Genomic DNA, 141,343 nt, shown 5'->3' with positions numbered 1-141,343 from the left:
TCGTGTGAATGGTAATTAAATTAAGAAATTTTGGAGAAAGGCACTATTTATTTCAGGAAATTGGGCATATCTCTGCTTATATTGAACCAAAAGTGATACTTTTTTATGGAACTTGTTCAGAAAACTGTTTTCTACAATGTGATTGATTCTAAAATGTTTAAAAATGTAATGGTGTTATGTGGCCGAGCATTGAAATAATAATTTTTGGAACCTATTGGGTAATAAACAGCTTATTAAATAAAAAATCTATGTTTTGCATTGTTTAATGCTCAAATTTGTATCCGGGCAATGTGTTGCTGTTATTTCATGACAAATTGTACAAAGAAAAGATTTACTTTCGGTCGTATCGGGGTTTCCAGCTTGGATTTTGGGGTTATTTTAAAGAAAGCTAGAAATCTGGTAAATTTGGTTCGATTTTTTTTATTGGAGGTCAAATATAGTTGGTTAGAATCCCCAAGGCATATTCATAAGAAGTTTGAATGATATCAACATGAATGCACCGATTTTCTGTGACTTTTTTGAACAAATATCCCATAAAATCGAAAAAAAAATCTTCAAAAAAAAAGTTGCACTAGACTCCCCGACGAAATATTTCGGTATATACCGCAAAATGTCGGGAAAGAGCCCTTCTTTCACGGTGCCAAATATCAGACATACCGATTTTTTTTATCATTGAGGTCTCGAAAAAATACACCGTGGCGGCAGTACATTTTATCCTCGATAATTTAAAAAAAAATGCAAATTTTATATCAACCAAGGAAGTTGTTGTCTTCTTATTCCTAAATTGTCAAACTTACGGACCCAATCCTGCAAGAATCTGATTGTAAAAATAGTCAAACTTTGTTGTAAATAACTACGAAGACAGTAATTTAGGGGATGAATAAAAAAATATATCGATAGTTCCCGTAGTTTTGAAGATACTAAAATTTCTGTAACAGAATTCTGGGTGCAAAAGCTATGGTTGATGTGTACCGTTAATGCTAGAAAAATGATTTCAAAAAAACATTTGAGAGTAAAAAAATACAAAATAAAAAAGCCATAGATAAATTGTTGGAGGGTTTTTTTCCCTTAGTAACTTGGGATAAATGTATCCATTGTCGATCTACCTTGTTGGAGATTATCCTTGAGATCCTTCCCGATCATAAATAAAAAAAAAGATCCGGAATCGGTTTGAAATTTACCAAAAAACAGATGTTCAAAATTGCATTTCCTACTTTTTGAATCCAATAAAGCCAACATTCAGAGTGTTGTTTCCTCGTGATTAGGATTGAAAACCTTTGGACCCACCCAAATTTCGATAAGGTTCGCCTCTGGAACAATGTTTTCATACAACGAAAAAATCTTCAAAGCTCGTGAATTGCGATTAAAACATAAATTGCCTGTTTTTATAGAAAATATCATATTTTGTTTTGAAACATTCGAATGAGTCCAAAAAACTAACACCATGGAAGTATAGCATAAGATGTTTCGAAAACTTTCCCGAAGACAGCATGGTGCCAAAGTGCTTCTCAAAAATGATACAGATTTTGAAGAAGTAGTTGTTTTATTTCTGTGTCAAATAAAATACTTCTGCTTAACTTCACAAAACAGCGTTTATTCAACAACGTCTTTATTGCTGCGCACTCGGAAACGGAATGAATGAATCGTCGAGAAAGAGCGAGAACGCGCGCTTCAATGAATGACGTTCGGAGGGAACGTCAACAAAAGACTTAACTCTAGTCGTTCACAAAGTACGTAACGCAACATCCTCTCTGTTTTATATAAAAAAAATAAAGCTACTCAAGATAGAAATCTTTGAAACGGGCTGGTAGTTTCACATCTCTCTTGGTTCGGCTGAACTTCTCTCCTGCTGCCGGAACGCTGGGTGATCTCGATGGTTTCGGGGTTTTCGCTGCTTTTGGAGTTCTACCTGCTTTCGGCTTCGTGGTCGCTTCTGGTACACCTACATCTGGAACACTGTTGCTCAGTTCTTGATCCGGCAAAGCTTCGGCAGGCGCTGACCTGAACGACGACTCTCTGTTGGATCTTTCGATTGGTGGCATTTCGACGTTGGGAACAGTTGCTTGAACAGGAATGGCTTCTGGCGTTTGAGGTTCTTTACGTGGTTTCAAGTTCACCAAATCTCGTCGATATTGCGTACCGTTTGCCTCCACGACGTACGACCGATCGTTCAGCTTGCTGCTTACAGTACCCGGTGTCCAGCGTTTGTTTGTCTCCGAGTTCAGCTGCACGAGCACCGGAGATCCTGTTTCCAACTGAGGCAACTTTCTTGCTTTCCGATCGTAATGCTGCTTCGCCTTCTGCCTCCTTTCTTCAATGGCTTCCGGTACTCCCGATACCAACTTTGGCTTCAGATTGTTGGCAGAGGTTGGAACGCCGCACCGTGTGTTACGAGAAAACAGGCGTGCAGCGGGGCTGGTGCCCACCTTGTTCGGTACATTTCTCCAGTGTAGTAAGGCATACCAAAAGTCACTTCCAGCTTCATCCGCCTTCTTCATCAACCGCTTCGCAATTTTGACCGCTGCCTCCGCCTTTCCGTTAGCTTGTTGGTGATGCGGTGCGGATGTCGTGTGCTCGAAGCTCCACTCACGTGCGAACTGCTGCCATTCACGGTTGACAAAATTGGTGCCGTTGTCCGTTACGACTCGCTGCGGTTTTCCGTGTCGCGAGAAATTCGATTTGCACACAGCAATCGTTGACTTTGGGGTCAAATCCTTCAGCAAATCCACTTCAAAGAAGTCTGAGAAGTGGTCGACGGTGACGAGAAATCTGCAACTCTTCCCTTGGTAGTCCGCGAAGAACACGTCCATGGACACGAGCTGGAACGGGTACACAGGTATCGGATGGCTCTGCATCGGTGGATGCTGCTGAGACGGACAGAACTTGGCACAAATTCCGCACTGTGCGACCGCTTCCTTGATTTGAGCACTCATTCCGGGCCAGAATAGGTTTGCTCGTGCCAGCTTGAGGGTTGCTTCTATCCCGTTGTGGCTGACATGGACCTTTTCCGTCAACTTCCGTCGAAGCGAGTGAGGGACAACAATCCTGTCGTTGCGGTACACGATACCATCCTGAGTGCTGAGTTCATTCCTGTACTTGAAGAACATCTTAGCGCTGTCCGGCACCTTGTCCACGGATGTCGGCCATCCCTCCAGGGTGTACTTCACAATAAGTTGCATTGATGCGTCGGCCGCCGATTCTTCCATAATCTCGTTCAACTGCTCATCTTTGACTTTCAGGAAACTGGAGAGCTTCACCTCCTCGACCTCCCGGAAGACCTTGTAGATGTCTCGCTTGTCGAATCTGTCGTCAGCTTGGCGTTCATCAAACGGCGCTCGGGAAATTGCATCTGCCACCACGTTCTCTTTGCCGGTCACAAACTCGATGGACGGACGGTAGCGCTGTAGATTCAGCAACATGTGTTGAAGACGGCGGGGTGCTGAGAGTAACGGCTTCTTGAACACGGTGACTAGCGGCTTGTGGTCGGTTTTGACCGTCGTTTTCGGATTCCCAACAATAAGCTGATCGAACCGTACACACGCGAAAAGAATAGCGAGCAGCTCCTTCTCGATTTGCGCATAGTTCTTTTCGGTTGCCGTGAGTGTACGAGATGCGTATCCGATGACTCCTCGACTCTGGAAGATTGCTGCGCCCAAACCGAAAGAGCTAGCGTCACACTCGACTACGATCGGCTCGTTCACGTTGTAGTACTGCAGGGTGCGCGTGTCCGCAACCAACTGCTTGACACGCTTGAACTCCTCTTCCTCACGCTCCGACCAGATCCAAGGCTCCTTTTCCGAAATCAGTCGTCGTAGAACAGTAAAATTTGCGCTTAGATTGGGTATGAAACGACTGAGGTAGTTCACCATTCCGATGAATCTTTGCAGTTGCTTTCGGTCCGTGGGTTGTGGGAAGTTCTTGATTGCCGCGATTTTGCTCTCGTCTGGTTGTATTCCTTTGTCGGTAAGCACGTGTCCATAGAATTTCACCGACTTCTCGACCAGCTTCAGCTTCTCCAGGTTGAGTTTCACGTTGCATTCCTCGAGACGAACCAACAAACTCTCCAAGCAGCGATTGTGGTCCTCCAGCGCTTCCAGCAACGTGTCACCAGTTCCGTAGATCAGCAAATCATCGGCGATACATTCGACGCCACGCAGTCCTTGAATCGCACCTTGGAGCTTCATCTGGAAGATGTCTGGGGCTGGAGCGATTCCGAAGGGTAAGCGGATCCACCGGTAGCGACCAAACGGTGTCCAGAATGTCGTCAACCGGCTGCTTTCGTCGTCCAATACCACGTGCCAGTACCCTTTCCGAGCATCTGCCGTTGAAAAAACTTTCGCCTTCCCCAGCTCTGGCAGGATTTCATCAATTGTGGTAAATTGAAGATGGGGTCGTTTCAGCGCTTTGTTCAACGGAATCGGGTCGAGGCAGATGCGGATGGATTCGGATTTCTGCTCCTTCCTCTTCACCAGCACGATGTTGCTGACACAGTCGGTGTGCTGAGTCTCCTTCACGATCAGGCCTTCCCGCTCCAAGTTTGTCAACTCGTCCTTCAGCTTACCTCTCATCGCTATCGGAATCCGTCGCGGAGGTTGGATGCACGGTGGTACATCTGGGCGGACTTCCAACGACACAGCACCAGCAAACTTGCCAATACCTTGGAAGACGCCCTCATGCTGGTGGACAATGTCCTGGGCTTTCACACGGTATATGTTCAGGAGTTCTTGGTCGGTTTTAGGCGCAACAAAGTTGACCGTGTTGCAGAATTTAACGAAACCCAGGAGACGGCACACGTTTGCCGAGAGGAGCGGGCCGTGTGGGACATCAACGACTTGTAAAACAAGGTTGTACTTACGGCCTTTTCTGCGACACGGAATTTTCACCTGGCCTACCACCGGAATGCTGCTTCCGCCGAATCCTTGCAGCCGGTACGATGACGGTTGTAGGTTGACGTTGCTACTTCCGGTCATCTCTTCCAACCAATTTCGTCCCACAAGGCTGGTATTGGCGCCGGTGTCTAGCTCACACTGTACCAGCCGCCACTTTTGGTCCAGGAGCAGCTCCAGTTCCGCCGAGACATTTCCGCTGCTGCCGGACTTGTCGACGATTTTTCCGATGGACACACTTTCACTCTCAGTAGACTCCTCTTCTTCATCACCACTGTCTTCCGTCGATTCACTCTCCGAGCTGGTTTCTTCTTGCACTTTCTTCACTCGGAACTTCTTCTTCTTCAGCTTCTTTCTTCGGTCAGCCTTGCACACTTTCTCAAAGTGGTTCTTTCCACCGCACCGGTTGCACTTCTTGCCAAGCGCCGGGCACGCACCCTTGGTGAAGTCATGCTTGGCACCGCAGAACTTGCACTTCATTTTGCTCTTCTTCACTACATTCACTTCCGCGCTCGGCTGACCCGCAGTAACCGGATGCCGCTCAGCGATCTCTTCGGCCCGACACAAGTCCATAGCATTTGCTTCCGTCAAGTTCTTGGTGGTGATCAACTTCGACCTGAGCTTCAACCAACGGATCGAGGTGGCCAACTTGTACTTCACCATTTCATCCTCCAACGCATTGAACTTGCACACTTTCGCGAGCGATTTGAGTCGACACAGGTAGTTGTCAATGCTCTCCGTTGGTTCTTGACTGAGCGAGAAAAAATCGAACCAGTCCACAAACTTGTTCCGTTCACGAACCACTTTTGCTTTGATTGCCGTCAACACTAATGCTGGATCGTCTCGCTCGGCCGCGGTCAGCTCAAAGTTGAAATATTTTTTCAGAGCGTCTTTTCCCACCACCGAAAGCAAAATGCTGGCTTTTTGCTTGTTCTGCGCATCGGGCCAACCGTCCATGCCAATCGCACTAGCATAGGTCTTCCAGTTTCCTTCGAAGAAGTTGTAATTCTCCTCCATATCGCCCTCCAACTCCAGCGGGGGCGAAAGAGGAATGGACGCCGCCGCCGAATTTCCGGCCGGCGAATTCGCCGCAGGCCCACGTGCCGCTGCTGCTGCCGGCGCGCTCGCCTGCTGATCCTTCAGAGAACCGATCATCTCTTGGAACTTGCCCATAAACTGGGCGAACTGATCTGCATCCATTTTTCTGCACTTTTCACTTCCGGAAAACACTCAACCCAACGCGAGAGCGAAAAAAATATGGCTGCCAACAGGATAAAACACGTTTCACTGCAAAACTGTCCAAAATTACTGTTGCAAATGATCTTTTCGTCGCTTGGGATGAGTTTTTCTCACTACACTTCCGCGATTTTCAATGACGCCGGAACACCACGAGTGCTTCTGACACCATGTTTTATTTCTGTGTCAAATAAAATACTTCTGCTTAACTTCACAAAACAGCGTTTATTCAACAACGTCTTTATTGCTGCGCACTCGGAAACGGAATGAATGAATCGTCGAGAAAGAGCGAGAACGCGCGCTTCAATGAATGACGTTCGGAGGGAACGTCAACAAAAGACTTAACTCTAGTCGTTCACAAAGTACGTAACGCAACAGTAGTCGTTAAAAATAATACTTCTCCCCAACACTGTCGAAGCAACCACGCACTAAATCAAAGAATAGGATTTTGTCACACTTGTTGCATCCTACCTAATTTTTTTTTAATTGGAACCTTTACTTAGTTGTATTACTTAGTTTTTCTTTCATCATAATTCTAGAAAAAAAACAATAGTTTTCATAGTAATTTTTATAAAATAATAGAATATAAATTCTACAGTCAAAAATGTACTTTTTTTTAGTTTATCCATACTGCTCATGTTCGCTTAAATGTCCCATATGCAAAAACAGCAAGCTGAGAAAAACGCATTTGAAGTTTGTCCCATACATTAGGCTACGTGTAAAGTTTTCGCGCAAAAACTGGATTTACTCCTGATTTCTAGAACAAAGTACTGGATGTTATAGGCACTTTTGAAAGAGCACACGATTTTGAACCAAACTGCATCAATAACTCAAAATCGATGAATATGGGACATTTATGCGATCAGGGGCAGCATAGTAATTTGAGTAATTTCTATTCAAATTTGCGCCAATCGCTCCCAAATTTGAAGAGGCTTTTCTCGAGGAGATTGGCAACTACTTTTAAACTGCAATGCAATAAAACTGACAAAATTTTTATTCCAAATTGGTTACCAAAAAAATATTCAATTTTTTTTCTTTCACAAAACTTAAGTGATGAAGAACTAAACATTGATTTTAAAATATCAAGTACAGATATTTTGAACAACATTTTCATCCTTGACTGGAAACCGTGGTCGAGATCCTTTCAAAATGGCTTCACGCGCCATCATAATTATAATTGAGGGCAACATTTTGCACGTGGGTTCATACTTTGGTCACTCTTAAACTCCACAATAAATTAAAACATTACATCAATATAACATTTCTGGAGCAACATTTGAAAAGGGCGCAGCAGCATTTTGACAGCCAGAACTATTTTGCAAATTCCAGGCCAACAGGTAACTATTTAAAAAAAATCCACAGTGTTAAAAGGTAGCTGGAAGGGCTAGCTATTGCTTAACATTCCAAGTTTTGTGAAAAAATACTTCTTTCATCTGAGCATCAAATTATGAATTAATTCAAGAACAGTATGTAACAATAAGACAAAACCGTTAAATACCTGAAATAACCACCCTATCTGTAGCGAGCATTTTCCTCTGCTTTTCTTTCATACTACGCCAATCGTAAAGTCATTTTGAAACATAGAGACCGCTAGTGCACCAAAAGCTTGGAAACGTGTTTGAGGGAAGCTTTCCATGGGGCTATTCCTTATCTATGCAACGCGTTTATTTATCACCAAATTTTATAATCCTTTAATGTTCATATTTCTCGTGGATTAAAATTTAAAATTTACTTTACAAAAGTCGTATGAAGATCGAAACACGCAAGCGTTACGTAATTTCAGAATGTGTCCTATTCATTAAAGTGAAAAAGCTTCGTACAACCTGTTGCACAGACAGTCAGATCAATGGAGACGCGAGGTTCTTTGAATCGCAAGTTTTGGTTTTTAACGAATGGAGTATTTTAAATAAAGTTATTTATTACCATCAATCATGGCGAACAGTATGATAGGGACGGCTATTTTCGACATTTTCATGACAAATAATTTGATATTTTTAGATGGTTCAGTTAGGTCAGTAGAGCAAGTATACAAATTTTGAGTTTTTTACTTAAAATATAACTTCAGGAAAATTCACTATCTCAAACTTTTGCGTGTCCTCATGGGCACACCGTATGTCACTGATCAACAAATTTTAGGCATTTTTCCCATTTTCAACCACTCTCACGTGCAATGGTACCATTTATTAGCACGTGATAAATAGCCGCATGACCACTAAAAGAAAGGGGGAACGAGCCTCGAAACGCATGTGACATAATTTAAGGGTCAATATGAGACACACTTGCGTAACGGGAGCATATGCAAAGCACGTACAGTGAAACCTCATTTTCGCGTTTAATTTGGGATCAATTGATCCAGAAAGCATAGACGTTTAAAAATACTCAAAAAATGTGGTAGGTCCTTCAAAAATTAAAAATTTCGAATGGTAAAAAATTTATAACTAACCTTATGTCGTAAAAAAAACAAACCACACTATAAAAGGGGACCATATGTGTGCCACCGGATCTTCTTGGTAGAATTCCCGGTTTCGCGACGCCACCGACTGCCGGAATGGAATGTTTATGAATGAAATTTAATACTTGCCGAAGGATGCCTTCCCCCTATGGTTCCCAGACCTAGCATTATCCTCGTGTCCGGCGAATCCCCTGTTCCATGCGTGTCACTTTACTGTGTCGCGTGCTGAATTCCTCCTTCACGCATGTTCTGACACTCAAATATGACTTCATATAGAGGGTGATTTTCTTATGTCTTTACTTGCAAGTCTGGACGTGGTCGATATTAAATCATCTTGGCGAGTCGGTTTACAATACCCTCATCGTAAATTTTGGGTTTAAATTACAATAGAATCTTTGTATAATAAAGAGAGATTTGACCTGCACAAAAAAAACCAAGAATTTTTATTCAAATTGTTGTGTGAAATCATTTTAAAAAATTACCAAAATGCAACTAAACTGGTTTTATCAATGCTAGAATATCTTTAACATGATTTGATAATGTTGAAAAAGGCTAAAATTTTGTACAAAATACTTATATTTTTCGAAAAGAACGCATTTCAATAACTGCAATTTAAACGTACCATCATTTGAATTCCTGAGATAATAAATACAAAACAAATGCAAATATATCCAAATCATAACCATCTACACATGACCCCAAGCAACTAAAAAAGAGAATCATGAGAAAATAATAATTATGCACGATGCGTTCCTCGAATAGACCGGATGTTTGAAATGGGACCACCACATCAGGCCATCAGGCTTTTCCCTGGCCAGAGGGTAAGGGGTGCGTCCTTCGAATATCTTCAAACGTCGGTCCCACAATTGGACCGTAAAAGACAATGCAGCTAGGCACAAAAAGGCGGAAATTTGCATCACCGCCGCCAGAACCCTAACCGCAAGCCCCTCTGGGCGTGGAATTCGAGTGCCACTGAGGAGAAAAATCGCCTGTTGCTCATTCGAAGTGCCCCATCGACAGCAGCTCTTGACTGGGAAGTCCGGGACTGCGGACTGTGGCCTGGCTTGTGCCACTTCTTTCATCTACTCATATTTCATCTGGACCAGAAGGACCACAGCATTGGTGAAGAGCACCGGAAGTTGGAGATCTGCCGAGCGTTATGCCCCAAGTATGTTCCTTCCGCCTGCGTCATTTCTCTGGTGGAAAAGAATCTTATCGTTGCAGGGTAGGGTTATTATATGAGTCCTAGTTTCCCAAAAGGAAATAATGTTTTCAATTTAAATTGTTTATATGTGTAATGAATTTGTAAAAATAAACATAGAGCAAATTAATAAACCTACAATGTTAACTTTTAATTTTTCTATTTTTTTGCAAAAATGTACAATTACCTTTCAACACTGTTATTTTGTTTATAATAAGGGAACCATTTCGTCCCTATAAAATTAAAGGAAATAGAAGCAGTTTCAAAACAGAATTGCAACAACAAAATAATCAAGAAGAACAATAAATTGAAAGCTTCCCGAAGCTAATAAACACAAACTCAACTCTTTACAAAAATTTAGATTTGTTTAAAAGAGTTTATAACTGTTTGTTATTCTTTCAATATATGCTCATTTTTTCTTTAATTATTCTTGAACATTAAAAAAATACGTACATAACATTTTTTAAACATACAATTCGTGTTCTTTTGAACTTATAATCAAGGGTCCTGATTGCTCAAAAAAGACTCAGTCGCTCGCGAGCACAAATTTCGAGCGACGAAAAACTGCTCTGATGTATTCCTACCGTTTGTCACTTCCAAACCAATCGCTACCGAACACTCTCTCTTTGCTCTCTCTCTCTCTCTCATTCAAATCGGGTAGTACAGCGAATGGTTCGGAGAGACCGATTTCGTTAAGTCGCTCAAAGCTGACTGAGAATACTTTGCGATCGGCTTAACTTTGATCATTTAAGAAATTGCTTAAAATCAATGATATCAATAATATTTTCCAATTTTGTAGTTTACACAACATCAAAGACACATTTGGCAGCAATTTCCACCATACCAAATTCTAATTGGCGGCCAACTGTGGTAGTACAGGCCAAATGAGCACCGCCAAAATATGATTTGGCATATTTTCCCAGTAGTTGGAAAAATGCCAAAGTAGTTCCGATTTTGAAACCGGATAAAAATCCTGCTGAAGCCTCAAGCTATCGGCCCATTAGTTCATCTATTAGTAAATTATTCGAAAGAATAATTCTTAATAGAATGATGACGCACATTAATGAAAATTCAATTTTCGCTGATGAGCAGTTTGGATTTCGCCTTGGGCATTCAACTACTCATCAGTTGTTGAGAGTTTCAAATTTAATTCGAAGCAACAAATCTGAGGGCTATTCTACTGGCGCTGCTCTTCTAGACATAGAAAAAGCATTTGACAGTGTTTGGCATAAAGGTTTGATTGCGAAATTGAAAAGGTTTAATTTTCCGATTTATATCGTGAAAATTATCCAAAATTATTTGACGGATCGTACTCTGCAGGTATGTTATCAGAATAGCAAATCTGATCAAATACCGGTACGTGCCGGCCTCCCTCAAGGAAGCATTTTGGGTCCAATTTTATACAATATTTTGACTTCTGACTTGCCTGATTTGCCCCCAGGATGTCAGAAATCATTTTTTGCTGATGATACAAGCATCTCCGCCAAAGGTAGAAGCCTTCGTGTCATCACAAAAAAGCTTGGATATTTTCAATTCTTATTTGAAAGAATGGAAAATTACTCCAAATTAGAGGTGGGCAAAACCGCTCTTTTTTAGGAGCCGCTCATTTTCGTTCGCTCATTAAAAAGAGCCGCTCTTTTGAACGGCTCTTTCGCTCTTTTTCAAAAATTTTATGAAAAGATTTTTCTAAAATCGTATGATTTTATAAGTTATTTCACATTGGACTTTTACAAATAATTTGATAAAAAAAATTAAAACTGAAAACGAGAAGATGCCCTTTAAAACCATACGTCTTGGCGGTCTCTAGGTCAAGATTTCTACTCGAACCTATACATTCAAGTAATTGAATGACATTCAAACTTAGATCTAGGATGTTGGAAAATTGCTTTTAATTTTAAAATTGCGTTTATTTCTGCAAGAATTGAACTAATGCTGATATTTTATTTGGAGAAAACATTCTGCGAACTCTTTTCTACATTCTGATTTAATCAATAAAGTCTGTTATTGCTAAAAGGATTTTTTTTCCAAAATCTCTAAATTATTCAGTAAATTTTTAGTAATAATTTACAAATTATGCAGTTTGAAATGCTCAAATTTGAATTCCGGTAATACTTTAATGTACAATAGTTTTTTTCATATTGTTTAATAAATCATTTACTTTTAGAATTGATTTTCATAAGCATTGAAAAATTTGAAATTTTATTTTCGATTCTCAAAAACAAATTCAATACTATTTTTTTTTAAGTTCCATAAATTATATTTATAACAAAAATCATGCCATTTCGAGCCGGATTTTTCAAAAGAGGGAAGTTTAAAAAAGAACCACGGTTTTTTTTTGTGAGCCACGGATTTTTCGTTCTTTTTAGTGAACCGGCTCTTTGAGCGGCTCGCTCTTTTTTTGCCCACCTCTACTCCAAATGCTGCAAAAACTCAACTTATTATTTTCCCTCACAAACCAAGGGCTGATTTTCTTAAACCAAAAAGTCATCACATTATAAAGATGAATGAGGTAAATTTAAAGTGGGAGGATCAAGTGAAATATCTTGGACTTGCTTTTGACAAAAACCTTACTTACAAGGATCACATTGAAAGTATACAGGTTAAATGTAACAAATATATTAAATGTTTGTATCCCCTTATAAACAGGAATTCTAGACTTTGTCTCAAGAATAAACTGTTAATTTATAAACAAATTTTCAGACCTGCCATGCTTTATGCTGTGCCGATCTGGACAAGCTGTTGCCTAACCAGGAAGAAAAAACTTCAGAGGATTCAGAACAAAATTCTGAAAATGATTCTGAAACTTCCTCCCTGGTTCAGCACCAGTGAACTTCATCAATTAGCCGAAGTTGACACTTTGGATGTTATGTCCAATAAGATAATTGATGCATTTCGACAAAAATCATTGCAGTCTTCAGCTGCATTGATCCGCTCTTTATATAGTTTATAAGTTTGTTTTAAGGTATCCCTTTTCCCTTTTGTACATGTAGGACCTCCTACATTTGAAATCACTGAATAGCGAAAGCTACAATATTTCATGAATAAATGAAAGTTGCTAGTATTTAAAATTGAGGTGAAAAGTCATCGATTGTGATTGGACACTCAATAAAATTTTAACTGAATGAATGTACATGGAAGAGAAAATCAAAATAAATATAAATTAAAAAAAACCGCCCTAGTATTTTTTTGGCTCTCTCCTCTCTGAGCACATTCTTGTATGACTCGGGTTGACAGACAGAGTAGAAAAAGAAATTCACGAAATATTTGTTTCGCTGAGTGAAGCGATTGAGCAAGCCGCTGGCAGAGAGCGGGTAGTGTTCGCTCGCGAATGGTTGCCTGCTACAGTCGGCAAAGATTCATTCGGTGATGAGTGAGTGATTTCTGATCTTTGAACTGAAAATCAGGACCCTTGCTTATAATATATGAAATGATTTGATTTAAAGCTGTTTGAATAATGACATATTTTCAATATAATATTTTATAATACCGCTATGAAGCAATATAATTTCAAAATGCTTTACCCAAACAAAAGTCAATTTACCCTGCGTAATCGTAAAACTGAAAGAAGCCAGAAGATTCTGTTCAAGGATGGAATGCCGATCTGAATATGCCCGCCAGCCAGGACCTTTCTCCTTAGGCCAAGTATTTCTGTTCTGTGCGCTCAGATGCTCCTCTTTTTCCATTGCAGATGTGTAGTCGGTATGACGATGAAAGTACTCATAATTGTGTAAACTCTCACTCCACCCGTAACAGAGTGTGTCTAAAAGGCGAACTTCCGGTGCCGCAATCGAGAATGAATGTGAAAATAAAGGTCACTGGTAACATCCGGCAAACCGAGTTGCTTTTTTTTGCTATAAGTCGTCGTTGACATCGTACCCCAGTTGCATCTCTTTGAGGATCTTGGAAGGAGGAGGAAACTCTCATAAACATAATCCGTTATTCATCGATCCACCCATTAACTAAAGCAGCAGTTTTCTGTCACCAAACTTCGAGCTTTAAATCATGCCTCCAAAAACCAAACAACTTGCTCCCCAATATCCACCAAAATTGGGTCAACGTGGTTCATTATTGACGTAACACGACGGGTGAGGTGGGGCTTCATTTCGTGAAACAGAGCAGCGCAAAAACGCACGCCCCGCCAGGCTAGACAGGTTGGACTCACACCCGCCGTTCCTCCCTGGAGAAGTGCCACACGCAGGATTCACGACAGAGCAACGTTTGGCCACTTTGTTACCGGCGTCGTCTAAATTATTATTATGCATTTTCCTACGATGGAAACCGCGGCCCGGCCATGGCAGCCGGTTCTCGTTTCGGGTCGTTGATACCACAACGTGGGGACGTGACGCACCTATTTTTAACGCTGAAATTGGTGGATGGTTCCTGTTCTGTCATGTGATTTTACTTAAAATGATGAAATTAATATTTGGTAGCTCAATTTGTGCTAAATTTTCTTTAAATTTTGAATTCCATGAAAATATTTAAACAAAAAAATCTTTAAAACAATTTGAAATGTATGGTAGAAGCCCCTATTTCAAATTGTTGATATCTCGTGACGGAGGGGCGGTACGACCCCTTTCATTTTTGAAATGCCAAAAAGAGGTGTTTTTGAATAATTTGCAGCCTGGAACGGTGATTAGATGGAAATTTGGTGTCAACTAAAAATTCCGAAAAAAGGTATTTTTCATCGAAAAAAAAAACACTTAAGGGTGCACAGCAACCAAGGAAGTTGTTGTCTTATTATTTCAAAATTGTCAAACTTACTTACCCAATCCTGCAACAACGGGATTGTAAAATTAGTCAAACTTTGTTGTAAATTACTTTATGGACAGTACATTAGGGGATGAATAAAAAAATATGTCGATAGTACCCGTAGTTTTGAAAATACTAAAATGTCTGTAACAAAAATCTGGGTGCAAAAGCTCTGGTTGATGTGCACCGATGAACAGTTTTAAAAATCTGTTATTTTCCGTTACTTAACCTCAAAAAATTTTGGATTATGTGAAATCTAATCTCTTTTTTTATTTATTCATTTAGAACAAAATGTTTCATTTTATAATTACGTGTTTTTCTAACTTTTCAAGGTTTGTTTTTTAGAGTGTAACAACAAAGTTGTAGAGCAGACAACTACACAAATTTGAACATATTAAAACATAAGGGGTTTGCTTATAAACATCACGAGTTATCGCGACGCTACGAAAAAAAAGTGCTGAAAAAGTTACTTTTTGCGTTTCTCTTTGTTTCGTCGTCCGTGTCTGTCGCGGGCAGGGATGGAACAATCGCAAAAAAAATCATTTTCGCTTGCGAACTTCCTTCACCCGCGAAAGAGAGAGGAGGCAAATCACGCAAAAGAAAATCGCTCCCTGAATTCTCCAAGAAAATCAATCTGCTGATGATTTTTTGTGAATTTCCTTGTCAGCACCACTTAATAATATTTATTTCACTTTGTTTACACACATTGCCCATCTACAAAATACGACAAGTTATTTTTCGACGTGTGATGTTACACTTGCAAGTGTAGTAGTGAAAAAGATGATCCGTCGAATAATCAAGATGATGACTTTTTTAGATTCCTTTTACCGATCTTTCGTGCACGAGAGAGGAGAGCCAAGCTCCCTTCGGATTTATTCTCTTGATGAACATCCAAAGATTTTCTTTTGATGATGATTATTCCATCGCTGGTCGCGGGTAACCATGAACGACCATGATCAACGAAAACCAACTTTTTCAAAACTTTTTTTTCGTAAAATCGCGATAACTCGTGATGTTTGTAAGAAAACCCCTTATGTTTATCTATGATTTTTTTTTGTAATTGTCTGCTCTACAACTTTGTAAAACATTGTTACACTCTAAAAAATAAACCTGCAAAGAAAAAACACGAAATTTTAAAGTGAATTTTTTTTTCTATGTAAAAAATGACCCTTTTGGGTTAAAGTAGATTTGAAATGTACATTAAATTTCCCTTAAAATGACATGATCCAATTTTTTTTTACAGTTGAGTAATTGAAGATGGCAGAGTTTTCAATTTTTTTTAAGTGTTTTATTCGATGAAAAATGCGTTTTTTCGGAATTTTGAGTACGTCATCAAATTGGGCGTAAAATTTTACATAAAAGTCCCTTGGACATCAAATTTCTATATCTCATCACCGTTTCAGGCTGCAAATTATTGAAAACAACTTTTTTTGCCATGTTCAAAAATGAAAGGGGTCGTACCGCCCCTCCGTCACGAGATATCAAAAAACGAACCTCGGATTCGTGATCAGGGTTACTCCTGTTACCCCTTAGGACAAAGTTCCACGCAAATCGAAGAGAGGTCGGAGCAACTGCTGTGTGAGTTGACGGAGAATTACCCAATTCTCAAACGGTTTTTTTTTTTTCTTAAAACATGATCATTATTTTGTGCATTAACCAGTCACTAGGTAGTTAATAAAAAATAGCTTGCGCCGGAATGTGTCAGGGATAACACATCAATATGTGTGGGTCTACAAAACACGTGTCCGGACAGGTCCCTCAAGCACTTACCAACGTACCAGTACGTGAGATGCTTAATTTTACCATCCACCACATTACCTTGACGATCGGGTTAACCGGTCGACAATTTTGCACTTTTGCATGAGTAGAATAATTAATCATCATCGCCTTCGCCGGGAAAAAGGCCATTTTCCCACAACTTGTAGCCCGAAAGGCCAACGGAAAAACTCCGGCTGCCAGTTCTATCCGGCATGTGCAAACTTTGCAAAATTCCTTTCGTCCATTTTTTTTGCTGCGTCGCGCGTCCTGTCGTATTTTCCCGGAGGACATAATATGAGGAAAATGTTTTCCACCCCCATCGAGCCGCCACCAAGCTACCCGTTATGAGCGGGAAAATGATAATTTTCTCCTCGACAAGACGCAGAGAATAATAACAAGCACTTTGCGGGATCGAACTGCACTGTACAAAAATTATGTGAATTTGGAGACCTTTTGTTTATGCTCATTTTTAAAAACATACTTTATACTTATTACTCGTAAGAAAGGTTTAAACATTTAAATTGATATGATAATTTATTTATCTTACAATCTTTGCACTAAAAAGTGCGCAACATCTAACAGAGAGTGATGTGCTCTTATCAAACAAGGTTCAGTTTAAACAAGAGGAAAAAGCACAAAAAAAACAGCATTTGACTCTCGTTGTCACCAAAACCTCTCAATCAAAAACGACATCTTTCTACTTTCGACTGTACCATACAGCAGGCAGTAGAGAGTGAAATGATCTCGTTTTTGATTGAGAGAAATTATCTTCCAATATAAAAGAGGTGAATATAATACATAACTTTTTTATTGTGTCGTAGCAGCAGGATGTTCTAGCCTGGCTGCCGGATGTAGGTGGCGAGCTCAAGATGAATCATATGAACTATCTCCGAAGGAAGTGCCCTCCTCTCACTCTTTCTTCAGGATGTGGGTAATATGGATAAAACAAGGACAAGTTGAAGTGGGAAAACTATGGCACTGTCCCCAGAACTATTTTCCATCCAGAACGGATGAGGGGAATTATGTCAAGTATGTGATGGCATTTGAATGTGGTGAGGCCTCAAAAAGAAAGCCGTAAGGACATCACTAGGAAAAGTTTCCAAATTACACGGTCCCCTACATACGGGCAAACTCGGGCCTTGCGTTCCTTGATTGCATTCCTTCGGACGCACTCAGCACGTGGGCGCGATATAAACTTTGCCCAACCATTCCCCCCCAATATAAAACAAATTAATCAAACGGCCAAACTGTGCGTGGCCCATTTTCGGCACCCTTTTATTTGATTGACTAAAAGTCTAGTTCCGAGAAGCGGGGGAAGCAAATTTCACCCTCGCCGAAGGCGGTTGGAAAGTTGCGAGCACACCCATTGCCACGTGGCACGGAGTGAGGGTGCAGAGAGTGGGAGAAAAGAGTCTAGAATACAGCCCCTCAGACACGTGGGCCCCATCGTTCGAAGGCCCACACATAAAAATAAAGTCATCAAATTAAACCTGTGGAAAGTTTGTGGGGGGAAGGCACTTTGGGAGAGGTGGATTGTTGAAAAGATTTTCAAAATTTATGCATTTATGCTTTACAAATGTATTTCACATATCAATTTCAACTGAAATTGAAATATTTTAGGGCTTTCTACATTTCGAAATTGCAACATTTTTTTTTTCCTTTGGTTTTAAGCAGTTTTAAGTCTTTTTTCGATGTAAAAAAAAAGTTTAAAAATTTAATTTACGAGCCATGGTTTCAACATTTGAATGAAAAAGGTGTTTTAAAATGCATTATATACCTTTCCAGTTGTTTTGCAATCATTAGTTTCCAAAATATCTAAGTATTGACGAAAATTTATGTTTTGCGAAAAAAAAGTTTTTGCGATGCTGTGCATTGGAATTCCATCAAAATTAAAATATTTTTAATAAAGCCCAAACATGCAAAACATGGTTATCAATGCAGAAAAATGCATTCTAGATTGTTCATAGTAAATTGAGTTCTGTTTTCATAAAAATTTTGAAGCTTTTTGAAAAAAAAAATGTTGCCACCTGATTTTTCGGACCAATTTTGAAGGAGGGCGACATAAACTTTGAAAATTATTTGCAAATTATTTGGCCTTACAATCCATTACATAAGTTTTTAAAATAAATATTGGAAATTGGAGGGTTCTTTTAGTGAGAAAAAAATCATGAAAACGAGGCACTTCATCAAACATTCTGTAAGGGACCATCCATAAACCACGTGGACACTAAGGGGGGGATTCCTATAATTGGTCGCAGTGGTTTCAAGGCTCTACAAAAAAAAGGGGGGGAGGGTGGTAAGTCGATTGTCCACGCTCCATACAAAAAAGTTTTTTTTTTTGTATGGACAATTGTCCACGAGAGGCGGGGGGTTGAGATTTCCAAAAAATGATCCACGTGGTTTGTGGATGGCCCCTAAAGTACTTTTCGATTGCAAATTGAAATTTAAATAAAACAATGAAGTAAAAAAAATATTATTCTGTATAATATTTATTTTTTCCCAAAAATCCCTATTTAAAACAAAAAATCAAAATTCAAAATTCGCAAAATTTTAGACCATACTTCTCTATGGCTCAAAACATGCGGGTTTTGATCTCCTAAAGCAGCGATTCTCAACCTTCTTCTAGGCTGGTACCCCCTGCCATGTAAATCAAGTAGGCCCGGTACCCCCGTTGAGAATCGCTGTCCTAAAGCATATAAAAAGTCTCGAAAATAAAAAATGCGGATTTTGGGAAATTGAGTATTTGTGAAAATAAAGTTTATTATTTACAACATCGGTATTTTTTCCGTGTACCTATTTATTCTGAATAGTCATCATCAATACCTACAACTTTGCCGAAGACACCAAATTGATCAAAAAATTCCTTCAAAAGTTACAGATTTTAGAAATGTTTCCGTACCATTTTTTTATGGAAAGCTGCGAAAATTGTACGGAGACTTGAGTTGGTGAACCAATGATACAAAATGGTGATAGGAAAGGCCCCCACAAAGTTTGAGCCAAATAAAAAAATAAATAAAATAAAAATGGTCCAAATCGGCCGATTTCGTAAAGAATTGCTCTCCTTTCATTTTTGCAGCCTAAAATAATGGCGATTTGGTATCTTGGTGCCAAAGGGACTTTTATGTAAAACTGGACGCCCGGATGTGTTATTTTTTTAGGAGTCCTTCGTGCGAAGTAGAGATTGTGAGCATCGTTGTAGGTGCTTCAAAAATAAAAATAAAAATTGTAGAAAAATTACAAAAACCATTTTTACCGAAGACTCTAAAATGGATAATGGAATCTTCAGCAAATCGAGGTTTCTGATTATCGAGTACCGACTGTATCTAAAAGTTTTATATTCCACAAATATTGTATCCGCTTCAAAGTATATTAACTCTTGAAGCCAAATCAATCAAATAAGGGGCGTACACTCAACCCCCGGTGGTTGGTCACTTTTTCGTTTGACACTTTTTTAGTTTGTACCCCGTTGGTTGGTCAAAGTTAAACTAAAAAGTGACGAAAAGTCACTTTTTACACGGCGCTCACGCACACTATCAAAACAAACGTTTGGTAGTTTGTGTGAACTCCGTGTAAAAGGGGTGTCAAACTAAAAAGTGACCCCGTTCGTTTGACAACAGTTGGTGTCAAACCATCGGGGTTTGAGTGTATAGAAATCTGTCATTCTAAAAAAAAAACAATCCTAATTTACAAAAAAAAATCTTTAAAAAACTCTACCAAATCCCACTATCCTACCTAATACCTACGAGTCTGCTCACAACAGGGCGACATCCCATAGAATCTAAAGGCGACGAAGGAAAATTTCGAAGGGGAAAGGGAGAATGTCATCCAAATTGGTCCTTAACACGCTGCAAATATTCGTCGATTATTTGTCAGTAATTTCGGGGTTCACGTCTCCTTCACCCGCAGGCGACGGTGCCTTGATTGAATTCTTTGCCAAAGAATATAGGGGAAGGGACACCAGCCCAAAAACTAACTTTGCTGGGGACAGTTAACAGACTAAAAGGTTTACTTTGCGGTCGGAGGGATCCTTTCGGAGGAATCAATTAGGAAAATTAGAATGGGTTGAGCAAATCCTAAACGAGAAAATCTTTTTCCTTTTTTTAAACGTTTATCAGATTGGGTGTTTGGAAATTTATTCAAATCACTTCGCAGAACATAAAATACAAATAAATCATTTTGGGACAAGTGTCTACTTCCAAAGAAATTATAAGGTTTATTCGGAGTCATTTGGTAGATATGAATGTAAAACGGAAAGTTTTACTGGAGCTAGTCATTCTGTAAAACATTTTAAAATACACATGCAAATTTTATTTGCATTCACTTTAAAACGATTACTAACGTTGTTTTATAAGTCTACATTACTTTTTTTATCTGGTAAAAGATGTTCTCAACGAGTCCAATAAATCCGAGTACGGCTGATCCGTTTATTGACCTATAACTAAAGGTACCGGCATGCCGAACCCGAACGTGACCACCCGTGACACTGACCGTAAAGTTCGCGATCCATAAATTACCTGCAACCTGTTTTAATGGCAGACCTAAAGTTACGCAATGCATCACAACATAAAGTCCACTGTAATGTGACTCACCCAGGCCGGCAGACCAACGAGAGACACTCACGCAAAGGGAGGCCACGCGATTGACAGATTTACGTGTACCTGCGCAATTGGCCGCCAGGATGCGCGCTTTGGATACCTAATGAGACTGCGGTGGCACGCGCGGCTCTACCCCAAAATTGTCCGCGCCAACCGGCATCGCAGGGCACTTTTGATTTCGGCCCGGCCAGACGGTCAGACGTGAGCTGGTTGATCGAATTAAAACCACCTCCACCGCTGCAACTCAGTTTAATTTGGTATAAATATCTACCGATGCCAACTTGGAAGTATCATCACTTGCTCAAGTTCTTCTTCGTAGACAACAACCCAATCCACCCCAAACCAAAACTTCAAAATGTTCGCCAAAGTGGTAAGTTGTGGAATAGGCTTTGGGAGGTCCACAAAATCCTAAACATTACACCGTTGCTCCATTTCAGATCGTCCTCGCTGCCGTTGCTATCGCTTGCGCCAACGGAAAGCCGCTCGCCGTGGCCGCCCCGGTCGTGGCAGCTGCACCAGCTGTAGTGACTGCCCAGAGTTCCCAGGTCATCGCCCGGAACTACAACGGAATCGCTGCGGCCTACACCGCTCCCTTGGCTGCCGCTTACACCGCTGCCCCAGTTGCCGCCGCTTACACCGCTCCATTTGCCGCCGCCGCCTACACCGCTGCTCCAGTGGCCGCCGCTTACACTTCTCCGTTCGCCGCCGCCTACACCACCCCCTACGCCGCTGCCTATCCCTATGCTTCCCCAGTAGCGGCCGCTTACACCGCTGCCCCAGTGGCTGCCGCCTACACCGCTTCCCCGTACTATCCCTATGCTCTGTAAAGCAGAACAACATTAGTCCCCGTTAATGAACCCTGAATAAACCTCGCTGTTTCAAAATATAAAAAAAGTCGCACGAGTTTTTGAATAACCTAAACGTAGCCGTTATTACCGTTTACACCGCTGCACTGCCGTTTTACGGCGATATGATGTATACGCCATTTTGGACATTTTCAATTTTATTGTACAGTCTGATAAAGAATCTTAAAAGCTACCTCCTGATGAAAGAATTTTTCAAAAAACTGCTCTGGGGCCCATTTTATTAAGCAAACAAACAATGATGTATACGCCAATTTTACTCATCATGATGTATGTATACATTGAGAATTGGGTCCTAAAATGAAGCTTAGATTGCTGATATTATTGTTGACAGCTATAAAGCTTATTTTTCTGAGTACAAAGACCCTTTGTACGAGCACAAAGAGTTTAAAATGAATTTTTAAATCAATTTTGAAAAATTAACCTCGCGGTCCTTCTTGACAGAAAAGCTCCTACTTGACAGCTCGTTCCAAGGGGACCATAGTTGATCCATCGAAAAAATGTTGTCTTGTCAAAAAAAAAATTTGCATTAAAATGGGAAAAAGTGATCAGAAATGGTTTTTAGTCGTGTTTTTTACCGTTGTACATAATAATTGACATAGGACTTTAGTACCCAATTGCTAGAAGTCAAATTCAATTCTGTTTGAATGTTGATTAAAGGTTTTGGGACCAAATCAAGACTTGGCAATATTTTATTACATTATTTCGATTTAATTCTTAGGGGACGTCCAATAGGTGTCATCCATAAAGTACGTCACGTTCTGTGGGAAGAGGGGGGTTTTGAGTAAGCGTGACATTGCGTGTTAAAACCATAGGGAAATCGTGACAAAGGGGGGTGGAGTAAATTTTGGCTGATTTTAATGTGACGTACTTAATGGATGACACCTTATCCACATCCCCGAAGATACTTTTTTGAAAATTCTAAACCCACCCACCTCCCTTGTGGACAACTGTTCATGCAAAAAAATGTTTATGGAGCTTAGACAATCGCTAAGGAAGCGTTCTTTTATTACGTAACGAAAAAAAACGGATTTTTAGACCCCCTCCCCCCTAGTAACAAAATTTCCATACAAATTTAAAAAAAAATGTATGGAGCGTAACACGGCCTCCAACCCCCCCTCCCCCCAACTGCGTTACGTAATAAAAGAACGCTCCCTAATACCCTCCCCCCCCCTTAAAGTATCCACGTGGACAATGCATTAAGGGATCCGCTCATCTGTCAAAATAGCTGGCACAAAAAATATATCCAGCCTAGTAGCCAGCTTTGATCAAGCAATGTATACATACATCATTGGGAAGTAAAAGTAGTGATTTTTTATTGCTATTTTTTCGGCCAAATGATGTTTGTGGTTTAAAATCGTAGAGAATAGGAAAAAACAAGAAATTTTGTAGGGGCCACATTTTTATTGTACTTTTTAACAGTTTCTACAGAGCAGACCTTAAATTAGTCATTTTAAATTGAAAAAATTAACAAAAACAGAAAATCGTGTCTACAGCAAAATCACCTCGATGGCGTATACATCATATCGCCGTAAAACGGCAGTGCAGCAGATGACAGTAACGGCTCAACAGCGTAAACTTAGGTTGCTCTTCAATTATTCACACCATGTTTAATCAAACAAGTCTGATCCAATCCTTTGTTTGTCTCTCCTTCATCATCTTCGAAAACTGGTGACAAATTGTGTCACGTGTCAAATGATGCCATCCTGTAAAACATGTGCGGGAATATTGATTGAACACATCGTCCTGATGATGTCCTAACCTCTATTACATCGAATCAACCAGATCCTTGCAGAGCTGACGGCAAAGACAACGATATGGGGTTGATGATGATGGAAGGGAATGCTAATTCAAACAGCAAAAGTATCGAATGTCCAATTTAAAATGCTCGAAGGGTGAAATGCATTAATCCTCCGGGCTGCATGGCAGGCACGTTCTTGTAAGGAACGGCTGGTGTCCTTACACCTATAACATGTTATGGTTCTTTACTTGACACCAATTAGCCAAGGTCCGGGAGAAGCTGGGAACATTTTGGATTTATTGATATGACCTAATCAGTATTTGACAAGATTGATAGCAAATATTAAATTAAAATCATTATTATTAAATGACTGTATCTCAGCAACAAGGAGACCAGTATTTAATATTTACTAAACCAATTAACAGGATTTTTTTTGAAATGGTAGGTAGTGTGTCCCAAAAAAGGCGGTGTGCACAGAAAAAAATCAATTCCCGTAATCGTGAATTAAGTTCACGAATGTGAGATCCACGAAGGAATTTATTCATGAGTATGGTGCATTTGCACCATAAACGTGAATATATTCCTTCGTGGTTCTCATAATCGTGAACTGACTTCACGGTTTCGAGAATTGATTTTTTTCTGTGTGGTGGAAACCTTCGGGCTCACTCGGATTTCGATAGGTTTTTGCCAAAGGAACATTGTTTTCATACAACTAGAGGGTGACGAGCGGGAATTCCCGGGAAAAATTTCCCGAGAAATCGACCATTTTTGGACCTCTCGATTCCCGGGAAATTTGGTCGAGAGTCCCGGGAAATGTTATACTTATAAATATCAAAGCAAAATTTTATAAACTAATCAGAAAAAAACTTTTGAAAAATTCGAAATGGTTTAGAACATTGAATGTTAACTTGTCGAAAATTTCCAATAATTATAATTGAGAGAAGTCCAAAATATACCTTGGGACCATCCACAAACCACGTGGACACTTTTTTAGGAAATCTCAACCCCCCCCCCCCCCTCGTGGACAATTGTCCATACAAAAAAAACTTTTTTGTATGGAGCGTGGACAATCACCATACCCCCCCCCCCTAAAGTGTCCACGTGGTTTATGGATGGTCCCCTTAAAGCATACTTAGCAGTTAAATTCTGAAAATCCAAGAAATTTTATTTAAATTATTTTTATTTATTAATTCTTAGAGGGAAACCCCTTTTCAAAAAGTTCAATTTAAATATTCTTACATCTCTAGAGCATAGCATTCCTCATAATCTAGTTTTTTTAAATATACATTCTATCACGGGTCCCCCACAGACCGTTATTATAAATAAAAAATTTCCACCCAAACCAATGATTGGACATGGTTCCTGGGACCATTCTGCACCTCTGGGCCGAGTTTCAAAATATTTGCCGGCAGAAATTTAGAATACGGTCAGTTTTAGTGTTTCGAGTAGAAATTAAGGGGAAATCACATGTAAAATGCGTAGGAAAAGATCAAAGTTTCAATGTTTTAACTCCAAAACATTACTGGTCATGGTTTTAAATTGTATTAACATGTAGCAGAATGATATAAAAACGATTTACAGCACTGACTTAGCCGGATTAAGCCGAAGTTAAGTGACTTAAGTATATTATTTATAAGTTTATACCTTCAAATCAAATTATTCGCTCTACAGCATTGCCTTGGCGTTCTCGATTGCGAGATTCCTACTCGAAACTAGGTGTTCGAAGGCTTGATTGTTGAGGCAATTGCAAACCTCTTTTTACACCTTAGCTTCCATCCACCCCGGGATTCGAACTGACGACCTTTGGATTGTTAGTCCAACTGCCTACCAGCGACTCCACCGAGACAGGACCCAGGGAGACGACTCCTACACCTGGACTGAGCTAACGACCTAACCTTTTTTTTGGTTAGTCCGGGACCAACATTTACTTCCCTTCCGACGGAAGGCGTGATCAGACAAATCTCGTCTCGAAAAATGCCAGTTTATACCTTATTATTAAAAAAAACTCCTACATCAAGGAATTTAAAGTTAAGGAACACTAGATAGCAAAAAAATAACTTAAAATGGGGTGACTTTGAGCCAAGGGGTGACATTGTACCAATAAATGCTTTAAAATTGCTTTGATAAGCTTGAATTTTATGTTAATTTATTTATTTGTAGACGGATTAATTTGGTCTATTTATGTTCCCACAAAGCAATTTGATGATATTGCTACGCAAATCTGATTATTCTATTTGAATAAAGCCTGTTGATTTAAAATTTAACTAATTAAAATAAATTTAAAATCTCCTGGAATCCTCCAAATTTGAAAATTATGCTTACATTTTTCAGTTCTGAATCAATTCCTTCTGAAATCAAATAAAACAATCAAAATATTAGGGAAACAAATTTTTTGACGTGGCAAGTTTGTGACACAGCAATTAGAATAAAATTGTTCTTTTTTGTTTTAAATCGTTTACAAATTTCAAACTTATGAATGAAATCCGGAGACAACTCCAGCTATCATTTAGCTCATTGTTGTCCTGAGTAATGATTATACTTAGCAAAAGTTTAATGGCACAACTTCCCACAGGATTGATATTTCAAACCAACCAATTATTTTTCAACATTGCAGTTATCGTCATAAAATAAAAAATAAAATAAAATAACATTTTATAATTGATTAAATTAATGTCGAAACACTCATAGTTAGAATTCAATCGAACATATTGTTGATCATCAAGAACGTTCACTAATAATGTATTCAGCAAAACAAATCCTACTTCTGCCCAATGTGAAAACACAATCAATCTTTTAACAAGCTTGGCATATCTTATGAAAACATAAAAATAGTACAGTTAAATATCAAATCAAATCAAATTGTTCGCTCTACAACATTACCAGCCTAACTGGGGTGAGAGACAACCACGTTTAACACTCTACCACCGAACCCGGTATAGTCAAGTACAAGTATGTAAGGCGATGTAGGATTTCAATGTGACTTGTGTCCTAAAACTCTTGTCGGGGTCAAACAGTAAGGCTTATGAAACTAAAGCTTTATCTATTTTTTAGTGTTGCGTACTTATTGAACTTTTTATGGCAGAGGACAACATAAGAACAATATTTGCAACGATTATACTTTGCAATTCAAGCTTATCGAGCTTGGTGTTGAGCTATCTGGCTATTATAAAATCGTAAAATTTGGTACAATGTCACCCTTTGGCTCAAAGTCACCCCATTTTGAGTTATTTTTGTGCTATCTAGTTTTCCTTAACTTTAAATTCCTTGATGTAGGAGTTTTTTTAATAATAAGGTATAAACTTATAAATAATATACTTAAGTCACTTAACTTCGGCTTAATCCGGCTAAGTCAGTGCTGTAAATCGTTTTTATATCATTCTGCTACATGTTAATACAATTTAAAACCATGACCAGTAATGTTTTGGGGTTAAAACATTGAAACTTTGATCTTTTCCTACGCATTTTACATGTGATTTCCCCTTAATTTCTACTCGAAACACTAAAACTAAAACTGACTGTATTCTAAATTTCTACCGGCAAATATTTTGAAACTGGGCCCAGAGGTGCAGAATGGTCCCAGGAACCATGTCCAATCATTGGTTTGGGTGGAAATTTTTTATTTATAATAACGGTCTGTGGGGGACCCGTGTTCTAAGTATTTTATTTAATTTCGCTGTATCATGGTCATTTCCTTTGTTGATGTCAATAAGTCAGTTTGTGTTTCGCATCATCCTCAATATCAGATTATATTTTGGAAAAAAAACTTTGGCAATCTGTAAAGATCGCCTTAATATTTGTTAATGTCCGCCAATTTTCCTGATAAATGTAAATATTTCTTCAATGAATATTTTCAGTTGACCTTAAAGAAGAAAAAACAAGTTCAAATTAATGTTTTGAGTCGTTATGTATCATATAGCAAATTATATATTTGCTTCTTTTTTTTTACTTCACAAAAATCTAATAACAAGTTCATGCAACAAGCTTTTGCAACTTTTGAAAAAACACTCTGTTTTCGTTGAAAAGAAACAAATTTATGACCTTTCCTTTTTAAATAATTAGCACTATTGGCATAGTAAAAAAAACCCCGGGTCCCGGGAATTCCCGGGAAATGGTCAAATTCAACTCTCGATTCCCGGGAAATTGAAAATCTCGAGAATCGTCACCAGGGCCGTAGCCAGGATTTTTGTTCGGGGGGGGCTTGGGTCCAAAAATTCAAATTATATGGAAATCAGCAAATAAGAAATACCACTAGTTTAAATTCACCTGGTTAACCGTATAATTATTGAGACGAATTATTAAACTTAAAATATTGTATGCAAAAAAGATTTTAAAGAGTTTCATCTTATGTTTCTTTAAAATTAAATTGAAGAAACTGCTTCATCAAAAATCCATTGTTTTCATATAGCATGTTGATATAAAAGAACTTGAAAAGAAAATGATTTTCTTACGTTTTCTTGGATTGTTGAAATGCAGTCGAATTTTATAAAAAACTGTCCGCTAGCAAATTGTCTATAAATTAAAAAAAAAATCCCTGATTTTTTCCCTGAATAATAACAAATTTAAAAACAAAAATTTCCAGAAAAAATGTTAATTTATTTCACTTATGTATGTAATTTCGAAATTCAACAACTCTGGATGAAAAACTCATGAACAAATTGGTAAATTTCTACTATCTAATTTAAAACAGTCTTGATGTTAATGTTTAGCTGTGTGTATATTTTGATGGCTAATTTCTACTATAGTTTTATAAACAAACATATGAACTGAAAAAGCACGATTTTTAAACAAAATAAAACTCATAACTTAACTTTTCTCGAAATTTTCTTTTAAAAACATTAGCACTGTTTTATTTAAATTGTTTTAAGGCTATTGAGGCTACTGCTTATTTTCTAAAGCTAATGCAACCTCTTCCAACTAAACACCACAATATTTACTGAAAAAATATTAAAAATGTATTTATTTAAAGCAAGCAAAATCATAGTTTGATTTTTCTCGATAAAATCAAACATAAAAAACGATTAATGTTAAACGTTTGAAGTTCCGGTAAAACACCATTTTCAAACTCATGACTCTGATAAATTTGTCAAGAATTTTGAGCATTGATAAATTTTGCAAATTGTTTAAAAAAAATATCAGTCAGTTCCTTACTCCTAAAAGTATTTTTTATAGCATTTAAATCCAAATAATGTATAGTTGAGAGCTGTCAAAATTCTATCTTCAAATAAATATAGTTAAATTTTTCCTTTAATATGACTGAAAAAAACAGTTCAATTTCAAATTGAAAAAAAAACAGCAAAGAGTATCACAAAATGCTACTGAACATTATTATAGGTATTCTAGAGTCAAAATATGTAATAATCAATGAATTCATAAAAAACATTTTTTTTTTTTAAACCCTCTTTTCCGACCTTTCGAAAAAATTCTAAACTCACAGTAATCTTTATGGAGCACTATATTCATTAAAAACGCTAGAATAAAAATTATCATTGTATTGAAAATGGTGTACAAACAATTGAGCAACTTTCTCAAATTAAAATTTGTGTTTAACCATGATTTATCTATTCGTTCCTGAGACACAGCTTCTTGAAATTTAAAATAAAATTGTACGATGAAAAATATAAATATAAATACGATTAACACATTGAAATTTTGAGTTTTGATAGAAGCTATGATTATACACGGAGAGACCGTGCCCAGAAATTTTAACAATTAAAATTGTTGATTTTACTTTCGTAAATTTTAACAAAAACGTACTTGTCACTGCCAATTTTCAGTTAAATTAACCAAAATTTAGTATTAATTTAATAACCTGTTTGTTGAAAATGCTAAAGGCAAAAAGCTAACAGATTTCCCGAACTCGAATGAACGTGCTCGACTCTTAGCTTTGATTTTAGGAAAATCAAAAATTTTATTGGTTAAATATAATTAACAATTGCTTGAATATTTAAAAGATGAACTTGGGTTTGTTTACGTCTGTCATTTGAAGTCAGGATTCGAACGAGAGCGGTCGATTTGTTGAGTTTGTGTTGTTAATTATGAAGTGAGAGGATGTGAAAGGTGAAAATTATACTATTTAGCTAATGTTGAAGTGGCAAATCAAAGTATCGCAACTGGGGAGGTGGAATTGGTGAGTAGGTTTGTTGATGATTATTTTGCAGGTGATAAACTATGAAGAGCAAGAGGACGACCTTCGCCATGCGGACCTCTAATGCGAGTGAGTTGAACACGTTAAAAGAATGTTTGATGGAACGAGAGGGCAATAGAAGGGAAATGCGGACCGACTCTTCACGGATAGAGCAGCCCGGGCAAATTTAACAAAATGTTGGTTAATCCAAGTAAGTATGGGTTTATTTTTGCACAATAATTTATCTAATGTGATTCTTATTAGAAAACTGAATCATTAAAAAGCTTCGTGCTTACGACGGATAAAATCTTAATGAACCATTTTTTTTTTTTCAGAATCATCAATTATAAAATACATAGACATGCGTACACATGACAACATAAAAAAAGAGGTGAAGTAAAATATTAAAAAAATAAAAATATATAAAAGAAGATAATTAGTATCTTGAAAGTTTTGTTGCAATACGACTGCTCAATAAACCGGTAAGTAAAACTTAAATTATTTTTTCCAAGAATCGGAGTACGTTGAATAAATTGAATCAAATGCAATGAAAGTTTGTTGCCAAAAGTAATTGTTAAATTAATGCAACCTTGGTAAGTAGCATTATTGATATTTCTTCTTTCCTCTATATAATTACATTTACTTACGTTCCTTTTTTCAGTTTATAGCCGAAATTAAGAATTTTGTATTAAATTACTAATACATTTCACATGTCTATTTGCAGCAAAAGGTTCACTTTAGTGAAAATTCTGTGTCCAACCACAAGAAAAACAACTAAACCTGAGACCATTGTAGATGATGATGACATATCGGATGATTTCACAGTGATGGTAAGTGGATACAACACTTAATTTTATACAACATAATAAAAATATAAGCTTAAAACTTGGTGAAAATTTTGGTCGATTTATATTTTTCAGGAATTCATGTTAAATATTTTTTAAATATGTTTAACAAATTTTTTTAATAAGCTCTTTTGTTATTTTTTAGTTTAATGCAACGTAATTTTTTAAAACATTAATCAAACTTTACATGTTTTATAACAACAATTAAAAAAGTCTTGTTCTGATGCTTTTTAACAGTAATTTAACAACCTCATGCAAAAAAAAAAACAAATTAGTACAAAACGTTAAATTTTTAGGCAGAATAAATGCGAACAAAAAAACACTCAGCATTTATTCGTGAGGCATTATTACAAAATTTACTGCAAATTCAATAAAAATATTGCTAACAACTGCTAGTTATTGACTACATGTACAAATATTTTTTTGTATTCAAGTAAGACATTAGTTAAAATATAGCTAGAATTTCGGCCCAGCCTGTATCGTTAGATAATTAAATAAAATATTTATCAACACTTACATAAATTATGTCTAATTAAGAAATGTTTTGTTATAAACCACTAATAATTTGCTGCATGCAAAAATATTTCGGTTGATACAACGAAATAAAATAGTTGAAAAATAGTTGAAAAACATTTCCCAGCCAGTTTTTTACAGAATATTCCACAATATTGCAGCTGAAAACAAGAAATTTTTAGTTAATTTTCTGAAAAAAATATTCTAGCAGTCGACTGCTAGAATTTTTTTCGGCCATTCAACCAACAAAAATGGCAATTACAAGTATTTTTTTAGTTAATTTTAATTACCGGTGGTCAGCAATTTCGGGTTAACAAAATCAACAATCGATTGTTGAAAAAAAGTTGTGTAAAAAATTAACCCATACTTTTAGTTAAATTAACCAAGATTTTCTTAGATTTGCCCCGGCCGGTCTCTCCGTGTACATGAAAATAGGAAAAAATATGAATGTTTTACGAAACTGTTGATAAATTTGGCTGTGTTGGTTCTAGGAACATCTAATGTTCTCTTAATCTTTTTTAGCAAAATAAAAAAAAAATCTGTACTACATCATTTTTTCATATCTGTGATTTAACTAATAAAAATGATGTAAAATTATATTGGTTTGTATATTCAAGCAATTTAACTCTGGAATCGAAATTTTACAAATTCTAGGATTTAGAAAAAAATTATTTACGAAATCTGGTTCAATGAAGTCAAGAAAACTTTCCATAAGAATGTTTAAAACAATGAGTTTTTTCCTGTAAATCTAATCTACGTCTGGTATTTTGCTTCTAGAACCATATTTAACATTCATAAGAAAATTTAAAAAAAAGTTTTGCCCAATCATGCTTGTATGGAGCACGGAAGAAACGTAAAATTCCATATAAAAAACGCTCAAGCAATGGTCAGAGTCACGACAATATTTTTGTCAGGCGGTAAGCAGCTAAAAGCGAACAGAATCAAAAAGTGGCTTTTAACGTTTCTTCGCGCGCTACTTGTTTGCAATATTTGTTGATGAAAAAAATCAAATCAATTGAGATTGTTTATTTGAATGCGGCTGAAATCAGAAAGGATTGAAAAATATTGTATTTGCTAAAAAAATATTAAAGATCAATAATTGCTTAAAACGCAGAGTCGAACATTTAAAGCAGGGGTGCTCAAAGATTTTGGAGGCCGGGCCAAATTTACATAATTGATTATTTAAAAAAATGAAATTACTTTATTTTAATTTAAAATATTGAAAAATACAACCATAAGATATTTTGTTTTCAATTTCTATTATTTTTTGAATATTTTCACTAAAAAAAAATAATAGAAAACATCGGTATTGTTAATATTACACAGTCATTTTTGATTTCCGAGCTCGGCAGAAAAATGCCGAACTTCGGCATATTAACTGTCATTTTTCGCCGAGAATTCGGTAGAATGACTCCCATTTTGCCGGGATTCGGCATATATTTCTGCCGAGCGATAAGTTGTTCTGATTTTGGCAGAATTTTGCCGAAGTTCGGCATAAAAATCTAAGTGTGTATTGTTTTAGGTATTGAAAAAAGGTTGTAGCTAAATGTACTTGTGTTTTCAATAAAATGTTAAATTTTTGTTTTGATATTTCGAAAATGTAATCTGAACAATGCATGTAACGACAAAATTTAATCTTTAATTTTAGAGGTGAATAATAAAAAATCCTAAAGAGCCAGAATTTTATCATTTCAATGAAAAAAAGTGTTAGCAAATGTTTAATGCACTCGCAAAATTAAATTACAAACATTATTTTCAAAAAATGTAGATTCACGAAAATTCAAATTATCTTTTAATGTTTGATTCTAAACGCAGAAGAATAAATAAATGTTCATAAATTTTTGATTTTTGAAAAAAATATTTTTGTTTCTGATTTTTCGAGCCAATTTTTAATCGTGGGGGGAGGAGAGGGTTGGTCGACAAAAGCTTTGTAACATATTTTCAACAGCCTTCTTCCTCCGATTTCAACATTTTGATGGTAGTCAGATTCGTTATCCAACTGTCATGAGTTCGAATCTCGAGGGAAGGTTTCTAAATGCAAAGTAAATTTGAGGGTTAGTTCATAAAAGGGTTATTATGACTTTCATATTATTATAGATTTCTATCTATGTCAAATTTGAATGTTTTATAAATATTTCCAGAAATGTTTTTAGTTTCACTCACATTGAAACGTGTAAAATTGTTTTTATTATTACGATTTTTGAACAAAATATTTGTGTCCTAAAATTGTTACAATATATTGGCAAATCATTAGTTTTAATAAAAAAATAAAAAAAGATAAGCATGAAAAAGTTTAAAATAAATCCTTATTTTGAAAAAGTATAGAATCATTTTACAAGAGGTAACGGGCCATTTTACATGATCTTTAAAAATGGGCCCGCGGGCCAAAAAAATCACATCGTGGGCCACGTTTTTCCCGCGGGCCATACTTTGGTCACCCCTGATTTAAAGGATACATTTAGTTTTTTGCTGAGAGTGAAGTTAAAAATTATGGAAAGCCATTACAATAAACATTTAATTTTCGGGATTTTTTTTAATTTCAGCAATTTATAAATTTTAGAATTAAATAATAAAAATATTAGTCCATCTCAAATATTTAGGATTTCAAAATTTCGAAAATAAGTTAATTCTATTCAAAAATAAAATTTAAAAATTAAGTGGATTTAAAAAATCAAAAATTGAGCATTTCAAAATTCAATAATTTAAGAATTTTTGAATTCAAATATTCCAAAATACAAAGTAAAACCACTTTGAAATAAAGAAAATTTAATCTAAAATTAAATTTATATCTCTTGATTCTGACCGGAAAAAGCAAATAAAAAATACATACAAAAAATATAAGACATTAATTTATTATTTTAAATGTGTTTTAAAATGCATTTTGTACCAGTTGTTTTGCGTCCTAAGTTTTCAAAATATCCGGCCAGTGACGATTTTTTTTCTGTACTGCACATCGAAATTTTTGTATTATTGACTTGAGAAAATGCACTTCAATTTGTTTTCTACATAATGGTGAGAAGTTATTGAAAGAAATATTTTATTTGTCCTTCGATTTTTCAGACGAGTTGCAGGGTTTTACCTTCCCTATCTATGTAATTTAAAAAATGTTTATTTAGATTTTTTTATTATTTTAAATTTAAAACTCTGAAATTCTAAATCTAAAGATGCCAGAAATTCAAAAATTCAGAAAATCAAGTGTTTAAAAACAGAAAAGCATAAAAATAAAATATTAATCAGAAATTTAATAATTTCAAAATTCAAAAATCACTTAAGACACGCTCCAAATATAAACTCCATTATAAATTCCCAGAACCCGTGATGTAGGGGCAAGCGTGGTTACCTCTCACCCAGTTTGCTTGGGTTCGATCCCAAAAGGTCCCGTTGGCAAATTTCGAGACGAGATTTGTCTGATCACGCCTTCCGTCGGATAAGGAAGTAAATGCTGGTCCCCGTCTAACCTAGAGGTTAGGTCGTTAGCTCCGTCCAGGTGTATGAGTCGTCTCCCTGGGTCCTGTGTCTCGGTGGAGTCGCTGGTAGGCAGTTGGATTCACAATCAAAAGGTCGTCAGTTTGAATCCCGGGGTGGATGGAAGCAAAGGTGTAAAAAGAGGTTTGCAATTGCCTCAACAATCAAACCTTCGGACACTTAGTTTTGAGTAGGAATCTCGTATTCGAGAACGCCAAGACAATGCTGTAGAGCGAATAATTTAGATTTAGAATAAATTCAAGAATTTAAAAAAAATCAGTAAAAATTCAAAAATACTAGAAAAAATATTTTGGGAATTTTTAGTTTTTATTTAATGAATATTTTTGAAAAATTAGGTATATTTCGAAAAATGTAGAAAAAAAACCTTATGCAAATATACTGATGGTCTCCAAAAGTAGTCTCGATAATCTTATATTTCGATTATCGATTTTAATTTTAGATAATCAATTCATGAAAAAATAAAAAAATGGTATTTTTATTTAGTTGATGTAAAAACCAAAGTTGGCTTCTGCAACCTCATTTTAGTCAAATTCAATATTTCATCACCGCCATTATGACCGCTTTCTTAAAATCACTTTAGAAAAGTTTAGATGCTATTTTTTCTGTCTGATGCCGTACTAAAGCTCTAAAATAAAAAATAACACTATTATTTTCGTGATTTGATTATTCGAAGTCAAATTTTTGCAAGGTCCGCGGGCAATCGAAGCTGGGCTGAACTTTATTTGACCTAGGTGCTCTTTCAGACGCTTGTCGTTCTTTCTTCTTTGAAAGATAACCCAACGTCTCAGTGTAGGATAAATTTAGCACCAAAGTGAATTGTAAATGTAAACGAGGCGAATAAAATTTCACTGAATAGAACGATGTTCAAATATGCAGCTCAACTGTTCAATAATGAACGCAAAAATTACATAGTATGATCAATGTATACTAGATTCTCTATCTAACATTCTACTTCTGGGAGAATGAAAGAGAACTCACAATCATCGGTTTGAGATTTTTTTTTTCGAAAGCACATAATAAAAAAAATTATGGGAAAAATTTCGGGGGGGGCTGCAGCCCGGTAGCCCCCCCCCTGGCTACGGGCCTGATCGTCACCCTCTACATACAACGAATATCGTTTAAATCTCGCGATTTGCGATATACTGAAAAATGGTTTGTTTTATATAAGACGGTTAAAACAACATTTTACGATGAATCAACTATGGTCAAATTGGAACGAACTGTCAAAAGGTTGATTTCTATCAAGAAGGGCCGTGAAAGGGCCGTAATAATTGAATTAAAATAATTCTATCAATTATATTATTCCTACAGTACAGTACTTCCTTTACCTGATAAAAGTTGTAAACTAACAGGTTATCGTTATAAATAGTTATAAATGAACGCACAAATTACAAATTCCTTCGCGATTGTAAAAAGGGTCGTTGTACTCATAAACACAATAATACTCGTTGTGAACAATAAAATCACCAATTTAAGCTTACTTTTACTAAAAAGTCTCAATTTAAACCTATAATTTTGGTTCTAATAATACCATCTCAAATATCTAGAAAATATTATTTGTAAAAAAACAAGAAAAAAAATGAAATTGATCTTGTTGTTTTACTTTTCAGCTTTTTCAGTTTTTCACAATCATAACAACATAAAACGTGATAATAAAAAAACGCGCGCGAAGATATTTTGGCGCATTTCAAAATAACTCCAGGATGAACACTTGCAACATGTGCTTGCTAACGGCCGGGCGCCGTTCATTACCAGTTGCCGCCATTCGGGCGCATGACAACAACGCATTGCTCTGCAATTCATTCGGGTTTGTTCGGTTTCTTCGTCAACGAAAGCTTTTCGTTGTTGCCAAATGAGAATCTGCGTGCAAGGAAAACAATATCAATGTTGGATAGTGTTCTGATTTTGAAAATTTAAATAATTTGGATTTAACTAAACAATGCAAACGGGTCAATGAGGGTTTGTAGGCAAATAGAAATTCTCACTCACATCAGTGAATTTGCAAGATGGGTATTTTTTAAAACTGACCATTTGATTTGATTTGATTGAAAATATCATTTTGAAGGTTCGTAAAAAAATAATATGCAAGCTTTCACCGAGCGATTTGGCAACACTGCCGGAAAAAGCTCCGTTTGTCGACCAGCAGCAGCCTCAGCGCCTACGAGAGCGCGGCAAAAACACAACAAACGAAACTTTTGGCTTTCAGCATCATCAGTTGTCTTTTATCACTCGTCGCGTGCAGTTGGAAGTTAACGGACGCGCTCTCCCCCTTTGTCGGTCGATTCTGATAAATTTCCCTCCCGGTCGGGGTAGTGAATCGGAAGCAGTGAAAAGTGGGAGGCCTGCTGGCCATTCCAGATTCCGGTGCAAGGTGTGAAAGTGCATAATAAAGCGGTGAAATTTTGCCAAAATCTGAAGCAAAGTGATTTAATTGTTTGCGAGAGTAGTTGTGTGCGTGTGAAAGAACGTCCCTTTAACTCGTTGTGTGCAATCTATTGTTCTGCTGTCGGGCGGAGTCTGTGGTTGTCGTGGTGCGCTCGGCTCGGTTGTGGATTCTTATTGGATTGGGATTTTTATGAATGGACCCCACGTGAAGGTGAGTAAATAACGGTTTCTTTTTTTTTGCGCGCAATTGTTTCTTTTGTCTTGCGATTGGTTGAAGGGAGAAAAAACGCATTCATTTTTTACCATTGAGTGGGTTGGAACAATTAACAATAATTTACCCACATTTCAAAAGTTATGGTTTCGAAGGATAATTTTTTTTAACATTCTCAAAAAAAGCTCAAAAATTAAATTTTCGAGCCATGGTTATAACATTTGAATGAAAAAAGTGTTTAAAAATGCATTATACACCTGTCTAGTTGTTTTGCAATCATTAGTTTCCAAAATACCTAACTATTGACGAAAATTTATTTTTTTACAGAAAAAAAGTTTTTGCGGTGCTGTGCATTGAAATGTCATAAAAAAAATTCAAAATATTTTTAATCCAGCCCAAACAAGCTAAATATGATTAGCAATGCAGAAAAATGCGTTTTAGATTGTTTTAAGTTGATTTGACTTCTATTTTCATTAGAATTTTGAAGTTTTTTGAATTTTCTTTTTTTTTTTGCACTATGATTTTTCGGAACAATTTTGAATTTAAACAAACGATCAGGTCGAACTATCAAAAACTTAATGCTTTGACAATTCTTGAGTTTTTTTAAAGGACCTATAAACTATTGTTCTCCATATGTTTATAGGACCTATTTAAAAAAAAAAAATCTAGACTTAAACATTCCTAGTACACGAATAAAGTTGTTTGAGGATTTTTTTTGGCTGGGAATCAATTTTCAACCATTTTTTTCTACTGAACTCCATAAATTCAATAATATTTCAAATATTATCAATGAATCAATAAAAAATGGGAAGAAAACCAGAGGAATATTTTTTTTTTCAGTTATTTTTTCGACCATATGAAATGTTGTGAGTGATTTTTCAGAGGTTTTATTTCAGCCACCATTAGCCTAATCTTCAATGTCGTTAAAAAAATGTTTTAGAAAATTTTCAGATCTCTTCGGAATAAAAATATTTTTAGAGTTTATCAAGCTTGGTCATGACTTTCACAGGTAAAAGTAGTCACGTTATGAACAAAAAACAATTTCAGGTGGCTATGGTGGACGATATCGGAATTGATATACAGTACTGATTGATTGCAAATTTGATTTTACATCTAAAATTAATGTAACTACAATTGGGCTTTTTTCAACGTTTTTAAAAAATAACGATTTTTTCAAAAAAATATATTTTTGCGCGTTTCAATACACAGAAAAAAAATGATGGTAATATTCATCAGGAAATGGTGACAGATTTTGTGTCAAAAAAAATTATTAATTTTACCCCATAAAATGATGAATTTTCATCAGTTTTTGATGAATATTCATCAGGTTCACATTTTTACACATTTTTTATGTAATATTACTCAAAAAAAGAGGTAATAATCAACCTACCAAATTTTCAACATTACAAAATTCAACTTTTTTTTTCTGTGTATCTTGTGTTAAAGTCGAATTGGATAAATAGAGAAACTATTTCCAAATCGATCAGAAAATCTGTTTTCAAGGTACACATTTTTGATGGTTGCTAACATTGTATGAAGATTTGTATGGACGAACAACTGATGCAAAATGACATCTTGTGAAAAAGTACACACAAAGATTCATCCAAATCAAAAAAATGCAAAAAAAAATCGTTGTTCAAAGTCTAAGAGAATCGCTCATCATTTTTAATTTTATGTAAAATTACACCCAGAAGTATGTAGCACACCAGTATTAAAACCCTACTTGACTGAGATGGCAAGCTTATATTGACGTTTATCCATCCCTATCCCTTGTGTACCTAGGTTCAAATCCTGCATGTTTGTGGCATTACATGAAATTTATTTTGGATTCTATAAGAGTTGACTAGGAATTAAACAGTAATTCTCTGGATTGAAATTCCTTTGAACAAACAATATGTTTCAAATGTTTTTTAAGCACTTATATTTGAATGGAACAATTCATTCTTTTCCCTTAAAATTTCCACCAAAGTCCTTCTCAATCCCACTTCAGCACGTGACCATTCGTGCGCAACGCAAGCACTCTGCTCGACCTTATCCACCAATGAGGGAATGCGTCACGCTTCCAAGCTGTTCATATATTTTTTGTTTTGTTTTCGTTTGAACCTTCTCAATTTTTGACGGATGATGATGAGACATTTAATTACAGACCTACCTGACGAGTTACGAATCGTTCCAAAGTTCAAAAGCCCGAAACCCTGCGTGCTCGAGACAGAGCGCTGATAACAAACGGACAGACCTAACGGATTCCCTATGGCCCTCCGGGGCTTATCGATTGTCACGAACATTTTCGCAAACTTTTTCGTGACTTTCGTTCGAAAAAAAAGAAGAAATAATGCAATCTTTATTTTCAGTAAGTCTCGTGCATTGTTTTTTGTTTCGCTCCCTTCAAATCGTTATCTCTCTGTGGTGTTTCTTATCGCACTCGTGTCAAGCTAATTATCGTAGTACGAATATGGAACCACTAACCTACCTGGGACTGACTACGCCAGATACAGCCACCATAAATTAGCGAATGTTACACCTTATCAGAAGACAGTTCGGGAGTTCGTGCGGACAACCCTGACGGTGACGAACTGTCCCCGAAAGAGGTTGATGAATGATATTTACGGTTTTTGCGAAAGGCTCCCAAAATAGGCACTCGTTTTCACCGGAATGGACTAATAAAACGAGTTTGTTAGTAGCTGATAATTTATAGGGCATAATATAATTTGCCTTAGCTAGATCATAAATTAAGAAAATTGGGAAAGAAAACATTTTTGTTGAGATATTGAAGATCTTGTACAATAACGGATAACGTATATTTCACCACTTTTTTCAATTAATCCATGCATTCTGCCAAATTTGGAAGATATTTCGGTATAAAAGTAAATAAGTTTGTGGAAGACTACAGCCAAAATGTGGGAAATTTTCGTATATTTTTTAAGCAAATCTTTTTCAATCTTCAAGGATTTTGTCAAAGTTAACAATAACAACTAATAATTCTTTGGCTTATCCATAATTTGTCATAACTATTTTATCAAACTTCTACAACCCAAACCTTTCGCGGAAAATTTTACGAAAATCGGACTGTGGCTCAATGACACCACCCGATGTAGCCTTCAAAGCTGATTCCGCTGCCGGAGCGATTTCCACCGCTCCACAAGTGGTCATTATATTTGCGCGAGCCAGCTCGAATCCGGTCTTCATACGTTGTTCACTGTCGGTCATACACGCGATGTAGGTCTGCTCCAGCCCATCCATGGTGGATCCCAGCACGGCAACCCATTCGGTCACCTCGTCTTGGATCGAAGTAGGGTACTGCTCCATGTTGCCCGACTTTGAGGACAACTTGGTCAGGATCCTTTCCGGATCGTAGAAAATGTTCTCGTCCTTGAACACGTTCAACAGCCCAATTCCAATGTACTCGGACTCGTCCTTTTGCATCGCGGCATAAAACTTGTTCACTTCCACCGTCAACGCATCACTCGCTTCGGTAATACACGTGGCGAAACCCGATCCTGCCAGGTTCATCACGCTGTCCGTCATCAATCGCACAAACGAAAGACACGACGCGTCCACTGAAGAAGGCTGGTTGTCGATCTGGTAGATGATCTTGTCCTCCTCGGTGATGGCATCCGTGACCAGGGTTTCCTTGACCTTGAGAACGTCCTCGTGGAACACGTTCAGCTTGGCGGAGCTGCTCAAGCGAGCGTCGGACAAGGTTTCGATGACGAAATCTTGAATCTCGCGGTACCGCGGACGCAGGGTGTTCATGGTAGCGAGGACGGTCTCCGATTCAGGACGATCTCCCGTAACGGCCTGCAAAATGTCACTTACATTAGCTTTCTTTTAACTTCTTCAAATCAGCCAAACTTACGCTTAGTCCAACAAACAAAATTGCTGCAATCACAAACGACTTCATGGTTGGGATTATTTTATTTGTTCTAGCTCTTAACTCTACCTGTTTCAGATCACTTATGCCTTCTTACCCCAACCAGTAAAGATTTATATACGAGCCATCGAATTTGTATCAGTTCCTGATATTCAGCCAATAGCACAATAACATTTGTAGAATTTAATCTTTGTCCGGTTGATAAAAACAATCTGCTTCAACGACATCCGCCCAAATCATATGGTCAATTCCCGACAACAGCGTGTAGATTATAGGACCGTCATGAATTACAGCTTTTGTAGAGATTATCAGGTCGTTGTCAAACACCTCAGAAAATTTCACTGATTTCCGTGTTTTTCATGTGTAAGTGTTTTCAAAAGATTTGATTACTGCCATTTTTTTATACAGTACATCGGATAGAACGCTAATAGTAGTTTATGCAACAAGTTGCAAAAAGAGGATTTTTTCAGCACGAGTCGTACATTTATCCAACGAGGTTCACCGAGTTGGATAAGTACGAAGAGTGCTGAAAAATCAAGTTTTGCAACGAGTTCCATACAACATTTTTTGCAATTCCGAAAAACACCCATTGAGTGAAATTTTAAGTCAAATTTTCATGTATTTTGTCAATAAATCGTTTAAATCAAAAAAATGTTGAAAAATGTTACTTTTCGAAACAAGTGCTGAAAAGTTCAACTTTTTTTTCACGACGGAATTGCAGAAAAGTTACTTTCAGGGAAACAAAACTTAATTGTTTTTTTCTAACCTCATTCCTTGTTTTTTTTTTTTGCTTGATTGAAGTGAAAACACAAAATCCAATTTTCTCAAAATTTCAAAAACATACGAAATGATTTAAAAAATAAAATCCTGGAATTTATTACCATTTGATTGCTTAAATCAAGGTAATTAGGTACTTGACAACAACTCTGTATCAGATTCGACCATACACCATAAATCGAAAGCAATATTTCATGACGACATTCTTGACCGTACAATCTGTACGCGTTGTTGTCGGAACTTCGCGATACGATTTGGCCGGATACCGTTGAACCAGATTGCGAATTTCAATCCAAGTGCCATCAAACCCCACTGAAGCTTTTATGTGCGTGGATTTGCTTTAATCAGCCGGACCTAGATAAAATTCTTCGACGATTTGTGGACAATTGGGTTTAATATCAGGAACTGAAACAAATTCGGTGGCTCGTATATATATTCTCCCTGATTGGAGCAAGTAGCCATAAGTGATCTGAAAGAGGAAGTGTTAAGAGCTGGGACCAAATAAACCAATCCCAACCATGAAGTCGTTTGTGATTGCAGCAATTTTGTTTGTTGGACTAAGCGTAAGTTTGGTTGATTTGAAGAAGTTAAGAGAAAGCTAATAAAAGTGACATTTTGCAGGCCGTTTCGGCAGATCGTCCCAAATCGAAGACCGTCCTCGCTTCCATGAACAACCTGCGTCCGCGGTACCGCGAGATTCAGGATTTCGTCATCGAAACATTGTCCGACGCTCGTTTGAGCAGCTCCGCCAAGCTGAACGTGTTTCACGAAGACGTTCTCAAGGTCAAGGAAACCCTGGTCACGGATGCCATTACCGAGGAGGACAAGATCATCTTCCAGATCGACAACCAGCCTTCAACAGCGGACGTACCGTGTCTTTCGTTTGTGCGATTGATGACGGACAGCGTGATGAACCTGGCAGGATCGGGATTCGCCACGTGTATTTCCGAAGCGAGTGATGCGTTGACGGTGGAAGTGAACAAGTTTTATGCCGCGATGCAAAAGGACGAGTCCGAGTACATTGGAATTGGGCTGTTGAACGTGTTCAAGGACGAGAACATCTTCTACGACCCGGAGAAGATCCTTACTAAGTTGTCCTCCAAGTCTGGTAACATGGAGCGGTACCCAACTTCGATTCAGGACGAGGTGACCGAATGGGTTGCCGTGCTGGGATCCACCATGGATGGGCTGGAGCAGACCTACATCGCGTGTATGACCGACAGTGAGCAACGCATGAAGACCGGCTTCGAGCTGGCACGCGCCAATATGATGGCCACTTGTGGAGCGGTGGAAATCGCACCGGCAGCGGAATCAGCTTTGAAGGCTACGTCGGGTGCTGTCGTTGAGCCACAGTCCGATTTCCGTAAAATGTTCCACGAACGGTTTGGCTTGTAAAGTTTTGATGAAATGACTGGGAACAAACAGTTTTTTTAAAGGTCCAATTTACCACACTTGCTTTTTCTGTTTTTTTCAAACCGTCTTGAATCATGGCAAATCAAAACACCCAAAAAGCACAAAAATGTTTTTTTTTTTGTATATTGGACCTTTAAAAAACTCCGGAATTATGGAAAGATCAAATAAAACGGATTGCATAAGTTAATCTTCTACAAATACCCAAAATAAACTAGTTTTTATATTATTAAGAAATAATTAAATTGAATATTAAAAAAACTAATTTGTTTCTATTTCTTTGATATGGAGTACTTTTTCTACACTTCTTTTTAGTTAAGCAGTGGAACTAAAGCGTTAACTGCAGGGCCCCGGCGATGGCCTGATATGAGCTACCAAAAAACATTGGCAATATGGCGTCGTTTGTTTACAAACATGAGATTGTTTGTGGACGAACCGAAAAATTTACTTTTTTGTAAAAAATTCTATAACCATTGTGCAATAACATTAAGTCTTACAAAACAGACAAAATTTCGTTAAATTCTAGACCCAAATTTGTTTTATTATTATTTTTCAATTTAAACCTCTTTTATCGCGATTCTGATCAATATTGCACATCAAATCATCGTGCCTTTAGTGTAATTTTGAAATTTAGCATAAATTAAAATAAGTTGCAAAATTCCCAACTTCAACCATGTGCAACAATGTCCACACCACCCATGCGGGAAACCGATAATGGGGTAATTCATGCGTTCCAAACTGTCTAAATTCCAAAACGTCATTGCCAATCTTCGGTTCGCTGCTTTTGTTCGTGTTTGAAGTTTCAGGCCGAGACTCTGGTTAACTGAAAGGATAGCGAGATTCCATCATTAATTTGCAGTAGTGCTGCAACCAAATGTCAGTAGCTTTGTCATCATTGAAATGCAATGAAATTTTAATTGGGTGTACAGTTTACACATTTTTTTTAAAGTTCTTGTCTCGGTATAGTACAAAGTTAAATTGTTGATGGTGCTGGAAATTTGGAATACCATGCGTCTCCATCATAGGCACAAGTTATTGAAGCATAAGTCCCTGCGTTATTGGAATTACAAATTCTTCCGTCTAACTTCACAAAAAACCCTCCCTAAATCCTTCGAGATCAAAGCATTGACTTACTTCCTCTATTAATAAATCCCGATCCCCTAATGAAATTGACCCAACCCAGCTGAACCACTTCCCTCCAATTACACCTCTCGCTCTCAAGTGACTTCAAAAAAAAATCTGTGCCGCAATCTATCAAAAGAAGCACACAAACTCCCTCCCCACCCCCGGGTCAGCTGGCACACTTTCCAAGCTCGCGCGCGTCCCATAATCCATCAATCCGATCCCGAAGAGGATTACAGCGCCCCGTGAAGAGGGCAGACGACACCGACCAGTATATGACATCGATGAAGTGTTTTATTAGCTCCAACAGATCATTGTTCAAATAGTTCTTATCGCCTTGCTCGGAGAGTAGGAAAACTTTGCTCTCCGTCGTAATGGTCCTGCGGGACCGAATCCCAGCATCGTCACACAATGAGATTTAATCTTGCATCTTTCCGGTCTTATCTTTCAGCGCCGGCAGAGAGTGGCCACACCAAAAGGGACCAGACCAGTCACCGACAGCGTGCACGGCGAGTTCATCTATCAGTTTGACTGTCTGCTAAATTGAATAGATTTGGCTAACCGTCGTCATCTCGAAGAAGGACCCAGCGTGTCGTAGAATCTACAATTTTTTCGCGGGATTCGCTGAAAAAATCCCCACCTTCTCTCTGTAATGTGACTAATTGCACCTTCGTGCCTGTCTCGTCCGTGTGTCCGCGACCGTCCGTCAACGCGGTTCGCGTTGTGTGTGTGTGACTCGGAAAATCCGGGTAAAAGTTAGAAACGGAAGAAAATTATCCCCCCTTCGAGCCATCATCCCGGCTTTGGTGTGGTTTACGTACGGAAAAATAATCAGTTATCTCGGTCGGAACCGTGGCGAAAACCCCTTTTTTTCTTACTCTAAGAAAAGCCCCCAACCCGCCGCTCTCGAGAAGAGTCGCAACTTTCGAGCCCTCTCGATGCACTCGGGAGGAGAACCCACGGTGGCCGCTGGTGCCGTCGACGCCGCCGGCAGGAGACAAAGGATGACTTCGTCACCGCGTGCAGCGTCATCCTGGCATCCCTGCCTGGTCCTGGCGGTTCTGCTCGTCGGCACGTACGGCGTGACTCAGTGCGATGGTAAGTAATTTAAAGTTGGCACATTTTTATTGCCTCTCGCATCGCCGTAGTTTTATGCGATTTTCATATCTATGTCCCCGGCAGATTGTGTGTGAGTGTGCGGATTCTGGATTCTGTGTGTGTGTGCCGCGCGCGAGGTATGAATATTATCGATTTGTTAACCACTTGGCCGAGCATTCGCACAAATGACGCGTGTGTGTCGGCTTGAATGATGTTGAAGTGGGTTTTGTGTCACTTTTAATCTAGCCGTGTATGGAAATATTGGATTGAATGGAAATGGATTTTATATTTGAAACATGTAATCCAATAAAAAATGGCAGTAGAAAACATGTAAACATGGCAGCTGTTCGTATATTGGACCTTGCATCGATATTGGACTAAAGGGCTCAAGCTAGGTTTGAGATAATTCCTAGAACCGTCATAAGCTATCCAGAGCGAGGGCATTTGTGGAAATACAATGTCACATTCCAGCGATACATTGCCTAAACAAACAGGAACGTAAGTGGGGGTCCCCACGTTTTTCCTCTCCTGTAGATTCAGAACTGTTTTGTAGTTTGAACATCCATACTCAAAACCAATCCAATTCAACGAGTCATCTTTGTGGTTAACTTAAACGCAGTTGGCCTAGCCGTTTTGAAAAGTTTTGAGAAAGATAGATTAGACTAGATAATGCAGTCTGCGATCAGCAGAGAAGCGAGTCAGACGTGCGTCCCTCACAAACCAAAAAAGTGCTTAAAAAGTGCAAAAATGCCTCACGGCAAGAAAAAGAGGCGGTCCTCACCAGCAGGATCGGCAGATTTGAAGAAGCTAAAGAATGCCGAAGCGCTACCTGCAAAGCCAGGCAGTTTGAGCAAGGACGCTCAAAAATTGTCTGGAAACCAGTTCGCTACCCTCCCTGTGGACGTGAGCGAGAAGGAAGAATTTGAACGACGGGAAAAGTTGCCACCCATTTTTGTGAAAACATCGTCATCGGATTCGGTGCGAAAGTGGCTGACCGGGTTTATCAAATCTGGTGCTTTACGAGCTTCCATTCGCTTGTGTGCTGATGGTCTCAAAATTCTGCTACCTACCAGAAAGGATTACAACTACGTTCGGGATTTCCTGAACAACACAAAGATTGAATACTACAGCCATGACGATCCAGGTAAACGCCCCATGAAACAGGTCCTCCGAGGCCTGTACAATATGGACGTGAGTGTGCTGAAAGAAGAGCTCAAAACTCTTAAGTTGAACGTGATCGAAGTCTTCAAGATGACGAGACACAACAAGGACATCAAGTATCGTGATCAACTGTACCTGGTTCATCTCGAGAAAGGATCAACATCGCCGTCTGAGCTGAAAGCAGTTCGGGCAATTTTCAACATCATCGTGACTTGGGAACGTTATCGTCCAGTGCACCGTGACGTGACGCAGTGTTCGAACTGTTTGCAGTTTGGACATGGTGGAAGGAACTGTTTCATCAAGAGTCGTTGTGCAACCTGCGGAGGTGAGCACAAAACTCAAGCTTGCGAAACAATCAACGAGAACATCGAAGCGAAATGCTTCAATTGCGGCGGCGACCATTCTACCAAGAATCGGAGCTGCCCAAAACGAGCTGAGTTTGTAAAAATTCGGCAGCAAGCGACGACGAGGCACCAACCAAATCGTCGCAAAACACCACCAACTTTCACTGACGTGGATTTTCCTGCTTTGGCGTCACCTGGAGCGGGATCTGTTCGAGTGGTTCCAAATCTGCAGCCATTGCCGTTGAATCAGCGGCAAAAAGTTGCAGAGAATACAACACCTCCTGGCTTCAGTCAGCAACCGAGGGAAAACCAACCAGCATCAACGGATGAAGGCAGTAGTGACCTGTTTTCACCACAAGAACTTCTGAACATTTTCATCGAGATGACAACAACACTGCGTGGTTGCAAAACTCGTGCGGAACAAGTAAGAACGCTTGGAGGATTTATCTTAAAATACAGTTCGTAGTTTACTCGTTCTAATGATTTTGAATATTTCAGATTGGTGCGCTGGAAGTGGGGACGCGAAGTCGTGATTATGCAGGTTAATTTTTTTTGTGTGCTTTTGTGTCGCTATTCGTTTGGGTTGAGTGATTGTGGTAATCGAATAATAGCATCATTGGTGCGCTGGAAGTGGGGACGCGAAGTCGTGATTATGCAGGTTAATTTTTTTTGTGTGCTTTTGTGTCGCTATTCGTTTGGGTTGAGTGATTGTGGTAATCGAATAATAGCATCATTGGTGCGCTGGAAGTGGGGACGCGAAGTCGTGATTATGCAGGTTAATTTTTTTTGTGTGCTTTTGTGTCGCTATTCGTTTGGGTTGAGTGATTGTGGTAATCGAATAATAGCATCATTGGTGCGCTGGAAGTGGGGACGCGAAGTCGTGATTATGCAGGTTAATTTTTTTTTTTGTGTGCTGGTAATCGAATAATAACATCATTGGTGCGCTGGAAGTGGGGACGCGAAGTCGTGATTATGCAGGGTAATTTTTTTTGTGTGCTTTTGTGTCGCTATTCGTTTGGGTTGAGTGATTGTGGTAATCGAATAATAGCATCATTGGTGCGCTGGAAGTGGGGACGCGAAGTCGTGATTATGCAGGTTAATTTTTTTTGTGTGCTTTTGTGTCGCTATTCGTTTGGGTTGAGTGATTGTGGTAATCGAATAATAGCATCATTGGTGCGCTGGAAGTGGGGACGCGAAGTCGTGATTATGCAGGGTAATTTTTTTTGTGTGCTTTTGTGTCGCTATTCGTTTGGGTTGAGTGATTGTGGTAATCGAATAATAGCATCATTGGTGCGCTGGAAGTGGGGACGCGAAGTCGTGATTATGCAGGTTAATTTTTTTGTGCTTTTGTGTCGCTATTCGTTTGGGTTGAGTGATTGTGGTAATCGAATAATAGCATCATTGGTGCGCTGGAAGTGGGGACGCGAAGTCGTGATTATGCAGGTTAATTTTTTTGTGTGCTTTTGTGTCGCTATTCGTTTGGGGTGAGTGATTGTGGTAATCGAATAATAGCATCATTGGTGCGCTGGAAGTGGGGACGCGAAGTCGTGATTATGCAGGTTAATTTTTTTTGTGTGCTTTTGTGTCGCTATTCGTTTGGGTTGAGTGATTGTGGTAATCGAATAATAGCATCATTGGTGCGCTGGAAGTGGGGACGCGAAGTCGTGATTATGCAGGTTAATTTTTTTTTTTGTGTGCTGGTAATCGAATAATAACATCATTGGTGCGCTGGAAGTGGGGACGCGAAGTCGTGATTATGCAGGGTAATTTTTTTTGTGTGCTTTTGTGTCGCTATTCGTTTGGGTTGAGTGATTGTGGTAATCGAATAATAGCATCATTGGTGCGCTGGAAGTGGGGACGCGAAGTCGTGATTATGCAGGTTAATTTTTTTTGTGTGCTTTTGTGTCGCTATTCGTTTGGGTTGAGTGATTGTGGTAATCGAATAATAGCATCATTGGTGCGCTGGAAGTGGGGACGCGAAGTCGTGATTATGCAGGTTAATTTTTTTTGTGTGCTTTTGTGTCGCTATTCGTTTGGGTTGAGTGATTGTGGTAATCGAATAATAGCATCATTGGTGCGCTGGAAGTGGGGACGCGAAGTCGTGATTATGCAGGTTAATTTTTTTTGTGTGCTTTTGTGTCGCTATTCGTTTGGGGTGAGTGATTGTGGTAATCGAATAATAGCATCATTGGTGCGCTGGAAGTGGGGACGCGAAGTCGTGATTATGCAGGTTAATTTTTTTTTTTGTGTGCTGGTAATCGAATAATAACATCATTGGTGCGCTGGAAGTGGGGACGCGAAGTCGTGATTATGCAGGGTAATTTTTTTTGTGTGCTTTTGTGTCGCTATTCGTTTGGGTTGAGTGATTGTGGTAATCGAATAATAGCATCATTGGTGCGCTGGAAGTGGGGACGCGAAGTCGTGATTATGCAGGTTAATTTTTTTTGTGTGCTTTTGTGTCGCTATTCGTTTGGGTTGAGTGATTGTGGTAATCGAATAATAGCATCATTGGTGCGCTGGAAGTGGGGACGCGAAGTCGTGATTATGCAGGTTAATTTTTTTTTGTGTGCTTTTGTGTCGCTATTCGTTTGGGGTGAGTGATTGTGGTAATCGAATAATAGCATCATTGGTGCGCTGGAAGTGGGGACGCGAAGTCGTGATTATGCAGGTTAATTTTTTTTGTGTGCTTTTGTGTCGCTATTCGTTTGGGGTGAGTGATTGTGGTAATCGAATAATAGCATCATTGGTGCGCTGGAAGTGGGGACGCGAAGTCGTGATTATGCAGGTTAATTTTTTTTTTGTGTGCTTTTGTGTCGCTATTCGTTTGGGGTGAGTGATTGTGGTAATCGAATAATAGCATACCTTACTGAATTATTTGTGTCTTGAGCGTAATTTTCGTTGAGTAATTAGTGTTTTTTGTGATTCGCAATTCGCAATTTTCAGTGTAAGAACGGGCCTTGACCGATCTTATGCACCAGGTTCCCGACGAACACGCACTGCCCTTACACCTACATCTCACCCTTGCTCTGAGTCAGTACGAGCAGCACGCTAGAACACGCTTTGAGTGTTCGTGCCAGGCATGCACACCTTCTTTTCCGGTTACGCATTTTAACTCGGCCGGGGGTGGTACATTACGTAGGGTTTGATGTAAGTATAAGCGCCTAACCATTTATAGTGTGCCTATCAATTTTCATTAAAGCAAGAACTGTTTTATTTTTAGTTTGAATTCAAAAACTAATTGTTATTTACTGTGTATTGTTTTCTCCTGAAATCTTCCCTATTGTTGAGTCGTGTTTATCTGTTGCTATTTCTTTTGTCGCGGTGTTTTGTTACAATATTTTGGTCCCAAGCATTTTAGAAAAGTTTTCAAAAGTACATTAGTAATATTTGTGTTAATCCTTTAATTATTCCATAAATTGAGTAAGGGCTCAAACCTCACTTGTTTGAAAAAAGGGTGAAGATTGAAAACAATAGAAAACAAAGAATCAATAGTAAGAGAATGATGAGCGTATTTTGAAGAATATAAATGAGAAGCTAGATGTATTAGATGTAAAATTAGACAATAGTTAATAAATAGAGATACAAAACAAGCTTAGATAATAGTAATGATAATTTATAGGACAGATAAAGAATTAATCAAATATATAAATTTGCAATAAAATCAAAAAACATTAGGCAAATGATAAATAGACTTGATATTACTAGTACATTAAGGAAACGTATATTTTTAAGGAAAAAATCAAAGTTTGTTACAGCAGTATCAATTGGTAAAAAAGAGTGGAAAAGCTTTGAGAGATAAGAGAATCAAAAGTTAGTAAAATCAAAATCAAATGATGGATATTAAATAGAAGAATCAGTGAAGAAGTGAGAATCAGTAGAGCAAAATAAAAATAGGAGATAGGTGGTAGCTGAGAATGAAGAGAAGAGAAACCCCGTTGTGCGATGTTTCAGGTACATCCACAGCAGTTGACTCAACATACTGCGAATCAAAACAATACCGTCTACAATCACAAATTACTTCCCTTTCCCACATTGTCGCGCCCCTTTCTTTTAGCCGTCTCGACTCTGACCCGCGGTGGTCAAAGGTTTACGATCCGTTTCCACAGGCCACCAGCTAGGTCATCATGAAAACCAAGCCAACGTGGAGGTAAGAAAATAGGACACTCGCAAGGAACCAGAGCTATACTGTTCTGATCAAGATAATTCGGATGATCTAACAGAACTACGGATGTAGTTAGTTACGCTCCTTCCAGGATGTTCCTTACGTGGACGTCAACCGAAGAGCACGCAACAAGGTCAGTGCCATTGCATGCTCTTAGGTATCAATCCTTGGCCTGCAATTAGTGTTTTTTGTGATCTTAATTAATTGTTTTGTGATTTTCAAAGCCCTTCCTATATCATCGTTGATCGGAAGGCACGGCGTCGGGTAAATTGTGTATAATTTTTTCGATTTAGGTTTTATTTTTTATGGTGAAAAAGCCATTTCTATATAATGATCGGAAGACGCACTGACATTTTGGAATAATTAATAGTGGAGTGAAATAATTGTGAGTGAGTGATTTTGTGTGTTAACCAGAAAGACCTTCCCATAGCATCGTTGCTCGGAAGGCTCGCCGACGGGTCTGTTATGAAAGTCCTCCCCATAGCATCGTAGCTCGGGAGGCATCGAAAAGCCAATACCTTATCCTACTAACCCAAAAAAATATTAATCACGTGATGCTTGAAGGAGATGCTGTGGATTCAACGGTCTCAAGCGGTATCAACAAGTATATAGCGAAAAACTGTGTGCTTGATGAGTCTGCAACTTCAACTATCGGACTAACATTCCTCCCTTTCGTTGAACTGCAGGCTTCTTGGGAGGGCGCCGGTATTGACTAATAAAGCAGGGATCTTCAGAGGTTAAACAGTGAACGGATGGTTGGCTCCCACTAATCATTTTTGATTCATTGTTTAACTTCAGCTGATCTGTCAATAACGGAGTAGCAGCTCATTGGCAGTCAACCATGCTCATGCTCATGCTCATGCTCATGCTCTAATGATTTTGAATATTTCAATGAATTTACTTTTTTAGTTTTAAGTTAGGATTAGTTGTTAAAGCGATTTTTTTCTTTTTTACCCAAATGTATTCGATTTAATGCAAAAATGTAAAACAATTTGAAGTAAATAAATGAATGTGAACAGTTAATAAGAAAACGAAAAATATAACAAAGATGAAGAGCATGTAGCCATACCACTTAGAATGTAAATGAAATGTAATTATTATAAGAAAGTTCAATAAAGACATATTTAATTTCAAAATTACTAGATAATGCCAAACAAAATTTAATTTATATTTGTTTTCTTTTCCTTTTGAAATTATTCATGTTTTTAGTCACTTTTAAATTATTTGCTTGCTTTCTGCTATAGAATGATACCATATTATCATTTTAATTGTAAAAAATGCTTAAAGGGATAGTCTGGGACAAAAATTACAGCTTTTTTTTCAACGTTAGGCGTCATCCATAAAGTATGTCACGCAAAAATCGGTCAACATTAACCCCCTCCCCTATGTCACACTTTGTCACGCAATGTTGAACCCCCCCTCAAAAAGTACGTCACATTTTGCCAGACCCCCCCTTGTTTTCGATGGAATTTTTTATAGTTTTTATTTCTTTACTCTCAGAATGTTTTTGTATTTTTGCCAATTTTCATTTGAAAAAAATAATAAGATGTCTAATTATTACATTTCGAATTAATGTTATGCAATCATAAAAATAAACCTAGCGTGACGTCACAGTCTCATAAACCCACCCTCCCCCCTTCGTCTCACCTTTTCACACCTACGGTAACTCCCCTTCCCCCTAAGAGCGTACGTACTTTATGGCTGACGCCTTAGCAAGGTCACATAAAACAAATCAAATTTCCAAACAAATTTAAGGAGAGAGTTGGTATTTAAAGATAAAAAAATTGTTGGAATTTGGATTTTTGGCGAATTTTTAGATAAAAGTCTGCCTAGAGGCAGAGTTTATCAGAATCAATCCCTTGATCAAATTTTCACACAATTAACACCATCTTCCGCAAAATATATTGGAAATTTTGCATTTCTCCAAACATTTTTCAAAAATTCCCATACACACATCAACACTAGTGTGTCCCAAAAGGCGGGGCGGCGGAAACCTTAGGGCTAATCCGGATTTCGATAGGTTTTTGCCTCTGGAACAATGTTTTCACACAACGATAAATTCCCAAAAATCGCGATTTGCGATTTACTACAAAATGGCCTGTGTTCATAGAAAATATCATATTTTGTTCTTAAACCTTGATAAATGCGTTCAAATTGCCCCGTATTTCACTTTAAATCATAGTTAGGAGTCCTACCAATAATATTCTATAACGTCATGATTCGAATTCCCGGACGCTTCGAAACCTGCATCTTGTTTTTTCAATTATTTAGATATAAGTTCGCATAATTATTGTCAAAACTGTGTTATTTGATAAATTCTATTATCAACTTTCATTTCAAAAATGTTTGGACGCTGTAGCCAATACCAAAACAATTCAATTAAATTAAAATATGAGTTGAAATATTTCATAGGCGTCCGACCAACGATTCATCCTTCAAAAGCATCGCATTTCCTTAGTATGCTATGACGGCTAGGTGAAAACCACGACGCCCCATATCAGACGGTGAACACGTGGCAAAGCATACACTAAAGTTTTGGCTCAGAAACATTCTTTAAAGTAATAAAATAATAATTATTTAAGTTCCTGTAAAGATTTCAACTCTACTAAATAACGTAGCATGGTGATTTTGTAATAATAATGCAATCAATGGCTCTCCACGTGTTCACCGTCTGATATGGGGCGTCGTGGTTTTCACCTAGCCATACTAAGGAAATGCGATGCTTTTGAAGGATGAATCGTTGGTTTTGGAGACACCTGACGTCGATCCAATGCGTACCTTGGGGACAGAATGGACAACCCTAATTCCTTCTGGAATGTGTTCATTGGACCATCCCCTACACACCTGTCTTTATTCCGAGTGAATCCATGCTGTCCCCAGACCTGTAGAAACGATTGAACGAAAAGCACAAAAATCCCATAGTAATTTCCATGTAAACATTGAACCGCTGGGGACAGGCCAATTCTCAACCAAATGGGCTGATATTTGGCATGAGAGTCCCTATGGGTATCCTCTACAAGGGGAACCTCGGTTTGCCGTAATCTGAGAACTTTGTTGGTTGCCCATGTTGACATAAATGTCCCATATGCAAAAACAGCAAGCTGAGAAAAACGCATGACAAGTTTGTCCCACACATAAGGCTACGTGTTAAAATTTCACGAAAAAACTTGATTTCCTCTTGATTTCTAGAAAAAAGTACTGGATGTTATAGGCTTCTCTGAATGAGCACAAGATTTTGAACCAAATTGCATCAATAACTCAAAAGTAATGAAAATGCATATGGGACATTTATGCGATCAGGGGCAGTGAAACACCCTACTGTTTATACTACATCCTGATGATATTTCTACGTTACCAACTTATTATATGATTTTGTGCCAGCTATAACAAAAAGTATATGCTGCTAAGTTCCGGATTACGAATCATGACGTTATTCATATTGATTGCAGGAAGTCGTCATTTTGCATTGGCATGTTAAAGATGGAAAATGCCGACTCGTTCCTAACCAGGTCCAAGTACCGAAAAGGACCTAATAAAAATAATTTTACGAAAAAAAAAAGATGGAAAATGAATTTATTTTTTCCTGACATTTTTACGAATTTCTCTCGAAAAACCAAATAAAATGCGGAAAAACCAAACCATCATCTTGCATCTTGTCTTCTTTCTAAACAATTAGTTTTTGTCATTTCAGTTTGTCATTTTAGTAAAATAAAAATGACGAATTTTCAAAATTCGCTTTGAAAAATCAAATTGTACTACTGTTTCAGCTAAAGCCAGCCTTTTATATGTTTCCAACCCTTTTGCAATGTTTTAGAACTGCAATGCATAAGAAAAAATATTAATTTTTATTGGTTTGACTATGTTACGTAAGAGCCATTACGAAGAAAAGGATTATAAATTAACCGCCTTTACATAATCAAATTTTCCAACACTACCTACTTCTTGATATCAAATCACCATTATTTCAAGCTCCCTTTCAATAAAACCTCAAAAACTTGGTTGTGGTATCGAAGTCCTACCAAAATCACACACACTGTCTTAGCCTGTCACTCTGAGTTAGTTAACGGTGCTAGCTTTTGGGATTGCTTAATAAACAAACCGCACCATGCCATTCGTTTCCCCTCTGTCACCCAAGTTCGAAACTTTGCGCCAATTTTCTGAATGAACGCGAACAGGAACATTTTGCCGCCCAAGCAAGTCTCCAAGAAAAACGACGCAAAAGCAGAAAAGCTAAACTTCCAGGAGCTTGCCAGTTGCCACACACAAACTCACGTCCAAACAAAACAGAGTAACAATGACAAAGAACATCGGGGACGATAAAGAAAAGTCGTCCTTCTTCCATTCATCCATTCACCTCATCACAATCGGGAGGAACAAATCAAAATGGTCTGTGACGATAAATTGAATTGAGCTTAAAATTAATTATGCTTTTTCACCAACTCGCTAAACAAGAACTAATTAAATTTAAATCCTTCTCAAGCCTTTTCGCAAAGTTTGTCTCCCTTTCGTCGATGGCGATGGCTTCAAAAGATGGTGATAAAGCTTTGGCAACATAAATATAAACACCACCACCAAGAGTGACGACACCGTGCGCCTCCACCTTAACCAAACATCTCCCCTTGTTCCTTGGAACAAAAGTCACAAAAAAAAGTGATGATATTCGACGTTTTGCGCTCAGATTGTTTGTTTGTGACCTAACTTCGATGGCAGTCGGTTTATATTTAGGTATATTCAATCGTAAACAAATCACGAGCCGGCACGCGTCGCTGATTTTGAGTGTAGAGGACCAGTGAGGCATAATGTTATTAAATTTGATTTTCAAATATTGATGGGAGAAAGAATATAGATAAGCTCGATAGATTGATGTTTTATCGTAGGTGATTTGAATGGTTCATTTTGTAATGAAGTTAACCAAAGAAAAAACATCATTTCTAGTCCTTTTTGCCTTCCTCACTTTACTGAGGGAAGGCTATTAAATCACTCGAAAAACGAACTTTTTAGTTAGACCTCCTAGACCTACCTTCATTTGTACATATCGACTCATAATCACCAGCTGAGCAAATGTCTGTGTGTTTGGCTGTATGTAGACATGTGTACCAAATCAATGTCACTGGAATATCTCGTCGCAGGCTCAACCGATTTTGGCCGGAATGGTTTTAATCGATCCGTCTTAACGTCCCCTAAGTTGCTATTTAAATTCATGCAGTTTTATCATGTATTTAAAAAGTTATGTTAAAAAAAGTGTTTCATATTAAATTAAAATTATGGTAAAAAGGGTGGTTTTTTAATGAAACCCTCACATGTTATATATTTTTAGAAATCATATGAGAAAACCTTTCTTGTGGATTAGGAATTTTCAAGATCTGACTTACCTATCTAAAATTACAAGCAGTTTATAAAATGCTCTGAATTTGAATAACCTCAAATGGTCCCGTCTGAACGACACGAAAAAAGCCTTGTAGAGGGATGCCATTTTCCTGAAAGGCGGTGTCTGTATAATCTTGACAAAATGTCTGTAGGAAGTCTGTTTTTTTACTCGTCACTTATTTTTATTAGGACCTCTTAGGTGCTGCGATCACGTTAGGGGAGATCCATAAACCATGTGGACACTTTAGGGAATTGTAATCACTCTATAAATGAGAAGAAGGCACCAACTACCTTAAGGTGGATTAGGTTACGTTTTTATTTAGTAATTGGAACCATTTTTGGTTCAATTTATTATTTGGCTTCGCCTTATATAATAACGGTTTATCTGCAACATGGAGTTAAACTGTCTGTGAAGTGGCTGTGGAGTTTACCACGGCACTTCAAAAAGGTTTTTTTTCATAAAATTATTTTTATTATCTCCTTTTCGGTACTGGGACCTGGTTAGGACCGAGTCGGCTTTTGTAATAACATTGTTTGTAAAGCTAATAGTAATTACAGAGGATCTTGTGTGTAAATATTAGTGGGAGGGGAGCCGATTAATTTCAAAAAGGTTAGCTCCATGTTGCACGCACACACTCTCACTTTTAATTTCTAGATAGCTTTGCACTTGTCAAGCGATGTTGTAGGCGAAAATGATGATTTTTTCAGCACGAATTTTCACCGAAAAAACACTTTTGATTAGGATTTTTAAGTGAATCGTTTGTTTCCTCGATTTAGTTAAATGTTCGCGTGTCTGATCAACTCAGAAACCAAACAAAAATGAGCAGTTCTCTACGGAATCGGTCTTTTTTCTTTAATTTTAATTTTTGTATTTTTTAATCCAGCTGAAACTTTTTTGGTGCCTTCGGTATGCCCAAAGAAGCCATTTTGCATCATTAGTTTGTCCATATAATTTTCCATAAATTTGTAGCTGTCCATATGTGAAAATTAAAATCTGTATCTTTGAAGGAATTTTGATCGATTTGGTGTCTTCAGCAAAGTTGTAGGTATGGATATGGACTACACTGAAAAAAATGATACACGGTAAAATTTGGTGATTTTTATTTAACTTTTGTCACTAAAACTTGATTTGCAAAAAACACTATTTTTATTTTTTATTTTTTGATATGTTTTAGAGGACATAAAATGCCAACTTTCAGAAATTTCAGAATGGGCAAAATCTTTGACCGAGTTATGATTTTTGAATCAATACAGATTTTTCAAAAATCGAAATATTGGTCGAAAAATTTTTCAACTTCATTTTCGATGTAAAATTGAATTTGCAAGTACTTTAGTGAATTTTGATAAAGTGCACCGTTTTCATGTTATAATCATTTTAGGTAACTTTTTTGAAAATAGTCGCAGTTTTTCATTTTTAAAATAGTGCCCATGTTTGCCCACCTTTGAAAAATTTTTGAAAAGCTGAGAAAATTCTCTATATTTTGCTTCTTCGGACTTTGTTGATACGACTCTTAGTTGCTGAGATATTGACATGCAAAGGTTAAAAAACAGGAAAATTGATGTTTTCTAAATCTCACCCAAACAACTCACCATTTTCTAATGTCGATATTTCAGCAACTAATGGTCCGATTTACAATGTTAAAACATGAAACATTCGTGAAATTTTCCGATCTTTTCGAAAAAAATATTTTCAAAAATTTGAAATCAAGACTAACATTTCAAACGGGCCAAACATTCAATATTACGCCCATTTGAAATGTTAGTCTTGATTTAAAATTTTTGAAAATATTTTTTTCGAAAAGATCGGAAAATTTCACAAATGTTTCATCTTTTAACATTGTAAATCGGACCTATAGTTGCTGAAATATCGACATTAGAAAATGGTGAGTTGTTTGGGTGAGACTTAGAAAACATCAATTTTCCTGTTTTTTAAACTTTGCATGTCAATATCTCAGCAACTAAGAGTCGTATCAACAAAGTCCGAAGAAGCAAAATATAGAGAATTTTCTCAGCTTTTCAAAAATATTTTTTAAAGGTGGGCAAACATGGGCACTATTTTAAAAAAATTAAAAACTGCGACTATTTTCAAAAAAGTTACCTAATTATGATTATAACTTGAAAACGGTGCACTTTATCAAAAATTCACTAAAGTACTTTTTGATTGCAAATTCGATTTTACATCGAAAAATGAAGTTGAAAAATTTGTGCGACCAATATTTCGATTTTTTGAAAAAATCTGTATTGATTCAAAAAATCATAACTCGGTCAAAGATTTTTTGCCCATTCTGGAAATTTCTGAAAAGTTGGCATTTTATGTCCTCTAAAACATATCAAAAAATAAAAAAAATTAAAAATAGTGTTTTTTTGCAAATCAAGTTTTAGTGACAAAAAGTTAAATAAAAAAAATCACCAAATTTTTTTACTTTGTATCATTTTTTTTCAGTGTAGTCCATATCCATACCTACAACTTTGCTGAAGACACCAAATCGATCAAAAAATTTCTTCAAAAGATACAGATTTTTGAATTTTCACATATCATTTTTGTATGGACAGCTACCAAATTTGTATGGAAAATTATATGGACAAACTAATGATGCAAAATGGCTTCTTTGGGCATACCGAAGGCACCAAAAAAGTTTCAGCTGGATTAAAAAATACAAAAAAATCGAATGACCGAAATCTCAGAGAATTGCTCAAATCTAAAAGTATTGTTTTTTTTATATAAAGTTGAAATTTTCAAATGAGTGCTGTGAAACTTCCCGATAAATAATAAATATTTTTTGATTTACCTTAAACCACAGACAGACAGACGTAAACCTTTTCCTTAATTTCCAATTTATGTAACGTACTTTTTTCAAATCCAATTTTGTATCTGAAAATGATTTTTTTTCGACCGGTTGTGGGTTATTCTCTGCCAACTCACACGAAATCAGAAAAAAAGTTGCCCGACCCCTCTTTGATTTTCTCGTGACGGAGATGAGGTACGACCCCTTTCATTATTCGGGATTTTTACTAAGACACGATTTTTATTGATTTGTAGCTCGAAACCGTTAAAAGATAGAAATTTGGTGTCAAAGGGACTTTTGTGTAAAATGGACTCCCGATTTGATGGCGTACCGTCAAAGGGGTGACTTTGATAGGTTTGAGATTTTTCGGCTAAATGAAGAGTACATATTAAATACGTACGGAATGGTATAGAACAGGGGTGCCCAACCTTTTTGCCCTGCGAAGCAGTGGCGGGCCGGAACTAATATTTGATAAAAGTTGAAAAAGTAAACCTGATCTTATGATTGGATTGATTTAAAGTAAATACCTACATAAAAAAACTAGTGTTGCAAATATGATTCATGTATCTTGATTTTAAGAATGAAAAACAAAGATAACACTCAAAAATGTGTTTATTTCACTTATTTTAATGTTTGTATGTTTAAAATTGTATAGATATTGTTTTTGACGATTGCAATTAAATACCTTGATATTTTGTATATAAAGAAAAAAAAACATTCAAATTTCAATGATCTTTAGAATTTTTTGAAGTTTTTGATATTTTTTTTTATATTTTTAAAATATTCGCAGCGGTCTATTTTCAGTATGAATAATTTGATGTCTTATGTTTATTTTTAAATAAACTTTATCACTAAAAAGTTGTTCTGGAAAAATACATTAGTTTTGCTTACTTATTCATTTAAAAAAAAGAAAATAGAAAAAGACTTCAATTTGAAGTAAACACCGTTAAAATTCAAAGAAATAACATTTAGTCTCTTTTTGTAAATTTTAAGACAACAATCCAAGTTTTTTCATAAATTTCACAATTTTACGAAATGGATAATTTGTTTTCCTGCACAATTTTTCAGTTAAAGAAAACAATCAATATAAAAATTATAAGAATTAAATTCAAACATTAAGAATTTTCTGATAATATGTTAAAATTTGATCTCAAGCTTATTTTTTTTAATTCAGACAATAAATTTGTTTATTTAATACTTCATGAACAGCCTTAAGGGCCGGTCATAGAACTATTTTGAAAAGCCGTCGCGGCCGGATGAAATGGCTTCAAGGGCCGGATCCGGCCCGCGGGCCTGACGTTGGGCAGGCCTGGTATAGAATCATACTGACCGTGGTAGAGAAGTGTTCAAAGTACCTAAATAAAAACTTTTCATAAAATTTTGAAAAGTTTAAAAAGTTAGTTAACTATAATGCAGAAAATTTTGATTAATAGCATTGTTTTAATCTTCTCAAAGTGTCATGATTTTCTCAATGAACATGCTTTTGAATCGGAAAACGTAAGGCATTTTCGGATTCTTTAGACAATTATCCACTAGCAAAAGGTAAAATAAGTTTGTATTATAAGTTTTTGAAACATAATTTAAAAAAAATATCTAAATTAATAGGCCTCTTTGGATTATTTCTGATTCGAAAAGAATATTAAATTTCCCATAAAATGACATATCTCACAGTTGAAGAACGGGAAATGGCAGCGATTTCAACTTTCTTTGATAAAAATAAAATACTTGTTTTCGAAATATGGAGTACACCATCTAATCGGGCATCCAATTTTACACAAAAGTCCCTTTGACACCAAATTTATATCTCTTCGCGGTTTAGAGCTACAAATTAATATAAAAACATGTCTTAGTAAAAATCCAGAAAAATGGATCCCGGATTCGTGATCAGGCTCGAAAATTACCCCTTAGAGCAAAGTTTCACGGAAATTGAAGAGGGGTCGGGGCAACTGCTTAGTCTAAATCTTTTTTAAACATAAAGTACTTAAAAACATCATGATTTATACAAAGTGACTTATGCGACCCCAAGACGGATCCGAATGAGACCAAAATGGTCAAAATCCGTTAAACCAGTCCGGAGATAATCGAGTGACATTTTTTCGATGCGTGAATGTGGGTCTAGGACGTCAAATTAAGAAGTACATTTCTCGAGTAATTTCACAGTTTTTCCTCAGAAAGGTGAGGAAGGCAAAAACATTAAAACAATTTATAACATGACAAGTATCCTGGAAAAATACTATGATAAATCTGCTGAATTTTGTTAAGGAAATCGGTCCATAGCATTTTTGTACATACTTTTCCAAACTGATAACCTTTAAAATGAACCTACGAATAATGTAATAAAACTACTACAAGAACTTCAATGCATTCATAATAACTCAACCATAACCGAAAGCCAAAATTCTCTTCCACATCGACCAGTCGTCGACCCAGTGCGTAAAGAGACACTTCGTGGTGAGTTCATGACCACCCGTAAGAAACGTTGGAAAATGTTTATCTGCCCAATTCTGTCCACACATCTCCGGTGGGTAGACCTTCAAGTGAAGAGTGATTCATGATACTTTCCCCGAAAATCTGTGCCAGTCACACTAGCCTTTGCGGCTTCCGTTTCTTCACTATGTTGTCGGTGGCTGCTCTATCTACGACTACAACTTAATCCTCGAGACTGTCTCGGACATTGCGTCTGGATGCTGCCACGACTGCCTGTCAACGTGTTCTTTTTTTTTTTCTTGCTCCTTTTCAGCTCCGGAGCATCCTTGGCTGTTGTTGGATGACGATTGTTCTCTGGGGTTGCTCAGAACGGTTCTTGAAAGTCGTTTACCCGGTATCTCGAACACTCGAAAAGTTCGGCGTTGTTGACTAGCCCAAAGTCAGCACAATTTTTTGTTTGTTTTCCTCATTTCCATTTTTGGCACACTCTTTCCTTGCGCGGCACGGATGCTGCTGGGGCGACTTTCGGCGAAGGGGTTTTTCCCTCCAGGGGAAAAATCTTCGATGTTCAAAACGAACCAACTCATCCGGCCGGGCTGACGTGAAGCAACAAAAAAGAACGAAAATTGCGTATGACTCACGGCTGCCTGGATGATCAGGAAAATGTTATGAATGAATGAATATTTGTCTAATGCTGATAAGTGGGTGCTGAAGGAAGATGAGAACGTGGCTTAATGTAAATCAAGCAAATAAGGTATCTCCTGAGGCTTGAGAATACTGACAACTGTTCTTTCCGTTCTTTCTGATGGAAAAGAAAAGTTATATGCGTCGTATGTCCTGTACAACAAAACCCACTAGAACCGTTTTCAAATTTGTGGTTTTTTGTATTGTTTTGTCTCTTGGAAAGATAATGATTTTGTTAAAATTTATTGAAAGCTACATTTTATCTATATTTTTTTACAGACGTGGTATCTTAGAGTCACTACATGTTCATTGGGTTGAACAAAAAGAGTTTATAAAATAACTAGTACTAAGAAATATTATGGAACAACCAGAGGCGACTCGTGCCCAAATGAAGCACCTGTTCAATGTTAAGAAATGTTTTCAAAGTTTTTATGTTTCCAATGGCTTTTATTTTACGTTTTTTATTATTTTTATACTATTATTATTTACTCTTTATGCAAAAAATAACTGAAATTATGATTGACATTTTTTTTATCTCGTTAAAATGTATTTTTAAGACTTAATCAGCAAGGGGAATGTGAAAAAATAGGGCAGTTGCTCCGCCATCCTTATTGTAATTAAAGGGAATTTATTAATTATTGTTCCGAATTTTGAAACTATTCATCAGGGTTTTCAGAAAAAATACCGCATCCTTCACAAAAGAAAACTGCTTGTTGGGCTTTTTAAGCCCAACTTATTTTGAGTTAACTTGGTTACTTGAGGACAAAGCTATTAAAAAAATCATTTTGCATTCAAAAATGTTTTTTAATCTCATTTTACTTTTTACTTTTTAGAAGCAGGTCGTATCGCTTTTGGTACTTTATCAATTTTCTAGAGAATTGAATTTACTCACTATGCTGCCAAAGAGAATTTCCACTGCTTGTTATGTCGTCATATTTTCAATTTCCGAATAAAAAGAAGGGCTTTTGATGTTAAAAATAAAATTAGATTGACCTGAATCCGAGATAATGAAAATATTTGTTTTTGACATCAGTGAAAAAAAAATCATGCTACAATATATGATACATTTAGCTAGAGTGAACCGGGACTACAGTCTGAATAAGCACAGTCGTTTTTGAAGCATTCAATGGCATCAAATCTTAAACGAATTTACACATTTTTTTGGACTACCTCCGCTTTAAATTGAACCATCCGAAAAATAAAAACCTATACTTTTCTTTAGTAAGAAAGGCAAAAACAATGGTTGAATCTACTGTCATAATTCTGCTCATGTGTCTCGATTCCCAGATGACAGTAATGTTGGAAAAAGCACAGCACTTTTTTGTTTCAATTGTTTCAATTCAATCTATCAATCATACTATCTAAACATAACATTACATCACTTTCCAGTAGACCAAAAATCCACTAGTAACCAAGAAGATCGAAGATGTTCAACGCGCGCAGTTGAACATTCCTGTTTTAAAACGAGCCATCGCCAGTCTGCGCAAAACAGCCTGAAGCCTAAAATTGTGCCAAATACAGAGCAATATCTGTCGTGCTCTCGCGCTCTCTCATTTATTCACGCTCTCAACGTGCTGTCACCGCGCTGGCTTGTTTACCTTTTGCATGCAGCTCCCTGCTGAGCTGAGTCAGCTGAGTCGGCAGGGGCCTGGGGGTGGCATTTCGCTCTCTCCAAAAATATGCTGTCAGTTCACGCTCTCAGTTTGAACCGGATTTACCAATACCTCGATACTGCCGCTGCGTGTGAATAGGAAGCTCTTTACATGTGTTGAAGTTTTTCTGTATGGAGATTTTTTCCCCTACGTTCAGAGGGTCGTTGTGAACGCGACGAGCATTTGAGCGTGGCCCGCAGGGCTCGCATTTTTCGCTTTAGTATTGGTGGATTGGAAAGAGTAAAGGGTGGCGGGCCAAAGCTTTTTCGGTGCATGCAGCGCTGCTGAACATAGGGCGTTGTTTTTGTTTACGTGAGCTTATATTCAAACAAAAATTGTAATTGTAATTTGCTGGTTTGAAAAGCTTTGCGATACTTAATAAAATTTATCCGCTTTAAATCGGTTACCTGTTCAATGAACAGGTTGGACAGGTGGACGAGTCGCCTCTGGGAACAACCCATATTACAATAAGAGAAAAGAGTGAGCATAAATTCTGCGAAATTCATCGTAACAAATGAAACTGGTGAACTTTCAAGCACACCCGCCCACGCTCCCAACAAAGTTGTGTGTTCTTTGCTCAAGACGCACGATGCTCTTTCTTGTTCTAAGAAAAAAACAATATCATTGCTGTTTTTGCATCGCAATCGTCTGTCCGAACCATCATTCCGACCGATATCGAATAACTTTAAACATTTTCCCAAGAATCATCCCCACGGGACTGGAAGCAATGCCGAATCGATTACATTCTGCCAACTGCATTATTTCATGCTGCTGGCTGGCTGGGTGAATGCTGATGAAAACATGCATCGAGATTGTTTGTCTTGATGTTGGGGGAAGTCCTAAAGCCATCATCACCCAATCGTAAGTTTCCGTTCGATGGAGAGAGGGGTTTGTGGCACTACAAAGTTTTCATGCTTAACACTGGGAATACAATGTATTTTCCCAGCTTGTGACATCTACCCGAATCCTGACTTGTGCCCTTTCGATTGGCAAGCGTTTGCTTTTCAATCGATTTAAAGCTGTTTTATTACTGGCTTATTTCTAATTTCATCAATCAGTTTTTCCACAGGGTACGAGCATACAATCCAGACACGATTATAGTAATCTTGATCACGAAACAAAAAAAAACAAGAAATAATTCAGCTGCGATCTGAATGTAAAATAATTGTTGTATTATTTTATGAAATGTTATGTAATATTACAGGCAGAGCTATGTAGCCCAATAGTATGAAACACAGTAATACCTTTAACCAAAATGCCATGCCCAAATTCCTTCCTACTCTTCAACGGCCTGGTAGCCGAGCTTGCTAAGGCGCAGTTCTCTCCGTATGTGCTGGTTTTGAATTCCGCAGGCTTGATTTTTTTTGCTGGAAAACTCAATGGTCAGTGCGACTTTTAAAAGACTTTTCTCAGAATGGTGAAATGCACTATTTTGCATGTGATTTTACCATCAGAATTTTAGCTATATATCATTGGATAACAACATTATTTTTTTAGGAAGGCTGAGCTCAATAACTTGTCCTGGAAAACTTTTTCAATTTCCCGGGATTCGAGAGTTCAATTTGGTCATTTCCCGGGACCCGGGAGTTTTTTTTACTATGCCAATAGTGGCAATAATTTTAAAAGAATTGTAACAAATTTGTTTCATTTCAATGAATGAAGTTTCAACTAATTTATACTTCGTCGCCATCGTGCTAACTTGTCGTACGTGCATTTTGGGCCAAATTGAGTTAAGAACGCCGTTTTGTGCAGCTCACAATGCCTCACCTTTTGACCTTCACAGATCCCCAAAATTCGATTTCAATCCTGAGATATTCAACAAAAACCGAAAAAACTCCGTGCATTTTTGTCACTTTACATATGAAAGTAGTTTCAATCTTGTCGTGCTATCTTGTCACTCCATGAAAATTGATGTAAGTGCGACAAAAGGCCAAAGGGATTTCAGGCCAGGAAAGTCAGGATGCGTTTGTCGCACGTACAAGCTAGACTACCGTAAACATTTGTAATTATAACTCGGGACTCCAGCAACCAACTTCAACCAAACTTTGGGACAATGCACAGAATGGTCAGCCAAACAAAACGTGTTTGTTATTGTTTACATTGCGTGCTCTCGTTTTTGTATATTCAAGGTCAAACATTAAAACGCGTTTTTCTCGGAACGTCAAAATGGCGGGTGCGACATGATAGCACGACGACGTCGACTTGTTCTATGAAACGTTAATTTAAGTATCCTCATTATTTTGAGGAATTATATCTACATTTTGTTTTTTTTTTCTGAATCTGCAAATACAAGATCGTTTCTTGAACTTTTTGGGACTCAAAATTGTAGTTTAAAATGTTTACGAATCTTAATTCGCACTGAGTGATTTATCAAAAGATGCATAAACTGGTTGCATGAACTTCTTAATAGATTTTTATGAAGTAAAAAAAAGCTAATATATAATTTTCTAGTATCAGGATTTTTGCAAGATGATAAATAACGACTAAAAACAACAATTTAAACTTCGTTTTTTTTTCCTTTTAAGAGGCAGTATTTGTAAATATTGCTCGGTTTGTTCTAAAGGTTGTATCGAGGTGCTCCGATTTGGATGAAACTTTCAGCGTTTGTTTGTCTATACATGAGATGAACTCATGCCAAATATGAGCCCTCTACGACAAAGGGAAGTGGGGTAAAACGGGCTTTGAAGTTTGAGGTCCAAAAAATCAAAAAAATCTTAAAATTGCTCGCATTTCCGTAAAACTTCATCAATTCCAACTCTCTTAGATGCATTTGAAAGGTCTTTTGAAGCACTTCAAAATGTGCCATAGACATCCAGGATTGGTTCGACTTTTTCTCTTAGCTTTTGCAAATTACTGTCAAAAATGGATTTTTTTAAAACCTTAATATCTTTTTCCAACAGCCTCCAACACCCATACTCCCATAGGTCAAAAAATAGGTAATTACATGGACTATAAGCCTACGGTGTTAACTTTTTGGCCAATCGCAGTTTTTCTCATAGTTTTTCGATTTTTCTAGAACAAACATTTTACAACGTTAGTTTTTGCCCTGTAGGCCGCCATAGCGGCACTTTTTGGTCTCAATTTTGTCATATTCGGAATCCTCGGACAATTTCACGTAAGTTAGTAGTATTGGGGTTGTAAATTGGATTTAAAAAATAATTAAATAAAACATTTTTGAAAAAAGAAATGGATCTTATTTCCCCTGTGATCAATACGTCAAATGCTGTATCAAGTAGGCGAAAACCTGTTTTACCCCTAATCCAACAAATTGTTAAAAAATATTTTAATTCATTCTAAATGGCAATTTTTCCAATCAAATTTACTACTCCAATACTGCTAACTTACGTGAAATTGTCCGAGGATTCCGAATATGACAAAATTGAGACCAAAAAGTGCCGCTATGGCGGCCTACAGGGCAAAAACTAACGTTGTAAAATGTTTGTTCTAGAAAAATCGAAAAACTATGAGAAAAACTGCGATTGGCCAAAAAGTTAACACTGAGGCTTATAGTCCATGTAATTACCTATCTTTTGACCTATGGGAGTATGGGTGTTGGAGGCTGTTGGAAAAAGATATTAAGGTTTTAAAAAAATCCATTTTTGACAGTAATTTGCAAAAGCTAAGAGAAAAAGTCGAACCAATCCTGGATGTCTATGGCACATTTTAAAGTGCTCCAAAAGACCTTTCGAATCCATCTAAGAGAGTTGGAATTGATGAAGTTTTACGGAAATGCGAGCAATTTTAAGATTTTTTTGATTTTTTGGACCTCAAACTTCAAAGCCCGTTTTACCCCACTTCCCTTTGTCGTAGAGGGCTCATATTTGGCATGAATTCATCTCATGTATAGACAAACAAACGCTGAAAGTTTCATCCAAATCGGAGCACCTCGATACGACCTGTTACACATTGGTGAAAAACTCGCTCTTAAAGGTCAACTGCAAATATTCATTGAAGAAAAAAATTACAGTTATCAAGAAATTCAACAATTGGCGGACCTTAACATTACAAAGATTATCCAAGCTTTTTTTCAAAAATATAATTTAAAATTGAGTTTGACGTGAAACACAAAATGACTTATTGACATTTGAAAAAAAAACAGATTGTGAGGATTGCTATGCTTAAAAAAGATATGGGAATTGAGCTTATCTTGAAATGCTTTTCCGTCTTAGAAATAATAAATAAAAATAACGTTTAACAAACTTCAATTTCTGGGGTGTAAATGCAAAGTATGCTTCAAGGAAAATTTTAGGCTTCTGTCGATTATACTGCCCCTGATCGCATAAATGTCCCATATGCATTTTCATCGATTTCGAGTTATTGATGCAGTTTGGTTCAAAATTGTGTGCTCTTTCGAAAGAGCCTATAACATCCAGTACTTTGTTCTAGATATCAGGAGGAAATCCAGTTTATTTATATGGGACAAACTTCAAATGCGTTTTTCTCAGCTTGCTGTTTTTGCATATGGGACATTTATGTGAACATGGGCAGTATAGTTATTGGAATTTTTTACAAGTTAAAACTTATACTTTCTTAAAAAGAAGAATTGAGAAGCATTGGTGTTTTCGAATGTTCTAAGCAATTTCGAACTTTTCAAATAATTTTCTGATTATTTTATAAATTGTGGCTTCGATATTTATAAATTTCAAATTTCCCTAGAGTCTCGACCGAATTTCCCGGGAATCGAGAGGTCCAAAAACGGTCGAATTCCCGGAAAATTTTCCCGGGAATTCCCGCTCGTCACCCTCTACTCCAAAGTGATCTGGCAATGTGTATTCCAAAATGGTGGCCAATGTGGCGGTGATAGAATAGTGTGAATATTAATTTAGTATTGTAAGAGATATCAGACGATATCTAGAAGCCATAAACAGAAGTAACTCATCCAAAACTCATCGGGATATTTGTACAAGAGATTAAATACGGTTCAAATATTAACGTCATAGATCCCAACCTCAAACTTTAAGCCCCTCCGGTTTCGAACTTGTTGCATTTATGTGGAATTTCTGTTGTTTTGTTTGAGTTCTGGATTTGAGCTCCTCAGCGCAAATGTTATTCAACGAATTCGCCGGAATCGCGCTCATTTGAATGGAGAAATGGGGAGGCCTTCATAATTCCCCGAAACCAACTCCCCCGCGGGAGTTTTCGCAACATAAGCAGGTAAAACAATAAAGCCCATCCGTACTCGCCACGTGCAATCAGCGGCGCGTTGTGTGAGGATGGATACGGTTCAACCCAGATGCACCAGGTAGGGGGAATAGCACATGTTTTTGGCTTTTTAAAGTTTATATTAAACGTCATTAAACATTAGCTGCCCGCTGAAAATACACGTTTCCCCCCTATCTACAGCTTATCTGTTTCGCCGAACTTCAACGGTACTTAACCGCGGAAAATGAGGGAAAATCCGTTACATTTGCATATATTGATGTTTGGTGTGTATACAAATAGCGAAATGCTGCTCGAATAATCTCTTCGGTTCTAGTCATACGTGGGTTATCGATTATTATCGATATGTTTCCGAAAGCACCAATATGAAACTATACTACGGTAAAGAAGAAAAAGAGTCAGATAATTATCAGCGATGGTGGCAGTCAGTGCCATTCATCATTGACTGTGGCCAGACTAATCAATCTTCTGCTGCTTTCACGAATATCAGTGATAACCAATTCGCATATGGTTATTATTAGTCCAATTTACCAATTTGCTACGAGCAACTCAATTAACCATACACTGACTAAATATGATTAGATTTTTTTCCCCTTGTTACTAAAAGTTAAATGGAATATCTTTTGCTCTAAAAAACGTTATTTCTCTTGTTATGTATTTTTCTTCTTGATTTAACACTTAATCTCCCAGCTTGGGAGTTTGGGGGTTGATGTGCTAAGCATGTAGTTCGTTTTTTGCAGTGTGTTATTAAAAACTGATTCCAAACTAATCTAAAACTTTGTCACAAAAAGTCATCATCTTCTCTTATGGTAACGAGCTGGGCAATTTTAAATCCAAATGATGAAAAAAGTTATATTGTTCATCTTCATCAAGTTCAGCAACCGAGCTCTCTTTCTCAAACTGCACTGCAAAGTAAAACCCTTTAATTTTCCATGTACTTCCACGTACAGAGCGCGTAAAACTTTAACTCAACAGAGACACAACAAAAAAGTAGTCTCGTTCTAGTCTGCTGGTGCTTGACATTTTGCTTGTCCATTCGCAACAGCTGTCCATAATAAGAACAAACGACTAGCAGTTTTTTGCTGAAATTGCCATGGCAATACATACTTAACGGTGCATCAAAAGTATTTTTTCCTTTGTGCCATGCCCCCGCGATATTTGTCAGGATATTTGTCATGCAAGGGTTGAAATACTAAAAATGGCAATGTTGCCTTTTTCGATACTGTTGTGGTAAGGCCAGGTTATCCAGATTTGTAAACCTGTGAAAAATTTAAAAATGATTAAAAATATTGAACGTATTTACAATATCCAAAGCATTAATTCACATTTAAAAAAATTTAAAACATTGCAATTAAAACTATCAAGCAAAAGTTAAGCATGTTGGACTAATGAAATTACCTTGAACAAGACAAATAGAAAGAAAACAAGTTTTTAATTTAAAAAAAAAGTTGGTTGAACTATTCTGCTTGACATTCAGAACGCGAATAAAATAGGTGAAATGAACGAAATGTTTTTTGTTTTCAGACAAAAAGTCAACCGGTCACGGCAATTTAAGGTGGAGCGCAGACGTCCAAACTTTGTACAACAGTGAACTTCAAAGCACTTGCCATATAATCTGAGTTATTTGCTCTAAATTACCCCCCTGAAACGGGGGCTGGTCTTAAAGCTCTCCCTCCAGGACTCCGAAAGCAATTAATTTAAATTTCTCCGTCTGGTTTCACAAGGCTGGACATTTGATAGGAATAAATCTTAATACTATGCTTAATTTTGCTTTATAGCTGTATTGTTGCGTTGAACTTTTGCCCGAGCGAGTCTTTATTTTCGTGGAATCCATCGTAAAGTTAATGGCTGTTTGCCAAACTGTATAAATCAACCAAACAGGTGTGATTCCATCACATCATCATCACCACCCTTTCGAGCAAACAACACACACGGTTTCTATGACACAATAGTGCTCTGACATCGATTCCATTAGCCTCTAACCTGTCTATTTAGTCACCTCGTAAAAGGGGTCTTCCATGGCAAAAGCCAACATCAGAAAGCTTTTTATTATCCTTTCTACCAAGCGCACCGAGAACACCGCTACAGGAAAATGAAAACATCATTAAAGTATTAATTTACCTTCAACGAACGGATTTTGTCGTCATGTTGCGCCTCTTCCCTTCTGCGTCCCTTCTTCATCATCTTGGACCTGGCTGCAACACATGACACGTGGCTGGGAGACCTGTTGGCACGGGAACCGCGTTCCAGCGAACGCTACTAATGAAAAGGGATGTCATCCCTGATGTGACGAGATTGGGTTGTTAATCAAAAGGAATTCCGTTTTCACATTTTCACCACAATTAGACCGCTTTGTCAATTCAATTTAAGATGAAAAGCTTCAATTTTCGCCTCAACGATTCCATTCTGTTGAATTCTGTCTCTTCCACAGAATTGTTTGTTCAACTGAATGTTCCTCTAATTCCGTTTAACAAAGCACTAATCATCACTCCTCCACTCTCCCCGTTTGTTTCAGCACTCGAGGCTTATTATCCTACATCGCGCCTCCATCTGAGCCTTCCCATCTCCAAGGAATCGTACATCATTCTGCGCAACCACCCGCTGTTGAATCTCGCCCCAAGGGACATTGCTAACGACTCCACTCCGGCGTATCAATACGCAATTGAAAGTCCAGCCGAGGGATTCCTGAGCATTGACTCCACCACCGGCGATGTCTGGATCGAGTCCCACATCATGGACCTGCCAAAATCCACCGAATTCATCATTTCCGCCAGCAGCGGGTCCGACGTGCTACGGCTCAGCCTCACCATCACCCCCGTCCCAGTGGAGGAGAATCACTTGCCACGATTTTGCGAGGACCACGTGGACCAGATTTGCTTCTGGGAAGCTGCCACCTATCGTATCGCCGAAAACGAACGCATCGGATTCCGCGTCGGTCCGCTCGGTCCCCAACTCTACCAGCAGCTCTGCCGGACGCACTCGGTCAGGTACGAACTCACCAACGGAACCAACTATCTGGCGGAACGCAACGGGACGCTCTTCAGCAACGGCTCGCTGGATCACGAGTTGGGACGGCCGGGACCGGCGCTGCAGGCCGCCGTGCGTTGTACCGTGCGGATGAGCGAAAATAGCGTGCCTTTGGAGGTGGACAAGGTGCTCGAGGTGGCCGTACTGGATCGGAACGACAACCGGCCCCGGCTGGAGCACGTGAACGACACCCACATCGAGCTGGTTCTCGATGATCCGATCATTCAAAAGGTAGGTTGTTGATCTCATCTAATCTAACCTAACCTTACACAGTACAAAAATCAGTGTAATATTCCATCTGGGAAGGCGTAAATCTTTTATATCAGAAAAATATGAAATTTTACCTGAGCTTTTCTCTACGAAATCGGTCTTTTTTTAAATTTTAATTTTGTATTTTTTAATCCGGCTGAAGCTTTTTTGATGCCTTTGGTATGCCCAAAGAAGCCATTTTGCATCATTAGTTTGTCCATATAGTTTTCCATACAAATTATTATATGAAAATTCCAAAATCTGTATCTTTTGAAGGAATTTTTTGATCGATTTGGTTGCAAATATGGATAAGGACTACGCTGGAAAAAAAGAAACACGGAAAACATTTTTTTGGTGATTTTAAATTTAATTTTTTGTCACTAAAACTGGATTTGCAAAAAAAAACACTATTTTTATTTTCTTTTGTAACTGTCGGGTTACCACCGGCTCACGAGCGCTACCGAGACTCCCTCATGTAGCCTCAGGGTCGGCATGCTTGCGGTCCTGAATCGCGGTAAGCTGGGAAATGCGTCGGAATCCAGTGAAAACTCCACAATCTTGATTGAATCCTTTCTATTTTTCCTCCCACTTTCTTATGGCTATCTGACCTTCTTTTCCTTCCTTCTTCTCGGGGCCCCGTACTTCGACTCAGCTTCCGGTGACGTCGCTTCCTCCTCTCCTGTTGCTTCAGCTACTCGCCGCTACGCGGCGCAACCGCTCTTTGTTGTTCTGGCACTCGCCGAATCACGGCGCAGCCTCCTGGTTGTGGTCTTCGCGGCGTACTCGACCGGTTGCGGTCGTACAAGGGTCCCACTCATACCGGTTCTTGTCGTCCTGTCCTCTGTCGTGGTTGGTTGCGTCCTACGACCTTCGGAGCACCATCGAGGGTGTCCGGAATACCCGGATGAGGAGCAGGCTCGACACGGGTCCACGTCCGGTTGCGGACTGGGTTTTTGGCGTACGAAGTACGAGGGGTCCTGGAGGCGACGTTCAATTTGAGGTTAGGTTGAACATGACGGTTGGGTTTGTTGATGAGGTGGATGGGATTGTTAGGGTAGGCTCACTGGCGGATAAACGGCGTACCTGATGTCCTCCAGCTCCTTCCTGGTTCTAGCTGGGACACTTCTAATGGTACTGGTTACCGTGCACTCGTTCACTTTGAACTTTGCGTAGCAGCGGAGTTGTAGCGTTCCGACTGCTCGCTCTAACGTTGTCCGGGCAATAGGACGAATCTCGGGAAGTCCTGGACGGTTGTCGTTCTTCGTCCTTCCCCTCCTCTTTCCGCGCCTTTTCCTTGACCTTCCAACCTACCGTCATGTCACCTCTCTACCGCCCACTGCCGACGAGGTCCTCTGGTGGTCGGTTTCGGAAGCTTCTGCTGGCTGCGTTCTTGGTGGACGTCACTTGCTGGGTCGTTTACCGGAGACAAAACACTTGACACGCGAACACTTCCCAACTTTTACAGAAAACGAATAACAAATCGCGTAAATCGCGGTAACCTTCACGAGTGAGGTTCCGAACGGTTACACTTTTTTTAATTTTCTGATATGTTTTATTTATTTATTTGCCGACTTTTCAGAAATTTCCAGAACGGGCAAAAATTTTTTACCGAGTTATGAATTTTTGAATCAATACTGATTTTTTAAAAATATCGAATTTTTCAACTTCATTTTTCGATGTAGCAACGAATTTGAAATCAAAAAGTACTTTAGATACATTTAGATAAGGGGCACCGTTTTCGATTTATATCCCTTTTTAGATTTTTTTTTGAAAATAGTCGCAGTTATTCATTTTTTTAAATTAGTGCCCTTGTTTGGCAAAAATATTTTTGAAAAGCTGAGAAAATTCTCTGTGTTTTGCTTTTTTGAACTTTATTTATACGACACTTAGTTGCTGAGATATTGCCATGCAGAGATTTAAAAACAGGAAAATTTATGTTTTCTAAGTCTCACCCAAACAACCCACCATGTTCTATATCTAAGCAACTAATGGTCCGATTTTTAATGTTAAAATATGAAACATTCGTGAAATATTCCGATCTTTTCGAAAACAACATTTTAATTTTTTTAATCAAGACTAACATTTCCAAAGGGCTAAACATTCAATATTACTCTTTTGAAATGTTAGTATTGGTTTAAAAAAAAATAAAAAAAATGTTTTTTACAAATCAAGTTTTAGTGACAAAAGTGAAATAAAAAATCACCAAAAAAAAATTACCGTGCATCATTTTTTTTTTCAGTGTAGTCCTTATACTTATACTTACAACTTTGTCCCAGACACCAAATCGATCAAAAAATTCCTTCAAAAGGTACAGATTTTTGAATTTTCATTATCATTTTTGTATGGACAGCTACCAAATTTGTAAAATTATATGGACAAACTAATGATGCAAAGTGGCTTCTTTGGGCATACCGAAGGCACCAAAAAAGTTTCAGCCGGATTAAAAAAAATCGAATGACCGAAATCACAGAGAATTGCTCACCTCTGAAAATGCGTAATTTTACCACTTTTCTGATGTAGTGTCACTTTTTCAGTCTAAATTGAGGTATAATTACATCATAAAACAGGTAATATTCAACCTTCCAAATTTACACAATTTTTTACTGTGAGTGATGCCAATCTTTCGAAAAACAAAAAAACATCCTGGAGAATGCCTGGTCAGGCCTAGTGCTCTTTGGAGTGGGTTTTTTTTTCTCACTGTATCCTAGAGAGAACACTCCGAAGAAAATCATTAAATTTTTTGGCTCCATTTCATTTGCTGGTATTACCTTTTTCAGCCTATTTCTATTATCGGCCTATCAGCAATTTGATCATGAATTACAGCTTTCATAAAGTGTTTTTGACTGTTCCAAAGTAATGAATAGCTTTAAAAAAGGTGAGAAAGCAACTCTACATTGTTGATATATATGAAAATATTGATTTAATAGCGGAAAACGGCAAAAGTGATGAGAACACCTTAGAGTGATTAAAATGGGTATATTTCCCCTATCTGCAATGTACCACGAATTCCAACCAAAAAATAAATAAATATTTTTTTAATAGGTCCATATATTGATATATTGATGAAGTAGCAGGTAGATTTTTTTTGTGAAGCGGCTTCCTTCAAGTAAATTTAAACTAGCAAAAGCAAGTATTGTTTTCAAAACTTTCAAACGACACACTCTCGATCTCAAATGACCTTCGCTAAGCCAAACATTCCCCCCAGTGATGAGTCCCCAATGGAATCCCACCGGAACAAGGCCAAGCCTTTCCGATGGCAATTTTAGAGTCGAGAAGGGTTTTCTACAGTCACACACTAAAATTAATTACCCAAGTATACATAATCTATAATTCCAGAGTACCCGGGCAGCACGGCATGGCGAAATGGCCCGTATCCTCCGGACGCGCTGCCGACTGTCGGCAGCAAAACTCAACGGAAGCAAATTAATTTCTCATTACATGGCCGGAAAACTGGCCACACTGTGCTGTGTGTGTTTTCCTCTGCCGTGGGCGGGCTTCCGGCGGCAATTTGATGAGAAAGGTGACGTAAATTCTGAAAATTTCACACATGGCCGGTGATGTGATGCCGCGTGGTAGGTTGGGCCGGCCTTTTTTGATGGAATTTGGCAAACCCCTTTGATACTGCCGCCGGTGCGATTGGGGAATTTGTCCGTGACTTTTGACAGTCATGTCACGGTGGACCTGTCAGCCTGTCACACTTTTTGGTTTAGGATAGATTGAATGATTACGTGGGCTGGGAATGTTACACGTGGTTGATTTTGCGTTATTGAAATTTGAAAAGGAATTCCCGAGCAGACGGTAATAACTTTGAAATAACATTTTTTGATATTTGAAAATACTAGGCCAAAAACATTATATTTTATTTATAACGCGTTTTTTTTTATTGGCGTTATGATTTTTTGTTATTGGATTGTTATTGTAATAACAGGCTAATAAAACTTTTAGTTATTCTTCGATCAAACTTTTGTTATTATTTTTTGTTATTTTAACAACAAATCCGATCATCCCAATTACATTTGGAGATATTCTTCCATAACAATAAATGTAATTCGCAAGTTGTTTTTGCTTTCAATCAATATCGGACCAATAACAAATTTTGAGATGGTAACATAAACTGTTATTCAACTCTTATGCAAAAATGGAATATTTAAGAAGAACCCTAAACACTTTCTGTTATTTTGACAGTATTTGATATTGAAATGGCATGAATTTTGTTATTACCGTCTGCCCGGGTTATTACTACAACTCAAAATTTAACCAAAACAAGAAATAACTAGAATTCGATTGACCCAACAATCATAACGCAAGCCCATATTTGCGCATAACTCGATAGCCGCGTTTAATTAGTGAAATGGAAGGATTACCTAGATTTCAAATTAAAAACGCCACGCCGCCGAAGCAATCCAAACCAGGCCAACTCGAGAAGCTTCTAGCCGGCGTCGACGTTGTCATCCCTTCCTCGTTATCGTTATCGGAAGTCGGAAGCCACCTCACCAACACCCGTGCTAAGGATATTGTGTATCCAAACGCAATAAAGCTTGTGTTCCGGGGAATGCCGCGCGGGATGAATGTTCCTGAAAGGTGGTAGTGGTGTGCTCCTGCACGTGCAAATGCACATGTTTTGCAGCGTACACTTTGTTTTATTGCTTGCTCAGCTATGCATTGCAATTTAAATTTCTGTCGAAGGTACTGCTCCACTATTCAGCGAAATGAAAGTGTTATCAAACTTTCTGGGTAATTATGTTTATGCTCCGGTTGATTTAGCGTTTCACGTTAATCAACGTTACGGAGAAAACTTTGATATTGAAAATTATCATATTAGTCAAGTCAAAACTATAACAAGCTTTAAATCTGAGCCATACCATTAGAACTACTCTGATTGATACAACCGAATTGGATAATTTTAAATTTTCACGGCCAGGCTTCGTAAAATTCTTCCACATCTCTTTTGGAATCCTCACCATCCTCATCAGCCATATGCGATGTCCTGAATTGTTCACCCAACATTAAACAACGTCGGTGACAACAACGTGAGCAGGCTATCAAACGATGTTCGCCGCAAACAACTCCCACCGTTGACCACGACGGGGTGTACTAATTCCTGTTGTACATATATGAAACAAACCACAACTGTTGACGGCCGCCCGACGACCACGCGGCTTATTTTATGAGTGTCTATAAATCCATCCCAAATGAGTTTCCCCCTCGCCGTGGTCGTCCTCGTCCTTTCTGTGATTATCCACGGTACAGAGTTTGGAGTGTGACATCATAATACTTGCCCATTAGCATCTGCCAAGCCTTTGACCAAATTGAGACATTCTTGCTTTATTAGGCTATTGTTGTTAGTGATTACATCCTTAAGGTTCTACAGGTCCTTCAGGCACTGCGCTGTGTACAGTTTCATTTCTTTGACTCTGTCTTCAAAAACTGTGCGGACATTCTCGAGGCAACTGCCGTACACTAGTAGCATCCCATCGAGTTCATCCCTTAGTTCTGCAATAATTGCCCCAAAATCCAAATTAAAATCATTTCCACAAAAGTGCACTTCATCTATGGCTTTGCTGATTGCCGCTGCATCACTAATTATATTTCTCCTTTCAAATACCTCCAACAAACGATACTTGTTAACGACATCACCACCTCCCCCCTCAAACCGCCCATACGCCCAGCCAACAACGTCCTTCAGCTGCCTGATCAGTTTACTGGCACACTCGCCGAACCCATTCCCAGCCCATCCTGTGGCACCTTCCAGCAGGAGCAGATTGTTTTCCCAACACCACGGTTCGGTTACGGCTTGCCCGTACTGAAGCACCTGCTGCTCCACTGCGAAAATCTCTTTGAGAGATTCGCTCTTGATGAACAGCGCGCTGTAGTGGAAGTTTCGCAGGGCGATCGTTGTTCTTAGCTTGGCTTCGGCGAGTTGTTGAAGTTTTGAGTTTTGGGATTCGGATAGTTGTTGAAGTGCACTTTGGAGCTTCCTCATAACATCTAGCGTTGATTGCCTTTGGAGGTCAGCTTGCTGCGAAGAAAAACTTTGATTCAGTTCGAAGCTACCATGAAACCTAAATCTAACTTACGACTATGAACAGAATCATTACGAATGATATTACTCTTAAAAGTCTCATCGTACGTCGATTGATGTCTTTTGGTCGACTTTGGAATTGTGACTAAACAGAGGACATTGTGTAAACAAGGCAATACCAATAATTGTGTCTTAATTTATGATAAGAAGGTAATTCGCATGTCCGGATGTCCGTTATCAACTTATGGTTATTGCACTGTATCATATAATGTTGCATTTTGGCGAATAGAAGAATTATTCCAGATCACGCTAATCCATTATTATGTAAAAATAATTAATCAACCAATATGGAAGATAACTTTATTTTTTTTTATTTGCATTTAAAAACAACAAAAATAACATTATTTTTTTACAAAATGTCTACCCTACCCTATAACAAAAGAAGGCCATTTTGCATCATTGATTCGTTCAAACAAGTGTCCATAGCTTTTGGCAGCGGTATGTAAATAGTTAAGGAGGTATTAGACTATGACAAACAAACAAAAAACTCAAAAACAAAGCAAAATGTATGCAGACTGACGTTTCTGCAAACAAAAAAAGCAGGCAAACTGTCAAGGAGTGTAAGTTTGTCATAGTCTAATACCTCCTTTAAACCTTCCTTTTTTCACCGCAAAAAAAATGACCTTATTTTTATGTAAAATTGAATTTCCCATCGAAAAGATTATTTGATAAAAGACTCTGTTTTCAAGATATAGCCACCAAAAGTTTGATTTTAGTGAAATATTTGCAGCTTTTCGATTTTTACAAATAGTGACCATGAGTGACCATTTAAAAAATTGGTTGAGATTGTTGAGATACAGCAGCTTAAACAAAAAGAAACAGGATAATTGAAGATTCCTAAGTCTCTCCCAAACAACCCACAATTTTCTTATGTGTTTATTTGTGTAACATCATAAAATTGAGTCAATTTTTTTTTGTGTGAAGTTTTGATTTTTTTCCAAGAATCACTGTTTTAAAAAAAATCATAACTCGGCAGCAGATTGTTTGACCATACTTCTCTATGGCTCAAAAGTTGCGGGTTTTGTCCCCTAATAACAAAAAATCTCGAAAATCAAAAATACGTATTTTTGGAAATTGAGTTTTGTGAAAAAAAAGTTAATTAAAAAATCATCAATTTTTTGTGTACCTATTGTTTTCTGAACAGTCCTCAACAATACCTACAACTTTGCCGAAGATACCAAATTGATCAGAAAATTCACTCAAAAAGTTTCAAAAATTCAAAAGATTTTTAAATCAACCCAAACATAATAAAAATAATTCTAAACTCAGAGGAATGCGTTTTAAATTCGTTTAAGTGATTGCACTTAAATTTCCATTAAACATTTTGAAGTTTTTTTGAAAATATTTTTTTTGCCCCTGATTTTTCGGGCCAATTTGATGAAAAAAACTTTAAATAAAATTTGTACCACCCTTAGCTTAAGTTTAAAAATTCCGCCATGTTATGCATTTTTCAAAAATATGTTATTTTAGATTTGCATTGAAAGTAAATAGGTACAAGGTTTTGAACAGATTTTTTTTTTTTTGTTACTTGAAAAATACAGTTTTGTGAAAAAATAGAAGGCCAATTAAAAATTTAATTTAAAAGTTAACAAAAATAACAAAAAAAAACAATATGTTCTAAGTTTCCCTTCCACTAAATCTAAACACTTTATATTTATGCTGGAAATTTGCTTTTTTCAATCGCCATTTATGCAAAATTGTGGAAAACCACTTTTCCCGACGACTCCCAATTGCCCAGATAACTTACCGGTTGGCGACTTTCCCGGTAGTGAGTTGGATTCTAATCAGAAATGGAAATCATCTCCGAGATGACTGGCTCTCTCTCTCTCTCTGGCCAAGAACGACTAAGAACTAAAGGTCACAACTTCGGGTGGTTGTGGCTTGTCTGGCCATTTTATGTATTTTGTCTGGGAATTACTCGCGCGCGTATGCAAAAATTCCATTTCATCAACCGGAATAGTTGGTATGGTTCTATTATTTCCCTTGGAGAACCGAACTCCGTTTTTTTGGTTTCGGTGTTCATCGACCCCCAGGTCAAGAGACAAGTGAACGTTTTAGGAGGACTTCTGGAGTTGCTGCCAAGAGTTGCGTGCACTTGTCTGTGGCTACCAAGTCCGGAAGCGATGAAAGCTCATGGTGGCATATATGCAAATTCATGGTAATAACAATCTATATTCCCATGCAACCCTTTCCTGTCTTCCTTGCGTCCCTTTTGGTTGATGAGCGTCCACGCGATCTGAAGTCGAATAGACTTCCCGGGTGCTTTTTGGGATCCCAAGTCTACCGGCCCCAGGATATCCTTTGTCCTTGGAGGTCAACCGATGAGGTTGTCGTTTTCAGCCCTATTAAGTGACAGGGATTTTCCTGTCTCGTCTGGGCGGATTACGTTCCCGGTGAAGAGGGTCGTCCAGATTAATCGAGGATACAGCCCCCCACCTGTTAAAAGGCTTCGACGATGAATATCCGCCTATAAAGCAAAGCATTCTTTAGGGGGTTTGCAGGATGTGGCCACAAAAAAGGGCAGCGACTCGTCCACCTACCCGGTTCGGAATGATGAACGGTTTTCGTGTCGGGCTGCCTCAGACTTACTCACTGTAATTAGTTTGCAGATTGGGTTATACTGTCCGTGGAAGAGTCATTTCCCACAGACAGCCCGCTATATAGATAAAGGGTGTAGGATAGATATCATCAATGAGCGGGCGGCGGCGGCGACGGCGACGAATGTGTGCACAGGAAGGTGAAGTGCCACCCACAATATCGCTCGCGCGCCCCACACAAAAACCAAGTGATAAGCCAAAGTTAGGAATGATGGTGGCGAAGGTGGTTGAATTATAGTGTGGCTAAAGTATACTTGACCGGCTAGGGAAAATCGTTTGGTGCTTTCTCAGCTCATTAGGGGACAGCACGTTTTTTTTTTGTATCCAATTTTAAATAATTACACAACGTAACAAAATAGTCGTTTATGCAACAAGTTGCAAAAAGAACATTTTTTCAACGAGTTGCTTACAACATTTTTTGCAATTTCGAAAACGCTTCTAGAATTAAATTTTATGTCAATAATACATGTTTTTAGTAAATTCACCATTCAAAACAGAAAAATATTGAAAAATGTTACTTTTCGATACCAGTGTTGAAAAGTGCAACTTTTCAGCACCCATTACAGTGCTGAAAAGTTCAACTTTTCACCACTGGTATTGAAAGGTTTTAATTTTCCATTCTGTTATTTTTGGTAAGGGAAACGTTTTGGAACGAAAACAAAGATCCTCTAGGGATCGGCTTCCCGAATACAAAGCAACCGTCCCCATATTTTTATTGTTTTCCTAATTCGAGATATTCAATGCAGAAGTTTTGCTATCTCTATAACTTAAGATCCATAAAATATTGTTGGATGCTTCCGGTGTCATTCGACGGTATATTTTAAGAGTAGCCGGTTCCCATAACCGGTTCCGGAGAATATCCGGCATATTGGCCAAAACTGTGCAGAAACTTCAAAATTTTTAAGTTTGTTGCTCTTAATGCGAAGTAAACACACTCGCAATGGTAATCAGTCAGTTAAACCTCGAGGGCCATTTTGGTTATTAGCGCCATAATCGCGGGCCGCATGTGAAATATCAATAAAAATTACTGAAAATCGCAGAATATGAATAAATTGACACTTTAATTTCCTCAATTAATTAATTCATTCGATTTAGAAATGCAATTTATTTTTTTCCAATTTACAAAATTGTGACCAAATATACTTCCATAACCAACTAAAAACTTAGTTCATTCCAAATAAATTCCATCCAATACAATTTCCTTTGCAAAAAAAAATCAATTCGACACTTTTACATTTAAACTTTTCAAATGCTTTACAAACATATTTGGATTGATCTATTTTTTAGCTTGTATTTTGGCTGACTACTTTTCCCAATGATTTTTAAATGTATTTTTGAAACTCATATTTTCAAATTATTCGCATTCGCATTCGCATTCGCATGGAGATGGTGATCTTAGCGGGTTGCAGACTGGATTTCGTCAAGTATATGTGATGATTGTCTAGCCCAGGTTGCTTAGAAATTGATTAAAGGGATTTAAAACCAATTCCACCAGAACAGGACAGGCAGCACCATGAGAGCCATCCATTGCCGGCCGCTCCCATCTCCACCATTCACCGGGAAGGAAAAAGGATGCGGAGCACGGGGATTGTTGATGCTTGACTTACTTAGAAAAAGGTAGCGAAACCGCAGGCTCTTTTTCCCAGCCCTATTGTGGAACTCGATCAAATTGACCGCTTGACCAAATTTGATCGAATTTAAACAACAGGGTTGCGTAAGTGTCGCGGGGAGTTGGTAGTTGTGATGGGTGAAGGTCTGGGATTCACTCTAAGCAAGCGATACGACCATTGGCATAAATGATTTTAAAAGATGAGCTATTATTCTCAAGGCAAGCAAGCGGATGCTGCTGATGAGATAGTTCCCGTTTAATTTTGTAATATTATTGGTTTTTAAAGGATTGAAGTTTTATTCTCAAGTCAAGGAAGTCTAAGCTGCTATTGGGTTAATTCCCGTTTAAATTTGTGTTGTGTTTGAACTTTTAACAGGTTCGATTTTATTCTCAAGGCATACTGTTATATGATGTTGTTGAGACAGATGTCATTGAATTATTGTTGTATATTTTTAGATCTTAAATAATTCTATTTTAGACAGCCGGCTGTGGAAAAATAGAACCAAAGTAAAACAACATTAAATAATGCTCACGGTACGGAACGATTGAAAATTATATGTTTAACACTCGGTATTTACAAAGCTCACTAACATTAACGCGCGGTATTTTCCAACGTTTAAAAATCCTAAATCTACATTGGATTTACAAAGTATCATTATTCTGGCAAAAAAAATAAAATAAAATAAAGAGTCTATCATAAGTCTGTAAGCTTGCAGACTTTCTAGTTATGCTCGATATTTTAGCAACACTGACTTGAATCTGTCAGACCATGTCAGACGACAGATGAGAGACGTTACATCTGTCACAATTCAGGGAGAAAGAGAAGTTTCCCAAATGACACCTCTCCCGACGAGCGTCTCGCCGTCTCGCTTTATTCCATCAAGGAACGCACTCACCCGATTGAAATCTCCGCCACCAGGACTGTGAGCCATTCTTGCTCTCCCCAACATTAGGCGCCCTTTACCGACCCACTCCAACTCAACTGCTTTTCGGCTCGTGCAAGGTCATCTTCCGGCCAAAGACGACTCCAAGCAACACACACAACCACGACATCTCTATCTCTTTCTTTCTCACACACACTCTTCAATTTGGGGTCGCGTTGAAAAATCGGTTGTTTTCCCAACAAAACTAAATCACTCCAAAAAACGATGAACCCCATAATTTTATGAAAACTCCACTATCCCCCAAAAGCCCATCACGAAATCTTTAAGATACACCGGTTTTTCTGCACAAAAAACACGAAAAATCACACTAAATTGTCTAAAATATTCGCGGCGACAAAGATCACAACCAAAGCCAAGATGGCTGCTCAGAATCAACTCATATTTTCAAATTATGATCTCAAAGTGCAATATTTTTGGATTTCCTATTAAAAATCATATTCACAGAAAAGTTTATTTGGATAAAGAATCAACATTATTTTGAAAAATAAGTGTTTTATTGTAAAATAATATAGAATTACTTTTCTCATTTTTTTATTTTTTGGTAAAATTTTTATTGCGCAAAGCAGATTAAAATTATGATTATACAGCAATTCCCCACAAAAACAGCATGATTCGAATAAAAGTTCTCCGATCGGGCTCAACATTTTTCTGGGGGTTCCTTGGCCAAAATAATTAGACCCGTAATTTTTTGTTTGGCCATTCGGGTGACCTACGCCGTGTTAGGGTGGTCCGACCACTTCAAAAAATCATATCTCCGCGCCATTTCATCCGATTTAAGCTGTCCTAGACGCAAAAGAAAGGTGATTAGTTTGGCTATTTGGGAAAAATAGTAAGAAGTTTCAAAAATCTAGCTTAACATTTGAAAAGGTCGTATGAAAACTTAAAATGCTGTTTTGAAGGTCTCGGGACCAAAGGGCCTATGTCTGAAAACATTTTTATCGGATTCCTCGGAAAATTTCACATAACATATAAAAAAATGGTGAAGTTATGTTGTCAGTACTCTGAGATACGATTTTTTGAAAATAAAAACTGGGTTTTTCGACGCGCCACGCGCAAAAATGGGAAAATGACGAAAACGGGAAACTTTCATACGACCTTTTCAAATGTTAAGCTAGATTTTTGAAACTTCTTGCTATTTTTCCCAAATAGCCAAACTAATCACCTTTCTTTTGCGTCTAGGACAGCTTAAATCGGATGAATGGCGCGGAGATATGATTTTTTGAAAAAAAGTTGTTTTTGCGAAAAATGACGAAAATTGCCATTTTTCGGACCACCCTAACACGGCGTAGGTCACCCTAATGGCCAAACAAAAAAATACGGGTCTAAATATTTCGGCCAATGAACCCCCAGAAAAATGTTGAGCCCGATCGGAGAACTTTTTTTCGAATCATGCTGTTTTCGTGGGGATTTGCTGTATATTCGAAAGCTTATTAGAAAAATTTGATATAGGTACGTTAAATTTTTGAGCGAAAAAAAAATATTGTTATTATTCATCTGACAACTAAACGAATCACAAATCAATTCGTTTTTGATTTTTAAAGCAAGTAATATGTTTCATTATTTTTAATCAATAATTTGAATACCGGATGAGTTTAAATTCAAGTGGCCAACGAGAACCCGTTCTGAATGTTCCGAATCAGGGAACCAGCTTGTTTTTATTTTGTTTTTTTTTATAAAACATTTTTTAGTTCTTAATTTTTCTAGGTTTCTAGAAAAAAAAAAACATTTATTTAATATCAGAATTAGAAAAGTTGACAAATGGCCAACGGAAACCTGCTCTGAATGTTCCGAATCAGAGAACCAGTGGACACTTGAAATTTTTAATAAATTTTATAAATCATTTTTCAATTAATGAAATTTAAGAATCCTGGAAAACTGCTGAATTTATTTACAATCAGAATTTGAAGATAGTTTTTTTTATGATTTTTTATGATGATTATTTCATTAAATTACTTTAGTTTTTAGTTTTTAGTTTTTAGTTTTTAGTTTTTAGTTTTTAGTTTTTAGTTTTTAGTTTTTAGTTTTTAGTTTTTAGTTTTTAGTTTTTAGTTTTTAGTTTTTAGTTTTTAGTTTTTAGTTTTTTGTTTTTTGTTTTTTGTTTTTTGTTTTTAGTTTTTAGTTTTTAGTTTTTAGCTTTTAGTTTTTAGTTTTTAGTTTTAAATTTTTAGTTTTTAGTTTTTAGTTTTTTAGCTTTAGTTTTTAGTTTTTAGTTTTTAGTTTTTAGTTTTTAGTTTTTAGTTTTTAGTTTTTAGTTTTTAGTTTTTAGTTTTTAGTTTTTAGTTTTTAGTTTTTAGTTTTTAGTTTTTAGTTTTTAGTTTTTAGTTTTTAGTTTTTAGTTTTTAGTTTTTAGTTTTTAGTTTTTAGTTTTTAGTTTTTAGTTTTTAGTTTTTAGTTTTTAGTTTTTAGTTTTTAGTTTTTAGTTTTTAGTTTTTAGTTTTTAGTTTTTAGTTTTTAGTTTTTAGTTTTTAGTTTTTAGTTTTTAGTTTTTAGTTTTTAGTTTCTAGATTTTAGTTTTTAGTTTCTAGATTTTAGTTTTTAGTTTTTAGTTTTTAGTTTTTTTTTATGTGTTCATGTTTTGTTTTTTTTTTAACTGAGTGGTATTTTTTGGTTTTTAGTTTTAAAAGCTTGGATCTTGGATCAGAATCTTTACTAAATTTTTTTAGCCGGTTATTATTGAAGTAAAGATTTTTTGGAAGCCAAAAATTAGATTTTCACACAAACATCGATAATTAAGTAGATGTTTTTGCACCAAATACAATGTATCCTTTGGTAAACTAACAGCCCACAACAATGTTACATCTCCGCTTTTCCAAACAGATTTACGGAGAAAAACATAAAACAGAGCGACCAGACTGCTTTTTTTTATTATTTCTTCCTTTGAATCGACAACGATTTGCTCCTCAATCCTTTCGTCCTCTACTCAGTCCTTCAATTAATTGGCGTGACGCTCATCAATTAATCAGAGCCCAGCGGAGTAAACAACGAACGGTTGGTGGCTTTTACCCAGTGTGTCGAACGATTTCATTTCGGTTCGGCGCGGGTTCAAGGAATTATTTGATAAACCCTTGAACCTTATCCTTTCCCGCAAGTTTGGACGAGACACGACTTCTTGGAAACATTGCCAAACTGATTTCGAAAGCGCTTTTAATTACGAAATTTTACGAGGTTGTTCAAGCAAGTGATAATCTTATTGTGTAACTTTTGTCTCACTTTCAGGATCAAAAGCTGCCCCATTTGAATGTGCTGTTCCTGGACAACGACACCATCGCCGCGAACAGTCACGTGCACTACCAACTGCTGAACGACACCATGGGGCTGTTCCAGCCAAAGTGCGTAACGTACGAGCTTCCCGCTACCAGACAAACCGTGTTTAGTTGTTGTAAGGATGAGGGGTTTTTGAAATTTGAGCTTATATTAAGATATTTTCAATTCTAGCCTTGGAAGCGCAGCATTACGGAATTCTGCCGAAGGGTCGTTACTGTGTCGTTCTGCGAGCGGTCGATGAAAGTTTTCCAGCGGAACTGTTGGCTCCCAACGACCTGGGAAGTTCGACGATTTGCATCACACCGAACCATGACCGTATCCAGCTGCCGCAACCGGAAGCCTTGGTCAGTCCGGATCACCCGGTCGCCCCGGAAGTGAAACCGGCCCGAGGCAAGAAGCGGTCCGGCACGAAGGCGGCAGCCATTTTGGCAAACTTCAAGTACGAACCCAAGGTGACGCTGTACAACAGTACCTCACGATTTGCGAGAGTCACCGTGCCGAGCAATTTCTACGATCAGCTCAACGAAACCAAGATCGATTTGGAGTACCGCATCATCAGCAATCCGCTGGACGCATTCGAGATCACCAAAACAGCGGGAATTATATACGTGAAGAACACCACCATCATGCACAAGCAGCTCCCAGGGACGGTTCTGTCGCTGGAGGTCGGTTGGCTCAACCACAATGCCACGATCAAGGTTCATCTCGAGTCCAATCCGGGATCGCCCTGCAACGCCTCTGTCGAAGAGTTCTGCTCGCTGCACTCCAGCAAGAAAAGCTGCGAATCCAGTTGTGGCATTGGCAGCACGGAAGGTAACTGCCACTTCCGGAGCACCGATGCCAGTATGCTGTTTGCAGATCCGTCGTTTTTCAGGGAAACCTACCCCACCTGCTCGCCAGATCTTGATTTCTGCCCAGACAACTACTGCGATCCCCTCGAAGAAATGGCCTACCGGGAAAACGTTCAAATTTGTCCCCAAGACTGCGTCCTTCCGGCAAACATCTTCGGCGTGCACGAAATCGACAAAAGTCGCCGCCGAGGCCTGCACATGGCCACGAGTGCGTGCACGTGCCGCGTCACCGGTCAGTGCGACTGCGTTGCGGCGCTCAACATCAAACCCGAACACATGAAGCAGCGAACAAAGCCACCCAAAACAACCAGCACCACCACAACGGAACCAATCCCGCTAACGACCGGCAGCAACGTGACGGCGGGAGCATCCGTACCGGCAGCGGTCCGCGACGGAACGTACTACCACACCGGCCTTATCACCGGTCCCCACGCGCCGATCTACCTGCTGGCCATCGTGATCGTGCCGATGATTGTGGCCGTGCTGCTGGTTTCGTACTGCTTCACGCGCAAAGTGAGCCTCAAGAAGAAGCTGGTCGACGCGGACAACATCCCGATGAACCTGGTGAGCAACGATACGGAGGTGTTCAACGTGGACATGTCGCTGCACTCGCGGATGAACGATATTAACTTTAAAATCGATGTGAGTATTTTTTTTTTTTTTTGTAATTTGTCGCACTCGCACAGTCATCCCTCATATTCGGAACAGTTTACAGATCAGCCAATGTTCAAAAAATCATAGAAAATCGATAATTGAACTTAATGATTCGCCTTCATTTGAAAGCTTTTCTTGCGATCTTTCGAATACTGTATCGCACAACTGCAAATTTTAACTTTTATATAATGTTTTTTGAAAGTAAACTTTGACCCTTGAAATCCACAAATTCGGAACAGTAACGTATCGTCGCGTGTGTGCTATCTTGTGACACGTCCTATCTTTTTACAGCAGACGTGTCACAAGATAGCACACAAGCGACGGTATGATGATTTATTATAAAGCTTTATGACGTTTCGCGTACGCACACTAGCGCACCATTTGATTTTGCTGTAAAGTAAAAAGTAAATCTTTCCCAGTTCCTGAGGGGAACACCCTTGAAGAGTATCGGGGCCGGCATTTACAAAGCGGATTCAGTGGCAGTCAATTAACCAACTTAATGTTAACATGTTAAGGTTAATGTCAACATTCCATAGGTCGCCTCCCTAAGGTGTCGTGATAAGGTCCAGTTTGTGACGATACACTACCTTCCCTTTACTAAGCAATCGAATCCAGAAGGGAAAAGATCACCAGTTGTGTTGGTCCGAGCCGGGATTTGAACCCCGATCTACCGCTTACAAGGCGGAAGCGTTACCACTGGGCACGTGGCTCGGTCGATTTTGCTGTCCCGCCCGTGTGGATCAATCGGACCGCGCACTGGACTCACAATCCAGAGGTCGCCGGTTCGAATCCCGCGGCGGGCGCTCTAAAATTCTTTGTGTAAATATGGGTATTCGGCGCCGTCGCTCCGTGCCATACTTTCATACACTTAGGAGCCCAGGGCGGCGAAGTCCTTGTAGATAAAAAGGAAGACACTAGTGGTTGGTACTAGCAATGGTGGCCGACAGCTATAAAGTCAACTTCGTTTTTTTTTTTTTTTCGCAAAGTTTTAACAAATGCGATTATTTTCAAAAATTAAAAAAAAATTGTATGGAGTAATTCTCTAGAATTTCACATTTTTTTTTCCTTTTTTATTTGGATGAAACTTGCAATTTGTATGTCAAAAGAAGATTAAAGCGGCCAGCCCTACTGCGTTGTGTTTACCGCCAAGAGGATTCTGTGTATTTTGGCGTTGATGTTATGAAGCAACCAAAAAAACGCTGAGGCATTCATATTTTTTCAATCAAACTGCCAATATTTAACATTGTAGTCTTACTAAAAATCGAGATTTTTCTACTCAATGTGAGTTCAAAGAAAATTTACAAAACCCTTCCACCCCTCCCAGTTCGACACCAAGTGGGAGTTTCCCCGCTCGAGCCTCATCCTGGACATCACGCTCGGCGAGGGCGAGTTCGGCAAGGTCGTCAAGGGTTTCGCCACCGATCTGCCCGAACGCCCAGGCATCACGACGGTCGCCGTCAAGATGCTGAAAACCGGCGCCAACTCGGTCGAACTGCTGGCCCTGCTTTCGGAGTACCAGTTGCTGCAGGAGGTGGCCCATCCGAACGTGATCCGGCTGCTGGGCGCGTGCACCAAGGGCGACTCACCGCTGCTCATCATGGAGTACTGCCAGTACGGATCGTTGAAGTGAGTTGGAGTGTGGTAGCGGATTTTTGGGGTTTGAATTAAGCGGTGTTTTGTTGTTTCAGAAACCACCTTCGGCTGAGTCGCAAGCTGGAAATCATGAACTCGGCAGACTACGAGAACGCTATCGAGCCGATTACGGTCAAGGACATCCTGTCGTTTGCGTGGCAAATCAGCAAGGGAATGGCGTACCTGACCGAGATCAAGCTGGTTCATCGTGATCTGGCGGCGCGCAACGTTCTGCTTGCCGAGGGCAAGGTGTGCAAGATATCCGACTTTGGGCTGACGCGGGACGTGTACGAGGACGATGCCTACCTGAAGAAGAGCAAGGACCGCGTGCCGGTCAAGTGGATGGCGCCGGAATCGCTCGCGGATCACATTTACACCACCAAGAGTGACGTGTGGGCGTTCGGCGTGCTGTGCTGGGAACTGATCACGCTGGGCGCGTCGCCGTACCCGGGCATTCCGCCGCAGAATCTATACACGCTGCTGAAGCAGGGCTACCGGATGGACTGTCCGTCCAACTGCTCGGAGGAAATGTAAGCTAATGTTTGAACTGTATTGTGTAACTTTTGCTCAAATTTATTATCTTGCAGCTACAGCATCGTACGCTCGTGCTGGGCCGACGACCCCAAGTTGCGACCCTCGTTCAAGCATCTGGCTGGCCAGTTTGAACGGCTGCTTGGGCGTACGGCCAAGTACATCGACATGGAGCAGAACTCGATCTCGAATCCGGTCTATTGCGAGAACAAAGACGGTAATTTCTTCCATTCATCGATAACAATTTTAAAATCTAACTCTCCAACATCCCCTCAGAAACCGACTGCGCCCAGATCTCCTTCGTCCAAGAAGAACAAGCCCGCCTGGAAAGCCTCTGGACCACGCCGCAGTACGAACCGGCCACCGACGCCAGTACGATCGCCAGCTTCCGGTACCTCTCCCCCATCACGGACAAAAAGACCCTACTCCAAAGCTACGACACCCCGCGACCCCTCATCGAAACGGCCACCATCGAGCAGAAGCTGCGCTACGAAAACGACGTCCGGCTGCGGCCCAAGAAGGTCGGCACCTACCCACCCTCGTCCGGCACCCCCACGGTCTACATCAACTCCGCCAGCAACCCGAACCTGCTGCTCGAAGACGAAACAACCTTCACCACGGAGTACGATTCGCCCAGCCGGCAGCCGCGCCCCGTCTCCTACCTGGACATGAACAAGCACAGCGTCAACCTGAACCTCGCCATCAACAACATGGTCGACAAGAAGCAGTCCAAGGACATTGCGTTCCGCTTCTCCAGCATCGACAACAACCTGCAGATCGTGTCGGGCGATTCGCCCGAGGACGCGGAACGGCCGGTCGTCGTTCAGATTGGGCCGACTGACGTGGCGGAACCCGCAGAAGGGCGGGATGAGGTGGACTTTCCGTGTAAGGTGTTGAACGCGCCGCAGGAGTTGCACTCCGTTACCGTTACCTCGACTGTTTAGACTAGGAAGACCCAGCTGAAGAAAGGTCTTTTGTTGAAAGTTTTTCTCTTCATTTTTTGATAATGAACTATTTTTAAATGTATTACTAAGGGGTAAAGAAGAAGCAGGAACAGTTATTGCTAAGTGGTCTTATGTAAGTGGAACCAAAGTTGAACCTACAGTTCGTAGCAGATCGAAAAACCAAAATGAAATGTTTGATATCAATATATGTATTACAGTAAACAAGTAGTTAGATACAGAAACAGAACAATGTGCGTTACGCTGAGCTTAACGAAGGCAGGATTTGAACTCGCAGCATTCCAAACGTATTTATTTCAAGTTATTCCTTTTTTTGTTCTGTTAACCAGTAAGCAATGATCTCATTTTGCAATCGAATACCAAAACCAAGTTATCTACCGGCTAGATCCGGTACCTATGTACATGTGTAAGTTTGATTTTGTTAGTTTGACTATTTATTTCTATGTTCTATGAAAACGACATCAAAATGTGCCATAAATTGTTATAAAATGAAAAAAACTTTTATTTACCAACTTTATTTATTTGAGAGCCTAAAAACGAATACTCTAACATTGTATGAGAACATTCCCCCAAGAAGAAAAAAGTACTAAGTGTTATAATGTGCTGATTCCGCTATAAATCTAATCAAATTTATCGAAACCGGAAATCATACATCCGTGGTTTAAGGTTTAAGCCAGAACCATAACAACTGAATCAAATCGAATAAATTCTACTTTGAATTATAACTAAAATTGTCAAGTTGATACTTTGCCGAAAGTCCTTTTGATGACAGGGTTTGGTATTATACCTACATACCTCATTATACTCACCGCCATTTTGTCCACCATCTTGGATTTAAAAATTAGAAATCACTTCAGCGTAGTTCAGCGGTCATACGGATTTTTATTTTTTCCGTGTCCATTAAGTCATTTTGAGCAACTTTTGTTCTTCGTATTTTTTTTTTACTTCTTTCGTTTTTTTGTTATTTTTGTTTTTTTCAGTATTTTTATAAGCATTTTTTGTTTAGTTTGTTTTTTTTCTTTCATGATATTTGGCTTATTCTACCACCTCCTCATTACCTTTTGCCTTTTTAAGTTCTTTCATGTTTTTTCAGGCACTTTTTAATTTTGTTTACTTGTTTTCACATTTTCTGCTATAGAACGTAACGATAGGCATTTAAATTGTAGAAAAATGCACAAATTGAAGCTAAATATGCAAATCGAAAGGAAAGCGGTCAAGAAATGTTGCGCATATCTTTCGTTAATTTCTTAAATTCTTAAATTTCTAAATTCTTAAATTCTTAAAATCTTAAATTCTTATATTCTTCAATTCTTAAATTCTTAAAACTCTTAAATTCCTAAATTCTCAATAGCGAGTTTTTCACCAATGTGAAACAGGTCGTTTCGAAGTGCTCCGATATTAATGAAACTTTCAGCGTTTGTTTGTCTATAAATAAGATGAACTCATGTCAAATATGAGCCGTAGAGGGGACAAAGGAAAGTGGGGGCATTGAAGTTTGATGTCCAAAAAACATAAATAATCTTAAGATAGCTCGCCCTCTCGCGTTTTTTCATTGCGGGTTTCAGAGAAAACAAAAGAATCTTCAGCGATTTTTGGTGAGCGAGAAATAGAGAAGGAGTGATAGAAAGTGAATGCTCATTGCTCATGCTGGCAATTACGAAATAAAAGAAGAGAACTCTCAAGCTTTAGCGACGGGCGCTCTAAAATTCTATGTGAAAATATGGGTATCCGGCGCCGGCGCCCTCAGCCATTGAGATGTAGAAATCATCAAATGATAATTTTTTTCTATCACTCATTTACAAAACCAACAACTGAACTGAACCTTTCAATTTGCCACAATAGGATTTTTAATGAAAACATAGTTTGATCAATTCACTGCAAAGTTACAGCAAAAAAAATCATTATTCGACAACAATAATTAACTTGGTGATAATTGTATGGTTTAAAAACGATTATCCATTGTTTATTTTGTTTTTTTTTGCTTTGAAGATTTATTTAAATGTCCCACTTTATTATGAAAGTTTCATAGCATAACACAAATCTAAATGTGGTAACAATATGTACAAAAAAAATAAAAATATATTTTTGGAGCTAAAGGAAAAAACATAAAAAAAAAATCTAGATTTTTTGCAGTTTGAACCAAACTAATGCAAGCATTATTTTCACAGGTGTACTGTTTTTCAGGAGCAATTCTATCAAGCAAAGCAAGCCTTGGCACAACCACAACCAGCAAACTTCCCATCGATTTGGCGACTGCAGAGCTGTCGAATGTGTGCGCGCACCGGCCGACGACCGTTGATGACCATCCAACGTGCAGTGTGGGCACAATACAAGGCGGCATCAAATCGACACGACCCGCGACATCCACGACCACATGCTCGTTGAACTTCACGGTGTATGGTAAGAAGCAAAAAATAATGCGTCCATAAATTACGTAGTTGCAGTATTTGTAAGTCAAAGTTAATTGGTGTCAAATAGGGTTTTTCTTGAAACTAGGGGAAATATACCCATTTTAATCAGTCTAAGCCGTTCGGCCAATTCTCATCACTTTTGCCGTTTTGCGCTATTAAATCAACATTTTCAGATGTATCAACAATGCACAGTTGCTTGCTCACTTTTGTTTGAGCTATTTATTACTTTGGAACAGTCAAAAACTCTTTAGGAAAGCTGTAATTCATGATCTAAGTGCTGATAGGCCGATAATAGAAATAGGCTGAGAAATGGTATAGTTCCCCTATGAAGAAAAATGTGAAAGTTTGATTTATTCGTTATTTCGGCACGATCCCTAATGTGTATGAAACTCCAATATAATTACCCGATTGTGCGATTATAATGCGTCGTGGTGTTGCGCACTGAACTCGACACGTACACCAGCCCACATCAACGGTCCCTACAGGTCGAGTCGGGTTGGCATATCAGAACTGTGTGGACCCTTGATCTGGACTGGTGCGGTTGCGCTACTCTTGTGAATTTTGTATGAAATAATTCAATTCTTATCTATTCTAGATATTCTGAAAAATTGTAAGGTTAAAATGATGTCCCTTAGAAAGAGCACTGCCTGGATGGCACCGGCTGCAATGCGGTATGTATTTTATATCTAAATCTGTGTATCTGTAAATTTATCTAATTGGAGCATGTAATGAGTCATCAAGTAATTCTTAAGTAGAGTAAAACATTAACTTATAACATTCTAGCATTCTAGCGTTATTAAAAGCCAATTATAGCACTCTAGTAATGCTAAATTGAATTGTTCAAAATCGATATCAATGGCCGTCCAAATTAAAGTAAACACTCGAAGCCGGTAGAACCGGTTATGTAAGACTAATAATCGAAACTCATCTGTTGAGCCCTAACCAAACAGTCGAAAATTGAGTACGTTTTCGAAGTTATCTTATCAGCCGTTGACTGCAGCGAACAATACACAGAAGAAAATGGTTTCAGCTTATTTTGGTTGTGATTTTTTTATTCGATTTAAAAACTACATTTTAATTCGATTTATTTGATTTGCTCAAAAAACAACATTCATAATTGAAACAGTAAACTCAGCTAACGTTGGAATGTAACGTTGCAGATTCGCCCGCATGAGCAGCCAGGTCGGTGACATGGGATCCGGCGCTGGACGGGGTGGCGGCGGCGGTGGCTCAATCCGTGAAGCCGGCGGCGCTTTTGGCAAGATGGAAGCCGCCCATGAGGAGGAGTACTTCTACAAGAAGGTAAGTTTCAGGATTTTTTTTTTGGAAGGCAGCAATAAATTGATAAGGTAAACTAATTATTTTGATTTTTTGTAGCGCCAAGAGCAGCTGCACAAACTGAAGGAAAAGCTGATCAAGCACGAGGACTTCCACGAGGAATCGATTAAGCACCACGAAGAGGCCATCGCTCGCCACAAGAAGGCTATCGAAGAGTTGAAAAAGTAGTGGGCGAGCTTGATGGGGGATATATCAGTGCCTTGTGCTTACTTCGAAATTACTGTGTCTTTTGGATTAAATTTTGTTAGTTATTCTGGAACAAAGATGTTTTTTTTTCCTTCTTTGAACAATTGGGTCCTAAAATGAAGCTTAGATTGCTTATATTATTGTTTACATCGATAAAGCTTATTTTTCTGAGTACAATGACCCTTTGTACGACCACAAAGGATCAAAAATGGATTTTTAAATCAATTTTGAAAAATTAACTTCTCGGTCCATTTTGACAGAAAAGGTCCTACTTGACAGCTCTTTCCAAGCGGACCATAGTTGATCCATCGAAAAAATGTTGTCTTGTCAACTTTTTTTTTTTGCATTAAAATAACAAAAAGTGATCAGAAATGGTTTTTAAGCGTGTGTTTAATCGTTGTACATACAAATTTACTTAGGGCTTTAGGACCCTATTATCAGGAATAGCAACGGCTAACAAAAAAGGATACAGCATGGCGCGGGAACGCGGTTAAAGTTGCTCCAGCCTGCATTTTTCTTGAGTCTTTGTATAACAGCTTTAGGTTTTTTTTTTTCACAAAATTTTGAACAAAAAATTCATAGACTTACCTTTAAATGTGACTTTCAATCTTAAAAATTAAAAAAAATAATATATATCCCGAGCAGACGGAAATAACTTGGAAAGGTCAGTTTTTGATATTGTGAGAAGATCGAAATATGTTATTGGGATGATCAGATTAGTTGATAAAATAACAAAAATAAATAACAAAAATTTGTTCGAAGAATAACTTAAACTGTTATTATGTTGTTATTACAATACCAAACCAATAACACAGAAGGAATCATGAAAGAATAACAAGATTTGTTATTTTGTGCGGAGAGGTGGAGCAGCATAATAACAAAAATTGTTATTGAACTTGTATGTCTCCATAACAAAAAATGTTATTGTTTTGGTTTATTTTCCATTTGCAAATAAACCTGCAGTTGCCATCACTCTCCTGTACAAGTCAGTGCTGCAGAGTCGGGTTCCTTCAAGCGACTTTGAATCCATACATAGAAGACAACTCCGACTCTGGATGCAGGATATGACGTCAATGCCGACTTCAGCTCTCCAAAAATACCCGACTTCACAGATTCCGACTCCAAGTGAAAGTTGCTGAAAATTAGCTGAATCCGATGCTGTCTCCGAGGTCTCACTCCAGCTCGAACTTCAACGTCAGCTCCGACTTCACTTACTCGCTCTGTGAAAATAATAACAGTTTTTGTTATTCACATTTCAAAAATTCGACGGTAACATTTCAAAAGGCATCATGTACATTTTGACATTTTCTGGGTTATTGCATATTCTAAAAGTACTCCTAATTAGCTACCTCTCCACCAAAAATGAGCAAAAGTTACTTCAGTAAAGTCTGTTTAATCATGATTTTAAATAAAGTAACATAAACAAAATCTCTGCCATCAGCAGTCCCTGTTTATATAGCCCTGTCAATCTGTCAAACAAAAGACTACATGAACCTCGTGATGAAAAAAAAGCAACATGAACAAAGCGCCATGTACATTCGGCGAAGAAAAACGAATCATAACAAACCGCTCCCCTCAATGACAGCAGGGTGATATAGACGTTGCAATTTCAAAAGAAGTTATGTTTGTTTTTCTCAAATAAAATTACGGAACTAATGTTTTATTGAATTTGGATGATCAAGTATCAATAACAGCAACGTTTTCCATAGTTTGTTATCATTAGAACATCTTATTTTTCTTTTATATTAAAATGGGAATTGAAAATGGATGCTCAACATTCTAATGCGTTTTTCTCAAAACGCATGGTTTGTACATGATGCTTTTTGAAATGTTGGCGTCGAATTCTCAATAAATAAATCAATTCCCTTAGGGCATCTCCAGCGCTGGGGTGCAAATCAAATTTGCACCCGGCTCATGAATACCGAGATCAAATTTGCCACCTTGAAAAACTCCGTCATCCCCACCGCTAGGGTAGCAAATTTGCCACCGAAACAAGCCCACCGCGGGGGGCAAATATGGGTTTTTATGATTTTTTGCTCTCGTTTACCTTCAAAATCAATAATTATGTGTTGATTCATGCCTAGAAATGCTAAAAGTTTATTAAACTTTTTAATCCTATTGAAAATTTCAAAGAATTTCATTTTTCGAAAATGTCGAAAGTTAAACCATTTGCTACCCGATTTGATTCCCACCAATTTTGCTCTCGAGTTTGCCCCCGAGTCTCCCACCGCGCGTGGCAAAGCAGGTATCAAATTTGATCTCAAGTTCATCTGTAGAAGAAAAATATGTGTCGGTACCTGTCGGGTACTCATTTTCTGATACCCGACAAGTACCGGCAAGCCGGGGGCAAAGTTTTGAATGCGTGTTTCGGAGATATTTGTATGTCTGCTCTTGTGTATGATTCAAAAATTCAAAAATTCCAAAATTTAAAAATTCAAAAATTCAAAAATACAGAAAATCAAAAATTAAAAAAATCAAAAGTTCAGAAATTCGAAAATTCAAAAATTCCAAAATTTAGAAATTCTAAAATTTAATTTTTTTTATTCAATCTTTTTAAGTTTTTTTTTAAATTTTTCTAAATTTTTCATTTTCTTTAATTTTTTTTTATTTTAATTTTTTTTGATTTTTTTTATTAATTTTTCAATTATTTATGTTTTTCATTGTTATGCTAATTTCTATAATTTTTTTTATAATTTTGAATTTTTTGAATTTTTTTTATTTTTTTTATTTTTAATTGACTTTTTTTTATTTTTTTCATTTTTTTTAATTTTCTTGAAATTTCTTTTAATTTTTATTTTTTTATTTTTTTTTTTAATTTTGTCTTTTGTCATTTTTTTATATTTTTAATTTTTTTTCATATTTTACCTATATTTTTTCCATTTTTTTTTTTGATTTTTTTTCTTAAGATTTAATTTTTTTAAATTTTTTTGTCATTTTTTAATTTTTTTATTATTTTTTTTTTATTTTTTTAATTTTTATAAAGTTTTTAATTTTATTATTTTTTTAAATTTTTAATTTTTTTAATTTAAAAAATATTTTTTTAATTTTTAAATTTTTTTAAATTTTTTAAATTTTTTTAACATTTTTAAAAAATTTAATTTTTAAAAAAATTATTTTTATTTTTTTATTTTTTTGAATTTTTCAATTTTTTAAAGTTTTTCATTTTTTTAATTTTTAATTTTTTTAATTTTTTTAAATTTTTTTAATTTTTTTAATTTTTTTAAATTTTTTTAATTTTTTTAATTTTTTTGTAAATTTTTCAAGTTTTTTTAATTTTTCAAGTTTTTTTAATTTTTAATTTTTTTATTTTTTTTATTTTTTGTATTTTTTTATTTTTTTCATTTTTTTTAATTAAAAAAAAAATCAAGTTTTTTTTATTTTTATTTTAAATCTCTTTAATTTTTTTTCAATTTTATAATTTTTTTAGTTTCTTTTTAATTTTCTTTGATTTTTTTTTATTTTTTATTTTTTGATTTTTTACACATAAAAAACAATTTAATTTTTTTCCGTGCAAGATTCAGTTTTCCGTGCATCATTCCATTTGCCGCAGTAGCAAACCAGCAGAATAACGGGTAGCAAAGTGAAATCTCGAAGAACTGAGAGCAAATTTGCTACCGCGACAGGTACCGCAGTGGGGTTGATGTCGGGTGCAAATTTGATTTGCTTCGATGTTTGCTACCCGCGCTGGAGATGCACTTAGAGAATATAACAAACTAAAAAAACAACTATCAAAAGTTAATTTTATCAGATTATTTTAAGCTTAAGGACCCCATTTCATGGTCAAATAAATGATCACGACTATGGAAAAAAAACTATGGAATAATTTTGACCAATTTAGTCAAAATTATTCCATAGTTTAGGCAATTTTAGTCTCATAGGGGGTATATCAAATAATTAAAAAAAAAATCAACTTTCAAAATTTCAACTTTTTAGAATAATTTTTAGCTTAAGGACCCCATTTCATAGCTAAAATAATGACCCCGACGAAAATGGTCAAAATTATACCTAAAAACTAAACATATTTAACAAAAGAAAAAATAATAACAGATTGTGTTATGGACACTTAAAAACTTTTCCATTTGTGCGATTTATGGTAATTTTATTTCTAAGTCAGAATACCAAACTAATGACAAATCTTGTTATTAGGAAAGTTTTTGAAATGTCAAACATTTCCTCTTATTAGCGTGTTATTAAACATTTTCAGTATAATATCACTTCAATACCAAATCTTGTTATTTTATCTGAAAGTGTTATTATTTTTTCTTATTGAAGTTCTAATTGAAGATAAAATAATAACATTTTTTGTTATTTAAACAGGATTTGTTATTGAAATATTATTAATTCTGTTATTATGTGGCCGGGATATGTGGCATGTTTTCTTCTTTCAGTGTATTTTCTTAGGAATTCCCGTAAAATGTGTGTTTTTTGTGTTTGTCTTTGACCACTTTTTGATACGATGCAATGGCTTTGAGATACAGCAATATTTAATTTACGAAACACAAATTTATTTTAAAAACTTACCGTCTAAAATGTCATTCTGGCACCATATACACAAAAACGGCTTATATAAGCGTAAGATAAGATGTCCTGTCATTCTCGAAAGACGAAACAGCCTGGTTTTCTCTACCAACCAGGGCCGTATCTAAGGGGGGTGTTATGGGTGTTCAACACCCCCCATGGAAAAAATGGCTTACACCCCTAACGCCCCAAAAAAAAACACGGCCCGAAGGGCCGCCATTTTTTTTTTTGATCATCCACATCTAGACTCTAGATACGCCCTCATGGAAAATTATAGACATTAAAAAAAGTGATGTAGATGGATGAAGCCTTCTACATAACTAACACTTAAAGAAAAACATCACTATCACTAGATACGCCATCATAAACATGTTTAAAAAGGACTTGGATCGCTAATTCCCATAGAAAAACTCAACTTTCACTAGATACGCCCTCGGTCTCGTGGCGCAGGGGTAGCGGCTTCGGCTGCCGATCCCGATGATGCTATGAGACGCGGGTTCGATTCCCGCCTTATCCACTGAGCTTCTATCGGATGGTGAAGTAAAACGTCGGTCCCGGTTTCTCCTGTCTCGTCAGAGGCGCTGGAGCAGAAATCCCACGTTAGAAGGAAGGCCATGCCCCGGGGGGCGTAGTGCCAATAGTTTCGTTTGCCCTCATAAAAATATTTTAAAAAAACTTTGATCGTTGAAGCCAATAAAAAAAACTCAATTCTTACTAAACACGCCCTCATAAAAATATTAAAAGAACGACATTGATCGTTGACGCCAAGAAAAAAAACTCAACTCTCTTTAAATACGCCCTCATAAAAATATTTAAAAAAAACTTTGATCGTTGAAGCCAAGAAAATAACTCAACTCTTACTAAATACGCCCTCATAAAAATATTTAAAAAACGACATTGATCGTTGACGCTAAGCAAAAAAATTCAACTCTCACTAAATACGCCCTCATAAAAATATTAAAAAAAAACTTTGATCGCTGACGCCAAGAAAAAAAATCAGCTCTTTCTAAATACGCCCTCATAAAAATATTTAAAAGAAACTTTGATCGTTGAAGCCAATAAAAAAAACTCAGCTCTCACTAAATACGCCCTCATAAAAATATTTAAAAAACGACATTGATCGCTGACGCCAAGAAAAAAAACTCAACTCTCACTAAATACGCCCTCATAAAAAATATTTAAAAAAAACTTTGATCGTTGAAGCCAAGAAAATAAGTCAACTCTCACTAAATACGTCCTCATAAAAATATTTAAAAGAAACTTTGATCGTTGAAGCCAATAAAAAAACTCAACTCTTACTAAATAAGCCCTCAAAAAAATATTTAAAAAACGATATTGATCGCTGACGCCAAGAAAAAAACTCAACTCTCACTAAATACGCCCTCATAAAAATATTTAAAAAAAAAACTTTGATCGCTGACGCCAAGAAAAAACTCAGCTCTACTAAATACGCCTTCATAATAGTAGTTTATGCAACAAGTTGCAAAAAGAGGATTTTTTCAGCACGAGTCGTACATTTATCCAACGAGGTTCACCGAGTTGGATAAATACGAAGAGTGCTGAAAAAATCAAGTTTTGCAACGAGTTCCATACAACATTTTTTGCAATTCCAAAAAACACACACTGAGTGAAATTTTATGTCAAATTTTCATGTATTTTGTCAATAAATCTTTTAAATCAAAAAAATGTTGAAAAGTGTTACTTTTCGAAACAAGTGCTGAAAAGTAGAACTTTTCAGCATTTATTTTGAAAAGTGTTGCTATTCGATTCTGTTATTTTTGGTACAGAAAAGTAGGCTATTTCGTCGTTCAAGAATGACAGGAAAAGTAAGTAGTTTCACGACGGAATTGCAAAAAAAACTTTGAACGCTGACGCCCAAATCAAAAATCAACTCTTAATAAACAAACCCTCATAGAATAATTTTGAAAAAACTATTATCGTTGACGCCAAGAGAATAACTAAACTCTAACTAGAAACACCCTTATCAAAAATTATTGAAAAAAAAACTTAGATAGTTAACGCCAAGAGAAAATTTCAATTCTCAATTCAAATTCAGCAAAATCGATTTCGAGTGGTGTGCCGCGTAAAATGCCCCTAAGCCTTTGTATGGGCAGCTTCGAAGTTTCTATGGAAACCTGTACGGACGAATCAATCAATTTATTTAAAAAAGCTAAAATGCTGGTAAATTAGGTTTGAGAACGTTCTATTGGTGTTCAAAATTAGGGCATTTAGCCTCAACTGTAAACGAAAATCAACAAATTCGAAATCGAATTTTTCAAATTATGCTCAAATTTAGTGGGGCTATTGATCTATTAAAACACGGCACCGCCCCAAAGTTTTGCGATTTTCGTCAATTTTCCAAAAAAACCTCTTTTTTTATTGAGCATGTCTTTGAAACAAAAATTAATAGAGCAAAACTCGACTGTTATTATTAAAAGAAGTTGGACGCTGAATTGCGTCCCGCCCATGTGGATCAATCGGACCGCGTACTGGACTCACAATCCAGAGGTTGCAGGTTCGAATCCCGCGGCGGGCGCTCTAAAATTCTAAGTGTAAATATGGGAATCCGGCGCCGTCGCTCCGTGCCGTACTCAAACACTTAGGAGCCCAGGGCGGCGAAGTTCTTGTAGTTAAAAGGAAGACACTAGTGGTTAGTACTAGCAATGGTGGCCGACAGCTTCGTTGGACGCTGAATTGAATGATGTCAACAGATCTTCGATTGGTGCATTGAGCATTTTAAGCAATTGAAAACTTTTTCAAGCATTTTTTTCAACTTACATGTGATTTAATTTCAAATGATTTAGATGTTTTTTGGATTGATATATAAATAAATCCATCGACTTTTAGCGACTTTTCTGAAGAATTATCATTTATAATTAAAACAATCTTCAAAATAAAAAGATGCATTAAACTCCTCGACGAAATATTTCAATAAACCTCGAAAAGTTTTGAGAATAAACCTCTTTTCATGGTGCCAAATATCACCTGCGATTTTTATTTTAACTTAGGCCGTTGTTTTTTGAAGTTTATGTCCCTCGACTCTGACAAAAGTCAAGGGGAGCAAAAAAAAAAAGTTAAAAAAAATGAAATTACAGGCCACAGTTTTAACATGTTCAATACACCTGTCCGGTCGTTTTGCAATCATAAGTTTCCAAAATTTAATATTATTAAAAAAAAATTGCGAGAAAAATGTTATAAATAACACTGATACAAATCTTGTAAGCATATCCGGTAACTCTATGTTTATGAATTCGTAAATTTGGATTTTTTTTCAAAATCGTCAAAATTTTTCTCGAACTCGATGTAAATGTAACTCGATGTTGTCTTCGGCAAACTTGTTCCTTAAAATACGAACAATAAGAACGTTTTTGAAAAATAAAAAAAAATCCATAAAACGGTAATAACCAAATTGTGTTGATTTCCTCTAAAAATTGATTTTGTTTCGGGGGTTCAATCTGTGAACACAGAAAAAAATCAATTCCCGAAATCGTGAAAATTGTTCATGAATGTGAGAACCACGAAGAAATATATTCATGTTAGTAGTGTAAATGCACCAACTCATGAATAAATTCCTCCGCGGTTCTAACATTCTTGAACAGAATTCACGATTAAGGGAATTGAATTTTGTCTGTGTACTACAGCTGAATAGAGGCATTTGTATTTATTTTTTTGTGCATCCCTCCCTGAAAAAAATGGGGGCAAAACAAATTATTGATTAAAAAATATTAACTTTTGGAATCATGTACAATAGATTGTAAATTATTTAGGATTTAATATCGTTAAGTTTTATAATTTCAATCATATAGAGCATTCAGAAATTTACAAAATAGGATTTAGGGATCGCAGAAATTAAAATATATAATGAGTTTATTGATGTTGTTTGCGCATGCAAAAGGTTCAGATTGTAGATTTGTATCAGTTCAGTTAGATCTAGTACTACAGAATAATTCTAAGCATCTTCAAATGAGTTCTTGGCATTGTTATAGAATTTCCCGCTAGAACTACCAGCTTTGGTCACAAGAATCTCCTCTAGAAGTGGCAATTGCTCCATGAGACACAGTACAGAACAGATCAGACAGAACAGAACCGTCCTGTTCTGAAATACAGCTCAAGATGTAGAAAGATACAGTTTTCTCGTCTAATTACCGTCCAGTACAGTTCAATAAACCGACAGAAACCAAGAGCAATAAAGTTTTGATTACAAATAACTGTGCACTAGCTAACCCGCGAGCTTCAGTTCTGTCCAGATCCGATTATGCCACGGACCAAGCACCAGACGCTCTTATGTGCGTTAACAGATGTTTAGATTATTTTTTAACATTACTGTTACAATATATAAAGCAAATATCACGTTTTGGCAAAAAATGTTTGAATTTTAGTTTAAGGATTAAGGGAACGCAGAAATTAAAATATATAATGAGTTTATTGATGTTTAGATTATTTTTTAACATTACTGTTACAATATATAAAGCAAATATCACGTTTTGGCAAAAATGTTTGAATTTTAGCCAAGGGACAAAAACTTTAAATTATTTTTTTACTAGCCATAACCAATTCCACCACAATTCATCATTTTGTATCAAAAATCAGCGCCCAAGGAAGGTTTGTCAACTGCGTTAACATATGGCACTGAAATAAACGCCTATGTTGACTGTATACGCCCTTTCTACCACACACATACACCCCTAACGCCCTATTGGGGAAAACACCCCCCATTGAAGAATCCTGGATACGGGCCTGCAATAACAGAACCGAATAGAAACACTTTTCAAAACAAATGCTGAAAAGTTCTACTTTTCAGCACTGAAATGGATGCTGGTGTCCTTTTCATCACTTGTTTTGATTATAACCGGGGATTGACTAGATACATGAACATTTAACTTACAACTTACAATTTTTAAAACAACCTATCATCCATGGATTTCCTATGCAGATAGGACCTTTTGAAAATTAAATAAAAAAATATGTTGTAAGCTCGGGTGAGTTTTCAAAAAGCCGTAAGAGCCACCGTGACCTCCGACACTTATTTTCGTTTTTCTTCTAATTGAAACAATATTTCATTTGTTTTTAGTTTAGGGCACTTGAAGGACGTGTAGATGGACAATCTCAAGCATGTTTGAAATCAGTTTATTGTAATTAGGTCGAATACCGATGCAAAAATGGCTTTGTTTACCAATGGCTCTTACGGCTTTTTGAAAACCCACCCGAGTATGGAACTCGTAGCAAAACTTGATTAAAAATAAACATTGGAATTGTATAGTTGAACTTTCGGATCACATCGCACTGGTGTTCTGAACCCGCTTCTTACCTTCCTTTAAGAATTTATTTTTAGAAATGGCCATAATGTGATGTTCTAGAAAAGTCGAAAACACGGAATTTGAAAGTGGGTTTTGACTGGTTACCCTGATAAAAGCGAAGGGGCAAACCAAATTTTATCAAAAAATACAATGTTAAAAATTGCAAAAAAAAAACTCAAACGTTTCTTTCTTCCCATTCCGAATGAGCTACCCATTTACACTGTATTCAATACAATTTATTAAACAACTCCAAAATTTTCTAACAGCACAATCACATCGCACTGGTGTTCTGCACCCCCTTCTTACCTTCCTCAATCATCCGCCGCCACCAACAGGTTCAAATTCGCCGCATTCGCACAACTGCCCAGATGCTTCTCCTCGTCGCCCCGAATCGACAACGAGGTGCCAATTTCCGGCCCGCGCCGTTCCCTCATCATGGCGCAGCGCTCCCACCGCGATCCGCTGCAATTTTTGCACGTAGTTTTCGGCAACCGGTGCAGCGAGATGGTCCGGTTGCCGCAGTCGGCGCACTTGAAGAAACGCTTCTCGGCGTCGCGGAAACGCAGCTCGTGTTTTTCCTCCTTGCAGCGATCGGCCGCCGAAAAGGCGATGTACTTGCAGCGCGTGCAGATCACAGCTTTGCAGGCTTGCGAAAACGTGTTGAGCATCTTTTCCTCCATCGCTTCCTTGCGCTCGAGGTCTTTGAAGTACTTTTCCTGGGCGTCCTCTTCATGGGCTTTGATGAGATCGGTGTGCGAGGAGGTCGCTTCGAGGATTTGTTTGAGACGTTCTTTGCGCGCCTTTTCCGCTTCGTCGAGTTTTTGCTTCTTGGAGGAGTTTCCTTCGGAGTCGTCGTTTGAGATGATTTCTTCGAGGGCTCGCTTTTTGCCGGTTTCCGTTCCGCGGTATTTGATGAAGTTGGGGTTGGACTTGGCGAGGGGTTTGTTTTTCAGCAGTTCTACGGCCTTCTTGCGCGAATGAAGCGCTTGCTTGGGGGATGAACCCAGGTCGATGACGAAATTTCCCGTACTTAATCTAGGTGCAGGATTTGCCTCCAAACTGAACGACCTGTTCTCGAATCCGTTCGGGGTGGAAATCTTTGGTTGTTCAGCAGGTTTTGTGACCTGCTTTGGAGTAAGTGGCGTCTGAGCGGCTGTGGTCGGTGTCTTTGGAGTGCTGTCCAGGCCAAGCTGCTTCAATCGTTCCATGTCTTTTTCGCGCTGCTTCATGTTCATCTCGAGTCCCATAGCCGAGGATTTCTTGGGGACGGATTTGTTGAGCTGCTCCTGACGGTACGAAGGAAGTGGCGAAGAAGTGCTTGGAGTGTTGCCTCCGCTGCCGCTGCCTTGAAACGGTGATTGATAGTATTCCGACAGGGTCAACATGCGATTGCCGTCCTTTTCCACCTGTTTTGGGTTCTTTTTCGCCTTCACTGCCGTAAAACTTTGACCACCATAGAAGACCTGTAAAAAATACAATTATTTTCAAGTCTTCCCAAAAAAAATCTCAACCTCACCTCATTCTTCCCGAGCACCTTATTCCTCAGTTCGTTGATCCCACGGCCCGCCGTCGACGAGATCAACCCTCCGCGGTTGCACGCCTTGTTGTATTCTTGCTTCACGTGGTACACGCAGTACTCGCACTGGCCAAGGTTCACAAAGGCCGTACATTTCTCGCCGTTCTTCTTGCGGCTCCGGCATGTGCCCATATCGCGCGACTGACCCAGGATCATCACCTTGGCGGACTTGTCGATCGATAGGACCGCTTCGATCTTACTATCTTCGTTACGATCGAGCACACCCGGATTGAGGATACACAGTACCATGCCCTCGGCGGTCTTCCACAGGTCCTTGTGGGCTTGCGAAAACAGGAACAAACTAATCATCTTGATTTCTCCGTGCAGATCACTCAGCTTCCAAATCGAAAACTGACCTCCCTTGGAAGTGGTCTTCGGAGGACTTTTGCTCAAAACGACTCCGGCAATCGCCCAATCCTCCTTCAAATCGCCATGCTCAACGTGACTCTTTATGCGTGCCATCGAAATCGGCTTTCGTCCCTGCATCCGCTCCTGCAGAACGGTACTAGACACCAAAGGATGGACAATTCTCAACCCAAAAACAGGGTCCGTATAAACGCTTTTCTGGAATACCTCAGGAATGGTTCCTTTCGCAACCGGAAGTGGATTAGCTTTAGCAACACCACCCAACGGGCGCACTATCTGCTCCTTTTGCTCTAACTTTTTCACAGGAGGTGCCTTCAGCGTCAATCTGGAAACCCCCGAATCGGACTTCTTCAGCGATCGATCAACGAAGCTCGAAATCTGCGCATCAACTCGTTGCTCATCTTTATGCTTCAGCAACGTGCTTATTCCCTTCCCGTACTCGTTGTACTTTTGCTCCAGAAAGTTACGCGTCTCCTCGTCGTCCGAAGAGTCCGTATCACCACTGTGGACCGCGCTGGACGGTTTTGACCCGCTCTTTGCCACCAACCCACTGCTGCTAGCTTCCTGGGTCAAATCTTTCAAGAACGTTGATCCGGCCAACGAAAGCGAGGTTTTTTTGAGGGCACTCGCTGTTGGTTCACTTATTATGGTACCCGTTACGGTTCCCAGCGGATGTTCCCGTTCTTCCGCTTCCGCTTCCAGCAAAAGTTTCTCCAACTCGTCGATCTCAATCGATTCGTCCTTGGCTTCGGTCGGCATGTTGAAAAGTTAAGACACTAAACCCAACCTGGTTCACTAAAGTTCAACTTGCCTTACCCTGAGCGCAAATAAATTAGTTTTAAATTAATTTCGCGATTTCCTAATTTGACCGGTATTCAAGACGACGATCGAGACGAGACGTGTTTACGTTTTCGCGCGCTCTTTAAATTCCGCGGATGACGTCTTCGAGTTTCACCTGTGAACCGGTTCTGTTAACTGCCCAGTGGTTAGAAATGACTTTAGGGTGCGTTCGTTCCCAGTCAACTCAATCAGAATTCTGAACCGGAATTCAATTCGAATCGTTTACGTATTCCGTTTCAAACGCAACATCCGATTCCGTGTACGTACTTCCCAGTCAAATCAATCCGAATTCTGATACGGAATCTAATTAGAATCGTATACAAATTCCGTTTCAAACGCAACAACCGGTTCGAACACGGATCCGGTTGTTGCGTTTGAAACGGAATTTGTATCGAGAAATAAAAAGTACAACATGGAGTTAAACTTTCTGTCTAGCTTATGTGAAGTTTTCCATGACAGCTGGGAAAGTTTCACTCCATGTTACCGGCTCACATCTCTCTTTTTAATTTCTCGATACGATTCTAATTAGATTCCGTTTCAGAATTCGGATTGATTTGACTGGGTATGGCGCTGGGAAAGGAGGAGCTCGTGTGCAGACTTCGGCGCAGCATTTACGGTTTGCGACAATCCGCTCGGTGCTGGAACCAGAAACACAACGAAGTGCTGACGAAGCTGGGGTTCAAGGCCGCGGACGCAGATCCATGTCTGTACCGGATGCAACAAGGTGGAACAACTGTGTTGCTGCTTATTTACGTCGACGACTTGCTCGTTGGCTCGACGCGGGAGGCTGACATCGACCGGATCTTCCGGTGCCTACAGAGAGAGTTCGAGCTGACCAACTTGGGGGGTGCCAAGCACTTCCTGGGCATCGAGGTGAAACGCGACGACGGGTGCTACAAGGTGCGGGTGAAGAACCACATTGACAAATTGCTCACGAAGTTTGGGATGGAGCAAGCGAAAACCACGAAGTCACCCATGGACCCCAGGTACCTCAAAGCCGAAGAACCGAGTACGCCCTTTGGAGACCAGACGAAGTACCGGAGCTTGGTAGGTGGACTGATGTACATCGCCTGTACTGCACTGTAACTGAAAATCGCACTTTGCTGAGTTTGTTTTCGCACTTTTTCATACGATTTTTTCAGTTCGACTGCGATTACACAAAAAAGTGTAATCACAGTTGAACTGAAAAAATCGTATGAAAAAGAGCGAAAACGAACTCAGCAAAGTGCGATTTTCAGTTACAGTGTGCTAGACCGGACATTGCGGTCGGTGCCAAGGGGCTGGAAACTCTAATATTACTTAAGAATACTGAGTACACTAACGATATTCCAGTATACTTGTTAGTATACTTACCGAACAGCAATAAACTGTTAGCATATTAAGATACTCTCAGTATATTGGTAAGTATACTGGCGATTGGAAGGAAATAATAAGTATACTAACATATATTTTGATATACTGGTTAACAAAATAATTATAGATCTAAGAGTTTCCAACCCCTTGGTCGGTGCGGCAATTCTTGGGCGCAATTTCAGCGCGCCCAATGAAGCCGACTGGACCGCGGCAAAACGTGTGCTCCGGTATCTAAAAGAGACGAGGGAGTACTATCTTCGACTGGGCGGCGAGCCTGGGAAGCACTAGTTGGGCACTCGGATGCAGACTGGGCCGGCGACCCAGGAAACAGACGCTCAACGTCCGGTTTTGTTTTCACCTTTGGAGGAGAAGCAATCTCGTGGGCAAGCCGTCAGCAATTGTGCGTCACGAAGCAGATTGCGTTGGAGTACTGTCCGACGGACCGGATGGTAGCCGATCTCTTCACCAAGCCCCTGGGACCGTTGAAGCTTAGGCAGTTCTGCGGAACGCTCGGGCTGCTGGCGAAGGCATTGCTGCTGTCCATCGAGGAGGAGTGTGGAAATCTGCGCTGTCCACATCAAGTCTGCGCACACCCTAGGCCCTCTTAGCCTAGGCCCTTCTGGCAACCACGACGACGACGACGACGAGCTCTCCTTACTAGCCCAGTCAATTCAATCCGAATTCTGAAACGGAATCTAATTAGAATCGTATACAAATTCCGTTTCAAACGTAACAACCGGTTCGAACGGAACGATTACGATTTAGATTACGTTTCAGAATTCGGATTGATTTGACTGGGAGACGACTCGTCGATCGTCTTCATAACCAGTTTAGCGATCACCACGATCAGTTGTGTTATTTACAACAATAAACGTTAGTCTTAACTGTAAAATCTCGCGTTTTCATTCTGACTTCCGACTTCTGCTTTCCTCTGGTCGCCGATAGGGCCAACAGTCCCGTTCAGAGGGTCGAGCGCAAGTCGACGTGGTGACCAATCCCGAAAGCCGGCAACAACAACATGCACTAACTGAAGAATTCCGGTGCAGAAGATTGAACGGTTGAAGGGGTAATGGGAGCGGGATCAGAAGACGCAGACCCGGGAGCGGGACCAACTGAAGGCGGTGATTGCTAATGGTACGTTCGTTTGATGGCTAGTTCCACACTGAGTGCCGCACTCAGAGCTGTCAAAGTGTTTCTTTGAAGAAACTCGCGCTAGTTCCACACGAGTTTCGCCGTCATCTTGGAACTAAAACTCTAGTGCCGCACTCGATATTTTTTCAGTTTCATGCGAGTTCCACGCGCAGTGACAAATGACGTTCGATTGAACCAAAACTGGCACCGACGAGTGCGGCACTCAGTGCCGCACCGGCTCTTGAAACGAACGTACCATGAGAGTGGTGTTGGCGGTTGGCAGCTGTAGTAATCCATGAAATTGGGTCCTAAAATGAAGCTTAGATTGCTGATATTATTGTTTACAGCGATAGAGCTTATTTTTCTGAGTACAATGACCCTTTGTACGACCACAAAGTATTTAAAATGGATTTTTAAATCAATTTTGAAAAATTAACCTCGCAGTCCTTCTTGACAGAAAAGCTCCTACTTGACAGCTCGTTCAAAGGGGACCATAGTTGATCCATCGAAAAAATGTTGTCTTGTCAAAAAAAAAAAAAAATTGCATTAAAATGAAAAAAAAAGTGATCCGAAATGGTTTTTAATCGTGTTTTTTACCGTTGTACATAAAAATTGAGATAGGACTTTAGTACCCAATCGATCAAATACACTTGAAGGAATTAAAAAGTCTGCAAATAAACCTTTTTTTCTTATCAACATCAATTCTGCTACGAATGTTTCTGTTTATTATTAGTTTGGTCGTATTCTCTACAGCAGCAACATGTAAACGGTCCCGGGGGATGTCGAGAGGACCTGGTAAAGTAGTGCCAGCAGCCGAAGGGCGCAATCCGACGGGGTGGCCAAGCCCGAGGGATTTTGGTTTCCTTCAAAGAAGAAAGTATTTGTTTAAACTTCTATTCAAAAGGATTTTTTTACCTTTTAACCCGCTGTGCTTAACGACATCTCTGCCAATCGACGAGACCATTTCGGAAATAAACCGAATTATCGGTGCGGCGAGAGTAGAAATCGCTCGGTTCGATTTAGTGCCAGATCTCCGATCAATTCTTCCGCTCAAAACTCAATGGGTCCTCTTAGCTTTCCACCAAATCTGCTCTAGATAAACCGGTTCGATGCAAAAATATCTGACAGTTTCTTCTCTTTCACACCACCGAATCGCTGTCTCTCTTTTGCTCAAGCCCGTCGTCATTGCGGTCAGTCAGTCCATCAGAAATTTTTGGTGTCAAACATTGGGTGAAATTTCGTGCGTGATTTCCGAGTGCTTTCGCGTCGATTCCTTCCCAACAAAAGGCAAGTGAGTTCGGGCAATCCGCGTGAAACTAGTTTCCTGTTTCGGTGAAACGACGGCAGCAAATTGCCACCCAGCAGATCGCGCGTTCCGGCCGGAAATTCTTCCAGACGTCGGCGGCGACACACGGCATAAGAGAAGGCATTTTTTTGACAAGGGAGCGAAGTTTTTCTGCAGCGGAACACGACGACAAAGTGGGACTTTCTCCGGGTTTGGCTCCAGGTAAGGAAGCGTTTGGACCGTTCAGAGGCGGATTTGGTGTGGAAACATCGTTAATTCCGTAGTCCGTAAGGGGCCAAGATTGCAATATTTTTGCTTCTCATCATCGGCCGTCGGAACATCCGTGCGAAGACAGGGTCGAACTCGAGGAATTCCTTTGCGGAGGCTGGCGTTTCGAGGGGTAGGACAGTGGCATAGCAAATTGTTGTTGATGGATTGATTCGTTAAATTAATTTATTACGAAACGCATGTTTTCCCTAATTTGTTATGGTTATGGGGACCGAAACAGTGGCGAAATAGTTTTGCAGTATTGAACAATTGTGTTAACTGTTTATTTATTTATTTAACCATGATTCCTGTGTTAGCAAACAAGAGGCCAGTTTGCTAAACAAATGTTCAATGAGTTTCCGTAACAAAACCTAGCAATTTTTTGCCTATTATACCTATGTTCATCTATTTCTTTTTTTTTAAACGAAGAGTGATGAATCTGATACTTCCTTGATATAACTAATTGTTTTTAGTAGTTTTAGCATTTTTTTTTATTTTATTTGTTGGACACCAACAGGCTTCGGCCCCAATAGTGTTTTATCTTACAAACTAATACATAAATAATTAATGTCTAAAGAACCTCAATATTTTTTCTTTGATAACATCATGATACAAATTAAAATTAAACATAGAAGCGAAAAAAATGAACGCCCGGTGTAACTCTGTTAGTGCCGATTTGGATGATTCAAGAAGCATTTGAAAGGAAATTCTAGTTTTTATATATCCAATTGGCCAAGGTAATGGTTGGTGTCCACCGGAGATGTTCCGGATTTTATGGGACAACGTCAAGTAGGCACTTTTTAAAGTGCGTGCCATTTTAACTTTGATAAGATTTTCACTTAATCCATATTTACCTGTTGATTGCAACCTGGAGCATAAAAGTCCGTTGGAAATCAGCTGAGATAAGGCCATATCTGTAAAAAAAAAACCGAGAATAGGTTACGGATACCGCTAGTTCTTGATTTTAATCAAATTATCTGAGAGTTTCGGTAAGTGACCAGAATTTAAATTCTTCACATAGATAAATCAGGAATTTACCATTCTTTGGATACTAAGTCTAGTTTGTGTGCGAGCTTCGTCGGAGGATGACAGGATCCAGGGTTGCTACGGACGGCGTGGATCGCGCGGATGGCGCGAATCGCGCGGATCTGGCGCTGATTTGCTGGCTAATTTTGTTCAGGCGCGGATTTCGCGCGGATAGCAATTTTGATAAATAAATAATTGAGAACGATAGAATTTCTTTCAAGCTACAAAGGAAAATGTTATTAGCAATTAAATAAATTCAATCTTTTTTGTTGAGTGCAAAAACATCAATTTCTAAGAAGTTATTAATGCAGAAAATTTTCTTCTGAAAATTATTGATTGTTTTTTTCTTAATACGAAACTTCGAAATAATCATAAAGGAGCGTTTATTTTTAAAAATGTATTGAGATTTCTTTTATAAATTTTACATAACATTACAACTTATTATTTTTTAAACATTTGCTTACCTGGTTTAAATATTTTTCTCTTATTATTCACAGGATACATTAAATTTTCTCTTCTGAATAATATTTTAAATTTTTTTCAAAGATATGGATGAGGATGTACTTAAATGATTATTAGGGTATGTTCCGGATAGGATTTAACCCTTAGATTATTTTTGAGCTCGGTACAGGCTTTCAATGGTTCCAAGGCATTTTTTAATATAGCGAAATGTAATTTTAAAATTAAAAAAAAATCAAAAATTCAACCATTTGAAAATTTCAGAATTTATTACATATTCAAATATACAAAAAATTGAATTCATCATTTGAAACTGCCAAAACTTGCAGACTCAAAAACGCAAAAAGAAATACGAATTAGCTCATTAAAATATTACGAAAAAAAATTATCATTAGACAAATATTTTTTTTGGATTCTTCAATTTCGTTCTTAAATTATTAAATTAATAAATTAATAGATTTTGATGATTATTAAAGATTAAATGATTAAATGATTAAATGATTAAATGATTAAATTATTAAATTATTAAATTATTAAATTATTAAATTATTAAATTATTAAATTATTAAATTATTAAATTATTAAATTATTAAATTATTAAATTATTAAATTATTAAATTATTAAATTATTAAATTATTAAATTATGAAATTATTAAATTATTAAATTATTAAATTATTAAATTATTAAATTATTAAATTTTTAAATTTTTAAATTATTAAATTAATAAATTATTAAATTATTAAATTATTAAATTATGAAATTATTAAATTATGAAATTACTAAATTATTAAATTATTAAATTATTAAATTATTAAATTATTAAATTATTAAATTATTAAATTATTAAATTATTAAATTATTAAATTATTAAATTTTGAAATTTTTAAATTTTTAAATTTTTAAATTATTAAATTATTAAATTAATAAATTATTAAATTATTAAATTATTAAATTATGAAATTATTAAATTATGAAATTACTAAATTATTAAATTATTAAATTATTTAATTATTTAATTATTAAATTATTAAATTATTAAATTATTAAATTATTAAATTATTAAATTATTAAATTATTAAATTATTAAATTATTAAATTATTAAATTATTAAATTATTAAATTATTAAATTATTAAATTATTAAATTATTAAATTATTAAATTATTAAATTATTAAATTATTAAATTATTATTAAATTCTCAAATCCTGAATTACCACAATTTTTGCCATTTTCTTAGTTCGGATCATTTTCGGAGTCACATTTTAATTTAGAGAAATTTAGATAAGAAAATAATAGGAATTTCGTGTTTCGATTTTCCGGAGTAAAGTTTTGCGAAGAAAAATCGAGTACAAAATCGATAGATTTTAAAATGTTGCGATTGTTATATTTTAAGGTTTTCCAACTTTTAAATTCATGAATTTAAAATTTTATTTTATTTTTGCTGAATGTGTTTTCAAAGCAACGATATTTATAGTGTTACAACAACTGCTAGAAATCTTTCAGAAATGGCGAAAAAGGTTCCACTTGGTGCAGCTGGGATTTGAATCCACAACTGATCAACGGTACTGATCCAAATGCTTTCTGATTGTTATTCTTTTTCTTTAAAAAAAAGTCATTTTGTTACATAGAAATGTTTGTCGCGAATTTCTTTTTTTCATATGGCGCGAATTTGGCGCGGATTGGGTTTTGGGTCGGCGCGGATCTGGCGCGGATTTTTTTCAACTTTTCCGTAACAACCCTGAGGATCCCAGTTAACTCAATCGGGATTCTGAAACGGAATTCAATTCGAACGCCACAACCGATTCCGTGTACGTACCGGTTGTTGCGTTTGAAACGGAATACGTAAACGATTCGAATTGAATTCCGTTTCAGAATTCCGATTGAGTTGACTGGGATCAAGCCTGCGCGTCCTCCGGATAAAAAAAGAAGTGAAAAAGAAGAAACCCCGACGAATTGGTCAGATTTCGGGGGTTGAATGAAGCGTTACACAAATGCCATTTCCCAGGCAACTCAATCGGAATTCTGAAACGGAATTCAATTCGAATCGTTTACGTATTCCGTTTCAAACGCAACAACCGGTACGTACACGGAATTCGAATTGAAAAAGCTGGTCGAGTTGATTCCATTTTGTTTTGATTAGAAACAACGCAGAAATTTTGTTGTTTTTCCAAAACGGTTCGACAAATTTGAGCGAGTTAGTTCAACACAAAATTTAGAGTTCATTTAATAAAATTTGAGGCTTATTTCAACAAAAAATCGTTTAGCTGAATCAAAAAAAGTTTTTGTTGATTCAAACAGGCCTGATTTTTTTGCGTGTTTGAGAGAAAAGGACAACATTAAGTATTGTTTTATTATAATTAGCTGTTTTTTTGGTTATTCAAAAAATAGAACAATTTACCTTTTAAATGCTTCTTGAATCATCAAAATCAGTGGAAATTTCGCAAAGTTAAGAGCATTTACATTTTGATTATTTTTCCTTCTGTTTAACCCCTGTACTGCCGTTCTACGCATAATTGTCTCATGTTTAAATAAGGGCAACTGAGAAAAACGCGATTGAAATTTTCGATCGATTTCTGTGTTTCTACGTTTAATTGTCCCGTGGGTCCCTATATGTCCCTAATCACCCCGTTTAACATTTTATCACCCTTAATTGTAATCCTCTTGTAGGTAAACAAGATAAAATGCTTCGTAAAACTCATGATTTCGTGACAGAAAATACTTGGTGGGACAATTATGCGTAGATGTTCAACGATGGGACAAACAGACTTGGTGTTGTTTTCAATGATTTTCTGAACTAAGTACTAGATTTTATGTGTTTTTTTTTCTGAAAATATACGTAAAATTAAGCTTAAAATGATAAAAAAAAGTCAGAATCGTCCAAATGGCAGTTTAGCAGTCCGGAAAAAAACTGTAAACTTCGCTTCGCTAGGAGACGGTGATTTTAGCGGATTGCAGACTGGATTTTCGCCATGTGATGTGATGATTGTCTAAGCCCAAGTTGCCTAGGAATCGATAATTGGGAGTAGAACCAATTCCACCTGAACCAGATTCTCACCACCATGGCAGCCGTCCATTGCCGGCCGCTCCCATCTCCACCGCGCACCAGGGACAAGGAAAGGGAATTGGAAGACGGAAAGTGTTGATGCTCCACTTTTTTAAGAGTATTAAGGGAAAATCTCCACGGTATCCTCAAGTAAGTTTCGCTTGGAGTTGGACGGTTTTTGGGAAGGTGAATGGTCTGAGGAGCCACCCTAACAACCTTTGGCATTGTTGTTCGAATTCTTCGTGTGTACTCATTTCTAATGGGAATGCTTTCAATTCTTCTCATCTCTTATTGGATGAATTCTATCAGTCGCCCAGGCTATTATTTATAGCGAGGTATTTTTTTTAGATTCAATTTCAACTGTGCTTGCAATCTTGCATGCAATCTTGTTTGAGTTCTGATGTTCAAACTTGCATTCAATTTGACTCTTTGTCCGATTCTTGAATTCAACTATACCAGTCTAATTCCTCCTCAAGCTATCAATACTCCACGGTTAAGTGGAAAGCATTTTGCTTGCCAATCCTAAGGACAGGGGATCGAACCCCGCCGTGAGCATGAAGTTGTTATCATTAATTCCAAATTCAATGAGTCCAGAACTTTCTCGTTGGGAGCAGATGGGTATCGAACCCAGAACCATTCGCTTATAAAGCGAACATCGTAACCATTCAGCCACGACCGCTCCTAGTCCGGAAAAACTGTAAACCAACACAAAGTCTATTACTTAATCAGGTCAGAAGCGACTAGAAATCTGAAATTCCAACGATTTGTAGGTTAAGACTGTTTCAACGAATCATCTTAGCGATTTACTGTTCGCAGATGGGCTGGCCATTGTAAAGATGGATGATGTAAGGAAGTGATCAAATTTTAAAAGATTGGCAGTGCTGTTAGCGGACACGATTACAGCCTTGTTTACAATCGGAAGGACAACTTCATACTCTTTGTTGTGATATCCACAATCTAGTGTGGTGCGTACCATTTCCATTGAATCCCGTTACCCGTCAGGGCAGCCTCAACGGAGAGAAGAGGCATCCCCCGTAATATTTGCTGCTGCACACACAAATATTTCCACAAAATGCATGAGCGCGCACCGACACCGACGACGAAGACGACGACCATCGTGTGGATATGCGCAACCTGGGTTGCGGCCGATAGAAAGAGAGCGCCAGAGATGATGACACAAGGATACAACGATACTAACGGGCAGCAGAAGGGACGGACACAGGATGGAAGGAAGGAAGGAAGCCAGCAGCAGCAGCACAGCAGTGTGAGGACAACGAAGACGACGACGACGGCCTGATGACTAGTCGGTGTGGTTTATTTTTTCGCAATTTTTGCATTGGAAATCTGTGAGGAAAATCCAAACGCGGTGTGTGGGCGGTCCGCGAACCGATTCCGGAGTGCCACCGTACGGGCAAGTGGTGCAGACAACCCCGGAGAACGTCGTCGTGAGAAGCTCTACCCGGTGTGGCTCTGGCCATTTGGTGGAATCGATCGCAAATACACGTAACCACGGCGGGACAGCGCCATCAACGTCTTCGTCCAGAAAGTGCAAGTCTCGGTGGTGGTGAGCCTGGAGGCAAGATCTGCCCTTGTTCCTGCCTCTGCTGCTGCTGCTGCTGACCACGGAAGCACGTCCAGGGCCGACTCGGCAGCGGCCAGCCGGGGTGGTTCCGCTTGCTGTCCCCGCCGGAGGAGGAGGAGGAGGAGAATTGGTGGTGGCGGCAGTGACTACGACGACGACGACGGCGGCCAAAACGAAGACGAACCGGGGCAGAACCTAAGGAGCCCTCGAATTTGGATGTTCTTGCGTATCTTCTTTCGCGTAATTATTATCTGATTGTGTTGCATTTTTTTTTTCTTATAGAGGGTGAATTGTACAAGCAATAATTTTCTTTTTGCACACCGTTTGACCTCTCTTCGTGTGTGCTGTCTGGTCAGCTGCAGTGTGAAAATTTGCTTGGACAAAGTGGACACGGCGATGGTGTGAAGCAGTGAAAATTTCGTTTCTATTGAATAGAATACTAATCATTGCAAAACTTGTATGTTTTGTAAGACAATAATTCTAGAGTTTTTTTTTAATAAAAAGGTCCAATAAACTAAATTTTCTTTTTTTAGCTTTTTTGTGTTTTTGAATACCTCTGACTTAAGGTGGTTTAAAAAACACCCAAAGGCTGAAATTTAAAATTTTGTTTATTGGACCTTTTTAAATTAAAACTCTAGATAATATATATGTTATGTTATATTATGTTTGTCTATTTACACTTGTTATATGACAGACAAAACTGTAGGTTTTACATGATCACAGAAAAACTGTAAACTTTGTATAATCACATATTAACCCTCTACAACCCAATCCCGCTTCTAGGCGTGCTTCGATCTAAAATTCGCAAACAAAAATATTTTTTCAATTTACAAATTTCCCGGGAAACGGAAAATGTTTTTTTCCGGGAAATCCCGGGAATTTTTGGGATTTTTTTAACCGAGACGGGAAATTGGACGCTCTAATCTTTCCTCAGTAAGGTGAGGAAGGCAAAACGATGCACTTTATAAACATTACTGTAAAGAACTTTTGATTTCAAGTGTTTTTATTTTGCTGGGTCATTGCTTAACGCAATTAAAAAAATGTGTTTTTGCACAAATCGATTGTTTATGTTAAAATGTGAAATGTATAAGCCATTATCCGTTTTTGAGTTCAATTCTACCAATGGTTCATTGATTTCCAATATATGTCAGTGAAAATTTGGCATTTTTGTTTTTTGTAACTTTTTGGTCCGGCAATTGTAAATATTCAGTTCAGTTTGCCTTATAACAGAAAATAATTAAGTCACTGCTTGTTAACAGTTGAAATTGATTAGGAGCAAAGAACGTTCAGAATAGGGCGTCCAAATTTCCCGGGTTTTGAATTTCCCGGGAAACGGGAAAAAAATGGAATCCCGGGAAATTTATGAAACAGTCATAAAATCTATGTTTTTATTATATTTGTTGTGTTTTTCAAACTTAAAATCGTAGAATTAGCTCAATTATATTAAATGGTAATAATCTACTCTCCAATCTAAACAAGGACGACAAGTTTTAAATTTCTTAGGGAATTAAAATAAGTTTTTTTGTTCTTTTTTGTGGCTTGGATTTGTAATGAACTACAAAGTGATTCAAATTAAATAAACTTATATAAATATATTCCTTTTTTATATGGCATGATTAAGGCTACCAACTCTTGCTGAGCAAAAATCCGTACACTTTGCCAATATGACACCATGGTATAACAAAAACTATCAATGAATTATTTAGATAAATTAAATTCAATATATTTGACAATTAGAAATGTAAAACTGTGTCGTTTTTACAGCTAACAAATTTCACAAAATGCTATCAGAGTGCTTATGACATGCACGTTTAAAAGTATTCATAAAATAAACCGTGATTTGAGTCAAATCATTATGTTCTTCTTTTTTTTTTGTTAAACGTTTAAAAGTTTACGAAATGCCAAGTTTGTTTTTACGAATAATATCGTGCTTAGTGTTTTCACGAACACTTTTCCAAAGTTTTTTTTTATTGAAATGGTTCTATAACATGTGAAACACAACAGTTTATAGGACCTTTAAAAAAACTCTAGATTTGTTAATTCAAATGTTCAAATGTTTTTACGTGTTTTAGAAAGCCTTTGGGAAGGGATAAATATATTTAGTTAGGAATTTCTAAAAGAATAATTCTAGCGTTTTTTTTAAAGGTCCTATCAACATATGAAAGACAATAGTTCAAAAAACTCTAAAATTATTGATAATCAAGTTTGAATTGAGGAAACCCCGGAAAACTCTCCCTTTTTAAATCAAACTCACAGAAAAATAAAAATTTCTAGTTAACAAAAGCTTTGACCAAATCAAAAAAGCAATTCAATGATTAAAAGGTTGTTAAAATTCCGTACAAATCTGTATTATGCGTAAAATTCCCTACAAAAATTCCGGCCTGTTAAAAATCCGCGAAGAGGTTCGAAAATCCGTAAGGTAAGGAAAAAATCCGTACAGTTGGTAGCCTTAGGCATGATCAGAAAAGCTTAAAAAATTTATTTGAAAATATCTTTAAAAAAAAGAGGCGACAACAAATACCTTGGGCATGAGTAAGGACCTCGACGCCGTTAGCAATGTTGGCTTTAAAATAAAATTTCGTAATAATATCACTTCTGTAGTAACAGTTCAATAGGGCGAATCTGCGATTGTAAACAAGCAGTCTATCCCCCTCTTACTTGACGTGAACTGTCACTTGAGCGAAAGGGATAGACTGATTGTTTACAAATGCAGATTCGCCCTATTGAAATGTTACTACGGACTTCCCCCCAGCCAACATTTTTGCCATGCAAAGCGGGCCTCGACGCTGTGTCTAGGTTTAATTCCTAGCTAGGAGCCATCAGTGTCTTAAGAGGTGGTCCCAAGGCCAAGTAGGAGTTCATGAAGCAAATTAGTCGTCTCCCACCCCTTTTAAATTGAAAAATGAACTCTGAAACCAGCGCTTACTCACAACAGAAACAGAGGCCTCTTCTAGGCATTGTAGGATAGAATAGATTTAAAAAAAAAATGTTACGTGCATAAATTTGAAACTTCCATTTCAGTAGTTCCATTTTGATATGTCAAAATTTCCATAGAGTCTCGGTCAATCAATAATGTAATGATATCGGACAAAATTCGTTAATCTGTTGAACTAACGGTTTTCGGATTATGGTTGTATCGACCATTGTTGCGAATCGAGGATCTACTGGAGCCTTGACGATCAAATGGAGCCTAACATTTCAAAGGACACATGGGTTTTGTGAACAGGAGTGTGTCTCCTTCACTCAAATGACAGCTTGCATAAGGTATGATAGAGATGCACTCTTGTTTGCAAGGCTTTATGCCCTAATGAAATGAGGGAGGTTTAAGTTAGGTTTAGGTTAGGTTACGTTTTCTTAACATTTTTTTTCCTCATTGTACCTAGTGTTACAAAAATGATAAATCATATATAAGGCTACCAACTGTACGGATTTTTTCCTTACCTTACGGATTTTCGAACCTCTTCGCGGATTTTTAACAGGCCGGAATTTTTGTAGGGAATTTTACGCATAATACAGATTTGTACGGAATTTTAACAACCTTTTAATCATTGAATTGCTTTTTTGATTTGGTCAAAGCTTTTGTTAACTAGAAATTTTTATTTTTCTGTGAGTTTGATTTAAAAAGGGAGAGTTTTCCGGGGTTTCCTCAATTCAAACTTGATTATCAATAATTTCAGAGTTTTTTGAACTATTGTCTTTCATATGTTGATAGGACCTTTAAAAAAAACGCTAGAATTATTCTTTTAGAAATTCCTAACTAAATATATTTATCCCTTCCCAAAGGCTTTCTAAAACTCGTAAAAACATTTGAACATTTGAATTAACAAATCTAGAGTTTTTTTAAAGGTCCTATAAACTGTTGTGTTTCACATGTTATAGAACCATTTCAATAAAAAAAAACTTTGGAAAAGTGTTCGTGAAAACACTAAGCACGATATTATTCGTAAAAACAAACTTGGCATTTCGTAAACTTTTAAACGTTTACCAAAAAAAAAAGAAGAACATAATGATTTGACTCAAATCACGGTTTATTTTATGAATACTTTTAAACGTGCATGTCATAAGCACTCTGATAGCATTTTGTGAAATTTGTTAGCTGTAAAAACGACACAGTTTTACATTTCTAATTGTCAAATATATTGAATTTAATTTATCTAAATAATTCATTGATAGTTTTTGTTATACCATGGTGTCATATTGGCAAAGTGTACGGATTTTTGCTCAGCAAGAGTTGGTAGCCTTAATCATATACTTTTCAAGTTATAAAAATGAACAGTGTTTAAATCACGAAAAGCGAACTAAAGCTGAAGAGCCACAGCTGACCACTTATTATGTAAACCAAATGTAATAATTATAAGAAAGATTCAATAAAGTATATTTAATTCAAAAAAAAAAATCCCTAATGAAATGAAAGGCACAAAATAGTCGTCTTAATGACTGTTCATTTATGTTTATTGGTTTTTGGAAGCGGCAAGACTGGTTTTAAAAACAAGGTCCTTTACCTTATTTGGCGTTGTAATAAAATATTTGAGGATATGAGATTAAATTTACTTTCAGACAGTTTAGGTTGTTGATTAAAGTAAGTTAGTTTTCCGTAGATGAATAATAATAATAATTGGACTTAAATAATTAGTTGATTTGGTCGAAGTGTAATATTTCATTGGCATAGTTAGTTTTCATCTTTTGTTCTCTTGTATTTTTTTATTTCCTTTAAATTTAGAATACATCGTAGGATTCTTTTGTATAGATCTCCGATTAGTTACATTTTCTTATTTAATTAACTAATAATTTAATTTGTTCCTTTACTTTGAATCACCATTTCAGATTTTCTTTATTCAGTGTTAAACTTAGATTACCGTAACTGCTCAAGTCATCCAAGTTTTTACTTCTCACACCTACACTAATTTTCTTTCACTTTCCCCCTCCCGATCCCCTATATCTTCCGGTGGTGTTCATTTTGTATGCAATACTAGTTCGGCCACTACCCTTTTTTCCACAAGAAACCGGACTTGGGCTGACTTGAGGCCGCGTCCCCCACCTTGCTCCGTAAAACGAAAACGAAAAAAAGAGGCGACAACAAATAAAATAATAACAGTTAAGTAAAATTTTATATAAGTTTCGATATGTTTTGAATTTGAATAAACGCCTTTTGAATGAAATTTTTACAAACATCACCGTTAAAATTGAAAAGAAAATAATAAAAAAGACTTATTGATACTTGTAATTAAAGTAAAACTTTTACAAAAAAAAACTTTTGCAAGAAACATATTTTACAAATAATCTTTAAGTTTTTTTTCCGCCAACTAGGAAAAAAACAGGAATACAGTCTGAATACGTAAGTAGATTTTAGAGCAATAAACATAAAACTCGATGTTCTGTGAAATTGTTTTGTTCTGTTCCTGTTTTAACCAAAGTTTTGAATAATTATGCAAAAAATGGTTAAGTATGTGTCTTAATTCGTTTCATTTGTTCTGATTTGCCCCACATAGCAGTGTTTGATGAAAAATAATTTGTTTTTTTTTTATTTTAAATCATTAATATACCTAGATATCTCAATCTTTTTTAAAACGCTAGGCATTTTGCAGATCGGTAAACTAACATTTCAACAGTTTTCCCTTATACACCAAATCTTGCTTATTTATGCCGAAGGTTTCTCCTGTCTCGTCAGAGGCGCTGGAGCAGAAATCCCACGTTAGAGGAAGGCCATGCCCCGGGGGGCGTAGTGCCAATAGTTTCGTTTTTTTTTACAAATTATAATGCTTTAAAATTATTATCTATTATGAGGTATTCAACTGTTCATCTATTTCCACAACCAAATCTGAATTTCCAGACTAAAATTGTTTTTTTTTAATTTCGGGATTTCCATATCTGGAAAATCCCGGGATTCGGAAATTCCCGGTTTTGGAAAAATCCCGGGAATTTTGTCCCGGGAATTCCCGGGATAGACGCACTAGTTCAAAAGTTGCCTTGAATTTTTATTTGTCTTCAGTTTTGGAAATTAATATTAGAGCAATTGTTTCAGATTTGGGCAGAAGACATTAACTTGTTATTTGATATCTAATAACAAGTTGATTTCTTCTACAACAATTTACGATACAGACAGGTTCATTAAACTCAGAAAAGATACAGTGAAAATTAAGAATGGAAATTACATCAGAACACTTTTGAATTGAACTTGTACTCGCAGATTTGGAAGAGATATTGAATTCTTGATACTAAACTAAAAATGTATTGAAAAACTACGACCTAATGTTATGAAATTGATACAAATGAACTTAACAAAAAATTTAAGAATTCATCAAACTAATTTCCATTGCAAAATTTAGTTTCTGGAAATATATTTGGTACCCCCTATAGCGTGGTAGAGGTCCGTAATGTTATGCTATGCCATATATTTTGAAATTAAAACATTTCTTTATTTAAAAAACGAGTAAGAAACTCGTTAAGTTTCACAAAAAGCGTGAATAAACCATAGAAAATTCCTTTTGCTGCGTACTGTAACTATACCATTGCAAGATTATTAAATTGATAGTGACTGTCTAGCAGCCTAGTAACTGTCCATCGTGCACTTCCGCAGTTACAGACTTACCACGCCGCAGTCCCCTTACTCTACTCTTGCTCGCGTTGCGCTTATCACACGCCGCTCATCCCTGTGTTATTCTTTACTCATTCGCAGTGCTGTAACGACCAAGAAATGAGTGCGCTGAACAAATCCGCTGGCCCGACCGAGAACGGGGGCGAACACAACGAGCGGCTGGTCATCCTGGACGCCGGAGCACAGTACGGCAAGGTAGGACCATCGTAATCACCGACGAAGGAAACATAGTTTTAACACCATTTGATGCTTGTCAACAGGTTATCGACAGAAAGGTTCGCGAGCTGCAGGTCAAGTCCGACATCCTGCCGCTCGACACCCCCGCCCAGAAGATCAAAGAGCTCGGCTACCGGGCGATCATCATCTCCGGCGGGCCCAACTCGGTGTACGCCGACGACGCGCCACAGTACGATCCGGACATTTTCAAAATTGGGTTGCCTATTTTAGGTTAGTGTGAAGAAGGTAATGGTTGGTTCAATTACTAAAGACTGTTGTATCTTTCGACAGGCATTTGCTATGGCATGCAGATCATCAACAAGGAATTTGGCGGTTCCGTACACAAAAAGGACATTCGCGAAGACGGCGAACATAAAATCGACGTGGAGACGAGCTGCCCACTGTTTACGTAAGTTAACACCAATTTACGACCTTTGAGTTGAAGTTTGGAGGAATAAGAAAGGGATTGCTATTCAAGTTTGCGGCAGTTCCTGATACAACCCTCCCAGAGCAAATTCCAAATACTACGAACATCTTCAAGCGATCGAGGTCTCAGCTTCAGAAGCTACACGTTGTATTACAAAATTTTTACCATTTTAAGAACTACGAATTGTAGTGTCTTCAAATATCCAAAATATAAATTTTCTTGTTTCGTTTGCAGTCGCCTGGCCCAGGAGCAGGTGGTTCTGCTTACGCACGGCGACAGCATCGACCGGGTGGGCACCAAGCTAAAGGTGAGCGCGTACTCCTCCAACAAGATCGTGGCCGGCATCTACAATGAGCAGATGCGAATCTACGGCGTGCAGTTCCACCCGGAGGTTTGTCTTACCAAGCCAGTGGTTCAAAAGATTCGTAATTTATTTACGTTTTTGATATTTTTAGGTGGATCTAACGGTCAACGGCAAAGACATGCTCTCCAACTTTCTGTTCGAGGTCTGCGGGCTGGCGAAGAGCTTCACGATCCGCAGCCGGCAGGAGGAGTGCATGGCCTACATCAAGGAACGTGTAGGAACGAGCAAAGTTTTGGTAGGTGGTTTAGTACATTCGGCTCGTCCGATTGTATTGCTTTTAGCCGATCTAGCAGTAGTTGAATCCCAAGAAATTGCCATTTGGCCTAATGGAGATTTGGCCTCCTCCCCTGTCGATTCAGAATTGTGTTGTTGTTCGAACACTAAGTGCTCAAACTCAACCCAATTACGAATCATCTCTGCGATACGACTTTACGCAGTAGGCCTGGCCGCTTTAACGCGTGTGATGTTTCAATGCATTCCGATGCAATGGTGCACTACAAATGTTAATAAATGACAAGAAGAGTGCTTGGCGTAATCTAACCTAAGGCACTCCACAGTGGGCGAAATGGAACCCAAAATCGGACTTAATTGAACGCGGCTGGTTCCCTGGTATGAATAATAGTGTTTCTTATGTAAAAAAATCCGAGGAATCGATTGGTGATGGTTTCATCCACCGCACGAAACGGCAAAGGGTCCATTTTGCCCCAATTCCCCATTTTTTTACATTTTTTCTTGAAAATCGGTCTGTATTTAGAGCGGAGGCTTTATGCGGCCTTCCAAAATGCACTAAACTTATTTGAAAATGTCCCAGGAATCCAGTAAAAATAACCACATGCACCGCAAAAATCATCTAGGGTCCATTTAACCCCAATTCCGCTATAAAAGCATTTTTGGCCGTTTTCAAATGTTAGGTCAGATTTAAAAAATCTGAAAATATTTTTATCGTAAAGATCAGACAATTTTACATAAGAATAACGATTTGCACTTGATAGTTTGACACATTTATGTTGATGAAAATAAAATGTATGTGAAAGGCAGTTTATTCTGCGTTTGGGAAAATTGGCCCAAAAGTGATTCTTCAATCTTTTTATTTAGTTTAATTTCTATATCAACATAAATGTGTCAAACTTTCAAGTGCAAATCGTCATTCTTATGTAAAATTGTCTGATCTTTACGATAAAAATATTTTCAGATTTTGAAATCTGACCTAACATTTGAAAACGGCCAAAAATGCTTTTATAGCGGAATTGGGGTTAAATGGACCCTAGATGATTTTTGCGGTGCAAGTGGTTATTTTTACTGGATTCCTGGGACATTTTCAAATAAGTTAAGTGCATTTTGAAAGGCCGCAAAAGCCTCCGCTCTAAATACAGACCGATTTTCAAGAAAAATGTTAAAAATGAGTAATTGGGGCAAAATGGACCCTTTGCCGTTTCGTGCGGTGGATGAATCCATCACCAATCGATTCCCCGGATTTTTTTACATAAGAAACACTATGTTTTATACCAGGGAACCAGCCGCGTTCAATTAAGTCCGATTTTGGGTTCCATTTCGCCCACTGTGCACTCTCTAGGATCCATTCGAAAGATTGGCTGCGTTAGGGTCTGATTAGATTAGATTAGTATGATCCAATCTCACTCTTGATTAGTCGAAGAATAAATCGCTATAAACTTCTCCCAACATGTGTAATTTGCCCTTTTTAAATATTTTACAATCAGGTTTTTTCAAAATTGCATTCAATACTTCTCGGGTGAGTTTTCAAAAAGCCGTAAGAGCCATTGGTAAACAAAGTCCTTTTTGCATCGGTATTCGACCTATTTACGAAAAACCAATATCAAAAATGTTTGAGATTGTTCATCTACACATCCTTCAAGTGCCCCAAACTAAATTTAAATGAAATTTCGTTTAATTTTGGAGAAAACGAAAATTAGTGTCAGAGGTCACGGTGGCTCTTACGGCTTTTTGAAAACTCACCCGAGACTTATTTAATTTAAATTAAAGAAAGCAAAGCCTCTTCAACTGCTCCATATAAAATTTTTGCCATAAGGTTTTTAAGCAGTTTCCCATTCATTTATTTGAAATTCAACACAAAGAAGGAAAAAATCTTAAAAGTTGTACATTTTACCCTTCTTCAAATATTTTAAAAAGCGAATTTATTACATCTCTGAAAAGACTTTCTTGAAAAAATTTACTAATTTAGCTTTTTTGTAATTTTCCTTTTATTTAAAATTTGGCTTAAAGAAATCTCTTTTACCGTTTTATAAGAGCAATTCCAGCTCAAATCAGGATTTTTTTCTGGTTCTTTTGTACCCGGCACTCTTCGATTTCAATGAAACTTTGTAGACATGTTATCCTACGCTTTTATAAACCATTTTTGTGTATATGGATCCCAGTTTCACTCGAGAATGACATTTGAGAAGGGCTTACGTTATTGAAATATTTTTTATATTTCGCATATTAAGAATTACTGTAACTCGAAGCCGTTGCATCGTATCAAAAAGTGGTCAAAGACAAACTTGTAGGAAATTGGACGGACACTGAAAGAAAAATACAAACAACTTCTATGAGATTTTTAGATTTTTAAGTTTAAAAGTCAAATTTTAAGTTTGGGAAAAGGACTGGTTGAACCGATTTGGATCGTTCTGGTCTCATTCGATCCATCTTGGAGTCCCACAAGACCCTAGTTAATATTATAAAGTTTTGTAAAGTACTTCAAAAGTTATGCTCAAAAATTTCATTTTAACAATCCGGAAGATTGTAGGTGGGGTGTGTAGGGTGGTTTTTGTAAGAAAACTAACTTAATCCACTTATGTGGTTGGTGCCTTCCTTACTCTTTACCAACAGTGGGTGATATGATTGGTTTGAACACAAATTTCATTTAATATTTTTTAGATCCGGTATAAAAATGTACTCATGTACTCAAAATCAAAATCGAAATGTGACCTAACAACCTCTGTCGTTTAAATTGGTCTAAATCAGTGGTCACCAAACTGTGGCCCGCGGGCTGGTCTTGTAATTATTATGGAATCCGGCCCGGCCTCGTATCAAGAAAATCAAGCAAAACAATGTAAAGGGGCCGAAGTCGAAGTGTAAACAAAGAGTCTGCCCTACTCACGTCAGTTGATGTTTACATTAGAAATTAACAGGATAGACTCTTTGTATACTTTTTGGCTTCGGCCCTATTACAATGGTTTGCTCGAAATGACGAATAAGTTTGCTTTTATAAAGAAAAAGGCACAAAAATCGGGTTCCGTTAAAAAAAAAGTTTGTTTTTTGTATTTGCTTGACCTCAAATTGCATAGAAATTTTGGGTTTTGAAAGAATGAAATACAGTCGACTCTCTGGTTGTCAATATCCAAGGGACCGTCGAGGAAGAGAATCATCAGTTTACAGAACGATGCAAAATGAAGACTCGATTGAAAAAAAAATTTCTTGGTACCCAGCTATGGGAGAGAATCATGGCAACGTCCATCAAACAAAAACAAAATAATGTCAAACACCCTTCAAAGCTTCGTTTCGCCAAGAAAAATGTCTATGCAAGCCATGAGAAAGTGAAATTATCGACAACCGGAAGAGATTTTTAAAGCAAACAGAATTCAAGGGACCGTCGAGGAAGAGATCCTTCAAGCAAGGGAAAATATCGAGGAATGAAGATAATTGAAGTATGCAGATTGAAGAGACTAAAGACTTCATCGATAGATGGAGAATTATTGATATCGAGAAGATCGACAGCCAGAGAGTCGACTGTATAGGCTTTAACCCAATATTTTCAAATAAAATTTTATTTACTATCCGAACCAAAAAACAATTATTTGATGATAAAATTATAAATCATATGTTTTTTTTTTTGTTCCCGTATTATTTTTTATCTTTGATTTAAAATTATGATATCAAATTATAGAACGTAAAATCAAAGCAATTTATTTGAAGAGACTGAAAAATTTATTGACAGCTGAAGCAATATTGATATCGAGAATACCGACAGCTAGAGAGTCCATTGTAAACACATTTTTAAGTCGTTTGTATGTTTAGTTTTAAATATTCTTTTAAAGTTGAAATATTCAATGAAAATGCCTCTTGATTGTGAGATTCCTACTCGAAGTCTGAAGGCTTTTTTACTCTCACTATTGCTTAGTGAAGATTAAGCTACAATATTTATTTAAGCTTTTGTTTTCTTACAGTCAGGTCTTTAAGAATACGAACAAACTATTTGAATCTTTTTTTATTTTTCAAAATTCATCCACTTGTAACAAAAAATATATTTCTATGGTGTATTTTAATTACATTAAAAAATGTGCTTCAAACTTGATTTTATTCTGAAAATGTTTGTTTCAAAATTTATTAAAATTAAATAAAAATAAAAGTTAAAAATTGTTTTAGCTTAAATATTTCAAAAAAGTAGCAAATTATTTCAAGCTAAAAAGAGTTTTCAGTCCAAACATGTTTGTGAAACTACTCTCCAAAAATCTTAATCTTGGTGACACTTAATTTAATTTAAACTTTAAAGAAAAAAAGTTTCGAATGGAATGATTTTTTTTTGCACAAGAAATGTTATAAGAAAGAAATGAAATGTAGAAATGTAAGCAAGGATTGATACGGAAGTAATTTTTTTTTTTTTGAAATTTTACAAATTTTAGTAATTTTTATTTGTTTTTCCCTTGAGACCTTCAATACAACTACTAGTTTTGAAAATGGCCCGCGAGGTTCAGCTGGCTGAGGACCACTTGTCTAAATTGATAATATTTTTACACTCTTCTTTCAGTTACTAGTAAGTGGCGGCGTAGACTCCACGGTGTGTGCAGCCCTGCTTCGAAATGCCTTAAAGCCAGAACAGGTTATCGCTGTCCATATTGATAATGGTAAAACAAATCAATCAATAATTGCGACAAATTAACAAATCGTGCATCTTTCTCGGCGGCGACAGGTTTTATGCGTAAAAACGAGAGCGCCGCGGTGGAGAAATCCCTGCGCGAGCTGGGCGTCGATCTGCTCGTGCGGGACGCGTTCTACAAGTTCACCCGGGGCACCACCACGATCAAGGTACCCGGCTCGCTGTACAACCAGGACACGCCCATGCTCTGCCAAACCATCAGCCCGGAGGACAAGCGCAAGATCATCGGCGACGTGTTCGTCAAGGTGTCCAACGAGGTGCTGAAAGATCTGAACCTGAACGCGGAGGAGGTCTTTCTGGCGCAGGGCACCCTGCGGCCGGATCTGATTGAGTCGGCCTCGTCGCTGGTGAGCACCAAGGCGGACACGATCAAGACACACCACAACGACACGGAATTGATCCGGAAGCTGCGGGAGGCGGGCCGGGTGATTGAGCCGCTGCAGGAGTTCCACAAGGACGAGGTGCGGCAGCTGGGCTACGAGCTCGGGCTGCCGGCGCATCTGGTGGAGCGGCATCCGTTCCCCGGGCCGGGCCTGGCGATCCGGGTTCTGTGCGCGGAAGAGGCTTACATGAAGGATTACTCCGAAACGCAGGTAGGGCTTTTGGGTTGAAGTAGGAGTCTCTGATCTGAAGTGTGGTTCTCGTTGCAGGTCATAGCTAAAGTAATTGTGGACTACAAGACCAAGCTGGAGCAGACGCACGCGCTGTTGAACAGGGTGTCCAGCACGACGTCCAAGGAGGAACAGGAAGAGCTGTGTCGCATTTCCAGCAGTATGAAGCTGAATGCCACGTTACTGCCAATTCGAAGCGTTGGAGTTCAAGGTATGGTCGTCGTGACTCACTGCCCTCAGTGAAGTAAACTCTAAACTCTTCACAGGTGACAAGCGGTCGTACAACTACGCGGTCGGGCTGAGCAGCAACGAGCAGCCCAACTGGCAGGACATGATGTTCCTGGCGAAGCTGATCCCGCGCATCCTGCACAACGTGAACCGGGTATGCTACATCTTTGGCGACGCCGTCAAGTACCCCGTGCAGGACATCACGCACACGCTGCTGACGCAGAACGTGATCGCGCAGATCCGGCAAGCGGACAGCATCGTCAACAGGGTAACACATTGGCTTGTGTCAACTAAAATGTCACAAAATGCTCAAAACGTGTTTTTTTTTTAGATTCTGCTGGAGAACGAGTGCATGCGCAAGATTTCGCAGATGCCGGTCATCCTGATACCGGTGCACTTTGACCGGGATCCGGCCCCCAAGACGCCCTCCTGCCAGCGGTCGGTCGTGCTGAGACCGTTCGTGACCAACGACTTTATGACGGGCGTGCCGGCGGTGCCCGGAACCGATCGGCTTCCTTTGCATGTAATTATAACAAAATCATTTTGATAAAAAAAAACAAAGATTCGACCCAAATTACATCTCGCCAACAGGTGCTGCAGAAGATGGTCGACGAAATCAGCAACCTCAGCGGCATTTCCCGGGTGCTCCTGGACCTCACCTCGAAGCCACCGGGCACCACGGAGTGGGAATGATTCGCCCAACCGCCGACGACGCGATGCCGCTTACCACACCACAATTACTTCTACCCATCAACAACTGCAACTGCAACCTTCGCGAGTGGTTAGATTTATGTTTTCTAAAAAAAATCGCAAACATTAGCCGTGAGAAGATCGCGTCAAACGTCGTCGTCGTTGTTGTTTGCTTAGCGCGCGCGAGGCCAGAGAAAATAATGCTGTTGAACACAAGGAATACGTTATACACTAAAAGAAGAAGAGGAGGAAAAGGAAACAAGCAAGAAGCAAGAGATGTGGCTGCTCCCGTCTTACATTTAATATATATATTTAGGAGTTAGGTACTTGGAAGGATGTATCATGTACAGTAAATGACAAAAAAAACACACACACACACACGGAGGTAAAGAGACAGACAGAGGATCGCAGGAATTACATACGACGGCTAATGGGTAAATGTGAAAGGCAGAAACAAATTTCGAGCAAATAAAGTCCATCATCACTGCACTCCCCGAAAAAAAACACAACTTGTGTACTTTTCAAAACCAAAACTTCCTCCTTTATTGCCAATCGTAATTATGTGTGGAATCAAACGGCAGCGTCCTTATAACTATTGCTTCTCAACACCCTAAATCAGCAAGGTGAGAAAAAAAACAAAAAAGAGTTATGCAAAACTGTTACAGAGAGAATCAAAGAAAACTCATTGGTTATTAGTTAGTGTACTTTTAAAATTGTCCGTAACGGCGTTAGCTTCAAGCGCCCGAACATTCAACAATTGCGAAATAAACGACGATTAAGTTAAACAAGTGGAGCATTTTTGTTGCGTTTCGTTAACATCCAACCTTCAACTTTGAACCTGCTTTATCTGTTATTCACAGGTTTGGTTTGGGCAGGCGCGCGCTGTCTTGTGGAAATACGCCGGAGGGATGAAAAAATAGACACACACACTGATTGGATACAAGCAAACGTGAAAAGTAGTAGGGTGAAAGTCTGTAACGGAAAAACTTTTATTTATATGTGATCAAGAGATGAAATCGAAATACATCAATCAAGATGCTAACAAAAAAAAAACAATTGATTGTGATTTTATTTGTGAAAGAAACGTTCAATTTGGTTACCGAAAAACGTTGTTTTGGTACCGTCAGTGGGGGTGACTATGGGACTAAAAACGATACACCTTTCGGAATTTCTTAATAACAATTTAAATAACATCGAAAATCTTTTAACGTAGAATTGTTCTTAGAGAGTTAAAAAACACCACTTAGAGGGGGTGACATTGGGTCAAATGAAACTAAAATGATGCTTAAACACAACGATATGGTTAAAATAAGTCATCCAACAGTGTTTCTTGTTCGCGGGGATCGTAGGTTTTTTATTAGCTATGTCACAGACAAACAGACGTAAATCTCATTCTAATTCCATCAATATATTTCTCTTCACGTCTGTTTTGAATATAAATATAGTTCTCGGATCTTCCACGAGAAATGATGGCGCCACTGTCAAAACAAATTTTACATTGACGTTTGAGCAAGCGCGCCGAAATACTTCTGTTTTTTGTTTTGGTTCACACTCTCTTCGTTCGATTTTTGTATTTCCTCGAACTGTACCAACATCGTCCCACCCACCGGCAGTCTCGTACATGTACTTTGTACAAACTACAAGTGTTGTTACAAATTGTGCACAAAGTACATGTTCGCGAGAAATGCCAAAACCCGCGACTTCCCGGCTATGCACTCAACCCCCGGTGGTTGGTCACTTTTTCGTTTGACACTTTTTTAGTGTGTACTCCGTTGGTTGGTCAAAGTCAAACTAAAAAGTGACGAACTGTCACTTTTTACACGGCGCTCACGCACACTATCAAAACAAACGTTTGGTAGTGTGTGTGAACTCCGTGTAAAAGGGGTAACATTTCAAAAACTATAAAAACGTTTAAACAAAGTAGTTAGTAAACTTTACGTTCAAACTAAATTCTCGTCTGAATAGGTAAGGATGTTGAGACACACAAATTTGGATGATTTATAAACAAATAACTTTATTTTTGTTAAGATTTCGAAAGATGTACAATTCTGAACTTTTTTTTTTTGAAAAGGTCCAATAAACTAAATTTCTAGTTTTTGCTTTTTGGGTGTTTTGAAACCGCCTTGAGTCAGGGGTATTAAAAAACACCCAAAAAGCAAAAACTGAAAATTTGGTTTATTGGACCTTTTCAAAAAAAAACTCCAGAAATTTTTTTATTAAAAAAAACTTTCGAGGCGACATTTTTCCAAGGCTTTCGGATTATCGATTGTTTAATTTCGAAAATTTTGGAACCCTAACATTTATACCGTAAACCGGGGTGACTTTGATAGGATTTTAATTTGTTTTTAGCATATTTTCCAACAGGTAAGGTTTTTCTCAAGATTTTTATTTTTTAAACATGTACTGGGGTAGACTACACAAAGTCCATGCACAATTTCGGAATAAAAGTTTTTTCAATAATGTTTAAAAAAAATAGCTACGTAAAAAATTCTTACTTTTAATTCCGGGGCTAGGGGTTGGACAGAATTAATGTTTTTATTATTCGTTAATCTATTGACGGGGGTTTTGATATTTTTATCAATAGACTGACGAATAGTTGAGCTAGCGTTCCCACCGTGTATTATAAATCTCGGTACATTTTGACAGCTGACAAACAAAAACATGCCTTTTCGTGATTTTTGTAGGTTTAAATATTTACTGTAGCACAAACGAAAGTTAAAAACGGATCTGATCCGGAATCGACGGAATCTGTGTGCCATTTTAGCCTGAGCCATCGGAGGAAGAACTATCTTTACAAAAGACGTGGACGGGGATATGGTGGTGACCGCCTGAAGAAGTAGATTTTTTTTTACCAAAAACCAGGACGGGAAGTTCGTCGAAGCATCCGCAACGGTCAACAGTTATGCTATTTGAGTCTTGCAGTGTCAGAAGACGTTCATCGAGGCCAAAACCGGCGGCACCTTCTTATGCCCATTCTGTATGGGCCGTCTGGCAAAGAAAAATCTAGCATTCGGAACGGTCCACCATCATGTTTTTTGAGTCCAAAAAACTTTCGCGGCGATGTGAAATGAAGCTCATCAACGAGGCCAAAAACCTTTTTCAGATGGTTTTCTGTTGGAGTCCATCAAGCTGTCCTTGAATCAAAAGCAAAACTTGTATGTTTATTTCGTTCCCCGCAATTCCCCTTCCCCTTTTTCAGCATCCCCGGCCAGACTTTGGCTGTGGCTTCTTAGGAACCGTCTTCAGAACCCCGGGCGCCCAGAACTACACACCAATCTGAAGAATACCACCAGGAAGAACACATGAGAACAGGTAGACATGTCCTCATCACGACTTCCGGTGTAGCTTTGGCTTATAAAATCAAAGCTATCTTTATAAAACTTGCAGTCTATTTTTCTCAAAATGTCCGCTGGCCATGAACCCATCATCGCTAGCGTTCTTGCCAAGGTGTTCAAGGCCCGTTACAGGATGCACATGGAAACATACCCCTCCTCACCCCTTTTTTATTAGCTAATTACCAAAAAACGAAAACATTACTTTATTTAACTGTACACATTCATAATTTAAAGCTGTTCGTATCTGTGTTTCTTTTTCAATTTTTCGTTCTGGCTTTTTTCTTCGTCTGCTATTCGACCCCGCGGCCGACCAGCATCAGCGAAGAGGACGACGATGAGATGGTCGCCTCCGCGGACAGTTTGAGCTCTTCGATCATGCGACGTTCCTCCTCGTCGTTTGGTTCGGTTCCATTATCGTGATGGTCATGTCGTTGATGGTTGGATTGATTAGCTTCAGCAAAAGGATGGCCTTCTAGTTGAACATGAGCGGCTCGCACCGGATGAAGCGAACCTTCGGAACGTGGTACGCGGCGAACATCGCAATGCGGTACTTGATCGAGCACGGGTTGTACTCGGACTTGGTCACGTTGTGGTCGCACTGACGACACCGGAGGGAGGAGATTGTGTGCGGGTAGAAGTTTTTCACCTTGAACGGTTGCTTAGCCGGTTAAGCCAGCCTTTGCAGCCGAGTCGTAATGTTCTTCAACTGAATTGGCTTCGTTAGCAAACCATCCGGAAATTCATCAACGGCTTCAATCGCCACGAATCGGTTGATCGGCGACGGCGTCGCCTTAATCTGCTCCTCACTATCGGTCCAACCCATCTGTCGAAGGATCATCGACACCGTCACCCTGGTTCGATCCGCCAGGCTCAGAAACTTGCTCGTTTTCGGTGTCTTCCGACGCAACCTGCAGCAGCAGTCCAAATCGAGTCGCAAACGCGTACTCCGGCTCCGGCCACTACACTGTCGCCACTGGTTGCCGGCCGTAGGCGGTTCCTCCTTCTTCCCCTCCTCACCAGCAGTAGCGGCTACGTCAGCACGTCGACCATCCACATCACCACGGTGGTGGGCCAGTTTCCTCCCAGATTGCTTAGCGTGTTGAGCAGTGTCATGTACGTTCCGCCGACGGCCGCTATTTCGCGTGAAGAACACCATCACCGCAACAAACATACTGTAGAGAGCGATCTGATACAGACCGTACTTGGTCAGCAGGATCAGATAGTAGTAGTACGGAACGTGGAGGTCGTAGATCATGGCCGGGGTGAACCAGACGACGGCCGCAGTGCCAAAAAGATCACCGTGCAGGCTGAGAATCAGCATAAACAACTCCATCAGGTACTGCGTCGGGATGAGCCAGGACGCGCCGGCCAAAGCGAGACCAGTATAGCGAGTCGACGATCGACGTCCACAGTAGCTTCATACTGAACGACTAGTGCGCAAAGCTGAACTCGGCCTGAAATGTTTAACAATTGTTATCGCGACGCGTTATGCCTGCAACTCATCTCAACAACCTCATCGAGATAAGACGCAACACCGACCCAACATTCAACACGCACCTGTTGTTTGTAGCTGGCGCCGCGATTCTGCAACATCATCAGGATGGCTGCCACCAGCCCCATTAGAATACCCTGCAGCAGGTACAGAAAGAACAGGATGGCAATGTTGTCCCAGTCAACGCGCAGGTCACTCCGCTCGTGTTTGTCCAGCAACTGCTCCTTTTCCGTGGGCCGCTTCCGGACACCCATCGCTGGTTCTGTTTCTTACAATCATTCGCGGGTTTGTTGATTCCCAGAATCTTCCGGCCGGCGCTGACCGTGGCTAGTGGGATTCAATTTGATACAAGGACTTATGAATATATACTTTTCCTTGCTGGCACACAAATTTACTCACCATTCCTTTGGAAACATCAAACTCAAACTTATTTTTTTGAAGAAAAACAACACCGAACGATTTTAAACTTGTTTACCGCCCGAGCGCAACAACAACAATGGAAAATGGCGTCCCACACGCAATTATTTTTTCGCACACGCTCAAAGAAGTAGGATGGGAAACCAAGATTTGTCAAAACGGTGAAAATGAAAAGGTGGGTTCGCGTCAATAAATTAACGAAATATCAATACTTTAACCATCTATTTTAATATGTTAATAGTCTATTAACCTATATGTCCACCCCCTAGCGAAATATCAATACTTTAACCATCTATTTTAATATGTTAATAGTCTATTAACCTATATGTCCACCCCCTAGTTCCGGGGTGACTTTGATAGTCATAGTTTTTCTTGTTAAAATCATATTTAAGATGTTCAAACTTTATTTGTACCCTAAATGTACCATCACTAAAGTAGCTGATATAGTTTTTAAGAAAAAAAAACAATGTTTATATTTAGTTAACTAAGTGTATAAGCTTTTAAGCAAAATACATATAAATTTAAGGTAAAATTGTTAAAAAGTCGAAATTTCGCCTAAAATTTGTTAAAACTGGTTTTGTTTATAAAATTATCGATTTATTTTGCATTTTTTAACAGAATTTGAAGCACGAACTCGAGCACGAATCACAAGTTTTCACATTTTAGATAAAAATTTATTTAAATAAAATTGCTTATAAATTTGGAGATTTTTTTTTAAATGGTGTTTCAAAAACACATATTATTTATTATTTACAAATTTATTTCACCTTCTCCTAGTGGAAAATTGTCCAAAGAATCCGAAAATGCATTCCGTTTTCCGATTAAAAATCATGTTCATTGAGAAAATCATAACACTTTGAGAAGTTTAAAATAATGACTTTCATCAACATTTTCTTAACTATAGTTAACTAACTCTTTAAACTTGTTAAAATTTTATGAAAAGTTCTTCTTGAGATACGCAAACCTATCAAAGTCACCCCGTTTTACGGTAGGTCATTGCTGAACCGCATCGCGTGGCGCATCGAAAAGCTCAGTTTTTATTTTCAAAAAATCATAACTCGGTAACGTACGGTTCGACATCGCCAATTTTTTGAAATTTTATGTGAAATTTTCTGAGGAATCCGATAAAATTATTTTCAGACATAGGCTCTTTGGTCCAGACACGGTCAAAACGCCATTTTAAGTTTTCATACGACTTTTTCAAATATTAAGCTAGATTTTTGAGACTTCTTACTATTTTTCTCAAATAGCCAAATCGGATGAAATGACGCAGAGATATGATTTTTTGAAAAAAAGTGGTTTTTGCGAAAAATTACGAAAATTGCCATTTTTCGAACCACCCTAGCATGATGTAGGACACCCTAATGGCCAAACAAAAAAATACGGGTCTATTTATTTTAGGCCAAGGAACCCCCTGGAAAATTTTGAGCCCAATCGGAGAACTTTTTTTTCGGTTTAGGCTCTTTTCAAATGGAATTGCAGAATAAATAAAAAATGCATTAAATGAAAATTTTTAAGCAAAATAAAAATATGTTGAGTGTTAATTCGGATAAACTTAAAACAAATTTCTTGTTTTTTTTCAATTTTATTTTATTTTTTCATTGTTTTCTCATTGTTGTCATCGTCATAACTTCTTTTTTGCTTTCTCTTCTTCCTCTGCAAAGTGTGTTGCTAATGTCTTAGTATTAAATTTCTTATTTTTCTTTTATTTTTGCAGCTTCGGTTGCATCTTTTTTTATCTTTTTCTTGCCTCCACCCACGTGTGTCTCATAACTCGGTTTTGGTTGTTTGGTTTGTTTTGCTTATTTTCTTTTGTTGCTGTTGTTATTAATGAATATAGTATCTAGTTGTTTTTTTTATTATTATGATTCTTGCAGTATTAAGTTTTTCTTTATTTCCATTCTTGTTTTTTTTTGTTTGTATTTATTACTAATTATGTACAAGAAAATCCTAGTAAATTTCGCGCGTTTTCTTTTATCTCTTGTATTTGCAATAATTATCGATAGTATCTCTCTTATAATTATTTCAAATATTTTTTTTGCGGTTTTATGGTTTTCTGTGATAACATTAATATACTTTCCATTTTTTTTTTGTTCTGCCTGCGTCAAATAATAATAAAGGTATTTTATGCTTCATTTTTTTGTATGTACATATTGTCGATTTTTCTTTCTTTCTGCTAGTTTTTTTCTTCTTCTCATTTTGCAATACATATTTACCGCCTTGCTCCACTTGCTGTAACAACTGTAACGTTCTCTTATTACGCGTAGATCTTGCATTATTTTTGTTTTGTTAATAGTAAATTATTAGTTAATATCGCTTGTTTTGCTCCGTTTCATGAGAAATAAGTTTTTGTAGTTTTTTTTATCATTTTTTCTAGAAAGAGAAGAATTGAAAACGCTTATACATATTCTAGGTTTTTTTTGCTTGTTTATCAAAATTGATCATTATTGTGAAGTTATTACAAAACAGTTTTGATTTTGAGTCTACAAAAATTGTTTGTTTTGCGTACGTTTTGCGTTCACGAAAGTTTACAACCTCCGAACTGAATAACATTCTGCTTTCGGTCACCAACGCAAAAAGAAAAAAAAGGTAGAAAACTTAAGGTTCGTCCGTTGCTTTCGTCAAACTGAACAGCTTTAAAGGTTGATTTTTTGTTTTCTTTTACTTCTTTTCAGAAGAAAATCGTTAAAAGATGGCAGTGCGCATTTGTGTGTTTCTTTTTACGATTTTAACTACTTTTATTCCATTGAATTGTTTTTGTTTCTTTTGCTTACCCCTTTTTTATAATCTGTTCCGTTTTCGCTAGCTTTCGTAAAATTCATTTTCACGTTCTTTTATTTTTTTTGTGGACTTATTGTTTTTGTTTTCGCAAGAACCGTCAAACCCTTGAAATTTCCGGCGGCGTAGTTTGGTATTAATTGGTCAAACTTAAAAGAGACAAAAATACCATCTTTGCGGGCTCTGTTTCCTAGATTTGGGTTTCCCTCTCTATTGTTTACTGTTTTTAGCTGCTGCGCTGTCTAGAGAATGTCTTCTTTTGTCATTTGTTTGTTGTATCCATAGATTTTTGGTATCGGTTTTGTTTTTTTGCTATTCATAGTGTTTGTTTTTTTTTGTATTTTGCGCTAAAATTTTGCGTTAAACATTTTGCTCATCTAGTTGGTTTCTATTGGTTCGGTCTTTTATTCTTTTCTGTTTTGTTTTAGCCTTTCGAACCTTGCAGCTTTTTTATTTGTTTGCTTTCATTAGGTGATTCTGTTGTAAATATTTTTTTGTTCTTTTTTACTTTTTTTCTGTGTCAACTTGAAAGCAAATATATGAAGCAAGCGTTATCTATTCTTTCTCTCTTTTTTTTTGTTTTCTATCGAAGACAACTTCTTTGCCTTTTCTAAAAAATACCGAGTTCTGTGCGGTTCTTTTTGTTGTTGCTGCTATTTTTTTTCTTTTCGCGTTTTTAAGGTATTGTTTGCTACAGATGATGGTTTACGTTTTCGGACGTGTACGTGTGTGTCTTGGTGAGTTTACTTTTAAAGTTGCGTCACCCTGAAGCCATGTGGTTGCGGACTTGGTGTACTTTTGTGATAATTTAAACCTATTTTTAGGCTAGAATTTAAGAAAAAAAAGTGAACTTTCGAAAATATTTCAAACTTATTAAATAGGTTACGCAAGGTATTTCCTCATTCTTGCAAAATTGAAGATCTGTCCAATAGCATATCTCTTCTGCCCTTTTCAACACTTCCTCTCCTTTTCTGTTTTCACAGAACAACTCTGGAGTTTTTTTTTTTTTTTTTTGAAAAGGTTCAATAAACCAAATTTCCAGTTTTTGCTTTTGGGTGTTTTTGAAACAGGGTTATTAAAAAACACCCAAAAAGCAAAAACTGATTTTTTTTTCAAAAAAAACTTCAGAGCTGCAAAATTGGGATCAGAAA

General features: G+C 37.8%; 8 protein-coding genes and 1 pseudogene across 8 annotated transcripts; 5 read left to right on the top strand and 4 right to left on the bottom strand.

The window, feature by feature from the left end:
• Positions 1-1,775: 1,775 nt before the first annotated feature.
• On the bottom strand, positions 1,776-6,086 carry LOC119766394 (uncharacterized protein K02A2.6-like). The gene has a single exon (XM_038250908.1). It carries the CDS (start codon positions 6,084-6,086, stop codon positions 1,776-1,778), a length of 4,311 nt encoding a protein of 1,436 aa, XP_038106836.1.
• A 15,072-nt stretch (positions 6,087-21,158) lies between these two features.
• Positions 21,159-21,762, top strand: LOC6031357 (cuticle protein 38). Its single transcript, XM_001842117.2, has 2 exons — positions 21,159-21,247; positions 21,315-21,762. The coding sequence occupies exons 1-2, from the start codon at positions 21,233-21,235 to the stop codon at positions 21,702-21,704; spliced, it is 405 nt and encodes a 134-aa protein (XP_001842169.2). The 5' UTR covers positions 21,159-21,232; the 3' UTR covers positions 21,705-21,762.
• A 14,880-nt stretch (positions 21,763-36,642) lies between these two features.
• On the top strand, positions 36,643-92,166 carry LOC6031360. The gene is made up of 9 exons (XM_038253173.1): positions 36,643-37,045; positions 44,677-45,323; positions 71,582-72,324; positions 86,791-86,953; positions 87,010-88,331; positions 89,668-89,969; positions 90,032-90,505; positions 90,563-90,723; positions 90,783-92,166. The coding sequence occupies exons 2-9, from the start codon at positions 45,164-45,166 to the stop codon at positions 91,448-91,450; spliced, it is 3,993 nt and encodes a 1,330-aa protein (XP_038109101.1). The 5' UTR covers positions 36,643-37,045; positions 44,677-45,163; the 3' UTR covers positions 91,451-92,166.
• On the bottom strand, positions 40,028-40,816 carry LOC119766877. The gene has a single exon (XM_038253175.1). It carries the CDS (start codon positions 40,796-40,798, stop codon positions 40,070-40,072), a length of 729 nt encoding a protein of 242 aa, XP_038109103.1. The 5' UTR covers positions 40,799-40,816; the 3' UTR covers positions 40,028-40,069.
• Positions 42,159-43,106, top strand: LOC6031358. Its single transcript, XM_038253174.1, has 2 exons — positions 42,159-42,256; positions 42,315-43,106. Exons 1-2 carry the CDS (start codon positions 42,212-42,214, stop codon positions 43,086-43,088), a joined length of 819 nt encoding a protein of 272 aa, XP_038109102.1. The 5' UTR covers positions 42,159-42,211; the 3' UTR covers positions 43,089-43,106.
• Positions 92,167-94,308: 2,142 nt separating the features above from the next.
• On the top strand, positions 94,309-95,478 carry LOC6031361 (ATPase inhibitor mai-2, mitochondrial). The gene is made up of 4 exons (XM_001842121.2): positions 94,309-94,414; positions 94,475-94,550; positions 95,040-95,181; positions 95,257-95,478. Exons 2-4 carry the CDS (start codon positions 94,501-94,503, stop codon positions 95,383-95,385), a joined length of 321 nt encoding a protein of 106 aa, XP_001842173.2. The 5' UTR covers positions 94,309-94,414; positions 94,475-94,500; the 3' UTR covers positions 95,386-95,478.
• A 9,954-nt stretch (positions 95,479-105,432) lies between these two features.
• LOC6031362 (protein MCM10 homolog) lies at positions 105,433-108,096 on the bottom strand. Its single transcript, XM_001842122.2, has 2 exons — positions 106,735-108,096; positions 105,433-106,681 (listed from the first exon to the last, which is right to left on the bottom strand). The coding sequence occupies exons 1-2, from the start codon at positions 107,917-107,919 to the stop codon at positions 105,530-105,532; spliced, it is 2,337 nt and encodes a 778-aa protein (XP_001842174.2). The 5' UTR covers positions 107,920-108,096; the 3' UTR covers positions 105,433-105,529.
• A 9,762-nt stretch (positions 108,097-117,858) lies between these two features.
• Positions 117,859-133,223, top strand: LOC6031363 (GMP synthase [glutamine-hydrolyzing]). The gene is made up of 12 exons (XM_038252813.1): positions 117,859-118,388; positions 124,825-124,938; positions 125,004-125,190; positions 125,251-125,368; positions 125,621-125,777; positions 125,842-125,985; positions 130,513-130,609; positions 130,675-131,234; positions 131,292-131,463; positions 131,519-131,748; positions 131,812-132,003; positions 132,072-133,223. Exons 1-12 carry the CDS (start codon positions 118,365-118,367, stop codon positions 132,171-132,173), a joined length of 2,097 nt encoding a protein of 698 aa, XP_038108741.1. The 5' UTR covers positions 117,859-118,364; the 3' UTR covers positions 132,174-133,223.
• A 1,456-nt stretch (positions 133,224-134,679) lies between these two features.
• LOC6050422 lies at positions 134,680-137,482 on the bottom strand (annotated as a pseudogene).
• Between the last annotated feature and the right edge of the window lie 3,861 nt (positions 137,483-141,343).

This window comes from Culex quinquefasciatus, chromosome 2 (genome assembly GCF_015732765.1).
Source record: "Culex quinquefasciatus strain JHB chromosome 2, VPISU_Cqui_1.0_pri_paternal, whole genome shotgun sequence".
NCBI lineage: Eukaryota > Metazoa > Arthropoda > Insecta > Diptera > Culicidae > Culex > Culex quinquefasciatus.
The sequence above is the reverse complement of the archived record's forward strand: the minus strand, read 5'-3'. Positions and strand labels throughout refer to the sequence as shown.

Excerpts from the sequence above, each read along its gene's own strand:
- LOC119766394 (XM_038250908.1), bottom strand. The coding sequence starts at position 6,086 with ATGGATGCAGATCAGTTCGCCCAGTTTATGGGCAAGTTCCAAGAGATG.
- LOC119766877 (XM_038253175.1), bottom strand. The coding sequence starts at position 40,798 with ATGAACACCCTGCGTCCGCGGTACCGCGAGATTCAAGATTTCGTCATC.
- LOC6031358 (XM_038253174.1), top strand. The coding sequence starts at position 42,212 with ATGAAGTCGTTTGTGATTGCAGCAATTTTGTTTGTTGGACTAAGC. Across the intron at positions 42,257-42,314 it reads TTTTGTTTGTTGGACTAAGC|GCCGTTTCGGCAGATCGTCC; the intron begins GTAAGTTTGGTT and ends GACATTTTGCAG.
- LOC6031360 (XM_038253173.1), top strand. The coding sequence starts at position 45,164 with ATGCACTCGGGAGGAGAACCCACGGTGGCCGCTGGTGCCGTCGACGCC. Across the intron at positions 45,324-71,581 it reads CGGCGTGACTCAGTGCGATG|CACTCGAGGCTTATTATCCT; the intron begins GTAAGTAATTTA and ends CGTTTGTTTCAG. Across the intron at positions 86,954-87,009 it reads ACAAACCGTGTTTAGTTGTT|CCTTGGAAGCGCAGCATTAC; the intron begins GTAAGGATGAGG and ends TTTCAATTCTAG.
- LOC6031361 (XM_001842121.2), top strand. The coding sequence starts at position 94,501 with ATGATGTCCCTTAGAAAGAGCACTGCCTGGATGGCACCGGCTGCAATG. Across the intron at positions 94,551-95,039 it reads ATGGCACCGGCTGCAATGCG|ATTCGCCCGCATGAGCAGCC; the intron begins GTATGTATTTTA and ends GTAACGTTGCAG. Across the intron at positions 95,182-95,256 it reads AGGAGTACTTCTACAAGAAG|CGCCAAGAGCAGCTGCACAA; the intron begins GTAAGTTTCAGG and ends GATTTTTTGTAG.
- LOC6031362 (XM_001842122.2), bottom strand. The coding sequence starts at position 107,919 with ATGCCGACCGAAGCCAAGGACGAATCGATTGAGATCGACGAGTTGGAG. Across the intron at positions 106,682-106,734 it reads AGGTGCTCGGGAAGAATGAG|GTCTTCTATGGTGGTCAAAG; the intron begins GTGAGGTTGAGA and ends TATTTTTTACAG.
- LOC6031363 (XM_038252813.1), top strand. The coding sequence starts at position 118,365 with ATGTTCTTGCGTATCTTCTTTCGC. Across the intron at positions 118,389-124,824 it reads TCTTGCGTATCTTCTTTCGC|TGCTGTAACGACCAAGAAAT; the intron begins GTAATTATTATC and ends ACTCATTCGCAG. Across the intron at positions 131,235-131,291 it reads AGGATTACTCCGAAACGCAG|GTCATAGCTAAAGTAATTGT; the intron begins GTAGGGCTTTTG and ends TTCTCGTTGCAG.